General features: G+C 36.6%; 1 protein-coding gene across 1 annotated transcript; it reads right to left on the bottom strand.

Annotated features, from left to right (window-relative positions):
* Positions 1 to 38,469: 38,469 nt before the first annotated feature.
* On the bottom strand, positions 38,470 to 100,072 carry LOC143554422 (uncharacterized). The gene is made up of 6 exons (XM_077044181.1): positions 99,997 to 100,072; positions 99,303 to 99,541; positions 50,163 to 50,904; positions 49,073 to 50,015; positions 40,493 to 40,608; positions 38,470 to 39,158 (listed from the first exon to the last, which is right to left on the bottom strand). Exons 1-6 carry the CDS (start codon positions 100,070 to 100,072, stop codon positions 38,470 to 38,472), a joined length of 2,805 nt encoding a protein of 934 aa, XP_076900296.1.
* Positions 100,073 to 144,179: the final 44,107 nt, after the last annotated feature.

Raw genomic sequence — 144,179 nt, 5'->3', positions numbered from 1 at the left:
TATGTATCAATCATTAGGGTTTCTAGAAGATGTCAGGCGTGACTATTTAAGGAAACTTTAGGGCACGTTTATGACAACAGACACAGAGCGAATATTATGATTTGACGGCTGCCATTTCGTGAAAAAGAATATCTTTGTACGGAAAAGCTGCCATTAAATACAAACATTCCACCTAGAAACCCTAATCGATTTTCATTGTATCCTTCACAATTTTTTAATGTAAATATATTGAGTTACTTTTTGTGTTTGTTACAGTTCTTTCTGTTTAGCAACAATTTGAATATTATTGATTCCGCCTTTAATATTCATTGGATCTTCACAAATGCAGAACTTATAACAGTCTTGTCAACACGCTGTTGTTGGTTATGAGACTGATTGTTGTGTTGATTAATCAGTCCTGACAATATACATATACATATGGTTTAGAAAAGATACGAGAAAACGACTAGTTAATATGTCGGTTATAACAAAAATAATGATTAATTATTATTATAAAACTAATTATTTACCGTAAGTTAAGATTAAGTAATATAATCATCACATATATTTATAATTAAAATAATTTAAACCAAAAATCATAATTAGATAATTTATATAGTAATATTTGTTCTTAAATATTTATTTTAGATTAACAATACATCTAGTATAGTTATTAATATTTTATTTGTTAAGATCGTTATTAACTTATAACTTATTTATATACATATCTATACACACACACATATATATATACACATATATATATGTATATTTTTAACAAAAAACATGGAAATGACTAACTAAGCTAGTTGATTTCATAAAAGTATTAGTTAATAACTCTTTTTATATAATTTAATATGTATTATATTGATTTAATACGATTAAAAATAAATAATAAAGGCTTTCCAAAAATAAAAAAAGGCAAAAGGGGTTTGAACTCGCGCCCCCAGTGGTCCATAGACTTAAACCAACTTGCACCAGCCACTGGGCTGGGGGCTTACTCAAGCAATGTATAGAACTTATAATTTAAATACACACTGACAAAAATATCAATTCAGTTAAGAACCCTAGAATCATCAATTGGCCAAATCATTAAGTGATTGGCCGATTAATCATAGGGTTATTCTAAAGTGAATCAAGACGAACAGAACCCTGAAATAGATTACCACAAATGATGAAATAACAAGGCTAATTAGGACGATTATAAGCCCACTAGAACAAGGTCTAGAATCAATACAAGCAAGCTTATACAATATAATTGATTATGAGGGTTATGTTTGCAACGGGTGTATGATTGTGCACATGCGTGTAATTGAAATAATACGATCCCTAATACCCAATAAAGCTAAAGACGGTTTGTAAAATATAACAATACGTATCAAAAAGATCTTGTTTTCCTAATACACATCATCAGTGAGGTCGTTTAGGTAAGGTGAAGATCATACATCGTTCAATTCCATGATTAAAATGAAGATTAAGCTTCAAAAAAACCAAATGGATACGGGTATACGAGTATGAACATGGGTTACGGGTTTGGGTTATTGGGTTTGATAAAATATTTGGCAGAACTTGCATAATTGTCCCTGCAGTTCCAAAATGGTTATAAAATGGGTTACAACTCAACTTTAGGGTTTAAATGGTATATAAATCAAACTTATTATTTAATATTAAATAAATGTATTAACAAATAATTATGAAATAATAATAACTCGATAAACACGATATTTTATTGATAAAATTTCCCGAACATAGAAACGGGTCAGGTAACGAATACAAAATAATAAATTAAAAATCCGAGTTGTTACAATAATGGCCAGCTACTTCCTGTACTTGGAACTAGTACCACCATCCTACCTTCCGAAACCACACGTCTGGAACTCAAAAATGTCCTTTACACACCAAATATTATTAAAATTCTTGTATTGGTATGTCAGTTTAATATTGATAAATGTACCTCTGTTGAATTTGACCCGTTTTTCTTTTACGTGAAGGATTTCACAGATGGGAAGATTTTTAAGAGACATGATAACACCAGTCCTCTCTACCCGTTTACAAGCTATGCTTCTGCATTTTATGTTTTTAAAGAACTGGAATTTTGGCATCGTCTTTTTGGTCATCCTGGCCAATCCGTTTTTGATTTCCTTTATTCCAATAAAATTATTGCTTTTAATAAACGTAGGCATGATTTAGCTGGTCATGCATGTCAAATTTATAAACATAGACGATTACCGTTAAATATTTCATCTTCTGTTTCAGTATTACCTTTTGATATAATTCATTGTGATCTTTGGATGCCACCCAGTTTAAGCAAATCAGGCTACACGTATTATATGGTTATGATTGACAATAAAACTCAATACACATGGGTTTCTCCACTTAAGTACAAATATGAACATTTGAAAATTTTGCTCATTTTAGTTAGTATATACTCACCTAATTCCAAACCAATATCATATCTTTCCAATATGACTTAGGAGGAGTGTTTGACAATCAAACATTTAAAACTTCTCAACAAAATCGTAAATCCGAACGCATTGTTCCCTTCCGTCCCACTTTTGGGTCGACACCCTCCATTTGGCTGTCTACCTACATAAATTATTGCCCACTAAAATTCTCAAATTTCTTACACCTACATCGGCAATATATCATCGCCATCCTACCTATGACCATCTTAGGGTATTCTAGTGTGCTTGTTACCCAAAAACCTATGCCACTAGCCAGCAAAAACTCGCTCCCCGTTCGAACTTGTGTGTTTTTCTTGGTTATATAGAAAATTTTTGTGGGCATCTATGTCTTGAACTATTTACCGGTAAAGTCATTACCTCTCGACATGTCACGTTTGAGGAGTCAGCGTTCCCTTTCCAAAACGAGACAACCACAACCCCACCTAATCTCTCTTTTCTTGAAACCGATCCCACCCCACATATCTTTCAAATGCACCCACCACCTAGTTTTCCTACTTCTCACCAAGCCCAAACCAATAATCATATAGCCCAACACTCCCCCACTCCCTGACCAGTCCCTTCTGATCCCACTAGCCCATTATCCTCACTTCCGTCGTCCTAATCCCAGCCAATTACTAACACAACCTCATCATATAACTCACTTACACCTCCAATATATCAACCATTAGACTCCACCCCCATTCCACCACAACTCGTACCACCTCCACAACCCACACATCCCATGCAAACACGGGCACGATCCGACATACTTAAACCTTGTATTTTAATCTAAACACCGAAACCATCTCACCTATACCTAAATCCTACCTCTTGGTCCAAACTGAACCAAGCTAGTTAACTACCATGGTCAGCGAATGTAATGCCTTAATGAATAATCATACTTGGGATTTATTAAAACAACCATCAGACGCTAATATAGTACGATGTATGTGACTATTTCACCCCAAATTTAATGCATACAGATCTTTGTAATGTTACAAAGCTCAACTAGTTATTAATGGTAAAAGTTAACAAGTCAAGAACGATTGTAACAACAAGTTTTGTCCGGTCGTTAGTCCGACAACAATTCGAAGCGTTCTAAGTCTCGCCACCTCTTGTTCTTGGCCTATCCACCAGTTTTATTTCAAAAACTCATTCCAACATGGCGTTTTACATGAAATGGTTTATATCACCATGTCGGAATGCATTTTTGAAATACAACTGGTGGATAGGCATTAAATACACGTTCTTGGCCTATCATACCACGCCCTTGAGGGTCTAGTTAGTATATTATTTGAATGATCATCTTCTTGATTCAACACACCTTGGAGAGGCATTAAATACACATTCCACTTAATTTACTCCTCTAAGTCTATAATTTGAATGATCATCTTCTTGATTCAACACACCTCGGAGAGGCATTAAATACATTCCACTTAATTTACTTCTCTCCAACCACCTCTTTTAAGAATAAGGAGATTAAGATTTTGGGAGAAGTCATTAGCATCAAAGATTAGTCATCCAAGATGGTTAGATTGTTTCAATTTGATCATTTTTGTATCTACTAATTTGATAATTATCATTATTCATATTAGTAGCTAAACTTTCATAGTATCATTTTGGTTTATAGTGAATCTTAATTGAAGTATAATAATGATAGTAAAACATGTGATTGGTTTTTAATAATTAATGGTCATGTTGCAATTATCACTTGATGAGGAATGTTAAAATAATCTTAAAAGACACCCCAAATACTAAGTTTGATGATAAGCCGACGAATTGCTAGTCTTGCAAATCTTTGGCGAACCTTAAAATCGCTATTCCTGTAAGGACTTGGTTGATAAATTAAGAATCCTTAAAATGAAATCCCAAATATCGAGCTTGACGATAAGCCGAGGAACTGCTAGTCTTGTGATGTTTTAGCGATTAACTTAAGAATGTTTTAAAGAGCTAGCCGCCAAGATTCTGATACGTCGAGAAATTGGCATTCTTGTAAGGGCTTGGTTGGAGAAAAAATGTGAATCCTAATATTAACATTGACCAAATGGAATATTAGTACTGATTGACCATTTTAAAATGGGAATTCTCAACAATGTTGTAAAAACAGATAACATGTTTTCATCCACTAGAATTGGTTAATTACTCGTTAAGTGAGTGTGCAACATAACCTATTTCAAGCAAATCTTGTGTAACATCCCGAAATTTCTAAGAATAAATAATTAATATATTATTTATTTAAGATGAAAAAGTTTACTTGAGTTAATAGAAAAATAGAAAAATAATAAAGATGAGAGGATAAGTAGGCTAACTAGATGTAAATAATTATGGACCGAAAAGGAAAGATAGGCCTAAGGTCCATGGGATTAAGGGAGTATAAATACCCCTTAAAACCCTAATCCTTTCCATTTTCATACATCTCTACACCATAGCCTACACCATCAAAAACACACCCTTCTCCAATTCTCGTTTTTAAGAAAACCACCCACAAAGACACAAAGATTCCCGGAGATCTAACCGTCAGATCGGTCTCAAATTTTAACTGAGTGTCCATGATATATAAATGAAGATTCCCATCTATTAGATCCACGATCAGAGGTCGGTAACTACAGTTTCTATCAGAAAAACCATAGCAGCTCAAAAGTGAAGATTCCGGCGACTGTTCAGCTGTTCCGGAGACTGTAGCGGCGGTTTCCGGCGAAAACGAGCTGATGGATTTGTAGATCGGGACAATACGGTTCCGTGGCCGCTTTAATCACTCAAATAGGTGTTCGTTTGATATGGTTTTGAGCCTCTCGAGTGATTTTAGACAAAAACCTCAAAGGTACGTTTTTGTTAAAAAAACTTACTTTCATGAACGGATTTTCTTGAAACTTGGTAGGACGATAGATCGGGGCATGATTATTGATAAGTTAGTGAGCTTGATAGTAAACGGGCTAGTTGGTTCATTTCGGGTAAAACGAGTAGTGTACGGTTTGTGAAATGAAAGAGTAAACGAAGTCGGTTTTGCATGAAACTTAGTAGGATAGTAAATTAGACCTTATTATGTGATAAATTTGCAAACTTGATGTTTAAAATGGACTTAACGAACTCATAGATATATACGGATCGTATAAAGAAACTCTAGATCTAGCCTTGGGTGTTTTGGACCATAAAGGTCAAGCTTTATGGTCACTCGGGTCAAGTTTTGGCCGAAAAGGGTTAAGGAAATGTTTATGGGTTAATACCAAACCTTAATATAGTATTAAAGTCAAGAAATGTAGTAATAACAGTAAAAACAGTGGAAAACGAGTCAGATCTCGTTTTTCCGGTGAGGCCGCGGTTTTCCGGCCATGAAGGCGCCGGAAAGGTGGCGGGTACGAGGTTGATATGTCAGAGAATGTTTCTGACATTCTCTAACCTAACCCTAATTCGTAAACGGGGAGTTAACGAACTACAGGTAATTCGTCAGGCGATTTGTTAATGGAAACTTAACGAACTAGCCTTAGTTCGTGTCTCAATTCGTTAAGGAAAAGATAAAGAATTTGCCCCAATTCGTTATGACTATTCGTTAAAAGGAGATAGCGAACTAAAAGGTTCAATTCGTTACAGAAGTGTCATTCGCTATGAAGTCCAATTCGTTATGGGGTCCAATTCGTTACATGGACCGGTTCGTTATAATGGTCAATTCATTATAATGTAATGAAAGGGTCATTCGTTATGAACCCAATTCTTTAAGAACCAAGTAACGAACTAGAAGTTTGATAAAATGACAGAACAGTTCCTGGACTTGGAAAGAAAGAGATAATTACATGATAACCCTTGGACTTTGATAATTTATGAAACATACCTTTAAAGGTTAACAAGTAACGATTGACTAACCGGTAAGGGTTCAATGAACGCTGAATATTAATTAAGTAAATGATAAGATGAGCTAGATCTGTATTTAATATACGTAATGATTATATAGTTAGTCGTGCATAACTCAAGAGAGGAATAACCATAAACGGTGAACGTAATCGCGTTCAGGTGAGTTTCTAGCCCACTTCCTTGTTATGTTTTCGGGGCTGTGTGCATACTCGATGTGATAGTTAATACACTTACCTTAAGTGGTAAGTGTATGCCTTATATGAGTATGTATGATGATTGCTTGACGGTGCATGAACGATCTTTGGATATTGCATGGACCGTCAGGTGGTAGCTAAAGATATGAATGATATATATGATGTATGATTGATGTATGAATGAAGTATGTATGATGTATGAATGATATATGTATGGTATGTAAATAGTACGTGAACGATTTTCGGATATTGCACGTGTTATTAAGGCAAGTATGTAAAGGACATGTATGTTATAGTAGCACAATATAAAGGGACCAGACCTTTATAATATATGTGAGGATATGGACCAAACCCTAATAATATCTGTGAGGATAGGGACCAGATAATACATGTGATGGTAGGGACCAGACCCTAATAATATCTGTGATGTTGGGGACCAGACCCTTGTAATATCTGTGAGGTTATAGGGCGAAAGGCTATTTAAGTAGAATGGATGGTTATGTAATATTATGGTTTGAATGTTTTAATATTCCGCGAATGTTTTTATTAACTATGATATTATGAACTGTGTTTATGAGTAAATCCAACGTCCAAAGTAGGGCACCGGTAACGGGGCCTTACAAGTTGGTATTAGAGCAAAGTTCGAGAGATTTAAGCATTCTACATGCTTAGACTCGAACAGAGGTTATATGCATGTTATGATTGTGTGAGAAGTAGAAACTGGCACAAGTGAAGTCACAAAGGGAAATATGTAGAACCTGAGAAGTGATGTAAAGAGTTAATTACACTTGGCCACTGTCATTTACTACTTACCTTATGAATCATGTTCTAAATAATTCCTAGAGTGATAACGTTTGTGTTTCCTTAGAGATAAGATAGATGACTGCTACAAAAGGGACGAGCGCGAAGAGGTCGTACTGGACGCTGTGGTAAGACACGTGCCAACCAGACACCTATTGAAGAAGATGTGACAAAGAGATATATGAAAGAAGTAGGACTTCGACTTCAGGAAGTAATGAAGAAGGATCACACTGAGAGCTTGTAGTCATGTACACTAAGGGAGTTTCTCAATTGTTTCGAAATCCAATGGTAACAATTTTTGCCGAAGCATCAAAGGTAGCACGAATTGTGAAGTCCAAATGGAAGTAGCATGAAAGAAACACAGATAAGCCAACGAGAATGAGTCAAGACAGGTAGTATGTCTGCAATAGTTAACTCCATAAAGGAACTTGTTGGGATCATGAGTAACGAAGCGAACGATGAGGAATCGGAGATGATCGAGAAGGACGGGTGATTGTCAAGATATCCTAATTGAACATGCATGAAAGGATGAGGCTACATAGTGTAGCGAATATGAAAGAAGATGCTAATAAGAATGTAGTTGTGTACCTGAGACTTTATGGAAGAGACCACTAGCGATACTTTCGTTAAAGTATGAGAATGGTTAAGGATTGTAAGGTAGAACTAGAGGGACATGAATTCCTTGCTACTCTCTATGATTGACCTTAAGAGAGTTCGATGTCATTGGGAAGGGATTTAACGTTTGAGTTTAAAGCTCGTATAGCATGTAAGACTAAGTTGATAAGGTTTAAGTCTTTGGATGGCGGTACAGTGACGGTTTATGGTATTAAGGAAAGGTCAAGGCTTAACGTCATTCCGATGATAAAACTGAAGGTTTGTTAAGGCGAGGGTGCAGTGCCTACCTGTCGTATGTTGTCAAAGCTACGGCTGACACGAAAGAAATGAAAGATGTTCATGTAGTGTGTGACTAACCAGAAGTGTTCCTAGAGGACCTTCCGGGGTTACCACTGGAACGAAAGGTAGAATTCCAGAAAGAGTTAATACCAGGAGCACAGCCCGTCACCAAAGCACATTACTGCCAGACGCCGTCCGAGATGAAAGAATTGATGTCCCAACTACAAGAACTCCTTGACGAAAGTGTTTTTATGCCGAGTATTTCCCGGCAAGGTGTACCGGTGATGTTCGCGAAGGAGAATGATGGGAGTATGAGAATGTGTATGAGTTACTGCGAGTTAAACAAGTTTACGGTGAAGAATAGATATTCGTTGCCACAATTGATGATTTATTGGATCAAATGCAAGGTGCTAGTTGGTCATCACAAATAGACCTCAGAGCATGCTATCATTAATTGAAAGTAAAGTATGCAGACATCCCCAAGACAACGTTTCAGACATGATATGAACACTAAGAGTTCTCGTGATATCGTTGTTGGATTTTAACAAGATTATCAAAGTCCAAAATAACCATTTATTAAGGAAAACGCAGCGGAAGATATAAATTTAAATCTTGTTATATTGATTAATATAAAACCCATTTTATATGTAAAACCCAAGCCCCGGATCCATATACGAATTACATGCATACCAAAACTATCAACCATAGGGGGTTTATGTAATACAACCTTTCAAGAGGCAAGAAGATGAAGGAGATGACGGTTTGAATGACTAGCCTTCAATGGAGAAGAGCCTCAAGCTTGTATACCCTCCAAGCCTTCAACAAACACCTTGCTTGTTAGGATTTATTCACTCTTGCACTTGAAAGATAAAAACCTCTTGTGTTTTCTTTTTCCTTGAACCGAAATCAAAGAGAAAGAGAGAGGTTGAAGAGAGCTTTTTGCATGTAATATGGTTGGGTGTATTTTTGTTGTGTCCCAAGAAGATATTAATAAGAGAAAATGAAGTTTAAACAAAAGGGTGGGAATTTCCCCCCCAAAAGTGGGCTGGTTCTACCAGAAATTATTTTCTCTTCCTTCCTGGAAACAGACTAATACTCCATGTACTAGTCTCAGGACTTTTATTCCATATACCAGTCGCAGGACTAATACTCCATGTATTAGTTAGAGGTTTATTGAAACTTTGTAACATTTAACACTTTTAATATGCCATAAGTTTCATGCAACATACCACAACCGTTATCATATATATATATATATGTATATATATATATATATATATCATTTAACCAATTTAAATAATATCATAAGATAATCTCTCTAAATAAGTTATCCATATAATTTATCGATTCCTCAAGTGCAAATATTTAGAAACCCATTTTTCTAAATATCATGAGTGTTAATATTTACTTGTTAGATCATATCTACAATTAATATTATGGTGTTTGTCTAGCTTGTTATTGGGTATGACCCGACTTGGATCATAACGTACTAGCCACATCAACTCTAATATGTGTCTTGGGTAGACCGATTCCTACAATATCCCACTTGCACAAGATACATAGAAGATTGATGCAAATAGCAAATACCGCCTAACAACGGTTTACTACCCCTCATACGTATGACGAAGTGCCATTCAATAACATCATTCCCTTCAAGTCCCTTACTTGAAATGATTTAGGTGAACCTATCATTTATCCTTTTGCCACGGATGTCATGTCAAATCTAAAGACACAGAATGATCATTCTTTGTTGATTTAACTTAGCAGGCCTTAGACATCTCACTCTCAACAAATAAGAGGGACAAATCCCCTATTGACTACATACGTGTCACACCCCGACTAGGTAGTTGCGGAAGCGTAAAACGGGAATGTAACAGATAATACTGGTATCAACAACATTGTTTATAAAAAAATTCACAAACTAATTTACATCATATTACATGGGTTGGTACTATGTTTACAAACTAGATGAGAATCACATAACCGGTTTACGAGCTTCTTATTCAATATTATATATCTGCTTCTATTCACAGCTATTCAACTTCATTCCTAACACCAGGAACGTAAGCAAATCATTCCACCTTTGCTTTACCTGAAAAGCATGTTAAAACCGGTCAACTACGTCTAGTTGGTGAGTTTCAAGTTTCACGAGTATCAACGAAATCAGTATACGAGTTCGTAAAGTTTACAGTGTGTATGTATACATGTATGTGTATGATGTATTATACTAAGCCACAAGTGAAACTGAAACGAGCTAAAACACATGGCCACCCCTGCCCATGCACTCCCGTTGGCATTTAACAACCAATTTGCCCCAAGTATGTACTATGTCTAACACCACATAGCAGTATGTAATAAGTTTAAATGACAATGTGCAACTGGGTTAACATATTCCGGCATACCCCACCGGCTATGTCAGTTGGGTTTGTCAAACCGATAGTACTATCCACACGTCACCGGCACGAAGTTAATCACTTGTGTTTGTGGGGACTTTCAAGTGTTAGTACTTAGATAATTCATATCACCACACGTTTTCAAGTATATAAGTATATGTAAACATGCTTTCCACCCCAAAAGTTCGTAAAATAATTTAGGAAGTGGGGTCGTGAAATAAGTGTTATGCCTTGATTATAACTCGTATCCTATAATCGGTATCATACTGTTAATACTAGTACAGTGTTTAAACCAAATTGGGCTGTATAACTAGTCTGGTTATAGCTGTTAGGCCCAAAACATGACCATAGTCTTAGATTGTGACGTTGTATACTATGAAATGTTTAAAACTGGATTTGGCTCAGTTTCACCGTTTTCCGAGCCTAGCCAAGTTGATCGTTTACGCGTTTAGGGAATAGGTAAGATCACACAAACTTAAGTAAACATGTTGATTGTTAAAATGATTTGATTTATGAAAGCATCTTGAGGTTTCGGTATCTGGATTGATCGCATGGTCCGTTTCCGTTTTTACACGGGTTTGATTATACAAAACACGTACAATCCACTCAATTTGTCCGGAATTCTCGTAAAAGGTTTGTTTTTATCAAATTCATTCGAAACTATGATATTTGACTAGTTTTGACATTTTAACATACCAGTCAGTCCGTTAAACACGAAACTGCCGGTTTCGTTAAAACAAATATAGTTTAAATCTTTGATTAATCATAACTAATTATGTACTCATATATAAATTATGGAAATTTTTATAAAAATAAATTGAAATATGGAGAATTTTATAAAAATATTTTCAGAAATTTTATGATTAATTATCTATTAATAAAAATTCATTTAATGTGCTATAATTGAGTAATAAATAGGCCGTTTATACCAAACGACATCCGAAAAATCCGATAATTTTTCCAAGTGGTCTCAATATCACTACATATCCCCTGCAAAATCTCCAGAATCTAAATATTGGTCAAAATGCCTTTTTGCGCGTTTTTCGGCTATTAAAACTCGGTTAAAACACAATTGCACAAATAATACCTAGACATCTCCAAATGTTTTCAAACTTTTCCAGTGATCTTAAGATATTATTTATGGGTTCCAAACCAAATTTCATATTTTTTCATGAAGTTTACCTATTTTTCCCAAATAAACGCCAATAAATGGTAATAAATTCGCCAAATATTCTCCGTTTATCAAAAAATTACCAAATTTGAACAGGGACTGATTTAAATGATCCCTAATGTACCTGAAAATTTTCACAAGCTAAAAACAAGAAAGTCACAACCTAATACTAAACAGCCCCTAAACGAGTGTTACGGGTTTACCTTGTCGGTTTTCGATGAGTTTTTCTAGCTTAAACGACTTTTCGGGTCTCGGGTTACAAACTCTGTGTATATACATATCATATAACATCAAAACAAGCATAAATAATCCATGTAACAGCCTTGATAATTAGGGTTTCGGTTTTGGGTTCTAACCGAACTTTCAAACCGGAAAAACGTTGTATTCATGTTCTAATCTGCGTTTTGACCAAAAAAGTATATGTTCGTGGTTTGTAAAGATGTTTAACATCAAAAAATAATTTTACTTGATTTTTATGATTTTTGAATGGTTAAACATGTTTAAAACTAAACAAGACTTAATTTTTCATGCTTAAACTTTGTTAATCAAGCATGAAATGGATGAAAATTTGAAGATTACCTTTAGGGTTTTGGCTGGATAATGAAGAACTCAGCTGTGATTTCTTATCTAGGTTGAAGTTTGTGTGAAAATATCAAATAACAAGCTTGTATAACAAGCCTTATACAAGGGGTCCCACCCCATTTTTTGTGGTCGGCCCATAAAGGGGCCCATTGGGCCTCCTTTTGGCCCATTAATGCCTCGGTTTCCGTGCCATGTGTAAATATCGGTCCAAATTTTAATTCGGATTCGGTTTTTTGCAAGAAAACTAGTTCGAGTGCGAAAAACAGCGCGAAAACGAGTGTTTTTCAGCATATTTTTGTAAAATAAGAAAAACGTACTGACTCGTTGTAAAAATCCAAAATATTTTCACGGATTTCTTAGAACATGTCATATAAGTGTTTTATAAATCTTTTTTGGCTTAACGGATGCTACAATGCTTGTTTTGATGTTAACGATTGCGTTTAAACTTATAGCGTATCGATAAATGAAACCTTTTTCGTTTAAATGGTTTTAAACGTACTGGGGCCTAAATATCAATATGTTAGCCTCTATAATATATCTATAACTCGTATATGACCCCTCAGTACATATACGGGTTATAATTAGTATCGGTCGGTTACTCGTTTAAGCACCACGAATTAACCGATTTATCGTTTACTTGCTACGTAGTGAATATAGTATACCTCGTTTTGTCACGAATGTCACAATACGTCTCTCACAATCACCTTGTACTACACTTGAGCTCAGCCTTATGTACTGACATGTTTCAGAGCAGCGAAGAACTAAGTCAAAGTATAATAGTCAATGAATATCAAGACCCAATATGTATCTCAGGTCGGAGGATACTATGATGTTCGCCTTTACTCAAATTTACTTATGCAGTAAAATTGAGAGCGGGTCAGTCAAATATTTATCCCATAAATATCTATGAACCTTGGCAGCAACCCTTGCTATATTCATACCCTATGAATATCTACTAATCCAAGTTCATAATAGTCTCACCTTCATACTTGTTCCCACAAATATGAACGATTACGAACATTTAGAATAATTAACTTATTCACGGATTTAAACATGCTAAAATGGGACATAACTCAAATGTCATAATCATAAAGCATAATCATATGAATGAGTCAAAATAACAATTGTTCCGATATCCAAATATAAATTAGATCAAATCCAATCATTAGAATATCGAAGTCCTAAGGCGCAAGTATGACCCTCATGCTTTGCCTTTTCAAGGAGCTTCGTGAGTGGATCCGCAATGTTTTGATCAGTGTGAACTTTGCGAATACATATCTTTCCCTTTTCAACTTCATCCCTTATGTAGTTGAATCTCCGCTCAATGTGCCTTGTCTTTTGATGTGCACGAGGGTCTTTGATTTGAGCAATCGCACCCTCGTTGTCACAAAAGATCTCTAGAGGGTCCCGAATGGTATGGACTACCCCAAGATCGGCCACGAACTTTCTAATCCATGCAGCTTCTAGAGCTGCCAATGAGGCGACGATGTATTCAGATTCAGTGGTGGACAAGGCTACCACATCTTGTTTTGCGCTCTTCCAAGAGACAGCTCCACCATTCATAACGAAAACATATCCCGATTGTGATCAAGAATCATCTCGATCAGTTTGGAAACTCGCATCCGTGTAACCCTTTACAACGAGTTCCTCCTCACCAGAGCCATATATTAGAAACATATCCTTAGTCCTTCTAAGGTATTTCAATATGCTCTTAACCGCCATCCAATGGCTACTTCCCGGATTTTGTTGGTATCGACTTGTCATGCTCAAAGCGCATGACACATCCGGTCTAGTGCATATCATGGCATACATGATGGATCCTATAGCCGAAGCGTACGGGATTCCTTTCATTTTCTCTTGCTCATCCTTTGAGATTGGACATTGAGTCACACTCAATATCATTCCTCTTTGAATAGGTACCAAACCTTTCTTAGAGTTCTCCATCTTGAACCTTTTCAAGATTTTATCAATGTATGCACTTTGGTTTAAACCTATCAACCGCCTTGATCTATCCTTATAGATCCTTATTCCCAAAATATAGGCGGCTTCACCAAGATCTTTGATGGAAAAACAACTCCCAAGCCATGCTTTTACACCTTCCATGGTTGGAATGTCATTCCCAAACAAAAGTATGTCATCAACATACAATACTAGGAAAGTAATGATGCTCCCACTAGCTTTCTTATACACACAAGCCTCATCAGCGTTCTTGATGAATCCAAATTTATTGAGTTCTTCATCAAAACGGTGATTCCAACTTCTAGATGCTTGTTTCAATCCATAGATTTATTTCTTTAACTTGCATACTTTATTAGGATGTTGTGGATCGACAAAACCTTCGGGCTGAACCATATAGACATCTTCTTCAAGATGTCCATTTAGAAAAGCGGGTTTCATATCCATTTACCAAATCTCATAGTCATAATATGCGGCTATGGCAAATAATATCCTAATAGACTTTAGCATCGCCATGGGCGAGAAAGTTTCATCATAATCAACCCCTTGAGTTTGATTAAAACCCTTTGCTACGAGTCTAGATTTATAAGTATCCAAGTTTCCATGCATATCAGTTTTCTTCTTGAAAACCCACTTGCTTCCAACCAGTTTTGAATTAAGAGGTGGAGCAACCAAGTCCCATACTTGGTTTTCATGCATGGATTGCATCTCAACGTTCATGGCTTCCAGCCATTTATCACAATCAGATTGTGACATTGCATCTCGGTATATGGTGGGTTCATTAGAATCTACCACATAGCATCCATCCATGAAAAATCCATATCTTTCAGGTGGGGTGCTAATTCTACCAGACTTTCGAACGCTTTGTGTGTTTTGATCAACCATTTGATCATCATCAACAACCTCTTGTTGATTGCCAGTGTCAACCAAACGTGTATCGGCTTGTGGTTCTCGATCCTCCTCGAGTTCCATAGTTCTATAAGTTCCTTCCATAAGGAACCTTCTTTCCAAGAACTTAGCCTTGCGAGCTATAAACACTTTATGCTCATTTGGATTGTAGAAGTAATATACCATCGAATCTTCGAGATATCCTACAAAGATACACTTAGTGGAACGACTTTCAAGTTTATCAGGGGTGTAGATCTTAACATAAGCCTCACATCCCCATACCCTTAAATATGATAATGACGGAACCTTTCCATGCCATATTTCAAAAGGTGTCCTTTCCACTTTCTTGGTTGGTGCCATATTTAAAATAAGGGCAGCGGAGATCAGTGCGAAACCCCAAAATGATAGAGGTAATGTGCTTCTAACCATCATGGATTGAACCATATTCAATAATGTTCGATTCCTCCTTTCAGACACACCATTATGTTGTGGTGTTCCAGGTGGAGTAAGTTGTGAGACAATCCCACAACTTCTAAGATGTTCTAGAAACGCATCATTGAGGTATTCACCTCCTCTATCGGAACGTAGTACTTTGGTTGTTTTGTTGAGTTGATTTTGTACTTCATTTTGGAAGACTTTGAACATCTCAAAGGCTTCATTTTTGTGTCTTAACAAGAACACATACCCATAGCGACTATAATCGTCGGTAAAGGTAATGAAGTATCTTTCACCATTCCTTCTCATTGTCCTAAAAGGACCACATACATCTGAATGTATGATACCTAATAAGTCTTTCGCCCTTTCATTAGTTCCATTGAAGGGCTCCTTGGTCATCTTTCCCAATAAACAAGATTCACATTCATCAAATGAATCATCACTTGATTTCAAAAGACCGTTCTTTTGAAGTGTATGAATGCGATCCTTGTTTATGTGACCAAGGCGACAATGCCAAAGAAAAGTTTTACTCAAATCCCTTTTGAGTCTTTTGGTGCTAGCTTGGTACAACGAGTTATCAATGGATGTATTATCATGAACCAATTCATAAATGCCATTAAACGTCATTGCTTTAAAATAAAAGACATCATTCATGAAAACATAAAACCCATTGTCTACAAACTTGAAATCATAACCACATTGTCTTAAAAGAGAAACGGAGATAATGTTCCTAGTCAAACTGGGAGCATACAAAATGTTTTTCAAAACAACTTCCAAACCATTTGGAAGCTTCAAAACATAGTCTCCTTGGGCTTCGACATCAACCTTTGCTCCGTTGCCCATGAAGAGACTTGTATCTCCTTTCTTGAAATGCTTATTTCTTTTGAACTTCTGCAACAAATTGCAAATATGAGTTCCACATCCGGTATCCAATACCCATGTGTTAGAAGAAATAACATTAAGATCAATATGAATCATGAAAGTCGTACCCGAGGTTTGCCCCGCATCCCTCTTTTCTTTCAACTCTTTGAGATAGGTTGGACAATTCCTCATCCAATGTCCTTTCTCACCACAACCAAAGCACGGGTCATCCGAGCTAACCTTTAGCTTCTTTTCCTTTGGTTTGGTTGGTTCCGCTTTAGCCTTTCCTTTGAACTTGCCCTTGACGTGTCCCTTACCTTTGGCAACCTTTTCCTTAGGTTCCGGGTGATGCCTTTTCTTATTGCCACCTTCATTGATCGTGAGAACCGGTAAAACCTTTTTACCCATTCACGCTTCGGCCGTTTTGAGCATTGCGTGAAGCTCACCAATGCTCTTGTCCCATCCATTCATGTTATAATTCACGACAAAAGTCTCAAACCTTTTAGTTAGGCCATTAAGGTTCAAATCCGTGGCTAACTCTTTTGTGACGGGACAATTAAGCCGTTCAAGCCGATCAATGTGGCTTTTCATCTTAAGTACATAAGATGAAACTGATTGGGTTTCTTCCATATGACACGCATGGAGCGCTCGAACCGTTTCGAAGCGTTCCACCCTAGCTTGTGTAAGGAACATTTCCTTAAGTTGGGTTATCATGTCATACGCCCCATGATTCTCGAAATCCATTTGGATCTCGGGAATCATTGTTCCCAACAGAGGCAAGAAACTTGCACCGAATCCTCGGTGTGTTTTAACCAATTTGCATAGGCATCTAAATCGTCAATGTTCAGTTCATCGGGAATAGGATCGTCCAATATGTAGGACCTTTTTTCTTGTTTGAGAACAATTCTCAAATTTCGATACCAATCCATAAAATTGTTATGGTTAAGACGATCCTTATCAAGTATAGCTCTTAGTGATAGGTTATGCACGAGTGGGATAATTGCGTTAGGTGGATTGTTGATTGCGGAAATCTACACAATTTAACAAAGTTCACTTTTAGTATTTTCGATATCAATAAATTTTAATCTTTAATACCCTTTAATGTCTCCAAGACAATTATTGATTAAAATCTAGAATCCAACGTTTCATTCAAATAGTAGTTAGGTGACCTTTATCCTACTATTCGAATTAACAAGGTAGTCAACGTTTAACAATTGCAACCCTTTGCAACTTCTAGTTTTATGGGATCGGTTAAACATCATATGTTTAGTTGGCATGTTTAGTCCCATCAACACCTTTGAAAGCCATGTGCCGGTGACCCTATTCACATGGTTTCAAATCAAGTCATCCTACTTACACACACGTGTGAGTTTACACATACAAGTGGTTAGGTGACCCTCATCCCACAAGTATTGTAAAACCACCTCAAGATCACAAGTTTTCTTAAATGTGGTTAGGTGACCCTTACCCCACATCAAGTCTATAAGTGACTTAAGTGTTGTATAAAAGGATGGTGTTTAACTTGTTTTAAAAGGGATTTTAGTTTTCAAAATTCTAGATTGGAAAACTATATAATTTACCTTCCATTTGCATGCATTCAAATGTATGGTACCTTTGAAAACCAATTTTCAAGTTCCTTTTAATAAAACCCATTTTATTGTGAAATCATTAACCTTTAATAAAACCAATTTTATTACCTAATAATTTCTAAGGAACCAATTTTATGCAAGTTGATATTAAGTTTGTTAATTATCCTTATCCAAATAAGATAAAACAAAATATATAAATCAACCATGCAAGCATAATAAACAACCACAAGTTCATAACCTTAGCCACCTAATCTTGGACACACTTGTTGACCGAAACAAGTTTGCCAAAAGGTCTCTCCTAAAGGAAGAGAAATGACACAAGGTATGTGTCGGTGAACTCCCACTTGATCCCGCATCCATATGCTTCAAGTGTCCACCTTGTGTTGTGACTTTTCCACTTTATTTGGGCTTCCAATGGGCTCCAACTTCAGCTCCTAGCTTCCGCGGGCCTCCATGTTTGGGCTTTGGCCTTTGGGCTAAAATCCCATCTTGGACTATAAGGTCCATTAAGGCCCAAAACCGAAACCGTAACCTTGTTGCATTTTCTTTTACAAAAAAATATATCCTAATACATTTTTCTCTAGTAAAAGAAATACAGCTAATCTACTTATTATTACAAACCAATATGAATGAATAAATAGTTTACAAACCCAAATAAAATAATATTACAACCAAATTGAATATTGAATAAATCACAACACAAACACACATCCAAACACAAGGTCATGGCTAGGTTATGAACATCCAAATGCACATCCAAATATGCAAGTATTACATCTCTAAATGGTTCCCCTTGTAAACCTCAAACTTTCGGCCAAGGATAAGAAAAACCGAAAGTTTCAGGTTTTGTCCAAACAAAACAACAAATCATCCAAATGACTTAATTCTTCAAGATATCTCATGCATGTAAAGTATAACCTTGAAGAACCAAGGGGTAACCAAAAGCCCCAAAAATTTCAGCCATATGGTGAACCACACCATAAAACCCGAAAAAAATTTAGATCTATTGATGCATGTATCCGTATAAGCGGCTCTTGATGCCATTGTTGGATTTTAACAAGATTATCAAAGTCCAAAATAACCATTTATTAAGGAAAACGCAGCGAAAGATATAAATTTAAATCTTGTTATATTGATTAACATAAAACCCATTTTATATGTAAAACCCAAGCCCCGGATCCATATACGAATTACATGCATACCAAAACTATCAACCATAGGGGGTTTATGTAATACAACCTTTCAACAGGCAAAAAGATGAAGGAGATGACGGTTTGAATGGCTAGCCTTCAATGGAGAAGAGCCTCAAGCTTGTATACCCTCCATGCCTTCAACAAACACCTTGCATGCTAGGATTTATTCACTCTTGCACTTGAAAAATAAAAACCTCTTGTGTTTTCTTTTTCCTTGAACCGAAATCAAAGAGAAAGAGAGAGGTTGAAGAGAGCTTTTTGCATGTAATATGGTTGGGTGTTTTTTTTGTTGTGTCCCAAGAAGATATTAATAAGAGAAAATAAAGTTTAAACAAAAGGGTGGGAATTTCCCCCCCAAAAGTGGGCTGGTCCTACCAGAATTTATTTTCTCTTCCTTCCTGGAAACAGACTAATACTCCATGTACTAGTCTCAGGACTTTTATTCCATATACCAGTTGCAGGACTAATACTCCATGTATTAATCACAGGTCTATTGAAACTTTGTGACATTTAACACTTTTAATATGCCATAAGTTTCATGCAACATACAACAACCATTATCATATATATATATATATATATATATCATTTAACCAATTTAAATAATATCATAAGATAATCTCTCTAAATAAATTATCCATATAATTTATCGATTCCTCAAGTGCAAATATTTAGAAATCCATTTTCCTAAATATCATGAGTGTTAATATTTACTTGTTAGATCATATCTACAATAAATATTATGGTGTTTGTTTAGCTTGTTATTGGGTATGACCCGACTTGGATCATAACGTACTAGCCACATGAACTCTAATATGTGTCTTGGGAAGACCGATTCCTACAATCGTTGGGATCGAAGGATGCCCTGGAAACATTTATGGTTATGATGAATAAGGGTATGCCATCAGATGTTGGGAAAATCTGTCATTGCCCTTATTGATGATAATCTTGACATATTAATTAGTCCAACCATGATGAACACTCGAGAGAAGTGTTGGAGATGTTGAAGAAAGAGTAACTGTATGCTAGGTCTTCAAGGAGTACCATTGATACAGGTTATAAGAGTTAGGATATCTTTTCAAGCAGAAAGAACGGAATATAAGACAAGAAGATGGGTAAGGATGATAAAAGAATTGTGATTTTGAAATCAAGTATTATCCCGGTGAGGCTAATGTGGTCGTTGACGGCCGTGAATGTGTAGAAATTATTGCAAAAATTAAGTCATATAATTAGTTAGTACTTCGGATTGCATGAGCAAGATCCATGAGGCACGGTTAAAAGTTATAAAGGATAAGAGCAAGATGAAAAAGAAATGAATTCTCTAGCTAAACTGAGAATTGAAGGATAATAATTATGATGTAAAAATCAGATTTGGTCGCCTGAGGATTTCACGTCATGGATATCTTCGAGGCCAAATCCTAGGTGAAGGTTATAAGTCTAGATACTCGGTTTACATCGAAGCATCAAAAGGAAAGATGTCGGTTACAATGAAGGCATATACTAATGTAGTGGAACTCTTAAGTATAAGTCACATGAAGATGAGTCCATGGTATGTAATAGCTGTGGATAGACAGGATACTTTGCCTACATTGATAAGAACAACCAAAAGTGTTACGAATGTGGAGCCGAAAGTCACACCGCAAGAAGATGCTAGAAACCAAGGACAAAAGATGGAAAGACATGCAAGGAAAGCGTAGATATGGTTTAGACTTATGTCTACTTGAATTGAGTCTTGACACGAATGATTAGTGTGTAACTGATAATCATGTGATCATGGAAGGAAAGTCCTCCAGAACGATAAAGACAAAATGGTATTATAAATGTCCATACAATGGTCAAAACATGCCTAAAGTTGATTAGGATAAACAGTTATGATATGTCGGGAAACCTGATATGCAGCAATAGACAACAATATTCAGAGGACAAGACGAGCTTTGATTAGTCAAGAGAAGAAAGATGTATCAGCACGGACTTCATGATCAAGCTAACTTACACAGCTATAACTCATGAACCCTACGTATTGGTGCAAAGCTGAGAATGAAAGAAGGTTTAAATGATGACTTAAGGAGTTCTCCAACAAGTTATGCAATGGATGTACTCAAGAATTGCACGAAGTGTTCTACCTTAAGGGATGGACAAAGGGATTTCAAGAAATAATCATTAAGGAGGAACTGGGAGTGTTTCCCTACGTTTTGAACATATTACAAACAATATATTTTCTAAAGGTTGTAATTGGACGGAATGGTCATTCAGTGCTAAGTTTAATGATAATAAGTGCAATGGTTCTATTTAAAGGACAAGAAAGAAGAGTATGCTTGTGAAAGTGATATGCACTTGCAAATTCTGGATAAGGAAGCGTATCATCAAGGACTTCATGGACAAGCTACCTAGAAAGCTAAAACTAATTAACATCACTCGTTGATTGTAAGACAAAGGATAAGCCGGTAAGCCAGGAAGCTAAAGAAAGGATGTGAATACAGGAAGTATTCCTTTTTACAAGGACTAAGCAGGTTTCGAGGATGAAACCTCTTATAAGGTGGGTAGACTTATAACATCCCGAAATTTCTAAGAATAAATAATTAATATATTATTTATTTAAGATGGAAAAGTTTACTTGAGTTAATAGAAAAATAATAAAGATGGAATGATAGGTAGGCTAATTAGATGTAATTAATTATGGACCAAAAAGGAAAGATGGGCCTAAGGTCCATGGGCTTAAGGGAGTATAAATACCCCTTAAAACCCTAATCCTTTCCATTTTCACACATCTCTACACCTAATCCTTTCCGTTTCCAATTCCCGTTTTTGAGAAAACAACCCACAAAGACACAAAGATTACCGGAAATCTAACCGTCGGATCAGTCTCAATTTTTAACTGAGTGTCCATAGTAAGTAAATGAAGATTTCCACTGATTAGATCCATGATCAGAGGTCGGGAAGTACGGTTTTTTTCAGAAAAACCATAGCAGCTCAAAAGTGAAGATTCCGGCGACTGCTCAGCTGTTCCGGCGACTGTAGCGGCGGTTTCTGGCGAAGAAGAGCTGATGGGTTTGTAGATCGGGACAAGATGGTTCCGTGGACGCTTGAACTCAAATTGGAGTTCGTTTGATATGGTTTTGAGCCTCTCGAGTGATTTCAGACAAAAACCTCAAAGGTATGTTTTTGTTAAAAAGGCTTACTTTTCATGAACAGATTTACTTGAAAATTGGTAGTATGATAGATCGGGGCAGGATTATTGATAAAGTAGTGAACTTTATAGTAAACGGGTTAGTTGGCTCTTTTCGGGTAAAACGAGTAGTGTACGGTTTTTGAAAAGAACGAGTAAACGAAGTCGGTTTTGCATGAAACTTAGTAGGACAGTAAATCGGACCTTATTATGTGATAAAGTTGCAAAATCGATGTTTAAAATGGACTTAACGAACTCATGGACATATATGGCTCGTATAAAGAAACCCTAGATCTAGCCATGGATGTTTTGGACCACAAAGGTCCAAGCTTTATGGTCACTCGGGTCATGTTTTGGCCGAAAACGGTTAAGGAAATGTTTATGGGTTAATACCAAACCTTAATATAGTATTAAAGTCAAGATATGTAGTAATAATGGTGAAAAACGAGTCAGATCTCGTTTTTCCAATGAGGCCACGGTTTTCCAGGGACGACGGCGCCGGAAAGGCGGCGGGTACGAGGTTGATATGTCAGAGAATGTTTCTGACATTCTCTGACCTAACCCTAATTCGTTAACGGGGAGTTAACGAACTAGAGGTAATTCGTTAGGCGATTCGTTAATGGAAACTTAACGAACTAGCCTTAGTTCGTGTCCCAATTCGTTAAGGAAAAGATAACGAATTAGCCCCAATTCGTTATGACTATTCGTTAAAAGGAGATAGCGAACTAAAAGGTTCAATTCGTTATAGAAGTGTCATTCGCTATGAATTCCAATTCGTTATAGGGTCCAATTCGTTACATGGACCGTTCGTTATAATGGTCAATTCATTATAAAGTAATGAAAGGGTCATTCGTTATAAACCCAATTCGTTAAGAAACAAGTAACGAACTAGAAGTTTGATAAAATGATGGAACAGTCCCTGGACTTGGAAAGAAAGAGATAATTACATAATAACCCTTGGACTTTGATAATTGATGAAAGATACCTTTAAAGGTTAACAAGTAACGATTAACTAACCGGTAAGGGTTCAATGAAGTAAAACCGGCTTAGACGCTGAATATTAATTAAGTAAGTGATAAGATGAGCTAGATCCGTATTTAGTATATGTAATGATTATACAGTTAGTCGTGTACAACTCAAGAGAGGAATAACCATAAATGGTGAACGTAATCGCGTTCAGGTGAGTTTCTAGACCCACTTCCTTGTTATGTTTTCGGGGCTGTGTGCATACACGATGCGATAGTTAATACACTTACCTTAAGTGGTAAGTGTATGCCTTATATGAATTATGTATGATGATTGCTTGACGGTGCATGAACGATCTTCGGATATTGCATGGACCGTCAGGTGTTAACTAAAGATATGAATGATATATATGATGTATGATTGATGTATGAATGAAGTATGTATGATGTATGAATGATATATGTATGGTATGTAAATAGTACGTGAACGATCTTCGGATATTACACGTGTTATTAAGGCAAGTATGTAAAGGACAGGTATGTTACAGTAGCACAATATTACCAGACCTATCTAATATCGGTGAGGATAGCGACCAGACCCTAATAATATCTGTGGGGATAGGGACCAGACCCTTATAATATATGTGATGGTAGGGACCAGACCCTAATAATATCTGTGATATTGGGGACCAGACCCTTATAATATCTGTGAGATTATAGGGCGGAATGCTCTTTAAGTAGTATGGATGGTTATGTAATATTATGGTTTGAATGTTTTAATATTCCGCGAATGTTTTTATTAGCTCTGATATTATGAACTGTGTTTATGAGTAAATCCAACGTCCAAAGTAGGGTACCGGTAACAGAGCCTTACATCTTGGGTGATTATTATATGAGTTCTATAATTACTCAAGAGCAGTGGGGTTAATACTTGGAAATTTATGGTTAATCCTTTCCAACTCAACTAATCTTAATTGAAATTTTATGTATAATACAAAGATTATTTTTTACTAAAGTATTAAGGACAATTCACTTAGTAATTGAAGGGATTGTCTCATCTTTGAAGTGAGTTAACTTATCTTTATCAAAACCACTTGCTTACAAAAATTGATGTGTCATTAAAAGGGATCAAGAGTTATCTCTTTCTTTAATTATCATGGAATAACATGACTAACGATGTTATTCGCACATTTAATCACCATATAAAGCTCATGTCACATGTTGGCTAATCAACTATTAAAGCAAGTTAAGAGGAGTTTTAACCAAGTTGATACACTTTTATCTTTGATCTTCTTTCTATCTAAAAAAAATATAATAACCCAAAAATGTTGTCTTTTGATTTATTTTATTTAAACTCATTTACCAAAACCAAAACCAAAATCAAAATGATTTTCACCTCCGGTTAAATAAATACAACGATTTAGTAGTAAAAATCTATGAGTGTATCTGTAGGTCGATACCCGGTTCTTACCTATACTTTACTACATATACAATAGGCACACTTGCCTATTTATGTGTGGTTTAGTTAAGATAATAATCATTTTTATAAATTTAAAACTCAACATTGTGTGAACAAACATTTGAAAAAAATTACACCTTTTTCATACTACACCCACCACGCATTAGACCCCATCTTCATTTTTTGGGTATCTCGATTTCAAGAAACATGGTGGACATTTTCTTTCACAGGTTCATATGAAGAAGATATTTTGGAAAGAGCCTCTATTCCAGTTGAAACCACTTCCAAGTTGAGTGCTACTGCCGGTCCTCTACTAACTGACGGTTCATTATATAGATATCTCGTAGGTGCATTGCAATATCTTACGTTCACAATACCGGACATCTCATATGCGGTTCAACAAGTATGTTTATTCATGCATGCACCATGTGAACCTCACTTGCTTTAATTATAACGGGTTCTATGATACCTACAAGGTATTATCAATCACAATATTCAAATGCTCCCATGTAAAACCATTTCCTTGACTACGTATTCCGAAGAAGGTTGGGGAAGGTGCCCCTATTTGAGACGGTCCACCTCTAGTTATTGTGTTTTTCTCGACTAAAATCTTATTTCGTCCTCCAAACGCGAGCCAACCATCTCTTGCTCTAGTGTCAAGGCACAATATCGTGGTGTGGCTCATTTTGTTGCCGAAACTAGTTCGATTCGTAACCTGTTGCTTGAAATGTTTGGCCAATTCATCAGGCCACCGTCGTTTACTGTGACAATATATCTGCGATTTATCTGTCAAAAAACCCGGTTCCACATAAGTGAAATTAACACATACAGATTGATATCCATTTTGTATGGGAAAAGGTTCGTGTTGGATCAATTCGTGTTCTTCATGATCCTTCCGACTATCTGTATGCGGATATCTTCACCAAAGGCCTTGCTCTCCCATTGTTTAACAAATTCAAATCCAGTCTCTGCGTTCGACTACCTATCGCTTTGACTACTGGGGTGTCTTAATGAATAATATATTATACTTAATGTTGCATCTTCTATTTTTATATTTTGGATTTGGAATGACAATCTATCAATTCATTCTCCAATAGTTACATCGTGATAATGAAGAAGATATGCTTATTTGTAACAGTCCTATGATCCTCTCCAGGGCATTTAATGCTTGCTATTGCTAGTTTTTACTCATGTAAGTATATATAGTAGTGGTCTTGATCGGATTAAAACATGAACACACTCCCCGTACACACATTTATACTCATATTAGCGATCAAACACGTCTAACACTTGTAATCTTATCGTTATGTCAATAGTATTGTCTAAGGCAGTTCGACTTTTAGTCGCTTCCGAGGTTTTGTGCCTGCGATTCTTAAGGATCAAGGGTTTTCCTTGTACACCACAGTGTTATTTGCATTATCATTACGTTATTGCACTCACTACATACAAGCATCCTACCTCACAATCAAATTTTGGTTACTTGATAATCCTTGTGTAATTTTTGACCAAATCATTTTGGCACCCATCATGGGGCTAGTGGTGCTTTACACGGTCAATTCCTCTAACTCAATCATCAAGTGTGGGCTTGAGCCATTCCCTTCCCTTGATGCCACCACCTCCAGGAAGGCATGTTAACTCCGCAAAGAATAAATTATCTAGCCTGACTTACCCGTCGTTCAATCGAACTAAGGATTCTATCGTGATTTTAAATAATGATATCCTTCTTTGTTCAATCAAGCCTGGAAGCAAATTGTAGAGCAACAACAAACCAACAAAGTATTCTTGGAAGAAATACAGAAATTGAAATCGAAGAAGACTAAATTAATGGAGCCAATAGTTACCTCACAGCGTAGGATGTTGAAATTTGAAGCCTCAGGATCCGAGGGAAAAGCATTAAGGATTTCATTCATATGAATCTTCTGCTTGAAGTTCAGAATCATTAATTACCAGCAAGGATCATAGCAACAAGGATCCCCAAAAGGATCCTAGGATTAACACACCAGGATCCTAACTATTGTAACATCAAATATGATCCTTCTTCCATTTCTAACAAAGCTGGATCAGTGCATGATACAATATAAATCCTACAATGGCTAAGGAACTACAAAAGTTTAAGAACATGATTTATGGCATAACCAATATAGCTCAACCTATACCAGAGGTGACTGCTGCAAGTTTTAAGGTTTCAAGGTATGCTTGATCAACATGTGATGTTAAAATCCCAAAACGCTTCTAAACAACCAACATGAAGCTTTATGATGAACGGCGAATCCTGAAGAAAATGTGGCTCAATATTAAGAAAGGATGGAGATCATACAAATCTTAGCCGATCTAAGGGAAGTGTGCTTGTTTGAGGGCTTTGAATCAACTCTTAAGGATCAGCCTTCAAATGGCTACTAAGTGTCCCTCCTAAATTTATTACTTCTTTTGCACATTAATTTTATTAATTTAATAACCAGTTTTCTTGTAGAAGGTCATTTGAGAAGTTAACTAATTATTTATACAGTATCACTCAAAAGCAAGAAGAATATTCTAGAGATTATGTTGGTAGGTTCAACAGGGAAGAATTGAACATCCCAAACATTGACATGGCTAGCATTTCAAGCTTTCAAGATGGGATTGAAGAATGGTTGTTTGTTTTACGAGGATCTTTTCATGAATCCTTGTGGGAACTTGGATGAAGTCAGGAACCGAGCTCTACGGTTCATCAGGATAGAAGAAGATTATAGGATGCAATAAAGGATCCATGCACGGACATATAGCCACGATCTTTCCAACCAAAAATCAGAATCCTCATACAAATCCAAACCTTACACAAAACCTAACAATCATACAATTAACTATGTGCAGGGTGAAGATGAGGAAGAAGAGTATCCAAGGATTTGTGATTATTGTTTTTCTGTTGATATGTCTGGACTAATGTTTGATATGAGGGATCTTGGAGTTAGAGACTACTGATGCGGTGGGGTAGAGACTAGTGATAAGTGGAACACACACACACACACACACACACACATATATATATATATAGGGTAGGGTTAACGTAAAAAACAATATTTTTTTGAGAAAAATAAGAATAGATCTAGGCCTTTGGATCAAGGATCTAGTGGTTGAGATTCGTAGTTTCTAAAAATTGTATAGTTTCCAATTTACATGGTATAGTGTTCTATATAGGTGGCGTGCTTTATTTCAATGTCTTCTCACACTTCTCACAAAGCAATTGTTTTTTATTTGAACTTTTCTACACACACACACACACACAATGTTATTTCTACTTCCTCGCATTCGTTTAAAATGTTTCCTGGATAATATCATTAAAATATTTAAAGTCGCATATGCATATTCTTTAACAGTTTGCGCAAGAAATCCTATATGCTTCCCTTCTTCTAGTATCACTAAGTTCATCTTTAGTCCAACTAAAGATAAAAGAAACACACATCAATTCCACCAAACTTAAGAAGTTTCGAATATCCATCAACAAAAGGAAACCGACTCTATAATATACGTGAAAAATGGATCACTTATCCATTTATATGAGACTACAACTTTTTTAAAGTAGGTGTTGGTTCAAGCATTCTATCAAGAAATTGATGTGAATTATAAGTTATATATATGAAACAAACATTAAACGAGGTTTAGAGTAAATTATGAAAGAAGATAATATATGAAAGATACAACCGAAATAAATTAAATTTGTTTATAACACTATTCAGTTTATGTGAAACCTACTTTGTGTGGCTAAATAAGTCATATTGTATTGGACTAGAACAAAAACAAAGAAAAAAACAGTTTCAAGGTTGCTCAAAACAAAAAATGTTAATCACCAAATCACCTTTACATGATGTAATAATATATAATCCTAATTTAATCTATTTATCAACACTTGGTGTGCATTATGCTTTTCTTTAGTTTTACGCTTCTTTTAATTTTTAGAAAATTCCAAAAACAATATATTACTCCCTTTTATAATTAATAATTATCCAAAACGAATGAACATCAAAAAGTGAAAGAACGAGAGACATACCTACAATTAAGTATTGAAGAAAAAGCTCCTCCTTAAATAAACAAATTTGTGTTTAGCGTACAAAGATAATCATAGAATGGATTTGTTAAAATTCTAGATCTTAATTTAAGCTAATGAACACAATCACAACTAATAAAATGGTAAAAAACTGATCTAATTCTTTGTATGAATTAGTATCACTTTAACTAAATTCGTATTTGAACTATAACTCAAGTAGTATTTAGCAAAACAAGTTAAACAACTGCATTAATCATAATCAAAAGATTATACAATCTATTGCCCCCCCCCCCCCCCCTCAACCTTAGCTCATCTTTCATTCACTGATTTTAATGTACAAAGTACCCTTATCAGTGAATGTGGTGATGTGTGAAAATTTTTAATTAAGAAGAGACTCTCTAACTCATTATATACATGTGTAACACAACTAATGAGCTTAAGGTGAAAGTGACATCTAACAAATCAGTTACAAACTACTGAGGAACAAAATACAAACAACAGTCTAAAAAAGAATCCTATGCTAACTATTGATGTTTGTGTCATTAGTTGTTAGTCTCTAGTTGTTTGGATCTTTCATAGTTTGCTGATCAATTGTTGAGTGTTCAATTCATTCATATCAGCAGCTTGTAATGTCAGATGTTTTGGGCAGCCGTTTCCCGAAACATAATGAAGAAGAACTGAGGTTCGTATTATCTGTAGTTTGGGTTTTGGCCATCAATTCTTTGCTAGGTTCAGTAATCTCCCCCTGAACAGATATGCCAAAACCATTTATTTTTTTCCTTTATTGTATCATCTTGATAGTCTTCTCTTGGCCAATCCTATGATGAATTTTACAAACTTAATTCTTAGACTATCATCCTCTTCAATCTGTAGTGGAACATCTATCAATGTCCTTAACAAGCTTTCATCAAACATGGGCACACCCTGAAGATGTACCCTTTTTGTTATACCATAATCAAATTCCAAAGTCACATAGGATCTTTTTTTAGGTTTACTCCATTTAATGACTTTAGAATCTGGCTGACTTTGTCATTTAGTTAGAGCAGCAACCAATGTTAACAAGGACGATAAAGAAGGAATCAACTGCAGGATAAATTCAAACCCATCTTGGCATCAACTGCCTTTTCTTGGCATGAAAGGTCAACTTCCTTCCTTTAATCCCTTCTTGTGTTGCAACAGAGATATTAGCGTAGTTTGGACTTTTCTTTTCCTTTTTGGAAGTTTGATCTCAAGTAAAGCTTTTAGCTCTGGGAATTTTCTTGGGTTCTTCTTTCTTTCTTATACAAGATCCCTATAAGCAACCCTTAACTTATCAACCCCCACATCTAGCAGTCTCCCTTATTGAATGAAAGTTTGCCTCAGCTAATTCCATTTTCCTTTTTAAGATCTCTTTCTCTTTTTTTCCGAGATCCTTTCTTTTACTACATCCCAATCATGTCTAGTTTGATCCTGCACATGTTCTTATTCAACGAGTCTTTCTATTCTTCAACATTCAACTTGAAATTCTTCATTAGTCCATACTATAAACTTGTGTAGAGATACTTTGTACTTTGGATGCTCTCAACCTTCTTCGCTTCCATCAATGGTTCCTTACTAGCTATTAATCTTTCTGATACAACCAAGCTTCTTTCATAAGCATGTTTTCCAACGTCCCTTAACTTTGGAAGCTCTTGTAGATATAATCTTGTTGCTTCTTTACCAAACATATTTTTACTGATATGTCAAAGCTCTTTCTTCCTCTTGCTCTTGGCGAGTAATTAAGTACTCAACATTATTTGGCTTGAAATTTTTGGAAGGAGGAGAAGAGAAGGTGGTGAATCAACTCCTTTAGGTAGGATAACCTTCTTCTCTTGAAACTATTGTCCGAAGCCTTTTGCTGTTGGGCTTTGACTTCAAGGTTTCCGCAATCTTTGGAGTGATTGTTGGTTCTTGTGGAGCATTGGGTGCATCAACAGTCTTTGAAACTACTGTTGGTTCTTGTGGGGCACCAACAATTTGTTGTAATGCAGGATCATCATAAGTTTGTGAAATTGCTGGTCTCAAGTCAGCTGTTGGGGAAACAACTGCTTGGCGACCAATAGTTTGAAAAACTAGTATTTCTTCTAATCCTTTAGTAGTTTTGGAAACTATAAACTGCTGGTTTAGTCATTCCACCCTTTCTACCACCTTGAGACATTGAATTTAGTCTCTTTGGCTTTGATGAACCTGCTTCATCAGGCTTTTCCCTCATTTGTTTGACTAAAGCTTTCTCTTTAGACCTTCTTTCCTTTCTTCGCATAACTTCAACTTAACAGCCTCTTTAGCAACTTTGTTTGGTGAGTCACCTAGTCTCTTATCATCGGCTTTTTGAGATGCTTCAAGAATAGTCTCCCCATTTTTTGCACCGGTAGCAGCTTCAGCTTGTTCTTCAAACAAAGGAGTAGGAAGAGCAATTATGATAACTCTGCTACTTGATTCATTTGCTTAACCATGTGTTTTCATTTGCTAGACCATTTAAGGAATTTCTAAGCATGGCGGGGTCTGTGTTGACCTTGGTTTGGAGAATTTGGAATTGTGTGGTGATGAAGAATTTGAGCTCAACACACTCTGGTGTAGAGGTGGTTATACCCTATCGTATGTTCGAGTTTCAGTGGCTAGTGGCTTTGTAGTGACAAATTGGTGGATAAAATTTTTAAATTCACTCCGGACGGAGGTCAACAATTTGGTGTGATCTTGGGGTTTCTAGACTTGAGTTTGAGTCGTGCTAGTGATGAGTTTCTTGAGATACATGACCTCAGAGCTCAAACTTATGATTAGATCCATCAATTCTTGAATTGTTTTTGCATCAACTAACTTAATTGTCTCATATGCAGCCTTCCTATCAGTAGTTTTACATGCATCAACAATTTTAGCTGAAACAAAATCAGGATTCGAATCATGAAATTTTGCAGATGCTCTCTTTTCTTTCTACAGGGGACTTCCAACTACTGTTGGTATCAAGATATCATCAGTTGTTGCCAGGGTAGGAGTCTTAGTGCCTAAACCACTGTCCAACTAAGAAATAGTTGTTACAACAATTGTAGTAGTTGCTCATAATCCCGAGTCCAGTTCACCCGAAGTGATAAGAACATATTCCCCTTCTAGCTCTGGGATAGTACTACCATTTTCAACAATAATAGTTTTGGTTGAGGTTTTCCTTTCACGTGATGGTGTGAAGAAATGACTACTATCAATGATGTGAGACTTTTTATTCATTACTTGAGCTACTTCTTCAGTAGTTATGATGTGATGATCTGGAGGAGGTGAAAGAGAAGTAGCCTTGGGAGAGGGGCTTGGAGTTAGAGTTCTGATTGGCCCTTCAATCCTTTGTTGTGGTTCCCTGCGATTAAAACAGTCTCCTTTTGGCAAGATGACTGGGGAGTTAGCTTGGGTGGAGGTTTGACTTGTTGTGATGAAGTAACAATAAACAATTTCTTTTGTGGCTTTTGTGTTACCACAGGTGGTTCACCTCAGCCTCCTGAACTACTATTTGGCTTTTGTAGATTTCTTTGATGTTTTACTTTTGGTAGCAGGTGTGGGTTTCAATGTACTAGGTTGAGTATTTTAATCACCTGGAGCAGTGGGCTCCCTTTCTAACTGTTGTTATCGAAGAATTAATAGTTTGGGCAGATTCCTCCTCCTCAACCAGTGTTGAGGATTTGGAATATTTCATTCTTGCAAAAATCTCATTGTTGATACTTTTGACTTTTAACATATGTTCCTTGGATCAAATCGGAGTTTGGTAATACCTTCATGAGATATACCATTCCGAACCTTGGAAACATAAAAAAAGGTTTTCCTTTTGGTGATGTCATTTCTTTTACATTACCATTCCGAACCTTGGAAACATAAAAAATGGTTTTCCTTTTGGTGATGTCATTTCTTTTACATTTGAAATCAAATAATTGAAAAGTGTTTTAGGAAAGTAGTAGTTTTCACTAGTTAAAATGGAGTATGCTAGATTTTGAACATTGATGGGCAACTCATTTCAACCAGTTGTTTTTCAAGTCATACATTGAAGTAGGGTATGAAACAAGAATTTTATTGAAGGAAGGAAAAAAAATTAAGTGTAGCCTTTTTTGTTGAGGCCAAAAGTCCTCTTTTAATGAACTCCGTCTTTAGTGTTTGTGGAGCAAATTTTATTGTATAGTCAGAATCATTTAACTAGAGATGTTAAGAAATAAGTGATGAAGATACAAGTACTGAAGTCTTACCTACCTTTGTCTTAATGAGAAAGGCGTCTTTTCATCAATGTACAAATGGATAGAAGTGTTCTTCCAAAAGTCATTGAGCATTTGGGGGTAACGATTATGATCAATAGTTAAAGGATTATGAAATTTGCTTCCTGTGATTTTCCCAATTATGGTATCATACTCAGAATAGTGAGGATTAGTTATGAGATATAGGAACAGGTTGTGAGGGCTATTGAATTGAGAATTTCTAGGGTTTTTAGCCATGATTACAGAGTCCGTGAAGATGATGATGATGTAAAACAAGTTGCGTGATTGAAAGATGAGAAGACAAGGTTTAAAATAGGCAAAGGCTTTCGTTAGAATTAAGAAAGATGATTATGGATGGTAATTTGTTGTTGGTAAAGGTTTAGGCGGTGTTAGCAAGTGGGTGGTTAAAAGTTACTGTTGAAACCACCGTTCAATTGAAACAACGGCTAGTAAATCCAAACAAATGTTGAAAAAATAAACAATTGCTGCTTGCCGTTGATCTGTAGTTTTGAATAAAACTGATAAGTCTTTTTGAAAAGTATTGACATCAGTAGTTTGAAAAAAAAATGTAACAGTTTAGAAAAAAAGTATTTTTAAAATGAGTGATCAATAAATTAAATACAAATTGGTCAATACTTTCGAAAACAACAGTTTTGCATTGTATTGTGCGTCAAAAATGCATAAACAGTCTATTTGAAACACAATGAACACATTATTATTTATCAAAAGTCAGTTGCAAACAACTATTAAATTTTGCAAAATTGATAATTCACATATTATTATTCCAAATCTATAAATCATTCTTTAAAAATTTGTTGAATCAAGTGCTTTTGGAATCACATTATCTAACTGCTTTTCAGATAAAACATGTTCAGTTGAAATCAAACTGTTTTTATAGAAGTCTTTTGTGAAGTGGGTTCTGATTTCAGTGTTATTTATCTTTGAATGCTGAACTAGATTTTTGATGATGTTCAAATAAGCTTCACTATCTAAATTCAATTGTGTTTTCAAAGCTGTTATCCCATAATCCAGAAATTAGTTTTCTAGTCAAAGTAGTTGAGCTATGTAGCTTGCAGCAGCAATATACTCAACTTTAGCAGTTAAGTTTGAAACAATAGTTTGCTTCTTGCTCTTCCAAGACACCCATGCATCTCTAAAGAACTTACATCCTCGAGATGTTGACTTTCTGTCATTTGACAACATGCATAATCACTATCTGCAAAAACCAACATGATGGGTCTTGGTGATGGATGGATTCTAGATACCCAAGTTAGGTGCGCCTTTTAGATATCTAAATATCCAATTAACAGCAGTTAAGTGAGATTCTAAGAGAACACGATCCAATTGAATACGACATCATATATTACATATCTATTCTTTTGATATGAATTATGTTTAGGTTTTAGGTTGATTACATTAACTGTGTGTGTTGAGAGGTGAATCAAGCAGAGTAACGAGTGGAAACTTGAATAAAATAGAACTCTTATTAATTCTAATAATTTACAGGATATATATAGAACATGAGCCTCATCCGATATACATATCATAACGAACGAGTCTGAATCGCTATCAATACATTAAGTCGATTCGCTAACATAACGAATGAACATATATGTTAGCTTCATTCCTTAACATTCCTTAATGAATGAGGACTAATGACTCGCAGAGATACATTCATTATTAGCTACTCTTACGAATGTGTCGTGTAAATGACCAAAATACCCTTATCCGCAACTCGCATAATCATTATGTTGTCATTTGACAACAATTGTTATCCTTCCAAAATACCCTTATTTGAAACATCCATGTAAATTACCAAAATTAACGAATTGACATCTCTAGATGTTCACTTTCTTGTTATTTGACAACATGCATAATCACTATTTGCAAAAACCACCATGCTGGGTCTTGGTGCTAGACGGATTCTAGATACCCAAGTTAGGTGCGCCTTTGAGATATCTAAATATCCTATTAACAACACTTAATTGAGATTCTAAGAGAACACGATCTAATTGAATAGGACATCACACATTACATATCTAATTTTTTGATATGAATTACGTTTAGGTTTTAGGTTGATTACGTTAACCGGGTGTGTTTAGAACTCTTATTATTTCTTATAATTTACAAGATATATATAGAAGATGAGCCTCATTATTTATACATACCATAACGAGTCTCTATCGCTATTAATACATTAAGTCGATTTGCTAACATAACGAATGAACACATACATTAGCTCCATTCGTTAACATTCCCTAACAAACGAAGACTAATGACACACAGAGACACAATTTTTATTAGCTACTATAACGAATGTGTCTTTACATTAATTAATGTGTCATGTAAATTACCAATATACCCTTATCTGCAACATGCATAATCATTATTTTGTCATTTGACAACAATTGGTATCCGTCCAAAATATCCTCATTTGAAACATCCATGTAAATTACCGAAATTAACAAACTGACATCTCTAGATGTTGACTTTCTTTTCATTTGACCACATGCATAATCACTATCCGCAAAACCAACAGGCTGGGTCTTGGTGCTGGATAGATTCTAGATACCCAGGTTGGGTGCGTTTTTGAGATATCTAAATATCCTATTAACAACACTTAAATGAGACTCTAAAAGAACACGATCTAATTGAATACGACATCATACATTACGGATCTAATCTTTTGATATGAATTACGTGTAGTTTATAGGCTGATTACTGATGTGTTGTAAAATACACTAGTTTTCCGCAATATTTATCATTGTTTTAGCCGCTTTTATATCTAATAAATTATGTTTCTAGCTTATGTTAGTGTGATATCACATAATTATATCTTTTGTAGGTTGTGGGGTTAAAGAGAAAAGAACCGAGCTTTTCAAGACACTTAGAGGCCTTTTATGCACTATTATTGAAGAATCAAGTTAAAGGCCCAACCCATATCCATTTTGTGAAGCCCATGTGTGTTATAACATAATAAACAACGAAACAAACCCGAACCAGCCCCTAAGGAGATCTGGCCGAAATCAGCACCTTGCATCAAGAACAAAAGAAAAAAAATATATAAACCCTAAATCTAAGGTTGTGTTCTGATCGCAGCAGCTAGGCAAGGAAGAGAAGGAGTTTGGCAACAGGTTTACAAGTTATTTCGAAGTGTTTTACGCATCAAGGGACAACCATAAAAATCATCTTTCATCTACATATACTTTGGTTTGGTTTAAGTTTCATATTTGTCTTGTTTTTTTTATCATAAAGTTGATTTATTTTGCAATTGAGTTAAGGATTAAGTTGTTCTTAATTATACTTGATTGTGGATTCAATTTTCTTATGATTTGGATGATTAATATGAATGTTTTATTAAGTATATGTTGTAACATTCGTTAATTTTCAAACCCGAAAACCCAACCCATTTTAAATTTTCAATGTGATTCGGTTAATTATACATAAACTCATTTGTTACATAATTCGTATGTAATAGTTTTTCTTTCTTAAAGGTTTTTTAATAATATTAATCATTACTAATATATATATATATATATATATACACTCATGATTTTTTTTCTTATTCAAATATCACATAAACAACATTATTGATGTATAACCAAAGTACATCATATTAATTTAGTTATGTCACATTTATTTTTACTTAAAGTTATTTATTTTTAAAAGATGAAAAATATCTTCCTACACCATTTATATTTTGGTCAAACCTTCTTCCCCAACGCACTCTCCTAATCAATTTATTCATTAAAATATTCTTAAGAGTAACCTCCTCATTTTAGTATAAATAAGAACTCACTCCCACCCCTTTCATTCTTTACACCACTATTTTTAAAGTTCAAGAGAATTATTTATTTATTTATTCATTTCAAAGGTAGGATATTAATTATTCAAGTCTTCTTTTTGTTATTTCTATTTATTTTAATTCTTGTTCATACTAGTTAATCAAATGGTCATATGACCATAACATAATCATGTCTAGGAATCCACATAATCCATACACCATGGTCATAATACCACATGTTAAACCTTTTATAAAGATTTTGGGAAAACGTCTTCAAACGTACTTTCTTCAAAGTGCATGGCGGGTTTACTTTAATAACCAACTTCCTTCAACCGGTGTGTGGATCTATTTTATCTACATACTTGCTTGTAGGCACCTGAGGCTTGTAAAATTTAAAACCATACCTTACTTCGTGTACCAAATGGCGGTGAACTAATTAGCTAACTAATTTACTCCATGGTTCATAAACAGCTTGGCAGCAAGTGTATGAAAATCCCATCTAGGCATGGTGAGCACATCATTATTATGTTTAAATTACGGAACTCCATGCTCCCATTTAACAATAATGACTTTCAAATCCAAGCCGTACAACCAAAAGTAATATTACCTTTGACCGTCTTCACAACAACAAACTTCTTCAGTTGGTATGATGATTCTCGAGCCTTTGATTACTTGTAATCTTCATGTTTAGCATATCTTAGAGTCTTGATCATATTATTCATCTTTGACATGTTGTGTGTGAACATACCATAAAAAATTCTTGACTCGGTATCGTATAATTTAGTCTTCCCCTTCTCTTTTTCTTTCTCCTTTCTCATACATTCTTCCGCTGCTTTGAAATGCTCAGTTGTCAAATGCTTCAAATGTGTATACATGTCGGGATATACCCCAGCTGTCACTTCCTCCATCTCAACATCTTCTTAATTAAAAGACTTATTCCCAGATGGAATACTCTTATCAAATCTCGCTTCCTATGTGTCCTCAACCTCCATATCCTCTGGTCTCTCTAGTTCATCAACCGCTTCTTCATTTAAATTAAGAAACAAATTGATTTGTTTTTTTTTTTTGACGAGTGGTCAACAAGTTTACCTTTTTCCAAGTCGTCAACATCCAACATGCTCATAACGACCCCTCGATTATCAACAAATAATACCATGTTCACCTTAATACAGTTCACGTGCTTCACATTAATGGAATAATTATACACCACTAATTGCTTGTCCGACTCCCCCTCAGCTGCAACATTCTGAGATGATGAAACACCACCACCTAGTCGCTGATCAAAACCTCCCGCTTCAGGATCCTTGTCGACATCATTAACCCTCATTTGCAACATATCCTTGTTTATTCAACCTCTCCATTATAGGGATCTGAAGATGAAAGAACACAACAATAGAGAAAGAAAAGAACTAGAGATAAGAATCTCAATTACTCATTCAAAAACTAACAGTCCCTTCAACCATGAAAACAAAAACAATTAAAAAGTCTTCAACCACAAAATAAGGAAAATGAATCAAATCCCAATCAATCAAAGATTGGTTATTATGCGATTACTAAAATTAAAAAAAGGAAATAAATCTCCAACATGAAATAAACCATGCATGCATAGCTCACGGATAATCAACCGGGTCATCGGCTACCGGTTCTTGATCCGCATCCGCATCATCCTCCCCCGCTTGAAAAGGACTCGACCACGAGTCCACAGCAACATCGCCATCAGCCGGAACATAAGGTTTTAAGTCAGCAACATTAAAGGTTGCTGATACATTATAGTCCCCCGGTAGATCAATTTTATACCCATTATCATTGATACGTTGTAGAACTTTAAATGGTCCATCAGCATGAGGTTGAAGTTTGCCAAAATGAGTCCTCAGAAAACGCTCCTTCCGTAAATGTATCCACACAAGATCACCTTCTTTAAACACAACTCGTTTAAGATGTTGGTTCGCGTGTTGTTGATATTGTAGATTTTGTTTTATAATTTGTTCACGCACGTGCATGTGGAGTTCTTGTATCTTCTTTGCGCGTGTTTCACCCTCAGCACTATAATGCTCGGTTCCGGGACACAGGGTGAGGTCAAGAGGGGTAAAAGGATTTCGACCATAAATAATAAAGAACGGACTCTTACCCGTAGACCCATGATTTGATCGATTGTAGGCGAATTCTGCTTGAGGTAGCACCAAATCCCACTGTTTAGGGCTGTCACCAACAAGACTGCGAAGGAGATTACCCAAAGTACGGTTAGTAACTTCGGTTTGACCATACGTCTGGGGTTTGGTGTGAGCTACTAAACTGTAGCCTAGAACCCAAACGTTTCCACAAGGTGCGCCAAAAGTGACTCAAAAACTTCACGTCTCTGTCCGAGGTAATGCTTTTGGGAATACCATGAAAACGCACAATCTCGCTGAAATAAAGACGAGCGACTTGGCTCGCATCGTACGTTTTTGCACATGGCACAAAGTGATCCATTTTGGAAAATCGATCGACAACCACCATAATTGAGTCTTTCTTTCGCTGTGTAAGTGGAAGGCCCAAGACAAAATCAAGACTAACATCTTCCCAAGGGCCATCCGGTACCGGAAGTGGAGTGTAAAGACCCGGATTGGTATGATGCGTTTTGGCAATGTGACATACTCGACATCGTTCCAAAATCCGGGAAACATCCTTCACCAAATGAGGCCAATAAAAACGATCTCTTATGAGGCCCACTGTTTTATCCCTTCCAAAATGTCCCCCTAAACCCCCTTGATGATATTCTAAGATGATGGCGTCACGGAGTGAACAACGCGGTACGCATAACTGATTTTTTCTAAACAAAAAACCATCTTGTTTTGAAAACTCGTGATAGGGACGGTATAGGCAACCTTTCCAAGCAGTTGCGAAATCTGGGTCATCATGATATAAGTGTTGAAATAAATCAAAACCTTGTACTTGTAGTTGTATCGATGTCAATAGTGAATGACGACGGCTCAAGGCATCTGTGACAGTGTTGCAGGAACCCGCTTTGTGTCGGATAACAAAAGAATAATCTTGAAGGAATTCAACCCATTTAGCATGCCTTGGGTTGAGTTTGGCTTGACCCTGGATATGTCGTAATGCTTGATGATCAGAAAAAAGAATAAACTCACCGGGTAACAAGTAATGCCGCCAATACTCGAGACTTCTAATAATAACATAGAATTCCTTATCGTACGTACTATATCGCGTCTTGTTTCATTGAGTTTCTCACTAAATAAAGCAATAGGTCAATTATTTTGGCTTAGAACTCCACCAATGCCCGGTCCCGATGCATCACACTCAACTTGAAAAATGTTATTAAAATTTGGGAGGGCCAATACAGGGGCACTAGTGATGTGGTATTTAAGGTCTTCAAAGGCCTTATTTGCAGCTTCCGTCCACACAAAATTCCCACCTTTCAAGCATTCAGTGATGGGTGCAACAAGAGTGCTAAAGTTGCGGATGAAACGTCGATAAAAAGATGCTAAGCCATGAAAACTACGAACATCATGTAATGACTTTGAAGTAGGCCATGAAGTAATAGCGTTAACTTTAGTCTCATCCATCCGGATCCCGTCACCCGAAATCAAATACCCAAGGAACACAACTTCAGAAGTGAGAAAATGGCACTTATACGGTTGGCGAACAATTGTTGATCACGAAGGACAGTGAAAACATCACGAAGGTGCTCTAGATGTTGTTGGATGTTTTGACTAAAGATCAAAATATCGTCAAAGTAGACAACTACGAATCTGCCAATAAAAGCTTTAAAAACAGGGTTCATAAGCCGCATAAAGGTGTTGGGAGCATTGGAGAGACCGAACGGCATGACCATCCATTCGTATAAGCCATCCCGCGTCTTAAACGCGGTTTTCCACTCATCACCGGGTCGTAAACGAATCTGGTGGTACCCACTTCGGAGATCAACTTTTGAGAAAATTTTAGCTCCATGTAACTGATCTAACAGGTCCTGAAACCGTGGAATAGGGAACCGGTACTTAACGGTGATTTTATTTGTTGGGTTTTATACAAGATTATCAAAGTTCAAGTTAACCATATTTAACTAGAAAACGCAACGGAAGCTTAGATTTTAAATCTAGTTATAAACATACCTTTATGTTAAAACTAAAACCCAAAGCCAAGGATCAATATTACAAGAACAATATGCTTACAAAATGTAAATGGTACCTTCTTATACCTTATAAGAAGATGTAGATGGATGAAGAAGATGATGACTTTGAATGGCTAGGTTGCAAAGGAGAAACCCTCAAGCTTTTGATACCCCAAGCTTTGATCAACAACACCAACTAGTTGCTAGGATTTAGAACACTTGAACTAGCTCACAAAAACTCCCTCTTGTTGCCCAAGGGAGCCGTGGGTTTTTTTGGAGAGAAAGAGAGAGAGTTATTTTGTTACAACACTTGAAATTCAAAATGAGACAAGAAGCTTATTGCATGTGTTGTGAATGGAGAAGTATAAAGGAGGTCAACACTAGAAGACAAAACCTTGGAGTCTCCACCCACATGGGGTGGACGGCTCCCCCTCTTTTTTTTTTTTTTTTTTTTTTTTTGTGTTTTTTTTTTGTTTTAACCATTTAAACATCTCCATTCATTTTATAAAACTTAATTTTATAAAATGTACATGCATTTACATAATTATTTAACCAATTAAATAATTAATTTATATAAATAAATTATCCAGATAATTTATTTAAATCCTCAAGTGTGTTTGTTTAGAAAACCAATTTCCTAAACACGTAGTGTTCGGTATTCTTTTAAATGATCAAATCACTAAAGGAATACATTTGGTGTTGTCTAGCTTGTTATTGGGTATGACCCGACTTGGATCAAACACAGTTAGCCACATTAGTATAAGTATGTGTCTCGGGCATACGTAATTCCAACAATCTCCCACTTGCACGAGATACATAGAAAATTAATGCAAGTGGTGAATACCGCCTAACAACAGTTCACCACCCCTAATGTGTTTGACGAAGTGCCATTCAATAACATCATCCCTTCAAGTTCCTTACTTGATATGATTTAGGTGAATCTATCATTATATCCCTTTGTTACTAGATGTCATGTTGGATCTGAGAGACATAGGCGATCATTCTCTTTACAATTCAACTTTATCAGGCCTTAGACATCTAAACTCTCAACACATAAGAGGAACAAATTCCTTCTTGACTGTATACGCCTCTCACTATCACTTTATACTCCACCCGAGCTCATCCTTATGTACCATCTTTTACGAATAGCGAAGGGGAGAGTCAAAGTGTAATACTTGGTGAAAATCAAGACCCAGTATACATCTCAGGTCTAAGGATAATATGAAATTCTCCTTTACTCAAAATTACTAATGATCAAGTCAATCGACTCCATGTAGTAATATTGAGAGCGGGTCAGTCCAATATTTGTATCCCACAAATATCTATGAACCTTGGCAGCAACCTATGCTCCATATTCATTCCTTATGAATATCCACCAATCCTAGTTCATAATAGTCTTGCTTCATATTTGTTCCCACAAATGTGATCGACTACGGACTTTTAGAATAAGATAACTTATTCATGGATTAAACATGCAAAATTAGAATTTAACTCAAGATTCCATAATCATATAAAAGAGTTAAATTACAAAAGTCTTTTAAACGTAAATACAAAATAGATCAAATCCAATTACTAGAATATCGAAGTCCTAAGCCACTCGCATGACGCTCATGTTTCGGTCTTTCTAGGAGCTTCGTGAATGGATCCGCAAGATTTTGATCAGTTCCAACTTTGCGAATACATATCTTTCCCTTTTCAACTTCATCCCTTATGTAGTTGAATCTCCGCTCTATGTGTCTAGTCTTTTGGTGCGAACGAGGTTCCTTGATTTGTGCAATCGCACCCTCGTTGTCACAAAAGATTTCTAGAGGGTCTTGAATGGAAGAGACCACCCCTAGATCAGTAATGAATTTCTTCAACCATGCAGCTTCCTGAGCTGCCAATGAAGCGGCGATGTATTCTGATTCTGTAGTGGACAATGCTACCACTTCCTGTTTTGAGCTCTTCCAAGAGACAGCTCCTCCATTAAGTGTGAACACATACCCAGACTGTGATCGAGAATCATCTCGATCAGTTTGGAAGCTCGCATCCGTGTAACCTTTTATAGCGAGTTCCTCCTCACCAGATCCATATATCAGAAACATATCCTTAGTTCTCCTAAGGTATTTCAATATGCTCTTAACAGCCATCCAATGACTGTTTCCTGGATTCTGTTGGTATCTGCTTGTCATGCTCAAAGCGCATGACACATCCGGTCTAGTACATATCATCGCATACATGATGGATCCTATAGCAGAAGCATATGGGATTTGTTTCATCGTCTCTTGCTCACCCTTTGAGCTTGGACATTGAGCTGAACTCAATATGGTCCCTCTTTGAATAGGTACAAAACCTTTCTTGGAGTTTTCCATCTTGAACCTTTTCAAGATCTTATCAATGTATGTACTTTGGTTCAAACCTATCAAGCGCCTTGACCTATCCCTATAGATCTTTATTCCCAAAATATAGGCAGCTTCACCAAGATCTTTGATGGAAAATCTACTTCCAAGCCAAGCCTTAACGCTTTCCATGGTTGGAATGTCATTTCCAAATAGTAGAATGTCATCGACATACAATACTAAGAAGGTAATTATACTCCCACTAGCTTTCTTATACACACAAGCCTCATCAGCGTTCTTGATGAATCCAAAACTTTTGATTTCTTCATCAAAACGATGATTCCAAGTTCTAGATGCTTGTTTCAATCCATAGATTGATTTCTTTAACTTGCATACTTTATTAGGATGTTTTGGATCGACAAAACCTTCAGGCTGAACCATATAGACATCTTCCTCAAGATATCCATTTAGGAAAGCGGTCTTGACATCCATTTGCCAAATTTCATAATCATAATGTGCAGCTATGGCAAATAATATCCTAATAGACTTAAGCATTGCCACAGGCGAAAAAGTTTCATCATAATCAACCCCTTGAGTTTGAGTGAAACCCTTAGCTACAAGTCTTGCTTTATAAGTATCCAAGTTTCCATGCATATCAGTTTTCCTTTTGAAAACCCACTTGCTTCCAACAGCTTTGGAGTTGAGTGGTGGTTCAACCAATTCCCAAACTTGGTTGTCATACATGGATTGCATCTCAACGTTCATGGCTTCAAGCCATTTGTCACAATCATTCTTGGACATTGCATCACGGTATGTGGTCGGTTCATCCGAATCTACCACGTAGCAACCTTCTACAAAAAATCCATATTTTTTAGGTGGATTGCTAATTCTACCAGATCTGCGAACGTTTTGTGTGTTTTGATCAACCACTTGATCACTTTCAACAACCTCTTGTTGAGTGCTAGTATCAACCAATTGTGTATCATCTTGTGATTCTTGATCCTCATCAAATTTCACTGTTCTACTATTAGTTCCTTCCTCAAGGAACTTAGTTTCCAAGAACTTACCCTTTCGAGCAATAATAACATTTTGCTCACTAGGATCGTAAAAGTAATATCCTAAATCATCTTTAGGATAACCTATAAAGATACACTTAGTGGATCGGACTTCTAATTTGTTTGGGGTGTATTGCTTTACATAAGCTTCACAACCCCAAACTCTTAAGAATGATAGCGATGGAGCCTTTCCATGCCATACTTCAAAAGGTGTCTTCTCCACTTTCTTGGTTGGAGCCATATTCAATATGCGAACAGCGGAAAGTAAAGCATAGCCCCAAAATGATAGAGGTAAAGTGCTTCTAGCCATCATCGATCGAACCATATCTAATAGGGTACGATTTCTCCTTTCAGACACACCATTATGTTGTGGTGTTCCAGGTGGAGTAAGTTGTGAAATAATTCCACAACTCTTAAGATGATCTTGAAAAACACCACTTAGGTATTCACCTCCTCTATCACTACGAAGTACTTTGATTGTGGTCTTGAGTTGTCTTTCTACTTCAGTTTTGAAGTCTTTGAACATTTCAAAAGCTTCATCTTTGTGTTTCATTAAGTACACATAACCATATCGACTATAATCGTCAATAAAGGTAATGAAGTATCTTTCACCATTCCTAGTCATTGGTCTAAAAGGACCACATACATCCGAATGTATGATACCCAATAATTCTTTTGACCTTTCAAAAGTTTTATTAAAGGGTTGCTTTGTCATTTTGCCTTGTAAACAAGATTCACATACATCAAATGAATCATACTCATTTGTTTCTAGAATACCACTCTTGCGAAGAGTTTGCATGCGATTCTTGCTTATATGTCCAAGGCGACAATGCCAAAGATAGGAATCACCCAAGTCCTTCTTGAGTTTCTTGGTGTTGACATTGTACATTGAACTACTATGTGACATACCACTTTGATCTATTTCATATATACCATTCATGGGTATAGCTTTAAAATAAAACATGCCATTCATCAAAACATGAATATCACAATTTATAAATTTAAGATCAAAGCCACATTGTTTTAAAAGAGACACGGAAATAATGTTTCTCCTTAACTTAGGAGCATACAAAACATTCTTCAAAATTACTTCCAAACCACTTGGAAGCTTTAACAAGTAGTCTCCTTGGGCTTGGACTTCAACTCTTGCTCCATTGCCCATAAAGAGACTAATGTCCCCTTTGTTGAGTTGTTTACTTCTTTTGAACCCCTGCAACAAATTGCAAATGTGAGTTCCACATCCGGTATCAAGTACCCATGTATTTGAAGAAATAACATTTAGTTCAATATGTATAGTAAAGATAATACCTGAGGTATGCCCCGCATCCCTCTTATCTTTTAACGCATTGAGATAGGTCGGACAATTCCTTTTCCAATGACCTATCTCTCCACACTCAAAGCATGGATCTTGCGCCGCAACCTTTTGCTTCTTTTCCTTCGGTTTGGTGGGCGTGATGGCTTTCCTCTTTCCCTTTCCTTGGACGTGGCCCTTGCCCTTAGCAACACTTGCTTTGGGGTTGGAGTTATGTCCCCTTTTTCCTTCATTGATTGTTAGAACGGGTAAAACCCTTTTACCCATTCCCGCTTCGGCCGTTCTTAGCATTGCGTGAAGCTCACCAATGCTTTTGTCCCATCCATTCATGTTATAATTCATGACAAAGGTTTCAAACCTTTTGGTCAAAGAGTTGAGGATCAAATCCGTAGCCAACTCATTAGATACGGGACAATTCAACCTACGAAGCTTTTCAATGTAGCTTTTCATTTTTAGGACATAAGATGAGACGCTTTGGGTTTCCTCCATACGACATGCATGAAACGCTCGAACCGTTTCGAAACGTTCCGCTCTAGCTTGTTGAAGGAACATTTCCTTCAATTGAGTTATCATGTCGTATGCCCCATGATGCTCGAAATCCTTTTGGATTTCGGGAATCATAGTCCCCAACATGAGGCAAGAGGCTTGCACCGAATCTTTGGTGTACTTGACCCAATCGTTATACGCCTCCTCATCTTCCACGTTAGGCTCATCGGGAATGGGATCGTCTAAGACATATGATATCTCTTCTTGTTTGAGAACTATTCTCAAGTTGCGATACCAATCCATAAAGTTATTATGGTTTAGACGATCCTTTTCAAGGATGGTTCTTAAGGATAGGTTACGGGTGTTATGGGTAGAGGTGTTTGCATTGTTAGCGGCCATCTACAAAATTTAACAAAGTTTTATTTTAGTATTATAAACAATTTAATTATTAATACCCTTTTATTCCAAATTTTAAAATAATAATTAAATTCTAGAATCCAACGATAAATCAAATTTCGGTTAGGTGACCTTTATCCCGTTATTTGATTTAACAAGGTAGTCAATCTTGACAATTGCAACCTTTTGCAACTTCTAGAGGTATGGGACCATTCGAAATCCTTATTTCGTGTTGGCATGTTTATCCCATCAACACCATTAGATCCCCATGCTTAGGTGACCTTTATCACATGGTTTCCAATTCAAGTCGTCCTACTTGTATAAACATGTAAGATTAACATACAAGTGGTTAGGTGACCTTTATCCCACAAATATGTTAATATTACCCTAAGTATATTAGTTTGCTCAAAATGGTTAGGTGACCTTTATCCCATTTAAAGTTCCCTAATACGTTAAGTGTCATACAAAAGGATGGTGTAAGACTTGTTTCCTTGGTAATTATGAAAAAGGGATTTTAAGTTTTCCAATATTCTAGTTTGAAAAACATTATGCCATATCCTAACATGCATTTAGTAATATGGCGATTTTGAAAACCAATTTTCAAGGTTCAAGTTATAATAAAACCAATTTTATTATATGTGAGTAATCGCTTAGTTTTAATAAACCCATTTAATTAAACTAATTGACGCGATATTACCAAATATATATTAGAACCCGTTTTATGCTTGTTGTCGTTCCTATGTGACGGTTTGGATATCCTAATATCTATCAACCACACATTACAATAAGTAAAACAAACAACCAAGCAAACACATGCAAAATATAGTCATAACCGAGAACCGCTAAGTTTGACCATACTTGTTAGCCGAAACAAGTATAGGTCATAAGTCACACCTAAGGGACAAAACATGACACAAGGATGGAATGTTGACTCCCACTTGACCTTGCATCCAAATGCTTCAAGTATCCTTTCCAAGTTGTTGTGTTCTTGTTGGGCTTGTTAATGGGCTCCAAACTTCCAAAAGTCTTCTTGGGCCCAAGAGTGAAATTTATGGGCCTAATGGGCTTGAATCCCATGATGGGCCGGTGAGGCCCAACAAGCCCAAAATTTCGGTCCAAGGCCCAAATCCACCAATTCTTGCATCTTCAATTTTTACAAAATGTATCCTAATACATATTTTTCTAAAAAAAAAGAAAATGCAACTAATCTATTTATTACAAACCAACTTATGAATAAATAAATTACACAAGCCTAAGATTATGAATTATTACAACCATATTGAATAATAAACATAATCAACATACACAAACAACAATCAACACATCCAAGGTCTAGGTTTCGGTTATGACACATCCAAACATACCAAATGTTCTAAGCATGCAACCTAAGCAACCAATGCCCAAAATCACCAAATAAAATCGGCCCCCCCCCCCCAAGAGGCTACGGCCCAAATTATTATTATTATTTTTTTTTTTATTATTTTCAACATCCAAATGTTATTAATGGTTTCCTAAGATCTTTCATGCATGTCAAGATCTTACAAATCCATGAGGGGTAAAATCCACCCAAATTTCGGACCCCTTTTTCACCCATGAAAAACCCGAAATCTATGAACATGTAAGAAGCATAAGTCCTTGTAACCGGCTCTTGATGCCATTGTTGGGTTTTATACAAGATTATCAAAGTTCAAGTTAACCATATTTAACTAGAAAACGCAGCGGAAGCTTAGATTTTAAATCTAGTTATAAACATACCTTTATGTTAAAACTAAAACCCAAAGCCAAGGATCAATATTACAAGAACAATATGCTTACAAAATGTAAATGGTACCTTCTTATACCTTATAAGAAGATGTAGATGGATGAAGAAGATGATGACTTTGAATGGCTAGGTTGCAAAGGAGAAACCCTCAAGCTTTTGATACCCCAAGCTTTGATCAACAACACCAACTAGTTGCTAGGATTTAGAACACTTGAACTAGCTCACAAAAACTCCCTCTTGTTGCCCAAGGGAGCCGTGGGTTTTTTTGGAGAGAAAGAGAGAGAGTTATTTTGTTACAACACTTGAAATTCAAAATGAGACAAGAAGCTTATTGCATGTGTTGTGAATGGAGAAGTATAAAGGAGGTCAACACTAGAAGACAAAACCTTGGAGTCTCCACCCACATGGGGTGGACGGCTCCCCCTCTTTTTTTTTTTTTTTTTTTTTTTTTGTGTTTTTTTTTTTTGTTTTAACCATTTAAACATCTCCATTCATTTTATAAAACTTAATTTTATAAAATGTACATGCATTTACATAATTATTTAACCAATTAAATAATTAATTTATATAAATAAATTATCCAGATAATTTATTTAAATCCTCAAGTGTGTTTGTTTAGAAAACCAATTTCCTAAACACGTAGTGTTCGGTATTCTTTTAAATGATCAAATCACTAAAGGAATACATTTGGTGTTGTCTAGCTTGTTATTGGGTATGACCCGACTTGGATCAAACACAGTTAGCCACATTAGTATAAGTATGTGTCTCGGGCATACGTAATTCCAACATTATTAACCGCTCGGCTATCGATGCACATATGATAAGCACCCCCATGTTTGGGAAGAAGCAACGCAGGCACGGCACATGGACTCATGCTTTCGCGAAGTAGCCCTTTTTCAAGGAGTTCAGTTACTTGTCGGTGAAGCTCTTGATATTCTTTGGGGTTCATTCGGTAAGCAGGTTTGTTCGGAAGACATGCACCAGGTAAAAAGTCAATACAATGCTGAATGTCACGCATGAGAGGAAGACCTGCTGGAATATCATTAGGAAAAACATCAATGAATTCTGACATTAATGGCACAATCTGAGGGTGTAACTGGTCAATCTGGTCGTTTGCATCTGTCACCACTAGAGCAAGTAAGAAAGGTGGTGCAATGTTTCTAGAATACTCCAAAAAATCTGATTTTGTAAGAATAAGAGCTTCTGTAGAAGTATCTTTAAGGTCAAGGGGAGCAAGGACAATGTTGAGACCATCTTTCTTGAAGAAATAAGTGTTGCGAAAACCATCATGTTTGGTTCGACGGTCATATTTCCATGGACGCCCCAACAACAAGTGACATGCATCCATAGAAATAACCTCGCACCACACCTCATCTGAATATTTATTGCCAATCGAAAATTGTACCAAACAACGTTTTGTCACACGAACAATGTTTCCCTTTTTTAGCCACGTTAACTGGTAAGGTTCGGGGTGGTCTTCAACCGGTAACCCAAGCTTGTCCACCATAGTCGTTGCCACCATGGTTTCACAACTAGCTCCATCAATAATAACCGTACACACTTTGCCTTTTGATGTACATTTAGTGCGGAAAATGTTGTTTCGTAACCAAAGGGTGTCATCGGTCATTTTGTTAACGGCGGCAAAGAGGACGCGTTGCACTACTAACGCTTCTCCTCGGTCCGGGTACAAAACTTGTTGGTCATGATGTGCAACATCATCTTCTCAATCAGTATCATAAACACACGTTGTATCATCAACAAATGTAACAAGTTGCTTGTTTGGACATTCTCGAGCATAGTGGCCCAAGCCTTGACACTTTTAACAACGTCGTGTCCTCGTTTGGTTCGCATCTCCCGTGGATGTACCTACTGAAGGCTTCATAGGAGCAGCCCTTGTTTGTGTCCCGGAAGCGATAGAAGATCGCACAGGTGGTTGGTTCCGAGTAGGACTGACACGGGTCTTAGCCTTAAGTTGTTTTTCAACTTTAAGTGCAAGACGATAGACATCATCAAGGGACCAAAACTGTTGTAACTGGACGATATCCGCCACGTCGGGAAGCAACACCCCCGAGAATCGGGCAATCACTTGTTCTTCGTCTTCATCGGCCCTGCACCGCATTCGTAACCGATCAAAATATGCGATGAACTGTTCGACGGAAGAGTTGTTATGAATTAAACTATGATATTCAAAAAATGCATCTTTCCTGTAATTGATGGGTAAAAATTTTGCAGAAAGAAGTTTCTTCATTTTGTCCCATGTTTCAACCCAAGATTTACCCTGTTGAAGTCGCTTATTCTTTACGTGATCCCACAACAAAGATGCGTATTTACGCAACTTAATGGCGACAACTTTAACTTTGATATGATCCAGGATATCCCGGAGTTCAAACACACGTTCCACATTACTCAACCAGTCGATGAACTCGTCTAGTTGTGCTTTTCCCTCAAACTCCGGAATCTCAACGCGTATCCCCAAAGAACGGAGGATTTCGTTGCGATTTTGTTCTTGGAGTTGCGGCGGCGGACGGCGGCCAAAAGGATTCTCCTCTCCGTCAAAACCGTCTTCCCCGACGACAGAATCTGACTCGGTTTCCTCGTTGCGCTCATCCTGTTGAAGTTCCAATTCACGAATCCGTTGTTGTAGTCGCTCGATTTCTTCAATATCTCATGGGTCACGGTTCACAACTGGAGCATCAGGCGCTCCACCCCGACGTGTGGCGTTACGTGTAGGTCGTCCACTGCCTGCCATGATCGTCAGTCCTGAAACTGATACCACTTGATAGGGATCTGAAGATGAAAGAACATAACAATAGAGAAAGAAAAGAACTAGAGATAAGAATCTCAATTACTCATTCAAAAACTAACAGTCCCTTCATCCATGAAAACAAAAACAATTAAAAAGTCTTCAACCACAAAATAAGGAAAATGAATCAAATCCCAATCAATCAAAGATTGGTTATTATGCGATTACTAAAATTAAAAAAAGGAAAGAAATCTCCAACTTGAAATAAACCATGCATGCATAGCTCACTAGTATAATCAACCGGGTCGTCGGGTGGACCGAGGTGAAACATGCTTGGAACATCGGCTACCGGTTCTTGATCCGCATCCGCATCACTCCATTTGAGCAGTAACCACGACTTTCAATTCTCGGGTTTCTCTTTGTAAATATTTCTTGCCCCTCATCATATGTCTTTTCTCAACCCTCATTTACTCTTATTATTGTCTATCCACAACCGTATGATTTTCTTGAATATGAATTAGATTCATCAACACATATATCTAATGTTGAATAGAAAATCGATATAAATTTAAATACACGAGCTGCATTGGGCCAGAAGGTCGATTAAACGAAATTAATGAAAAGTCTAGCCTCTGAATCTGTTGTTCAGGAACTGCGGGACTTGTTATAGCTAGAACTCGCTGAATAGTCTGCATCGAAGTAACATCGATTGAGGAATCGACGTAAAGTGCGGATCTGTCGATGTCGTCGATATAAGAGTTATTGCCAGTGTACTTGGATGAGTAGTACTCCCCGGTTTTGGTCGAGTAGATACATTAACATGAGCAGACACCACAACCCTTGGAACATGTGGTTGTGGAATATGTATCTCACCACCCGAACCTCTACGAGTTCTCTTCTTCTCCGGTTTGTCAACGACAACAGCTTTACATTTAGTTTTTCACTTACGTGTTGTGATAGCAGCACCTTGATCATCACCTCCCGGACCTCCATCACCATCGCTCCCACCTTCAGGTGGAGCTACATAATTATCATGAGCTAGATGACTAATCAACCTCTTGAACCTTGGTTTGGTCTTAGAAGTCTGTCCATGGTAAGTTCAAACTCGGCTAATCGTGTCATCAATCATGTGATCAAGAATAATAAAATCAGCTGAGGCTTCTTGATCTTTCAACATATTCGACTTTAGATGGTTAATAATTAGCTGCAGGAGGCGAGGATACATCTTAAACTTGTGCTTCCTGGCAGTGAAGTCCTCCTTCAGGTGATAAAACACCATCTATGAGAAATTAAACGGCTTGTTCAACACTAAAGAAACAAACACCGATTGCAACATGATTCTAGACTCGTCAAAACCACCTTTCCGTCCACCATGGCAATGAAGTAAGTACTTATAGAGTTCGCACATATTCACCTTGTTGTACAGTGATTCCTCCAAGTCACCTTTATACTTTAATCTTTTAAACAACCCCTTGATCAATACTTCATCAAATTCACACCAATCATCAACTGTATCAGGGAATCTTAAACTTTATGGATCACATATACATCAACAATAATATTCTTTCCTTGAATTTCTGCGACAATGTGATTCTCTCCCGAAACATATTTAGTATTATCCAAAAATGGTTGGATAATGAAAAAGTATATAGGAAAATCCGTATACATCGCATACTGAATACTTGATCTCTTTAGGAATGAGAACACACTCCCAAACATTGGTCACTCAAAGAAGTCGTATTCTAAGAAAGCACATATATTGTGTTTCGTATCATACGGTAAACCTACTTCTTGTTCCTTTCTTCTTTTTGAGCCTCGGGGTTCTTAACATGCTATTCCTCATGTTGTTCTTGAACAACTGGTGTCTGTTGAACATCAGGTTGCTCTTGCTCAACCTCAGGAACATTTACCAGAGGAATATCAACCATTTTTGCAAAAACGAACAAGGTAACCTTTCAACTAAACATTAAAATGATGAAAATTCCCCCCATTCGTTATAGTTTAAAGTTTAACGAATGAAAAACATCTCATTCATTAAGAATTATTAACGAATAGTGTGACACTCGTCAATTTCAGGTTAACTCTGTTAATTCAAACTCCGTCAATTCAAACTTAAGATCACTTGATCTATAATGCACATCTCATTACATTTAAACTAGGGTTTTAAATGATGCTTGACAATCACTACATATGTAGTCTTTAGGGATTGCACCGAAACGCAAACGAGTTAACGCGAACCATTGGTGAATAAACGAAAAACATCCAAACAATAATTATTTGATAATTATGTGTTAGGTTCATGTGCTATTTGATAATATTATATAGAACACTAACTCAAGATGCAAACAAGTTACTTTAAGCTAGAAAAGTAACAATTAGAAGTTGAGGGGCCTTGGTGTAACATATTATTATTAATAATATTAAAAACCCTAACTCTCTCTCTCCCTCCCCACAACCGATCGGCCCCCTCCCTTCTCCCTCCCTTGGCTGCCGTCACATTACACACACACACACACACAAGGATTGTCAAGTTTTGTTGAAGAATCAAGGTGCTAGGAAGGTATAAACAACTATTCTATGCATCCTTTATGTTTACTTTTGATTTTGAATGGGTTAATCTAAAACCCTAAGTCACGAAATTGATGAGTAAGATGAACTAGGGTTGATTTATGCTAGATGATGATTGATTATGCTTTGGTTATTGATTTAGATGATCATATGTGATTTTGAACGGTGAAAGGTTGTTAAATCATTGATTGTTTGTAAACCCTAGAGGGTTACTACTGATTTCTATGGATAATTATGTTTATTGCATGTTTGGAGATATGTCGTATGCTTAGGATGCATGTTAGACGATTGTGTGTGCTTGCTGAGTTTTGATAGCAGAGATAGTTAAACTTGAACGACATGTAACTTGTTAAATATAAAGCCAAACTGGATTAATTATGAGTCTAAAAGGTAGTGCTCTTAGTCTAATTTTCAGAAAACCCAACCACACCTAATTTGGAGGTGTTTTGGTTGCTCAAATGATTTAAATGTGATTAAAGGTCAAAACTGGTACTGGACAGATTGTAAGTTATGTTTAGACAACTGTAACTAAATGTTAATGTGGAATTTGGTCGAGGTTGTTAACACTACAGGGTACTATGTTGAGTCTAGTTTCTATAAAGTCTAAGTTTGTAATTTTTGGACGAGTAAAAGTTAACTTTTGTTATTTTACAAAACTGAAGTGCAAATCTGAATTGTGAGACCTGCTGTTAGGCTGTTTTGTAATTATCATATCTCATAAACCACAAGACCAAATGGGGTGGTTCCACTTCTGGAAGTTAACATGTTGAGTTAAGAACCTAACCCAATTGGTCTTGCATTAATTGGATTTTTCATTTAACGGTAATAACAAATAACATTCTGTTGCGCATGATTTTGACTGCTGTGAGTTTACTGCAATGTTTTGATCATTGTGAGTAAACTATGTGGAATAAAAATACAATAAAAATAGTTCTGGAAACCTAACTCATACATGCTTTTGTGACGATATTTGGTGAATTAATTTATATGCTATGATCTGTTGAATAGAGTAATCTTTCAAGTAGAATTCTGTCTTGATAAAACTAGCTGCTGAACTATGTGAAAATACATGATACATGCTTGTTGTTAAATAATTGCTACGTTTATGACCAAATTGCCCTTGTGGGGATAATTGCTAGTAATGTAAAATATTAATACATGGTATGTAAATAGTTGTTCACACATGTAACGTATCACCAATGTGCTTGTTAAGACACACACAATTCACCACCGAAACACGAAACGTATCTTGTGCATAGGTGTTATGTGCCGAGTCTAGAGACTCGATAGTAGTTCCAACACTTAGAAAATCTTATTTGTTGTTTTAGAACGCTAGTGAGGATTTTCTGTTACGCACATCACTTGGGTGACTTGTTTTATTGAATTCTTCGCAAACAGTGAGTTTCACGTTCCCCTTTTAACTCTTTTAAACGCTTTTTCACTTGGGGGAGAATACATACTCCGAAACGCTTTTAGATTTTGTAATTTAGTTATATATCACTTGTAAAGACTAAGTGGCAAACGAAACAACAAAAGTCCTTCATACACATCGAACCGTTTAGTATTGGATAATAGCGAGTCACTGTTGAGTAGTACTATTGGGTTTGACAAACCTCACCCAACGCTAAACTCGACTGGAGGTCGAGTGGGTGTAATCTTGGCTAACACATTACCATGGTCGGGATAGACCTGGTGGCAAGGCAAATGATAAACAGTCAGCTTCGGTCTCGAACACTTAGTAATACTTTCTTTATAGGCTAGCTACCTATAGATATATAATTGATTTAACACTTTCTGGTAACGCAAACGCAAACGCAAAACGCAAAACGTAAACGCAAACGCTTTATTTTATATAAACTTGTGAACTCACCAACCCCGTGTTGACACTTTTAGTATGTTATTCTCAGGTAGCCGAGGCGGGCGCGTGGTATAGGATCATGCATCATTGAACTCTATCGATTTTGCAAACTTATTTTTAAACTGTTATTAATTGGGTTTTAAGTCGTCCTGCGTGACGCAACACTTTTTTTTATGATTTTACGCTTCCGCACTTATTTACACTTAAATTGTTTTCGTGGTTTGAAAACTTTATTTATGGTTTGATTATAACTAATGATTCCGATCCTGTTAGTTCACACCCTCTGACGGTAAAACTCCGTTAGTGGATTTTTAGGGTGTGACAAATAGATACATTCTTTAATATCTTAAAACAAATGAGCACATTTTTTAAAATTTTGTACAATCGTTAAAAGAAACTAAGGCTCATTCGTTAAAGTAACCAACGCATGAGGCCATTTTCCAATAATCATAACGACTTTAGTTACGTTACCAGTGGTGCATATATGAGATCTAATTCGTTACTTGATAAATGAATGTAAATTAACAAAAAGTTTGTTGACTAATTAAGTCCAAGTCAAAATTGATATGAACACCAGAAAGACAATTAACACATTTCAAATTATGATATCAATCAATACTTAACCAGGTACATTAAATCTTGGTTAGATATAATCGACGATACATCGATGATAAACCTAAATCATCTAATCAAGTTTTGATACAAGTTTTATTATCCAATTAATCAATTTTATGTCCGAAAACTTGTTAATCACTGAAAGAACTCAAATTTTGATCAAAACTGAAATTAAAACAACCATTAGGCTCGTCTATACGTTATTAATGTCAAACGATGTTTAAAAAAACATAAATTACACGAAGAAATAATGGAAATGTTTTGACATAGTTTCTTTTGTGTTTGGAGTTTTTGAGAGTAACAGTGTTGAAAACGAATTTGTGCCCATCCGTTTCTAAGGCTTTATATATGTGACGTACAGCTTGACCCCATTTCCAAGACAAAACAAATGTAACACGCATTAAATTTATTAAGGAATGACCCTTCATTCGTTAATGATTAACTTAATACCCCTTCATATGTTAAAAGTTAAACGAATAACCTTTCATTTGTTAAACTTTTAACGAATAACCAAATATTCATCACTCATTCGTTAACAAAACAATGAATGTTCCCACATTCGTTATGCATAGCAGAACCAAAGGTGAAACGGTAGTGAAAGAAACACATTCGTAGAAGTTAATTAACGAATGACCTTCCGTTCGTAACAATTTTGTAATGAATGAGCAATAGCGAATGTAGAGTTTTAAACATTTTAAACTCTTGTAACATATTTAATTTAACGATCCAGAACCAAGTTTGATGTCCATTTTATAAATGATTACTTTAAAACGAATTTACCTTAAAGGATTTTAAATTAACCTTATAAACTTAAATTGTGAGTAAAATATTTTCTTTTTCAAATTTTAATTCGCATAAATCGGTAATAAAAAATATAGGAGAAGATAATTTTTTTTAGATTTTTCAAACATTATATTCGAATAATCTAAAAACCAAAACTAAACTAAAACTAAAATTTAAACTACGAAAGAAGTACACATTTTTGTGAGCTTGATCAGAATCAAACTGACCAAGATTCCGTGCATCACAGTTTTATATTTCGGCGTTATTTGACTGGTGTTATATCAGTCGTTGATATTGTTGTCCACCTAAGACTAACAACAAGTGTTTCAGAAATTTCCATGATACGCTTTATGTTTCAATTAAGGAAAAGAACATCAGAAATTATCAGCCTCTAATCTAGATTAAGGTTTATTTTGATTTTACCATGTCACCTCAACTTGACTTTTACCTTAGAATCAGCATATCAAAATTTCTTGAATTTTAATATTTATAATAGCAAGCTAGCAATAATCCCCACTACAAGACATATCCCTGTTATCAAAAAATTTCTCGAGTTCCATTCCCATGGATGAGTATGCACGATTTCATTCGTATGGCTTACATATATTGTGTCCCTTGTTTTCTGTTTCTTAATTGTAATAAGACGTGAGCAAGGGGATAATGTATGACTCACAGCGTGGTTTGATCAAGTTTGTAGTGAATTTGTACAATGAAGTACATATGTGATCAAGTTTAATGACTTATATTGGCAGATAAACAACGGGTTCGCCTTTTGAGCAAAATAATATTCACATTTGTGAATACCCATATGAGAAACCACATAATGTAACACCTCGTAACCGCAGCGGAAACATAAACGGGATGCAACAGACACCTCTGATATCAACCACATTGTTTATAAAGAAAACTGAATACATTAATATACTTCAAATTACATTATCTCATATTTCATTACCGTCTAGGTGATACACACATCATACAATACAATACATAATTCTATTTAATATAATGTATCATAACATCCCGCACACAAATCTTACACACATCAAGCACTTAGAACGTAAGCAATCACTTCATCTTAATCGTACCTGAAAAGCATGTGAGAAAACGGGTCAACTATGAATAGTTGGTGAGTTTCACAATTTGAGTAAACCATGATAAATCAATATCATAATATAATATTATCGATGTAATTATGCTGAGCCCACAAGTGAAACCTCTGACTATCCACACACAACCCCGTGGCATACTCCGCCCACGGACCTGCCCCAAACCGCTATGCCTAACATTACATAGCAAAATAAATAACAACAAAATAGACATGTGCAACTGGCTGGGAAACATCAGCAAATCCATGCCGGACCAGTTGGGTTTGTCAGACCAATAGTACTATTCACACTCTACCGACTTTTAGCTAATCACTCGTGTTGCGGGGCCTTACAATGTTAGCAACTCAGACAATTACCATCTTAGTACATTTCCGTACGATTCCCGTACAATAAAACATATATAAATACACGCAAATCCATGCGTTCAGTATGTACTTAAACATTTTAATAACAACATGCTTTCCGCCCCGGGAAAATATTTAAAAACAATTCAGAAAAGGGGCTCGTGAAACTCACCTTATCGCAAGCAAGCAGGTAACACAGTACGTAAGCTACTAGTCCGGATCTGTAATACGATCCCTAAGCTCGTTACTATACAATCACTATTAATATAACTTTAACCGTGTTAACCGGTACACCTGGGGACACTGTTAACCCAGTACTGTACCCGTTCCGGGGGCAATGTTAACCCAGAAACACTTCTCCGGACTCAGATTGTGATATCGTTTAGAGTTCAATAGTTAAAATTACTATTAGTTCGTTTTCCCCGTTTTGCGTGCCTAGCACGGTTATCCGTTTTTACGCTTCAAAAATGAGTTTGGTTACACACGACCCAAAAATAGTTATTGACTGATAATTTAATTGTAGTTCTGAAATTAGAGCTCGGTTTAGAGGCCCCGATTGGCCGCGGGACCCGTTTCCGTCTTTAGTGTACCTGAAACTGTTAAATCGGGTAAAATTACCCAAATCATCCGAATTATTTTCGGATGATTTATTTTTACTTGTTTAACTCAGTTATATGAAAATAGTCCATTTTTAGGGTTTTTATACACCAGTCAGCTCGTTAGGCGAACTTTACCGGTTTACGCGTTTTAAACATTAAAAGTTTGTTTTTATTTTCTTTTTAGCACAAATAATTATCCGTTTAATCTCGGGTCTTGAAATTTTGCACAAACCACTTTTTGACAGTGGGGAATTTTATAAAAATATTTCCAGAATTAATTTTTATACTTAAAATTTTTTTATCTATTTTTAAACACCATTTAAACACTAAATATGTCGTAAATACCAAACGACCTTATAAAAATCCCAAATTTTTCCTAGATGGCCCCTGCCATTCACATAGTCCCCTGTAATTTTCCAGAAACAAAATCTCTTTTTACATGCCATTTTCACTAAAACCGAGCTAGAAAACCCTAGAACTCGTTTAACCAAAAGGCCTACTTAGACTTCTCCAACGGACCTAAAATTTTGTGTGTGACTTTTACATGTTATAAAAAGCTTATCTGGAATTTTCCAGAATTTTTCATGATATTTAACTATTTTTCACCATTTTTAGCCAAAACCGAGCATTAAATTCACCAAATATTCATCCTTTGTCCAAAAATTACCAAATTTTCACAGACCTTATATTTTCATGTCTTTAACACCTCTGTAAAATTTCATGACCTAACTCCAAACCCTTCACAATCTGTCCAAAAACTCATAACCGAACATAAACCGAACTACCTTGTGTTTTTAGCTTCAAATCGCAAAGATCTTGCTTTCTAGCCTTTGTTAACAACTATATACAACACCTACAAGCACAATAACACCACACCAAGCAAGTTACACCCACAATCAAGCCATTTCTTGAATGGGTTCGGTTATGATTTAAAAACAAGATTTAAACCGTAAAAATTCGTTTTTGGTTCGTTTAACTCCTTTCTTGGACCAAGATCCCTTGTATAACCCGTATACATCACTTGATCATGCAAGAATCGGTTTTCATCTTTGAAACCTCATTTTCTTGCAAATAAACTCAAGAAACGAAGATGAAAACGTAAATAACTCGATTTTTACCTTGCTTTTCTTGCTACAAATCCGGGTTTTTGAGTGATAATGTGGAGAGAAAGGTAGGATCTTGCAATGGTTGCTTAAAAAAAAGAAATGAGAGGCAAGGGGATATTACCCCATTCCGATCGGAAGTAAGAGGGAGGTGGGGTGGGACCCACCTTTCCATTCTTAGCCACCCATTTAGATTTCGGCAATCTGGATAATGTTTTGGATAATCTGGTTCATTTCGTTTTTCGGTTAAATGTTTAATTCGGCTTAAAACGAGGCTAAAACGGTCGTTTTCCGGCTTAAAAAATGAAATTTATATAAAACCGATTTAAAAACTTTAAAAACTTAAACCATGGCATTTATTATCTTAGAACATCATATTATTAATAATTGCGCATATTTTTCGGCTTGATCGATCGTCTCTTGCTCGGTTGGTATTAAAGGTTTCGTTTAACGTACCGACGTACCATTAAATCGAAAATTCTCTTCTGTGCTTTAATTCACTTATCCCGAAGCTTTAATACTTCGTAAACATCACTAAATATCATATATCTCGTCTATAATGTAATCCTCGATTCGTTCGGGTTTCAACAACCGTTAATCAGTTGATCGTATTTCCAATACGATTAACTGTATAATCGAGTATAATCCGTACTGTGAATCATACATACTCGTATCAACGCATCATAATTCATATATTCATTATTAAATAACACATAAATAGTATATACCGGCTAGGGTATACCTGATTTTGACGGAATCGTTACATTCTCCCCCCGTCAAGAAATTTCGTCCTCGAAATTTTACACGCCCACTATCTGTTAGGACATGAAATGTCATGTGTATGTCCCCAGTTCTATCAGGATGGTTCGATATGAAAATAACGATCGTGAAACCAAGTTAACGGACTGAAAATGTCAAAAGAAACTGATTCGATCGAATCAGTGACTGATTCGATCGAACCAGGACTCATTCGATCGAATGAGATACTCATTCGATCGAATCAGTATACGATATATAAACGAAACTTAGGAAATTTCACAAGAGAGAGCACACATTACACACAGTCACGAACCTGCTACTGCCGAAAATCCTCTCTGCCCATCTTCGTCGTGTCGGTCTTTTCCTCCGTCCCTAGGTGTCAAACCGTCTTAGGAATCGTAACCGTGCGTTGTTGATCACCACCGAATCGCCGTGTTAGAGGATTCCGCACTCTAACACGTTGCCCCCGTGAATCGTTGGGAAACCGTGTCCCGCACCGGTCCGACAAAGTGGTATCAGAGCCTTTGGTTCTAGATTCACGTTAGATTCGTGGTAAAATTCGTGTTTTTCTCGCGAAAATCGTAATTTTTGCCGGAAAATTCCGAATTTTTGGTGTTTTTGATCTTGGTGTTCGTCGTGTTCTTGTCAAAAACTGTTAAAATTGTCATACTTTGGTGTTTTGATCTTAGAATTGTGTGTTAAAAGTTCGAGTTTCGTCAAGAACGTTCCTCGCGTTCTTCGTGTTCTTCGTATTTTTGGTGGTTTTGATCCGTTTTTTGGTTGGTCTTAAGTTGTTTTTGTGTTAAAAGTCATATTTTGATCTTAAGTTGCTTCTTGATCTTCCAAGATTTGTGTTTTTGATTCAAAATTCGAAAATCCGTCAAAATCTTCTAATTTTGGAATTTCCAGATTTTCCGATCGAACGTGTCTATTTTTGGAACTCATTCGATCGAATAGCCTTCCTATTCGATCGAACAAGTTTAAACTTTGACCGAATCAGTTTTTTCCCGCCGAGAATTACTCCTAGTTCATTCGATCGAACCAGATTTGTTCGTTCGATCGAATTAGTCACCATTCGATCGAATAAGTCTTTTATTCGATCCGCCGATTCGATCTTTGTCTTATTCGACTGTCAGAACCCGTTCGATTGAACCAGAAACTCTTTCGATCGAACCTCTCAACCCATTCGATCGAACCAGATTCACTTTCGATCGAATAACTTACAGATCAGCATTTCAGAGAGACATTCGATCGAACCAGAACACATTCGATCGAATAGGTCACTCATCCGATCGAATCAAACCCATTCGATCAACAGTTCAACGTTAAAGCAAAGAAACAAAGATGGCTGCAAGTTCGAGTACCAACAAGAGGATTCAATCGATTCTCGAAAGTGATTCTGAATCGGGAAGCTATAACAAGCCACCAAAGCTAATGACTTTAAACGATTTTACAACCTGGAAGACAAGATTTCAAATTCATATAACAGGTGTGAATCCTGGACTTTGGGAAGCTGTTCAGACAACTTGGGTGCATCCGACAAATGATGATGGTGAGACTTTGAGTTACTTTAGGCTGTCTGAAGATCAAAGGATAGCCTTTGATGCTGAGAAGAAAGCCTTCTCGTTACTGTCACAAGCACTTTCAAGCGATCTCTTCCATCAGTTTAACCAGTTTACAACAGCGTCAACTCTTTGGAACGCACTGGTTGAACGATGTGAAGGATCTGACTCAGTTAGAGAAATTCACGCACGGGAGCTCAAGCGTGAATTTGATTTGTTTGGTCCAGAATCGGGAGAAGACATTGAATCGTTACTGTCGAGATTCTATCATCTAATGTCAGAACTCAAGTCCTATAATGTCAAAACAACAGGGACTGAAAAGGTTAGATGTCTTGCTCAAGGACTTCCAACCAGCTGGAACACCTTCCTGACAGTAATGAGAAGAAGTCATCAGCTGGAGACGATTCTCCTGTCTGATTTTATTAAAGAAATCAGACAAGAAGAGGCTGAACTAAGAGCCTCCTCCAGAAAACCGAGATCAACTTCTGACAAATCACTCTACATGTCAAAACCTCCTATGTCAGATTCAACTGATCATGCTCCGATGAAGACCGCTTTTGTCTCCTCAACGTCAAATCAATCAAAGGGGACTGAAACGAGATCTTCCGTCCCACCATCAACTTCTGGAAACTCAAGTACTAACTCCGGACCCAAGTCAACGGAGAAAGCAACGTTGAATACTGAAGGCTTGGGAACAGTAACAGTGGAGGTTGCCAAAGAACACATGGCAACTCTAGGCACGATAATTGAGTCCTACAGTTTAATGGTGGCGGGTAAGCTAGGAAATAGTCATCTGGACAGTGATGACTATGAACAGCTTGACGAAGATGATATGGAACGCATAGACATTATGTGGGCTCTTGGCAGTGCGTTCCGAAGGGCCAGAAAGTGGACGAAGAAAACAGGTCAGGCCCTCTCAATAAACAACAAATCCAAGTTCGGCTTTGATAAAAACAAAGTAAAATGCTACAACTGTGGCGAACTTGGTCACTTTGCCAAGGAGTGTTCGAAGCCAAGAAGGGAAGGTCACCAATATCCCTTCCGAACCACTTCATCATCATCCACTCCTGCTGCAGCTGCTGCAACTGTCAACCTTGAGAGACAACTGGTCCCTCAAAATCAAACCGCAGCAAACAACGTCAACATCAACAATGAAACTGCTCTTGCAGTTCAAGGGGATGAAGGCGAGACATGGAACTTCAGCATCAACATGGCTGATGTCACAATAGTAGATGGAAACTCTGAAACCGAGTCTGTTGTTTCCTCGACCAATGAAGAATATATTGTCGATGAACCAGCTGCTGAAGTCCATGAAGAAGAACCTGAGGTTGAAGTGGTATCTTTGGAGATTAAGGAGGATCACGATAAAGAGTCAAATGTTCCTCAAATATCTCCATGTTCGACAATTCCCGCAGAGGCTGCTAAAGTTGAAGAAGTCAACGAAGTAGAGTCTAAAGCAACTTCTGCATCGTTTCTGGAAAAAGCTGGGAATCTTTGCTTTGCATTCATGGCAGAGACATCAAATGCCAAGGTAAGTTCTAACCCATCAACTCCCAAACCAGAAAATGTTAAATGTTTAAAATGTGAATTGTATGAACAAGAAATTCAATCTCTAAAAGAGAGAATTGAAGATCTCGAGGCTTACAAACAAGCAGCCTCAAGATCTTTAATGGAACTGACTGACGCGCTTGCACAGAATAAGGCTTGGAAGCAGAAAGAGTCTGCTTTTAAAGAAAAGATTGATAGCCTTAAGCGTCAGAACAAGGAACTTGAAATATGTGTTCTGAATCAACAAGATTCTATCAATTTTCACATAAATAAGAATAATGTTTTGAAAAAAGAATTGGAAAACTTGAAAGCTGATTTTGAATCATTGAATTTCAAATTAAAAAGTTACTCAAATTCATCTTATTTATTAGAACACATCATTCCCGAGTTCCGAGGCAAAAAGGAAAAAGGCGTGGGATATAACAATGTCCCACCCCCGATCCTGAATCAATTTGCAAGCACACCAGGAGCTGTGCCGGATGATGAATCAAATGATTATATACCCGAGGACACAAACCAAATTTCTAAGTCTAAGGGAAAAGAAGTCATTGACCCGGCTCCTGAGTCCAAACAAAATGTTGTTGCCACAGACTTAGGTTCCACAACTAAGTCGGGCCCACCACCATCTAAGTCAAAGGCAACAACAACAAGAAATTCTCAGAAGAAAAAGTTTAATCCTAAATCTGAGAAAGTCTATGTGGAACATAGTACCCAGTTTGTAAAGGAGGGTAACGTTAATGAAAAACATAATTTCCCAAAACACCCTCCTAGACAAACTACACCCCAAAATATCAAATCCAGGGGGTACTATGATAACCGACAAAAACAGAGTTATTTCTCTCCACCAAGTCAAAGGGGGAGAAACTACTGTTTTTCGTGTGGAGAGGTAGGGCATATAGCAAGATTTTGCTATAAGTACACGGATCCTAAGCAGTACATATCGACTCCGGATCCGAGGTATGCCAAGTCACCTCCTAGGAGGCGACCGACCATTGACGTTCAAGGTCAAGAACGGTTTCACACACCGAGGTCGGTTTCTCCTCGGAAACCTCAGCCAACCTCACCACACCAATCCCCAAACCCCTCAGATCCAAATGTTTCCACTTCGACAAGTGAAACTCAGTCTTCAACCATCTATCTCAAACATGTTGAGAAGAAGACTGACTTTTGGAAACCAAAGAAAACTAACACTGTTGACAACAATGTCAAACCAGAAAACAGTGTTAATGAGGGTAAATGGATTGAATTGTACATTCGTGATGAAAATGGAAAACCCAAGACCGTAAAGGCTTGGGTTTCCAATGATATTTAAACCTTTTGTTTTTGTGTGCAGGTTGCTCTATATGATCCAAGATTCAACATGTGGATCATAGACTCAGGAGCTTCCAGGCACATGACTGGAAACATGAATCTCCTTTCAAGTGTCAGACAAATAAAAGGAGGTGCAGTTTCCTTTGCAGGAAATCAAGGAGGCTATATCACGGCCCAAGGAATTGTGTCTAATGGGCGAATTTCGTTTGAGAAAGTTAATTTCATCAAAGAGTTGGAGAACAACCTGTTGTCGATAAGTCAAATCTGCGACAAAGGTTTCAAAGTTATGTTTGACGACCGAGATTGCCACATCTTGGCTAAGGATTTCAACTTTCCTGAAGACAAGGTTTTAATGTCAGCTGCACGCCAGAGTGATCTCTACATTCTGGATATGGCTAAGGCAGGGTCATCGTCTCCAACGGCGACATGTTTTGTGTCCAAGGCATCCGAACGTGATACTGTCTTATGGCATAGACGGATGGGACACATAAATGTCAGGAACATGAACAAGCTTGTGAACAACAGACTAGTTGAGGGAGTTAATCTGAGAAGCTTTTGTCTCCCTGATTCGTGTGTGCAGTGCAAAGCAGGAAAGCAAATAAAAAGGTCCCACAAGTCTAAGAGTTTCCACTCGATTGATATTCCGTTGGAACTCCTTCATATGGATCTTTTTGGCCCAATAAGCGTCAAAAGTATCTCTGGGCACTCATACTGTCTAGTGGTTACTGATGAATATTCTAGATTCTCTTGGGTGTTTTTCTTGAAAGTAAAATCAGAAACGTTTGGATGTATACAACTGCTGGTTACAACTATTGAGTCTCAATACAATCTGAAGGTTCGAAGAATGCGGTCAGATAACGGTACAGAATTTAAAAATGCGAATGTTGAAAATTTCTGCAAAGAAAAAGGGATCGTTCAGGAGTTCAGTGCTCCATATGTTCCACAAATGAACGGGGTTGCTGAAAGGAAAAATCGTACGTTAATCGAGACAGCAAGAACAATGTTAGCCGACTCAGTGTTACCTGTTACGTTTTGGAGTGAGGCAATTGCCAACGCCTGTTTCACATTAAATCGGGTAGGCATTGTCAAGCGCCACGGCAAGACAAGTTTCGAGCTTCTTCAACGACGAAGGCCTAACTTAGAGCACCTGGAACCATTCGGAGCTCTTTGCACGTTACTTAAAAGGCACGTTGATAATAAGTTCGAGGAGAAGATTATCAAGGGTTATTTTCTGGGTTACAGCGTACCTCTCAAAAGGGTCTTCAACAGAACAACAAAATTAGTTGAAGAATGGTACCATGTCGATGTTCAACGCTACACAGAACCAGCCAAGGGGACAGGAGAAGACTGGTTGTTTGATTATGACAAATTGTTCAAGTCTTTCAATCTGTATGAGATTGCTATTCAAATGATGTATGAGGCGCAAAATGCACCTCCTGATGAATTTTTGCAATCTTCAACTCATCCTGGTCCGTCATCATCTTCCTCCACAGAGTCTAGCGATCAAGTTCAAGAATCTTCCGAATCTGAATCTGAAGATGAATCTCCAGCAGATGATGTACAATCGGCACCAACTCAGGTTACTTCACAACCTTCATCGTCAAATCAAGAAGTGCCGAATGCAGATCAGCCTCTAACGTCTACTTCAGAGGCACCACAATCCGCTCCAGTTCCTGAGCCGAACTTAACTAACTTGGAACAAAATGTTGTCGTTCCTGACAATCCGGTTGTTAGGACTGAACGTGATCATCCACAAGACAACATTATAGGGGACATTCAACAGGGTGTCAAACTCGTCGACAGCTGAATTTTGGTCTCTACACAGAAATGATGGAGTCAGGATCAGTTGCTCTTAATGCCCATGAATGCTTCTTAGCACAAGAAGAACCACACAGCACCACCGATGCGCTGAAAGATCCCAACTGGGTCTCAGCCATGCAAGAGGAATTATTGCAGTTTAAAAGACTTGGTGTGTGGAAGCTGGTGGATCTCCCCAAAGGACAGAAGAAAATTGGCACTAAGTGGGTACTAAAATGTAAACGTGACGATCGTGGAGTGATTGTTCGCAACAAAGCCCGCCTGGTGGTCCAAGGGTTTAGGCAAATCGAAGGCCTAGACTACAATGAGGTATATGCTCCGGTTGCTCGTTTGGAGGCAATCCGGATGTTCTTGGGGTATGCATCTTTCAAGAAATTCAAAGTATATCAAATGGACGTCAAGAGTGCCTTTTTGTACGGTCACATCGAAGAGACCGTATATGTGGCACAACCTCCAGGTTTTGAAGACCCATATCACAAGGACAAAGCCTATCTTCTCAACAAGGCTTTGTACGGTCTTCACCAAGCCCCGAGAGCTTGGTATAAAGAACTATCCAAACACCTTCTGAACAACGGGTTTAGAAGGGGAACCATTGACTGCACGCTATTCTCAAAAGAAAAAGAAGGAGATCTAATTATGGTACAAGTGTACGTGGACGACATCATCTTCGGGTCCACGAATAAAACACTTTGTAAGGAGTTCGAACAAGTGATGAAAGAAAAATTTGAAATGAGCTCCATGGGTGAGATGAAGTTCTTCTTAGGACTTCAAGTTGATCAAAAAGATTCCGGTATCTTCATTCACCAGACAAAATACGTCAATGACATCTTGAAACGGTTTGAGATGTTGAGTTCTTCTTCACAGGGAACTCCTTTAGAGGTTAATCACGGGATTAATCCTGACGAGAAGGGTGAATTGATCAATCCAACTCACTATAGAGGGATCATCGGATCTCTAATGTACCTGACTGCTTCTCGGCCAGACATAATGTTTGCTACGTGTCTCTGTGCACGTTACCAGTCAAAGCCGAAGGTCTCCCATCTGATTGCAGTCAAAAGAATTTTGCGTTATCTGAAGGGTACTCCAGATTGGGGTCTTTGGTATCCTTATGATGACAACTTCGATCTTCATGCGTATAGTGATTCGGATTATGGTGGTTGTAAACTCGATTACAAATCAACAACAGCAGGATGTCAGTTCTTTGGAAGTCGTTTAGTAACGTGGCAATGCAAAAAGCAGACGTCAGTCTCCACTTCAACAGCTGAGGCGGAATATATTGCGGCTGCCAGTTGCTGTTCTCAAGTTATTTGGATTCAGCAACAAATGCGTGACTACGGTATTGAATGTTCTACTACTCCCATATATATTGATAATTCTGCTGCAATTTCAATTACCAAAAATCCGGTCCATTTTAGCAAAACGAAGCACATCGAAATTCGATATCACTTCCTTCGTGACTGCTACGAAAAGAAGTTAATCGATGTGATAAAAATCCCCACTCAGGAACAACGCGCTGATCTCTTCACTAAAGCATTTGATAAACCACGGTTTTTATATTTACTAGAGATCAACGGCGTTAAACGTATATCAGAAGATGTTCCTGAAGATATCATTTAAATTGTTTTCATTTTTTCTTTTCTTAAAAATTTAAAAAAAAAAAATCCAAAAAGATTTTGTTTTTTTTTATAAATTCTAGGGGGAGAAAGGTTTCAAGAAAAACCAAAAATTCTCAAAATTTTGAGAAGTTGATCTTGTTACAAGAAAGGTGATAGTACACAGACGCTATCATACTGAGACATCAAAAAGATTTGTTATTACTGTACAGCTTATTTTCATTTTTCTTATATTAAATTTTTATACATCACTATCGCTTAAAATTATGTCGGTTACCTCAGTTTGATGGACACATTTTCGGATGTGTTTTGGTCCTTACTTCTACTAGTAGATTATGAGGATAGCCATTAACCAGATGACTGAAAGTGATCGGGGCGGGTTTTGATGGGTTTTTTATTCTTTCGCTGAAAAATAGTCGGTTATACTTAGTTAGAAGGACACATACTCGTATGTGGTCGGTCCAGTTGATCCATTGGATCTTCAGGATAGCCGTTTACCTGAAGACTTTGACTTGATCGGGGCGAAATAATTTAAACGTTATTTTTTTTAAAAAAAAGGACATTCATATATATTCAGAAAATGAGAAATTGATCCAACCTTGGAAAATGATAGATACACTGATTCTGTGAGCTTAACTAGTGAAGTTATTAGGCTTAAAAGGCTTTAGAACGGTCATTGTGTGTCATGGTAGCTTTTTATGGTGCGTAAAAGTAGATGTGATACAAACTAAATCTACTCGATTTTACGTGGAAACTCCTTAAGAGTTTTGTATGTCTTCATATATATCTTTCCGAATGATAGGCAGAAAAGCGATTACCCAGTCATACACGAGCCCATAAGTGTTCTGATTCCTGTAAAGATAGTGTGTGAAGAAACTGCAGTGATCCAGATTCGGGACTTGCAATTGTTTACTACTCTGAAGTCTATGTAACATTCAAAAAAAAAAAAAAAAAAAAAAAAAAAAAAAAAAAAATTTTACCTTATGAGTGATTGAAACATTCTAGAGTTAACAATGTCAAGACTTCTCAATCATGGAGTAAGAAAGAAAACGGGAAGCAGATGAAGACACTTACAACCTTAATCAGACACTATGGGTCAAGGTCAATTCGGGGTGACTTGGGGAAAGCCAAATACGCTTTGAGAATAGATAGGAGGCATCATAATCTCTGAGTTGTTACCCACTTAAATTTTGAGACATAATTGAACCTAACTCGTATCACAGAAACGATGAAAACCATTTTAAGTTATTTACATGCTCACAACCTGTTTCTTTATGTCATAATACAGCTAAACACGGATCTGTGTGACAGTCACGTATACATGCTCACAACCTGTTTCTTTATGTCATAATACAGCTAAACACGGATCTGTGTGACAGTCACGTAATTAGTATGATTCCTGTTCGGATCTTTCTCACAAAAAGAATATTCATTATGTCTTGTTTAACTTCGTATATTCTGTTAAAAAAAAAAAAAAAAAAAAAAAAAAAAATTCCCGAAAAGTCTCAGTAGATAGTCATATACGTCTGTATGATTTCTTATTATAGATCCTTCTCAACCAAAAATAATGTGTTTTAAATTTTTGTACAGTTGTTTATTTCAGTTTGAATATTATAAAAAAAAAAAAAACATACAAAAAGATTTTTATTCTGAATTAATTTTTTTTAATTTTATTCTGTTTTTTTTTTAATGAGAAATCATCGTGACAGGTAGTCTGATCCCTGTCTGTTCCTACTAAATGTTTATCCAGTGTGTAGGAATGAAAGAAAACTTCATGCAGGTTGCTAAATGTTCATCTGTGCAACAGGCTGTGCATGAAAGAAAGAATGAAGTGACAAGAAAACCCAAAGATGTTTGAGCCTGATATTTTTCCATTTGTTACTAATGTATTATGATCTATATGTTCTGTAGGAACGAAGCTCTCAGGATTGGAAAATGTCTAAGAAAACTAACCAAGTGTCAAAAGTTTATGTTTTCGTGCAGGTTCAAAGGCATCACGATCGATGGACGGGAAATAAGAAATTTAAAAAATTTATTTTTCAAATGTTTTCCCTCATTCGATCGAATAGGTTGCTATTCGAATGAATAACTCGATCGAATGGACAGTTTCGATCGAATCAGTGTGTGAGAGAATGCGAACAGTTGTGAAGAGACTCATTCGATCGAATAGAATCTCATTCGATCGAATGATCCAAACGAACAAGTCCATTCGATCGAATAAGTCCAAAAACAGTATAAATATTCAAACTTATTCGATCGGACAGAATTATTCGAAAAATATTACGGATTTTCTCTCTCAAATTTGTTTTTCTCAAACCCTCTTTTTGATCCGATCACTTTATTCAGTTTTTCACGTAGATTACAAAAATGTAAGTTTTACTTGTTTTTAACCGTGTTTTGATCGGGTTTTTGGTCGTTTTGGTTTTCCGGGTTCGGGTGTTCTTCATTTCTGGGCTTCTGCTTGAATGAGTCGAATCAGTCTATTCGATCGAACGAGTTCCTTATTCGATCGAATGTGACTTATTCGATTAGTAGTTCGATCGAATCAGAAGTAAATGATAAGATCTATCTCATTCGATTGTCTGTTATCGAACCAGATCTCATTCGATCGAATGAATAGCTCACCCGATCGAATGTGTTGCTCGTTCGATCGAACTAGTCCAGAAAATTTGAAAATTTTAAACGCATTCAGTCGTTTCGATATCTGTTCGTTCTAACACGTTTAAGTTTACAGATTCAATGGCTGAAGTTGCAGAAGTGGTTGCTCCATTCAAAACGTCTATCAAGCACAATATCGTGGCTTTCCTGGACGAAAAGTCTAGCCACGGGAAGGATTTTGCAACAGTTATCAAATTTCTGAAGAGGTCAAGGATTTCTGGACCTATCTCGAGGATCGTTGAGCCTATAATGTCAATTCAACAAGAGTTCTGGAGGAATGCCACGCACGACAAAACAGTCGTGCCGTCGGTTATTCGCTCCACGGTCAGAGGGCATGCCATCGTAATATCTGCCCAGGTAATCCGAGAAGTCTGCGGCTTTGTAGACTTAGAATCAGACCCTACATCATTACATCCTGCGGCAACTAGAGGATGTTTCGCAAGAATGAAGTATGACGGCGATCTCAATGCCGGTCTGCTTCACAAAGCCAACCTGTGCCCCGAATTCAAGTATCTGGCACACGTGGTGATGCATTGCTTGGGGCCTCAACGAACTAGCTTTGACAAGCTGAGGGAAAGCATGCAGTTCACCGTAGCTGCTCTAGTGATGAACCGCCCCTACAACTTCTCTCAAATGACGTTTGGTCATATGGTGGAAAACATCACGTTGAAACAAGGGAAGAGCGAGAAGTTTCTTCAGTACCCGAGGTTCGTTCAGATGATAGTTGATACTCAAGCACCGGGTCTACTGAAAGAAAATGAAGGTGATGTGGTGAAACTGGACCACATGAAGAATGAGACTCTCAACCGTCTCAAATCCTACAAAGAACGTCCCACCAGGCCACCACTCAAACGATGCTTCGGGCATATAGTCAATCCGTCCTACAGGGCCCCTCCGAAGAGGAAGTGGAGAAATGCTGCCAGTGATTCAGACGTCGAGAATTTACCGTATCAGGAATCCAGCGACGATTCTGACACTGAGGAGGTGGCGGTCCCGGAAGACACAAGGACAGAAGCTGAAAAACAGGCTGATTGGTATTTAAATGTTGAGGATCTGGAGGCTGGTGAAGAAGTTAGAGCCGAGAAACAACCGGCTGAGATAGATGCGACTGAAGAAAGGCCTGCAAAGAGGCAGAAGAAGAAGGTTACAAGAAAGTATCGGAGTTTATTTTCCGATCAACCACGTCCTTCAATGGTACCATCAGTTGGGACTTCTGCTGCCCCTCCTGCTCAACCAGCACAGCCACCAACACCGCAGTCAGCACCACAACCTACTCCTCAACCTCAACCGGAAATGTCTATACCTCAAAAGGTTGCATCTGAAATTGCTGATCTTCACAAGGCTATGATGAAGATGTTATTGTTCAAGACAGAGCAAGAAGAACAGAATCGACTCAGAGATGAGCAGATTGCTAAACTTCAAGCTGAGAACGAAATGCTCAGGCTTGAAAACAGTCAGCTAAATGCTACTGTCGCTGAACAAGGATCTTCGATCAACAAGCTGAAAGAGTCAAATCTAAGCCTTGAAGCAAAAGTGACCGAGCTGAAAGGAGATGTTCTTCGTCTGGAAGGTCCAACCAATGTCGATGTGGACACAGACGAACTGGACTCTTCTGATGATGGAGGTGAAGGTATTTAAGAGGAATTTGAGTGAATGTAGTGAGGACTTAAATGTTAAATCTTTTTAATTAATGATTTGTGTGTAAACTTAGTTTCATATGTAATGGTATTGTATTTCATGTTTATGATATTACATATGTTTATTTAAAATTTGTGTTACATTGTGGTTTTTAATCAACCAGGTGATGCTGATCCGTTTAATGTCCAACCGCTGCAATCAAAAACAGCAGCGGAATATTTCACGTTTTTACTGGACAATCCATATGAGCAGCAAAACTTCGCAAGTGGAGACTTGGAAGAAGGTGAAATTTCACACAATTTCACAGAAGAAGAACTGGAACAAATGTTTGAGCTATACAATGAAGAAACAGGCAAGTATCTGGCTTTGCCTTCAACAGAACAAACATCTTCTTCGGCTGCTACACCTGACTCAACATCATCTACGGCCGCTGATCCCTCTCAATTTGATGAAGTTGAAATGGAAGACTTGACACAGGAAGAATATCCAGAATACTACACGTCTCAAACTGACAATCTTCCTAACTCTGCAAGTTTCTTCCAAAATGTAACAGAGGAGGAAATACAGAAGAAGGCTGACAAAAGGTCAAACACAATGAAACAGCCTTCTGAAGCAGATCAAGCCGAATTCGTTGAGAAAACAGAAGAATGCAAGAAAGCTTTCAACGCTATTCTTGAGAAGATAAGGTCCAGACGACAAGCAAAGCCGACCATTCCTCACACAACGTCTTATAAGATGAAGGGTCGTAGAACTTCAGGAGAGATTATTGCTTGGGCGTGTCTGAAGGATCTTAATTGCATTGCTATCAAGAGAGAAAAAGGGGTTGAGTACTTTCAACGTATCACTGACTTGAAGACTCTTCCTACTTATGATCTAAACCGTCTGAACTATCTTGATATGCTTTACGCCAGTTCATCTCCATTTGCCACGTACTATCAGAGTGTATTGCGAAAGGAATACAACTCAAAATGGAAGATGATCACTCCACAGAGGCCAAAGAGATATACAAGTAAAAAGGAGATCGATCCGATCACCAACAGGCCAATGATTATCTTGAAGTACATGCCACCACTCACGATGAAGAAGATTCCTCTAAGAAAGATGAAGCAGGACTTCTACAAAGCATTCAGGCATTGGTACTATGATGGAAGACTGCATGAAGCAGTTATCGTGCTCAACGACAATGGAAATTGGAGCACAATTCGCATATTTGATCCTATGTGGCTCACAAACTTGTCACGGGAGGATGTCTATACACTATACAAGACAGAGATTCTTTATGCCCCCGAAGACAGAGAGCAAGCATTAACGTATAGAAATGTCATTAGGATTTGCTTTGCCTATGACATACATGCAGGATCAAACTGGAAAGAGCAACAGAAGAAGTATGCACAAGAAACTGAAGCTTAATTGTCATGTTTATTTTGTTTCTTGTTGTAATTCAAGGTTTAATCTTCTGATTGTAATTGTTCTTGAGTTGAATGTAATTTGTTTTGGAACATTGTGATAGATTGTGCTTAAATGTTTATCTAAAATTCCAATTGACAGCTTCTCAGGATATGCGGAACCTATGGTAAGTCTGACTGACTGAACCATTTGATCTTGAGAGAACTTCATGAAGAAAGGAGTTCGTGGATGCAACGTGCGCACCACTAGCTTTGAGAAAAGAGAGAGTGAGATAACTCCAAGGGGGAGTTACGATCGAGCAAGAGAACTCGATTGATTATAAGTAAATAGAACTGGCTCCAAGGGGGAGTTTGTTAGGACATGAAATGTCATGTGTATGTCCCCAGTTCTATCAGGATGGTTCGATATGAAAATAACGATCGTGAAACCAAGTTAACGGACTGAAAATGTCAAAAGAAATTGATTCGATCGAATCAGTGACTGATTCGATCGAACCAGGACTCATTCGATCGAATGAGATACTCATTCGATCGAATCAGTATACGATATATAAACGAAACTTAGGAAATTTCACAAGAGAGAGCACACATTACACACAGTCACGAACCTGCTACTGCCGAAAATCCTCTCTGCCCATCTTCGTCGTGTCGGTCTTTTCCTCCGTCCCTAGGTGTCAAACCGTCTTAGGAATCGTAACCGTGCGTTGTTGATCACCACCGAATCGCCGTGTTAGAGGATTCCGCACTCTAACACGTTGCCCCGTGAATCGTTGGGAAACCGTGTCCCGCACCGGTCCGACACTATCCCCTTTCGAGAGAAAGGTGGGGGTTTTTCCTTCAGAATTCACCCTCGCGTTACCAGGTATAATCTGGTACTCGTTGTGAATTCCACTTAATCTTAATCAATAAAGCTTGGTGTGTCCAAACTGTTTAGTTTTCCCGTCTACTATTTCTACGGAATTATTTATGATATCAAGCATGTCTTCTATGAGTACCTCCATTACTAGTACTTTCGTTGCCTCATCGCTTAGGTACTTTTCAATCCGTATACATGGCAAAACATCATGTATAGTACTTAGCCCCTGGAGTACTTTAATCGATAAACTAAATGACCAATCATGGAGATAGTCTCATAAGGTCCAATATATTAAGGAGCTATTTTCGGTTTTGCCAAACCTTATATCACCTCTCGAAGGTGATGCCTTAAAATGCCTTGTCACCTCTTTCCAGTGACAATGGTTTCCTTTGAATGTTGGCATAAATTCTTTGCCAATCTCGCGCTGCTTTTAACTTATCTTAAATATTATAAATCCGATTGGTTGTTTCTCGAATCAATTCAAATCTTATGGCTTGAGTGACGCCCATTTTCAATATAACAAATTGGTGATAATTACTTCACCCATAGAAAGCTTCAAGCTCTCGATGCTTCCTTCCCGGCCTTCCAATAATGGAAGTAGGATGACTATTTCAATCTATGCGCTTCGTCCATGATTAAATCACGAAGGTCATGGAGGGTCGGGATCCAAACCCGATTTTTGAAATAGAGAATTTCGTCCACGCGCTGTTCGAATTTCTTCTCATTGCCATAAAGTCCCTCCTTTTCCAATTGTTTCTCTTTCAACGCCTTACGTTGAGCGACTCGAATCAGGTCCGAAAGGTTCGACTGGACTATCATCCCTAGCGCTCTCACTCGCAATGGCTTAACCCGATCTTTCCTACCCAAGGCATCGGCTACGACGTTAGCCTTGCCGGGGTGATAACGGATGTCACAGTCATAATCGCTTAACAACTCGACCCATCTTCGTTGCCTCATATTCAGTTCTTTCTGATCGAATATGTGCTGCAAACTTTTATGATCGGTGAAGATGGTGCACTTCGTACCGTAGAGATAATGTCTCCAGATTTTAAATGCGAAGATAACCGCTCCCAGTTCTAAGTCGTGAGTAGTGTAATTTTTCTCGTGTACTTTTAACTGTCGGGAAGCATAGGCTATAACCTTATTATTCTGCATCAACACGCATCCTAACCCCTTACGCGATACGCCACAATACGCGACAAAACCATCGTCTCCATCGGGGAGACTTAAAATCGGCGCTTGGCACAATTTTTGCTTTAACGTTTGAAACGCCGTTTCTGGCTCTTCTCCCCATTCATACTTTCGATCCTTTTGAGTCAGGAGAGTTAAAGGTTGGGCGATGCTGGAAAAGTTCTCTATAAATCGACGATAATATCCAGCTAAGTCTAAGAATTGGCGGATTTCCTTTGGCGATTTAGGCTCTTGCCAATTCTTAATTGCTTCAACCTTACTCGGATCAACGTGTATTCCATGATGGTTTACGACGTGACCGAGGAATTGCACTTCTTGTAACCAGAAGTTACACTTGGAGGATTTTACATACAACTTCTCCTGATTCAGAAGCTCTAAAATTATTCTTAAGTGTTGCTCGTGCTCTTCTTTACTTTTCGAGTAGATCAAAATATCGTCAATAAACACGATGACGAATTTGTCGAGGTAGGGTTTACAGACTCGATTCATGAGGTCCATGAACACTGCCGGCGCATTTGTTAGCCCGAAAGGCATAACTAAGAACTCGTAATGGCTGTAGCGAGTCCGAAACGCTGTTGTTGCAACGTCCTCCTCTTGGATTTTTCATTTGGTGATAACTATATCTAAGATCAAATTTCTAAAAATAAATCTCCCTTTGCAGTTGGTTAAACAGATCATTTACTTCGAAGAAGTGAACACCTATTCTTGATCGTCACTTTATTCAATTCTCTCTAATCAATACATATCCTAACACTTCCGTCCTTCATTTCCCAAATAACACTGGTGCACCCCATGGTGACTAACTAGGTCGTATAAAACCTTATCCAATAATTCTTGCATTTCAGTTGGTGCAAGTCGGTAAGATACTTTGGCAATAGGATATGCTCCTGGTATTAGATCGATATGAATTTCAACTTGTCATGCTGGTGGTATTCCGGGCAGTTTTTTTTTTTTTTTTTTTTTTTTTTTGGGAAACTTCTGGATATTTACGTATCACCGGAACATCTTCTATATGTTTTCTTTTAAATCTGTGGCAATCACGTTTGTTAAATACACCACTTCTTCTTGACGTAAATATTATAACATCTCAAGATGAGATTAGAGTGGTAACATAATACCGTACACTTTTCTCTGTATCTAATCGCTTCATCGTCCGAAAGAGAGCTTCTAATCATCTTCTTTTCATATTTGATTTCAGCTTCATGTCGAGTTAGCCAATCCATGTTAACTATTACGTCGAAACTTCTTAACTTTACTGGTCTTAGGTCAATAAGGAAAGGTTAATCGTTCAGAATAATAGGACAATTCCGAACAATTTAGTTAACCATTAGGGATTTATCGTTAGCGATTCTACAGTATAGGGTTCTATAGTTTCACTAATCGGTATCTTTCCAAATGGTAGGAGGTTACTAACTTCTATCGGCGACCGTAAAAATATCACTGAAGCATATTGATTTAAAACTACAACATACTTAATACCACCTTTGGATCATGACGTGCTTTATTCGAATTACTCACAAAAGCACGGCTCCTTGCTTGATCAGAGGTTGATGCTTGTCATGAGGTTCGTCTTCCAACGACACCTTGGTTCAACTTTGGGCAATTTCTCTTGAAACGTTCTGTACTGCCACATTCATAGCAAGTACAACTGTTTGGCATAATTTGATTTCTTTGGATGGATTGTTATTGAAGCTGTTGGGTTCGGAGTGGTTGTACACGAATGGGTTGGGGTTGCCGGTTCACATGGCTTCAATTGGTTCTACAATTGGGGCATTACGTCCATCTTTACCACACTTGTGGCCTACTATCACTCGACATTCTTCTTCCTGCCGATAACCATATTTTCCACATTTAGGGAAGGACCCTTCATGCGGTTCATGTTTTCACACCAGAACTAGTCTTAGTATAATTCTGGGTTGTAGGACATACCTACTTATTCAAAAGTCTATCTTGCACTATACCTTTATCATTTCTCTTCTTTAACACTCGACGTCTCACCTAACGTCCTTCCATTCCGCTTCCCATAGAGTCAAATATATCAATGCTGGCTTGTGACACAACCCTTACAAAGGTTGTCTATTTTACAGGATTGACTATACTCCTTATCGATGGAGTTAGTCCCCAATATAGCGCTCACTTCGCTTAGTTTCAGGAGTAATTAGCCATGTTACCAGACATGACAATTCCTTCAAACGATTAGCGTGTTCTAAGTGATCAGCACACAACATTTCTATCTTCCATAGCTCAGTTTCCAATCTCTGAACTTAATTACTCGAATAAAAGTGCTCTAGCCCAAGAATTTTAAATTCCGACCATATCATCTGAGTAAAAATTTTCTAACTATAATTTTGTACCATCGTGTTCTATCACGATACAACATAATCTACCAACATATCTATAGCATATTTCACTACCCAATGTTCTAGACTCTTACCAATATCCTTAACCATTTCGATCTTTTCTATCCACTCGCTAATCTATTCCTCCCTTTACCATCAGTAAACTATTAATAATTTCCTTAACACAACCAACAAACATATCCTTCATACCGGATCTAAATCATTACGACTACTATTCATGTTTAGTTTATAACTATTACTTGTAGTCATAATAGTATTCGGTGGGACATTATCACTCTCAGTAATACCACCAAGAATTGAAATATTCATATTCATGTGATTGCTCAATCTATAATTCTGCGATCACATTTGCATCAACACTAGCAGTGATCTGTGATACGACATTCGGTATCATCATCTGCTATCTTTGAGCAATCAACTGAATCATATCAATCTCCATCATTGGAGTTACTCTTTTTATATCATTCTGCCGTACCCATCCTGTACGCAGTAATCAATACTAATCTCACCGTATAACTCATTACCAGATTAATCATAACAGCAGGTACACATACACACCAAATATTATCATACATATTACACATACCAGTATCTAGTATATATGTCCCACAAATATAATAACATATGGACTTATCCTGACGTCGGTTAACGTTTAAATATGTTTCATAACCCTTGTCACCAACTGACATATAGATCTTTCTCAACAAAGATTAATGTTTAATATGCTTGATTTCAATATCCTTCTGCATGTCAGCATAACCGATACATGCTCACCGTGAGCACCAAACGATTACGTACCACGGAGTTATAATATCCGTGTCTATTTGTATATCCGGCATACATGGTATACCACCTAAGAACGAACAACCAACTGTGCTATAATGATTCCAACACCTCTTTGTGCATGGGTAATCATTCTATTCGAGCATACATGGGTATAGGCATCTAACGGATGTAAGGATAACATAGGGAGTTGCAAGGTTCAAGGTAATCGCGCAACCCATGTTGCCTTCAAATAGTATCAATTACTATTATGGGAAACTCTATTACTTGCTCAGTCAATGTCCTCAGGCGTTCTAGGTTCGCTAAAATCGGTAACTCTAGATCTGGAGATGGTATGTCTCATATGTTTGAGAGTGAGAAATACACATATATATTTCTATATATTATTTTTATCTGGTCATTTATTATCAAATTTATTATATATATATATATATATATATATATATATATATATATATATATTTTTATACCTTAATGGAATAAGAATGGGTTCAGGTACAGGTCCGTCCGTACGTGAGGGTCGGCGGTTCGGGTGAACATAGGGGGTTATTAAGATATACGGTACCGGTGTTGGTAGGGTAAGGGATTTATCAATTTTGGTCGGGAGTGACGGTTACTAGATATTTCTGGTTAATGTCAAACGGGAGATCTAACTTGGTACTATCATAACTATGGCCCGATAAGTCAGACTTATCGGGCCATAGTTATCATCAACCGATGGTCTAGAAATTTCAGCATCCTCGGTACTTTTATTATTTCATCCCACGGTTCCTTATCCGGGTCCTATTTCTCAATACATGTACCCACAAGATATGTACATATATATATATATATATACACACATTAGCACGCATAAATAATATTATATACTTTACACATATGTTGCCATTTTTACCTATTAATGTACCCAATGACTTCCCCTGAATTCCCTCGTGCAGACAAGTCTGTTATTATGTTCCGGACCATAATAACTCACTTGTCCGACCGAGTTCATCCCGATACTCGTCACCATATATTATTAGTTGATATTCAGATCCTATAATACTTGAGCTACTGTTTATATTTTAGGTATCTTTTAAAGACATCCTAATTCTTTATAACCAATGGCTCTGATACCAAGTTCTGTAACACCCCGTAACCGCAGCGGAAACGTAAACGGGATGCAACAGACACCTCTGATATCAACCACATTGTTTATAAAGAAAACTGAATACATTAATATACTTTAAATTACATTATCTCATATTTCATTACCGTCTAGGTGATACACACATCATACAATACAATACATAATTCTATTTAATATAATGTATCATAACATCCCGCACACAAATCTTACACACATCAAGCACTTAGAACGTAAGCAATCACTTCATCTTAATCGTACCTGAAAAGCATGTGAGAAAACGGGTCAACTACGAATAGTTGGTGAATTTCACAATTTGAGTAAACCATGATAAATCAATATCATAATATAATATTATCGATGTAATTATGCTGAGCCCACAAGTGAAACCTCTGACTATCCACACACAACCCCGTGGCATACTCCGCCCACGGACCTGCCCCAAACCGCTATGCCTAACATTACATAGTAAAATAAATAACAACAAAATAGACATGTGCAACTGGCTGGGAAACATCAGCAAATCCATGCCGGACCAGTTGGGTTTGTCAGACCAAGAGTACTATTCACACTCTACCGGCTTTTAGCTAATCACTCGTGTTGCGGGGCCTTACAATGTTAGCAACTCAGACAATTACCATCTTAGTACATTTCCGTACGATTCCCGTACAATAAAACATATATAAATACACGCAAATCCATGCGTTTAGTATGTACTTAAACATTTCAATAACAACATGCTTTCTGCCCCGGGAAAATATTTAAAAACAATTCAGAAAAGGGGCACGTGAAACTCACCTTATCGCAAGCAAGCAGGTAACACAGTACGTAAGCTACTAGTCCGGATCTGTAATACGATCCCTAAGCTCGTTACTATACAATCACTATTAATATAACTTTAACCGTGTTAACCGGTACATCTGGGGACACTGTTAACCCAGTAATGTAGCCGTTCCGGGGGCAATGTTAACCCAGAAACACTTCTCCGGACTCAGATTGTGATATCGTTTAGAGTTCAATAGTTAAAATTACTATTAGTTCGTTTTCCCCGTTTTGCGTGCCTAGCACGGTTATCCGTTTTTACGCTTCAAAAATGAGTTTGGTCACACACGACCCGAAAATAGTTGTTGACTAATAATTTAATTGTAGTTGTGAAATTAGAGCTTGGTTTAAAGGTCTCGATTGGCCGCGTGACCCGTTTCCGTCTTCAGTGTACCGGAAACTGTTAAATCGGGTAAAATTACCCAAATCATCCGAATTATTTTCGGATGATTTATTTTTACTTGTTTAACTCAGTTATATGAAAATAGTCCATTTTTAGGGTTTTTATACACCAGTCAGCTCGTTAGGCGAACTTTACCGGTTTACGCGTTTTAAACATTAAAAGTTTGTTTTTATTTTCTTTTTAGCACAAATAATTATCCGTTTAATCTCGGATCTTGAAATTTTGCACAAACCACTTTTTGACAGTGGGGAATTTTATAAAAATATTTCCAGAATTAATTTTTATACTTAAAATTTATTTATCTATTTTTAAACACCATTTAAACACTAAATATGTCGTAAATACCAAACGACCTTATAAAAATCCCAAATTTTTCCTGGATGGCCCCTGCCATCCACATAGTCCCCTGTAATTTTCCAGAACCAAAATCTCTTTTTACATGCCATTTTCACTAAAACCGAGCTAGAAAACCCTAGAACTCGTTTAACCGAAAAGTCTACTTAGACTTCTCCAACGGACCTAAAATTTTGTGTGTGACTTTTACACATTATAAAAAGCTTATCTGGAATTTTCCAGAATTTTTCATGATATTTAACTATTTTTCACCATTTTTAGCCAAAACCGAGCATTAAATTCACCAAATATTCATCCTTTGTCCAAAAATTACTAAATTTTCACAGAACTCATATTTTCATGTCTTTAACACCTCTGTAAAATTTCATGACCTAACTCTAAACCCTTCACAATCTGTCCAAAAACTCATAACCGAACATAAACCGAACTACCTTGTGTTTTTAGCTTCAAATCGCAAAGATCTTGCTTTCTAGCCTTTGTTAACAACTAGATACAACACCTACAAGCACAATAACACCACACCAAGAAAGTTACACCCACAATCAAGCCATTTCTTTCACGGGTTCGGTTATGATTTAAAAACAAGATTTAAACCGTAAAAATTCGTTTTTGGTTCGTTTAACTCCTTTCTTGGACCAAGATCCCTTGTATAACCCGTATACATCACTTGATCACGCAAGAATCGGTTTTCATCTTTGAAACCTCATTTTCTTGCAAATAAACTCAAGAAACGAAGATGAAAACGTAAATAACTCGATTTTTACCTTGTTTTTCTTGCTACAAATCCGGGTTTTTGAGTGATAATGTGGAGAGAAAGGTAGGATCTTGCAATGGTTGCTTAAAAAAAAGAAATGAGAGGCAAGGGGATATTACCCCATTCCGATCGGAAGTAAGAGGGATGTGGGGTGGGACCCACCTTTCCATTCTTAGCCACCCATTTAGATTTCGGCAATCTGGATAATGTTTTGGATAATCTGGTTCATTTCGTTTTTCGGTTAAATGTTTAATTCGGCTTAAAACGAGGCTAAAACGGTCGTTTTCGGCTTAAAAATGAAATTTATAAAAAACCGATTTAAAAACTTTAAAAACTTAAACCATGGCATTTATTATCTTAGAACATCATATTATTAATAATTGTGCATCTTTTTCGGCTTGATCGATCGTCTTTTGCTCGGTTTGGTATTAAAGGTTTCGTTTAACGTACCGACGTACCATTAAATCGAAAATTCTCTTTTGTGCTTTAATTCACTTATCCCGAAGCTTTAATACTTCATAAACATCAGTAAATATCATATATCTCGTCTATAATGTAATTCTTGATTCGTTCGGGTTTCAACAACCGTTAATCGGTTGATCGTATTTCCAATACGATTAACTGTATAATCGAGTATAATCCGTACTGTGAATCATACATACTCGTATCAACGCATCATAATTCATATATTCATTATTAAAAAACACATAAATAGTATATACCGGCTAGGGTATACCTGATTTTGTCGGAATCGTTACACATAAAGAACCAATGGAGTTCGAAACTTTCGAAGCATCACATCAATACAGTATTTAAAGCCCTAAGACCATATATCGTTGAAGCGTTAACTAGTAACTAGAGTATGACAGACTATTACATTTCTGCCTTCATTGCTAAGACTTTGCAAGAGACCAACACATCTTTCAATTTGATATTTTTTATGTTTATATCACATAATATTCCTTACCCATTTGTTTAAGAACAACCAATCCACTAATAAAACTAAGCTCACAATATTTTTCGCATATTTCATACTTGATATAGGATATAAATGATCAATGTACTATCAATTTCACTTTTTTCTTCAAAAAAATTCATTTTGAGGAGAAATTTTTCAATGTTTTTGGAATATTCACAAATTTGAATGTTTTTGGATTTTATCTATACAAACAGAAAACACAATATTTTTGAATTTTTCGCATTTTCACCCACTAAAAACCAAACTATTAAAGAAATAAAAGAAAAACTTTACAAAAATCAAATATAGTGATTAACCGTGCTTTTGAATTTCAGAAAGTATTTATAAACCATTTAAACAAACAAAAAAGTTAATTTTGTTTTATCAAATGCTTTTGTAAAAAAGTTAGCTTTTTGATGATCCGTGCGTATCTTTACAATATCAATTAATTTCTTTTCATAACAATCACGGATAATATGATAACGAATTTTGATATGTTTTGTTTTCGAGTGGTGAATGCTTTACAGCAGCCAGATGAATCACTCGGGGACTCGATTGATACCTAGCACACAAGCAAACAACAAACATTATATCAGGACGTGCTGTAATAAGATAAATTAAAGAGCCTATCATAGCTCGATAAAAGGTTGGATCAACGATATTCTCCAATTCATCTAGTGTCAAATTGTGACCAACAAGAAGAGGAGTATAAGAGACTTTTCCGGCAGTTATCTTGAATCAGCTCAAGACATCGTTTACATATTTGGTCTGATGAATAAAGATTCCAGTATCAATTGGTGAACCTGCAACCCTAAGAAGAAACTTATCTCTCCCATCAAACTCATCTCGCACTTTGTTTGCATCGTCTTCCATAAGTCCTTACATAATTTGTTGTTTTTGAGCCAAAAAGGATATCATCCAAATTTTTTTGGACTACAAGGAGATCATCTTCCATGAACTTATAAAAGAGCGTACAATTGACAATACCCCGTTTGAAGCCAAAATCGATTAAACGGTCAGCAAGTGTTCTATACCAAGCTCCTGGGGCTTGGTGGAGACCATATAAAGCATTTTGTAATTAGTAAACACGTTAAAGATATTCCGGATCTTCAAAACCATTAGGTTTCTTCACATAAACCTCCTCATTGATATCCCCGTTAAGAAATGCACTCTTAATCAGTCTAGTATACTAATTTTTGAAGGCAACCTAAGCTAAAAAAATACGTATAACCTCCAATATCGTAACTAGAGCATATACTTCAGTGTAGTACACACCTTCTTGCTGATTAAACCCTTGTACAACTAACCAGGCCTTATTACGCATGATTACCCCATGATCATCCTTTTTACATTTAAATACCCATTTTGTCGGGGTAGTATTTTTCACCCGATCCAGTTTATCAAGAAGATCCCAAAAACCCAGTCTTACGAATTGTTGCAACTCTTCTTTCATTGCTTCTACCCAGGATAGATATTGAAGTGTCATAGAAACACTTGTCGGTTCTATCTATGATAATAAGCAGGTGTATCTAGTGACACTCATGATACCCAATGCATGAGTGTCCTCATATGTCACACCCTGCCCTGAGCGGCGGAAACAGCCGGGCGCGCGCGAGTGGGGATTGATAATTAAGCACGGGCCATTGCAAACATTTATAGTAAGATTTTCATTGCGCATGAAATGTTTAATACAAATACATTACATTGTTTAAAAATTACATAAAAACATCCAAGTATAAAACTGTTGAAGATTTTCACGCCCTATCCCCTTGCGCGGCGGGAACAACTACGCGCATCGAAGGGATAGAACTAAAATCTTCCAAAAAGCTAATTTTAGATGTTCAGCGTGAGGTGCTCTAAGTGTGACTCCATGCGCTACCTAGTTATCTCCTGAAAGACACGTAAAAACATTTGAATCAGTATAAACTGAGTGAGTTCACAAGTTTTAGTAACTATATAAATCGCATTGCATCATAGTCTTGATAAAATCATATTGAAACACATTTCTGATTTCATGTCTAAACATATACTTGATAATCCGTATGAAAACATAGATCTGACACATTTTTCTGATAAAAGTCGTTCCGCGGGCTACGCGCGATCATTACCGGAAGTGTGCTCGTCCATGCAAAGTGGCGCTGCCACTACGAGCTAAATAATATAATGCCGTCCCGCGGTTTACGCGTGGACATTTCTGAAAAACCGTGCTCGTCTATGCAAAGAGGCGCTGCCCCTACGAGCTAATCAATAATTCCGTCCGGCGGGTTACGCGCGGACGTTGTGCCGGAAAACAAGGCGCTCGTCCATGCAAAGAGGCGCGACCCCTACGAGCGGGCTCAAACCCATAGTACTGCCCCATGACCATACTAGGCACTCGTCCATGCAAAGAGGTGCGACCCCTACGAGTGGGTGGATCAAACCAGCAGTCCCTACCCTTAGAGTTCCAATGGTTAAGTGATCACTTACTCGAGTTCTAGCGCACATACATCGAAAACCTTAGATAACCGTTCGCATTGCTCATCATGAAATATAATTTAAACACATAATCGCTTGCATAGCTTGTAAGTATACCATGATAAAACATTATTTAAGTACGTGTCCCTCGCCCCGAAAACAGTTTAAAAAAACAGTGAAAACAGTGAAAATAGGGGCTGTGAGACTCACCTGTGGTTCTTGTTAAGGGATTAATCGAGATTCGGGTTTTCTTGGTGTTGGCCTCGGAATTGAAGGTCTAGAATGCGATTAAATAACAAGAAGTATATATATTAAGATCAAGAATTAGGAGAATATAAGGGTTGGAAAGCAGATTTCAAGGTTATATTCTTGGCTTACCTGGTAACAGGATCGGAAACGAAAACAACGGATGCTTGGGAGATGATCAGTGCAAGTTGCAGTTTTTAAGAGAGAAGTTTGAAGTGTGTTTTGGGTGATAATTTAGGTTACATATTTATAGGCGAACTCAAGGGAACACAATCCCTTGCTTTAGGGGATTGTAATCTTTTCATATCTAGGTGTAATGATGATAAGGTATGGAAATTATTATTATTTATTTAAAAGTGGAGTAGTGGATAAAAGATTTTGATTTGATTTGGTCAGGACATGCAGGTCTGGGGTTGGTGAGAATAGGGTGGCTGACAGTTGACTTTTCATGTTACAGTGTGCTTTTTCAGGTACTTTTGTCAGTGTACAGTAAAAAGTGGAAAATCTCTGAAACACGCTACTGTTTCCTTTTGGGCGGGAGTAATCTCCTTACGTCTGGAGAATAGACTAAGTGTTCTGTGCGTATCACTTTGTGCGCATAGCTTTCTGCGTGAAGGACATTTCTTTGCTGCGGGTAGGTGCGTAACCTTCTCGCAGTTAGGGACATTGAGTTTCATTTGTAGATTCTCCAGGTGGTCTTGGTATTTCAACATAGTGATCAGTTATGTTGAAGTCAATTCCATCTTGGAGCTTCAGACAAACTAGCTCTCAATGTTCCCGCCATGCGGTGAGGTTAGTTCCCCTTCCGCACGCGCATAGACGATTTGGGATGCACCCGCCTTAGCATCATGCGAGACGGTCAGCCCATTAGACAACATTAAGTTATAGAAACATAAAACCAATACGCTCGCGCAGGGCGCACATAACAAATGCACGCGCTGACTAACATGGCGCGCTCGCGCAGGGCGCACATAACAAATGCACGCGCTGACTAACATGGTGCGCTCGCGCAGGGCGCACATAACAAATGCACGCGCTGATTCTAACATAGCGCGCTCGCGCAAGGCGCATATAACATAATTACCTAATATTTAGGTTGATTACTTGGTTTAAGGGATTGGGAATTTACCGGGTGTCACATTCTCCCCCTGTTAAGCGAATTTCGTCCCGAAATTTAGGAGACGTTGCTGGCAGAAGCCATGCTCTGAAAGAGGTGTGGGTAATTCATGCGCATCTGGTCTTCTCTTTCCCAAGTGAATTCAGGCCCACGCCTCGAGTTCCATTGAACCTTTACTAACCTGATTCTGCTTCTGCGTAACTTTTGTTCTTTCCAATCGGTTACTGCTATAGGTTCTTCTACGAAGTGCAGCTGTTTGTCGATGTGAATCTCTTCCAACGGCAAAATCAACGTTTCGTCAGATAAGCACTTTTTGAGGTTGGACACATGAAACGTATCATGAACTCCACTGAGTTCGGCGGGTAAACGGAGTTTATAAGCAACCGGACCGATCCTTTCCAGGATCTCAAATGGTCCGATGAAGCGCGGATTCAACTTTCCTCGCTTGCCGAAACGGGGGACTCCTTTCCATGGAGAGACTTTCAAAAGTACTTTATCCCCTACTTGAAACTCCAACGGTTTCCTTCGCACATCTGCGTAGCTCTTCTGTCTGTCGCGCGCTGTCTTAAGGCGATCCCGTATCTGAAAAATCTTGTCTGTTGTTTCTTGGATCAATTCTGGACCAGTCATTTGCTTGTCACCCACTTCAGCCCAGCACAGTGGGGATCTACACTTGTGCCCATACAAAGCTTCAAACGGCGCAGCCTTGAGGCTTGTGTGATAGCTGTTGTTGTAAGAAAATTCAACCAATGGGAGATGAGTATCCCAGCTACCTCCGAAATCGATCGCGCACGCGCGTAGCATATCTTCCAATGTCTGGATTGTTCGCTCGCTTTGCCCATCCGTTTGAGGATGATAAGCTGTACTCATATCAAGGCGAGTACCTAGAGCTCCTTGTAACGATCTGCAAAACCTTGATGTGAACCGACTATCTCTATCAGAAATGATGGACACTGGGACTCCATGTTTTGAAACTACTTCTCGAATATACAATCGGGCTAACTTTTCCATCTTATCGGTTTCCTTGATCGGCAGGAAGTGCGCTGACTTAGTTAGCCGATCCACAATAACCCAGATCGTGTCGTAACCCCCAGGTGTCCTTGGCAGTTTGGTGATGAAGTCCATAGAGATTTGTTCCCACTTCCACATGGGAATTTCTGGCTGTTGAAGCAACCCTGATGGTTTCTGGTATTCAGCCTTCACCTTTGAACACGTCAGGCATTTACTGACATACGTCGCGATGGCGCCTTTAAGATTGGGCCACCAATACAGCGTTTTAACATCTTGGTACATCTTGTCTGCGCCAGGATGTATGGAATACCGTGTCTTGTGAGCTTCGTTTAATACTTGCTCGCGCAATCCTCCCTTGAGAGGGACCCATATGCGGTTAGCGAAAAATAGATTGCCGTTCTCTTTGAGTTCCAAACTTTTAATCATACCCTCAAGGCGTTCGTTTTTAACAAACTCTGGTTTCAAGGCTTCTTGCTGAGCGTCTCGGATGCGGGTAGAGAGATCTGTGTGAATGGTCAACCTTAGAGCCTTGACTCGTAGTGTTTTTATTCGCTCCTTCCTACTTAGCGCGTCTGCTACCACATTCGCCTTTCCAGGGTGGTACTTAATTTCACAATCATAATCATTCAACAACTCCACCCATCTTCGTTGCCTCATGTTTAAATCCTTTTGATCAAATATATGTTGAAGGCTCTTGTGATCCGTAAAGATTATACACTTTGTACCATAGAGGTAATGGCGCCAAATCTTTAGCGCGAAGACAACCGCTCCAAGTTCCAGATCATGCGTTGTGTAGTTCTTTTCATTGGTCTTGAGTTGGCGCGAGGCATACGCTATGACTTTGTCTCGCTGCATAAGGACACATCCGAGTCCCTGATGTGAAGCGTCACAGTAAACGACGATGTCATCCGTCCCCTCGGGCAGAGACAGAATTGGCGCACTACATAACTTCTGTTTTAACATTTGAAATGCTGTTTCCTGATTTTCGCCCCAAACAAACTTCTTGTCTTTCTGAGTTAGCGCGGTCAGTGGTAGAGCTATCTTGGAGAAGTTCTCGATGAAGCGTCGATAGTAGCCAGCTAGTCCTAGGAATTGCCTCACCTCAGTTGGGGTTTTTGGCGCTTCCCAGTTTTCGATGGCCTTGACTTTGGAAGGATCAACGTGTATTCCTTTCTCGTTTACAACGTGACCGAGAAAGTGAACTTCTCTAAGCCAAAACTCACATTTGGAAAACTTTGCATACAACTTTTCTTTCCTCAACAACTCCAAAATCAATCTCAGGTGTTGCTCATGCTCGGCCTTGGTCCGAGAGTAAATCAGAATATCATCTATAAACACAATCACAAACTTGTCCAAGTATGGTTTGCACACGCGGTTCATCAGATCCATGAATACAGCCGGCACATTAGTTAGCCCGAAAGGCATCACTAAGAACTCATAATGGCCGTATCTAGTTCGGAAGGCTGTTTTCGGCACATCTTCCTCATGGACCCTAAGTTGGTGGTATCCGGACCGTAGATCTATCTTCGAATAATAACTGGATCCTTGCAACTGGTCAAATAAGTCGTCAATCCTCGGTAAGGGGTACCGATTTTTGACTGTCAGCTTATTCAGCTCCCTGTAGTCAATACACATTCTGAACGAACCATCCTTCTTCTTAACAAACAGTACTGGAGCTCCCCAAGGTGAAAAGCTTGGGCGTATGAAACCCTTATCCAATAGTTCCTGTAACTGATTGGATAGCTCTTGCATCTCAGATGGAGCTAGTCGATAAGGCGCTCGAGCTACTGGCGCAGCTCCTGGGACCAAATCAATACGAAACTCGACTTGTCGCGGCGGCGGTAATCCGGGCAAATCTTCAGGAAAAACTTCTAGAAATTCGCGCACTACTGGTAAGTCTTCAATTCTTCGCTCATCTCCTTTCTTCTCTACTACATGCGCCAGGAAGGCGTAGCACCCTTTCCTTAGGCACTTGCGCGCTTTTAGGCACGAAATTAGTTTCGTCGCAACTCCCCTTCTTTCCCCTTGAATCACCAAGGTTTCTCCGTTCAACAGTGGGATCCGAACCTGCTTCTCATGGCAAATAACTTCCGCGCGGTTCTCGACTAACCAATCCATACCTACCACAATGTCAAAACTTCCCAAGTCTATTGGTAACAAGTTAATATTGAACCCGTGACCTCCCATGACTATAACACATTGTTCAGTTCTTTCGTTCGCGCATAACTGCCTACCATTGGCTAGTTCTATAGTATAAGGCGTGTCTAGCCTACTGGTTGCTAAGCCTAGGGAGTTTTTAAACTCAGCAGATATAAAACTTAGGTCAGCGCCAGTATCAAATAAGACAGATGCAAAATGGCCGTTAAGCAAAAACGTACCGGTTACCACATTCGGCTCTTCTTTAGCTTCACCCGCGCCGATCACAAAAGCTCTCCCGCGAGCTTGGTTTCCCCTTTGCGGGCAATCCCGACTGAAATGCCCTGGCTTTCCGCATGCGTAGCAGTTGTCACTGGCTCCAGCTTCTTTAGCACGGCAATTCATCGTCTTGTGCCCTGGCCTGTTACATTTGGCGCACGTGACGCTCGCGCATTTACCTTCGTGGTGAAACTTGCATTTGTTGCACCATGGGTAAGGCCCGCTGTATCCTTTCCTTGATGGCTCCGCGGCTTGGATCGCGTAAACCCTTGCGCTTTCCTGTTTCTTGAACGGTGGCTGCTTGGAGTCGAACCCTCGGTGGTGAGAGTTCCATTTCCTCTTGGAGTCAGAGGTTCGCTGTTCGTTTCCGCGCGTAGTCAACATACCCGCACGGACCGTATCCCTTGTAAGGGTGATGGCCCGCGCTACCGCCTCATCAAAGGTTGGAGGCGCTGCGGCGTTGAGCGGAACCCTAACAACAGGAGGTAACCCAAAAATATACCTCTCGATCTTCTTTTCCTCCGTGTTTGCCATGTCTGGCACCAGCTGGCAAAGCTCGTTGAACCGGTTGTTGTAGGCGTCGATATCCGTTCCTACCATGGTGTGGTTCCAGAATTCCTGCTGCAGACTCTGGATTTCTGCGCGAGAGCAGAACTTTCTCATCATCATTTCCTTCAGTTCCTCCCAGGTCTTGTGAAGAGCAACTTCTCGCTCCAAAGTCTTCACTTGAAGCTTCCACCAAGACGAAGCTGCTTCTTGGAACATGCATGTCGCGTAAAGGACCTTCTGGTTCTCACTACATCTGCTAATGGAGAGAACTGTCTCCATCTTGTCAATCCAGTTGTAGAGCCCAATGGCCCCTTCGGTACCCTTGAATGGCCAAGGCTTACAGGCCATGAATGTCTTGTAGGAGCATCCTTTGTCCAAGGCTCCTGATTCGGGTTCTGGGGTCTCATTCTGACGACCCTGACTTGATTCGGCCTTGCTGGCCTCATGTGTTGCGATTGCTTGCGCGATTATTTCCGCGAGTTCCTCGGGTGTCATGGTAATTCCCTTGGCTTTAGTTGGAGGCATTCTCGCTTTAAAAGAGTGAAAACATATCAATCTTAGCGCATGTATTCTGAGCACATAATATTATCATTATTTACTAGACACTGTGTGACCCGTGTTCCTAAGTGTGTGTATAGTTTCTTTTGAAAATATTTCATGCGATTTCCCCCAACGGTTATAGTCTAGGTTAAAACTTCTTTTCCTAGTTCGCTATAACCAGTGCTCTGATACCAATCTGTCACACCCGGCCCTGAGCGGCGGAAACAGCCGGGCGCGCGCGAGTGGGGATTGATAATTAAGCACGGGCCATTGCAAACATTTATAGTAAGATTTTCATTGCGCATGAAATGTTTAATACAAATACATTACATTGTTTAAAAATTACATAAAAACATCCAAGTATAAAACTGTTGAAGATTTTCACGCCCTATCCCCTTGCGCGGCGGGAACAACTACGCGCATCGAAGGGATAGAACTAAAATCTTCCAAAAAGCTAATTTTAGATGTTCAGCGTGAGGTGCTCTAAGTGTGACTCCATGCGCTACCTAGTTATCTCCTGAAAGACACGTAAAAACATTTGAATCAGTATAAACTGAGTGAGTTCACAAGTTTTAGTAACTATATAAATCGCATTGCATCATAGTCTTGATAAAATCATATTGAAACACATTTCTGATTTCATGTCTAAACATATACTTGATAATCCGTATGAAAACATAGATCTGACACATTTTTCTGATAAAAGTCGTTCCGCGGGCTACGCGCGATCATTACCGGATGTGTGCTCGTCCATGCAAAGTGGCGCTGCCACTACGAGCTAAATAATATAATGCCGTCCCGCGGTTTACGCGTGGACATTTCTGAAAAACCGTGCTCGTCTATGCAAAGAGGCGCTGCCCCTACGAGCTAATCAATAATTCCGTACCGCGGGTTACGCGCGGACGTTGTGCCGGAAAACAAGGCGCTCGTCCATGCAAAGAGGCGCGACCCCTACGAGCGGGCTCAAACCCATAGTACTGCCCCATGACCATACTAGGCACTCGTCCATGCAAAGAGGTGCGACCCCTACGAGTGGGTGGATCAAACCAGCAGTCCCTACCCTTAGAGTTCCAATGGTAAAGTGATCACTTACTCGAGTTCTAGCGCACATACATCGAAAACCTTAGATAACCGTTCGCATTGCTCATCATGAAATATAATTTAAACACATAATCGCTTGCATAGCTTGTAAGTATACCATGATAAAACATTATTTAAGTACGTGTCCCTCGCCCCGAAAACAGTTTAAAAAAACAGTGAAAACAGTGAAAATAGGGGCTGTGAGACTCACCTGTGGTTCTTGTTAAGGGATTAATCGAGATTCGGGTTTTCTTGGTGTTGGCCTCAGAATTGAAGGTCTAGAATGCGATTAAATAACAAGAAGTATATATATTAAGATCAAGAATTAGGAGAATATAAGGGTTGGAAAGCAGATTTCAAGGTTATATTCTTGGCTTACCTGGTAACAGGATCGGAAACGAAAACAACGGATGCTTGGGAGATGATCAGTGCAAGTTGCAGTTCTTAAGAGAGAAGTTTGAAGTGTGTTTTGGGTGATAATTTAGGTTACATATTTATAGGCGAACTCAAGGGAACACAATCCCTTGCTTTAGGGGATTGTAATCTTTTCATATCTAGGTGTAATGATGATAAGGTATGGAAATTATTATTATTTATTTAAAAGTGGAGTAGTGGATAAAAGATTTTGATTTGATTTGGTCAGGACATGCAGGTCTGGGGTTGGTGAGAATAGGGTGGCTGACAGTTGACTTTTCATGTTACAGTGTGCTTTTTCAGGTACTTTTGTCAGTGTACAGTAAAAAGTGGAAAATCTCTGAAACACGCTACTGTTTCCTTTTGGGTGGGAGTAATCTCCTTACGTCTGGAGAATAGACTAAGTGTTCTGTGCGTATCACTTTGTGCGCATAGCTTTCTGCGTGAAGGACATTTCTTTGCTGCGGGTAGGTGCGTAACCTTCTCGCAGTTAGGGACATTGAGTTTCATTTGTAGATTCTCCAGGTGGTCTTGGTATTTCAACATAGTGATCAGTTATGTTGAAGTCAATTCCATCTTGGAGCTTCAGACAAACTAGCTCTCAATGTTCCCGCCATGCGGGGAGGTTAGTTCCCCTTCCGCACGCGCATAGACGATTTGGGATGCACCCGCCTTAGCATCATGCGAGACGGTCAGCCCATTAGACAACATTAAGTTATAGAAACATAAAACCAATACGCTCGCGCAGGGCGCACATAACAAATGCACGCGCTGACTAACATGGCGCGCTCGCGCAGGGCGCACATAACAAATGCACGCGCTGACTAACATGTCGCGCTCGCGCAGGGCGCACATAACAAATGCACGCGCTGATTCTAACATAGCGCGCTCGCGCAAGGCGCATATAACATAATTACCTAATATTTAGGTTGATTACTTGGTTTAAGGGATTGGGAATTTACCGGGTGTCACATCATATGCACACAATACATTATCATCGGATACATTAGCAACTTGTCTACAAGTACGAAATCATTCATTGACATCACCAATAATGTTTTTCCTGCGGATGATAAGAATGAATCCTATGTGTCATATTGTCATGAACTTCAACATTGTCTTAAAATATTTGTGACGTTTTCTTCAGCCGCTTAATCATTCAAAGATTGGAAAGAATCTTCAATTTGTATCTCAGAAACATCCTGAGATTCAACAAATGGAGCAGAAGAAGAATCTTCAAAGTCGGCATCATCTGAAGAAACTGAAACATCATCTTATGCTTTTGGTCGATTATGTACAATAGTATCTTCATAGTTAGAAGATCTTGAAATGGAAAACAACTATTATTCCAAATAGGCACGAACCATGTCTTGTGCCTGCACATCAACTGAATGAGTAAATGAATTAAATGGACCATCATAGTCGAACATCCAATCAGGTCCCTTACTAGCAGGTGGTGTAGTGTATCTCTAACAATCAACGTGATACCATTCATCTACACACCCAGAATAGAGTTGATCTGCATCAACGGGTGCGATTTCTACTCTAAGTTATTCCAAGGAAGTATCAATAGATTTGATATACTTCAACGAGTGTGATTTCTTCTTTTGTTTCCCTTTCTTATACGCAACACAGTGATCGGTCATCTTGAAATTTTTCAGTAAAACACCATCCACAAAATTATTTTCCGTAAAAAATTCATCTTTCGAACGTGAATGTGACCCATCCTCTTGTAACATAGGATCGTTTCTTTCTTAGTTGCTTTAGAGACCAAACACGTTGCTGTTGAAGAAGATAATACTTTAAATGCCATATCAAGCACATATATATCATTTGATCAAGATGATCGCATGACAATCATGTCCTCGGGAATAACAAATCCCGGATTGAGAATAACACAATCTTTATCAGTGAAGTACGTGGTATACTTTTTATCGCAAATATGTGAAACACTCAACTTATTATGATCCACTTTGTCACAATCATTAACTTTCTAGAATGTAATACCACCATTCGAAACTTCTCCTTCCTTTGTAATCAACCTACTTGATTACCCGCAAACGCCACAAAACCCCCTTGAATATCTTTAACATTTGATGAAGAATAATGTTGACGGTAATATGCCAAGAGTATCCACTATCCATGATTCATTTGTCTCATGAAATTGTCTTAGATGAACTCTGCACAACAAGAAAGTGATTAGTTCAAAAAGACAACCCAAGCGTCAGTCTTGGGTTATCCTTAATTTCCTTTCGGCATAATATTATCTCATGTTTCCTCATTGGATGAACATTAACAGGAACCTTAATTTCACTTGAATGATGTTTCGTGTTCTGCAGATGTTATTGATGCATACGAGTATAAGTTTAATTTTCTTTTGACTTTCTTTTCAAATACCCGTCACGAGTTACATTATAATTCTCATTTTTGCAAATAAGTTGAATAAGCTCAACCTTTTGGCTATTTACATTAAACTCTTTAAAATTAACACTCACAACTTTTCTAGGTTTAATTTCATGAAACATTATTTGAGTGCCATCAAGCTTAGCGTGAGAAGGTTGTCTTTTCAAAATACTTTAAATCATGGGAACTTGTTCCATGATTAAATGTTTTTCAATTTGTTTAATCCTAGATTCACACTTCCATGCCACATGACCTCGTTCACCAGATGAGAAACAAGTTCTCATATCAACAAACACTTGGGTGAATAGTTAAGAAGTTATGAATTCTCATGTTGAAAAGATACAACCTTTACATTAGAATTACACACTTTTCTTTCACATTTGTTCTTATAAAAATCTAGATTAGAACAGTCAGAAAAACCCTAAAGTGAATCCGATCCAGTTGAACTTGCAAACTACATAGGTTTAAAAAATTGATTTTTCACTTTTGATTTAAGTTTAGTCTTCTTAACCATCTTTGAATTTTCAAAATCCTTCTCAAGTTCATTCTAGCTTGATGTCTTGTTCTTAAACACAATCTCAATTAATTCAAGCTTAATCAAACTTAAAGGAATATTTTTTTCATCAAACACTTTTTCTACCCCTTATAGTTTGTAAACCTTACCACTTTTTATTTTACTCTTAATAGGATTAATAAATTTCATCAAATCCTAATAAAAATCACGGGTTTTTCTGATTTAATCTCAGTCACATTTGAAATGTGTGCACCATACACAAATTTTTCAAAATCATGTGGTTCACAAAAAGTATAATTTTAGAACGTGGGATGTTCTTTTCCTTATGTACCACATTTGGTTCAACAACATCTTCAATTAGAACTCCACAATCAGTTTCAGAGAAAACCATATTAATTTGAACATGAGATTACATTTATAAGAATTGATATCTCAGGTTTTACATGTTTAGGTTCTTTCTTTTTTATTACCTTATTCTATTCATAGGAGGACTAAGAGTCAGAGGACTATCATAATCAACTTCCAAACGATCTCTGGTGACTAGAATGTTTGTATAATCATCTTGAAAAATAGGAGGAACTTCAACAAACTTCAAACCATTGTTACTTCCCTTTTGATGGCCACTTATGACAATTGTTTTGTTTAACAACAAGGATGAATCTCTGAATTTGCCCAATTTATTCTTCAACTCTAAAACCTCATTTTTCAATATCTCTTGAAACTGATTCTCAATAACAATTAGTTTTATTGAAATCTCTACTTTCAAATCATGATTACTATATGAAAAAGTATCAATTTTTTCTTTGGATATTTTTTCAATATCAGTTGCTTGTCGATAGTTATCACGAAGAATGGTTAAATCACACACCAATGTCTCAATGTGATGACGAATTATTTCAACTTTAGACTTGTTTTCATCACATTGAAAACATTATGTGTCTAGAGTTTCAGCGACCATGGTTGACATTACATTAACAGATTCAACCGACAATAAGTTAGAAGAGTTAGAACTAACCTCTTCTAATTTTGACATACAAGCAAAATTTTCTTGCTACTATATTCTTGAATCATCTGATTCAGTCTCTGAATCTAATACATCACTATCATCAGTAAGCTTATCACCCCTTGCATCTTTAAATTGCTCAGCCTGCTCAAACAATGCCAAGTTTGCTTGATTTTACTCAATAAAGACATTTCCCAATAACCTTTGAGACCAGTCAATTCCTTCTTGAGCAATCTAGGCTTGTGACACACTAGGTTTATCAGAATCAATACCTTTAGGTTTCTCTTTTGACACATTGTTTTTATACCTCTTCTTGTTGTTAAGTTTCTATCTTGAGTATTTGATGAAAAAGAAAATATTCCTTTTTGGGCTTGTCATTCCTTGGTGAAATGACCGAACTCTTGACAATTGTAGTATTCGACTTTTAACTTAATGAGAATGTCTCGGATCTCAGATCTAAGATCCAAATACGATTAACACAGATCTAGTTCGTAGATTACTCTTTATCGGTTATAGTTTATACGTTATAGATCTATTATATATTATTAGTATTAGTTGTAGTATGTGTATATATTATGTAATAGGTTAAATATATGAAGGATTGATCAAGAACATAATTCGGCAGAGGTTCAATACTATTAAATCAATACTTTAATTAAACAGAGGTGTTTACCTCTATATATAGAAGATGGGTCTAGTTCGTTACATATTCCTTAACGAACTAGCCTTCCACTTCGTTACATTAAAAAACAAACAAACAAACTTAACGAAACAGACTCCCAATTCGTTAAACATCCTTAACGATTTGGGAGGAACCTTAACTTAACTTCTAGTTCGTTAAACATTCTTAACGAACTAGACTCTCTTCACGAATTAACTTAATATAATAATGTTTCTTTCATTAATTAATACAAAAGATAAGTTACAAAGACTCGAGACGCAAAACCGTGCACTAACAGACACCCCCATGCTTGAAGAACTTCGTCTGCCAGTTTCTGCAGCTGTGAATCCCATGCTTATGACACACACGAATAACACGTTGAGATTGCATTGCTCGGTCATAGTCTTCACGACGCTCTATTAATATTTTATTCTTGAACAACACATCATTGTCGGTCTCTGTCAAGTTCACGAGCTACATCGGATCAATAATCTTAACCAGCTCGGTCTTCAAGCCCTTACCCAGAAAAATAACGGCCTCACCAGTTCGATTGTCATAATTCTAGCGGTTGAAAGATAAATACATGTGTTGATTCAGTGTCTTGACTGTTACACGCTTCATTGTTTTCGGTGGTTTAACTTTAAGAACCAGCTTCCTCCAGCCAGTTCTTGGATCGATCTCATCAATACGCTTACGAATCGGGATTTGTGGCTTAAAGAATTTAAATCCGTGGTTCACCTCAAACAGCAAATGTTGGTGGAACCAACTTGTTTGGTGATTCCCGCCACGGTTAATAAATGGACGGTACGCAAGAGTCCGTACATCCCATCTTGGTAATGAGAGAACGTCAGCAGTCTATTCATAATACTGAACGCCGTTCTCCCATTTGATGATACACACTTTTAATTCATAATCGAAAAGCCATGAAATAATATCACCTCGAACTTTTGAAACGACCTTGAAAGAAGTCATCTGATTGGCTTTGACACGTGCAATGGCTTCCTTTTCTAGCTCTTTATCCACATACCTGTAAGCATTGATAATCTTACGAGCTCTCTTGTATCTATAAGCAAACCAGCCTTGAATATCTTCAATTGATGGACCAGTCTTCGAATCAAATCTTGTATCAAAAGTTTTGCCCTTTGATTCCTTCTCCAACTGATCTTCGGCTGCTTTAACAGTTTCTTCATTAAATACTGGAGCACCCTGATCAACATTAGAGTGTTGAAATAAATCAGGATACTCCTCAGCCGTTAAATCTTCAATCTCAACTTCCTCGTCTTGATAAATGAAAGACGTGCTCATCTTAATAATTGGATCATTCAAGAACTCTTCATCATTCCGACCTCCACAACACCCCAGCCTCTAACACGGTTAGTTCATTGTCATTTAAACCAAGCAGTATAGAAATCTACTCTTGTGTTAAAGACCGTTCCACGAACTGCCCAACCTCAATCTCATCAGCATTTATAACTCTTCTGATCACCCCTCAACATCAACAAATATAACAGTATTGGCTTTTATCGACTCAATGGGTTTAACATTCTCTGAGTCATGATAAACAATCAACTTCTTACTCGAATCACCAGCAGTAGCACTAGTACCTGCATCAGAGGTTGGGTCGTGAGTTTGTTTCGTCTCACCCCAGCACCTGACTCATCAGGATCTTCATCATCGTTTCTGAGTTTCTTGAGCGCATCATCTTTGCATGTAAGCTGCAGAATCATGTATTCTTTTTGTTATAACTTCACCCCCTAAGACGTAACAATCTCATGAAGGGCTTTGGTCTCTTTTTGGAAGGAAGAGACATAACTCAGCAGCGTCTTTTGATTATCCATCATGCGCTCTTGAGTCAGACGATCAGCAACCATCTGATTTTCATAAAGATGAAGCAAGCTCAAAAGCACATTCATCTGTTGATCCTGTGTCATGGCATGAAACGAAGGAGGAATTGGCTGAACAGGACCCTGAGGACGAGTGGACCTCATAAAATATATATATCTATAGGCGGTGGTGGCATCATCGTTGAAGTTGGTGGAACCACCGATGTAGCAGTCGTAGGCCTTGGCAATGTGGATAGAATAGACTGTGAAATCATGCCAAGCCTAGGATCATAAGTGAGAGTAGTCGTCAACGTGAATACCGGGGTGCTAGTAGTAAGCGGCACCGCCGGGCGTTGAATAATAGACGACCTTGGAGGCTGAGCGCCAAATGAAACCCCAGCTCCCGCAGTCACTCGACGTTTCTAGGACCCTTCACCTTCCACCTCTTTCCACTTCCTTTTACGTTGAGCAGCTTCAACAACAGCTGCCTCAACCTCAACACGTTGCTGTTGAGCTAGATAACTACCATCACCACCATCACTATTATCACCCTCATCACCATCGTTCCCACTTTCACCTTCTTCACGCTCAGAATCCGAGTCATCGTGGATCCATCGATCACTAGAAGGACATTCACAATCAGGATTGGATCCATGACCAATCGAACGCTTGACTCGTGGAGGAGGAGTTTGACGATACGACTTCATCCTTCGCATTGTATCCGCCGTCATGTGCTCCAACTTTAATTTATCTTCAATTCGTGTTGGATCGATCGCCAAAACACGGATTGCATCCTGAACGAACAGTTGGATAAACCGAGGATACATTAAAAATTTTGTGCTGCGTTTCTCGACAATACAATTCTCTTTAAGATAATCGAAGATCATTTCCGAGAAATTGAAAGGTTTGTTAAGTATTAACGCAACGAATGTCGATTGAAGCATGATACGGCATTCGTCAAAACCTCCTTTTTGTCCATCAAGGCAGTGTATAAGAACGTGTAGTTAGTACTTGTATGTGGGACACAAGTATGCCTTGTTATACATGGAGTCTTCAAGATTACCAGAATAAAATAATCGACCAAATAACCCTCGAATTAGCTCTTTCTGATACTCACACGGGTCATCAATAGTTTCATTGTACCTCAACACCCGTCGAACAGTCTCAGTTGATATCACAACTTGTCTCGCATTCACTTCGGCAGCAATGTGGTTCTCAGTCTCCACATATCGAGCAGTGTTCCAAAACTAACGGACAATGCTGAATCGAACGTCAAGATTTGCTGTGACTGCATAGTTAATACGCGAGCAACGGATGAACGCCAACATCTCTCCAAAAGTATTCTCATCAGAAAAATTTGTACCAACAAAGGCACAAATATTGTGTCGTTTGTCATATAGAAGTAATGGAATACCTTGTTTCTGTTGTTGTTGTTGTGGCTCAGCAGCGGGAGGATCCCGATCCATATTATCGGCCACAATTGGTAATAAAATACATCCAAGAATTAGTAAAATTTAAAAATTAAATAAATAATATAAACTTATATTAAATTAGAAACTTTTAATTTTATAATAATTTTAAAAATGTCATTCGTTAAATAAGTTGATTCGTTATAACGAACTGGTGATTTGTTATGACGAATTAGCTACTTCGCTATCAAGTAAATAAGACGAATTAGATCTTAACGAATCAGGATTGAAGAGTTAATGAATTAAAGGTCGATTCGTTAAAAATAATGAATAAAAATCTGATTCGTTATAAATATTAAATGAAAACCCGATTCATTTGATCTATGTGACGAATTAGACATGAAACAGTTCCAATTCGTTACAATATAACAAATGGCCCTTAGGCTTAATCTTTGACTAATTAAGGTCCAAGTCAAAATCGGCAAGAACATCAAAAGTCAAAATTGCAAAATGAAATTAATTCTAACATAATCAACGTTGTATAACCAAACAAATGATCACAAGGATCTCGGAAACACATCGCGAGCTGATTCAGCATATCCATTTGTACCAAAACATGATATATAATAGGCAAATTAAGGGTTTTATAATTAACATAAAAACCGTTAACACAATCAAACAATTAACCCTCAAGATCTTCATCAAATATGACGAAAATAATCACGGTGTAATCGTCTTTACCTTAAGATTAAGAAACACGGATTATTATTGAGTACAATGATGATCGAATTTTAGAGAAAAATTAGGCAGAGTAACATTATGTATGTAATGAATAAAGATGAATATGGGAGATGAATAGGTTCACGAATCCCTATATACTCTGACTCGGCACAATCTCCAATGTGATTAGTCATCAGATTCTTGTAAATTTGAAATAACGAATCAGCTGATTCGTTATCTTAAAAGCACACGTGGCATAACGAATTAAAATTAATTCGTTAAAATTTTAAGACGAATTAATAACGAATTAGTAGTAAATCGTGCTTTATTCGTTAATTTATGTTTAAAGAATTAGAATTCATTCGTTACAGAGTGGCGGAAGCGAATTAAGTTAACGAATTGGAATCCAATTAGTTAGGAATGACCTTAATTCGTTATACATGACTAACGAATTACCCTTATGTAATTTTTTAAATTAAATAATTAAAAAATTAAAACATTAAATAAAATAATAATTAAATGAATAACTAAATTAATACTTTATTGATACCAATTGTTGAATAAATAAATCAACGAGAACCCGTATCCCGATGATCAAATACCTTAATGTGTTTTACGTTCAAAAACACTTAACATAAAGAAAATTTAAATAATATGTAAATGAAAAGGTTAAATATTTTTGGTATTTTGAATTGATGAAAGATATTTACAAGAGAATTAACCGAAAAGAAAACATAAAATAGAATTTTTTGTGTTTTTGTATGAGTTTTCAAAAGCAGTACATATTTTTAATTTTTGGTGAGTTTGAGCAGAGAATATTATTGACCAAATTGCCCTTCCATCACAGTTTTATATTTCAGCGATATTGTGACTGGCGTTAAGTTGGTCATTGATATTGTTGTCCACTTAAATCTTATAACAAACTTTCAAGCGGATCTGTGATATGATTAAATGTTCAATTAGAGCCCAGAATATCAGAAATTATCAGCCTCTAATCTCGGTTCAAGCTTAATTTTGTTTTTACCAAATCACCCCAACTTGACTTAAACCATTATAATGTTGATCAAAATTTGAATTTACAGAAATTTGTGAGTAATGCATTGATTTTCCTTTACTATGAGTGAGTATGCACGAGTCCATCTGTTGGTTTACATACATTGTATCCCCTGGGGTCCGTTTCTTACTGGTATTGAGACGCGCGCAAGGGAGAAACAAATATATGACTAACAGCGGATTTTGATCAAGTCAGTAATTTAAATTTGTACGATGTACAACGGTGATCAAGTTTATTGACTTTGGGTTTGCTCTAAAAGCGGATGAAATATTCATGCATATGAATACCCAGATGATTAAGCCGCATAAAGACTCACAGTTTCCAGAACCTCAACGCTTGTTATTTGCTTTATTTTACTTTTGGTGATCAAACAAATATAAGGCTTGAGTATGAAAGGTTATTACAATTCTGCCATCATTACCGAGATTTTTGTTAGAGACTAACACTTCTTTCAATTTGGCATTTCTTTATGTTTATATCACATACTTTACTATAACAGCTTGTTTAAGACCAATCAATGCACCAATGCAATTAAGCACACAATATTTTAAGCTTATTTCTTGCTAGATATGGGGTCAAATGATCAATGTACTACCATTTTCTCTTTTTGCTTCAAAAACTCAAAATTTTGAGGAGCATAAAACTAAAATAAGTTCAATCGCCCCAGTCATTTTTAGTCTATAGATTAATGGCTAACCTATCAAACCACAAGTGGATAATAGGACCAAAACATGCAAGCATGTTCCACAAACTTAAATAACCGACATAATTTTCAGCAAAAGAATAAAGTAAAAAGCATAACAATCGCCCCAATTACTTTCCATTATCAGGTAAATGGTTATCCTAAACGTTAAAAAGTACACATCAGGACCAAACATATACACATATATGTCTTTCAAATGTAGATAATTGACATAATTTTCAGCAAACGTATGCAAAAATCTTTTTGGATTTTCTCTTTACATAATTAAAAATACAATCTTTTTGTTTTTTTCAATTTTCTTATAAAACAAGACAAAACTTCACAATCTTTTTGTTTTTTCATATTTTTCTATACATGCTGAAAACACTATATTTTTGATTTTTCAAAATTTTAAGTTGTTTTTGGATTTTCAAAATATTTTTAAACAAGAAAACACAATATTTTTGTCTTTTTCAATATTTTCAAATGTTTTTGGTTTTTATCTATACAAACAAAAAGCACAGTATTTTTGTATTTTCTAATTTTCACCCCCAAAAACCCAAAACATAAAAATGAAAGAAAAGAAAAAGAAAAATAAACTAAAAACAAAGATAATTAACCTTGTTTCAGTACATCTATAAGGGTTTTTAATCCATTTAAACCAAGCAAAAAAGTTAAATCGAGTTTTGTCAAATGCTTTGGTAAATAGATCGGCCTTTTGAAAATCGGTATGTACTTTCTCAAGATCGATTAATTTCTTTTCAAAACAATCCCGTATGAAATGATATCGAATTTCGATATGTTTTGTTTTAGAGTGTTGTACGGGATTTTTAGTGATGCTAATGGCAGCAGAGTTATAAATTAAAATTGGAGTAGTAAGAAACTTCAAACCGTAGTCGCGCAGATGTTGTTTGATCCATAAAACCTGGGAACAGCAACTCGAAGCTGCAACATATTCTACCTTACCGGTTGAAGTGGAGATCGTCGTCTGCTTTTTACACTGCCAGGAAACTAGCGGCTTCCTAAGAATCGACACCCTGCTGTAGTTGATTTGAAGTTAAACTTTCACCCTCTGTAGTCTGAGTCAGAAAAGGTGGAAAGTTCAAAATTATCGTCCTTGGGGTACCATAACCCGATGTCAGGATTGCCCCTCAGATATTGAAGAATTCGCTTGACTGCTGCCCGGTGAGTCACTCGGGGACTAGCTTGGTACCTAGCACATAAACAAACTTCAAACATTATGTCAGGTCGAGAAGTAGTAAGATACATCAAAGACCCAATCATAGCTCGATAGAGGGTAGGATCGACTGTGTCCTCCAATTCATCCGGTGATAAATTGTGACCTACGGGGAGAGGAAGGGATTTTTCCGGAAGATATCTTAAATCGGCTCAAGAAATTGTTCACATATTTAGTCTGGTGAATAAAGATTCCTTTCGCAGACTGGTGAACTTGCAACCCTAAAAAGAAGTTCATCTCTCCCATCGAGCTCATCTCGAACTTTTTTTGCATTGACTTCTCGAATTCCTTACATAACGTGTCGTTTGTTGACCCAAAGATAATGTCGTCGACATATATCTGAACGAGGAGAAGATCATCACCAATATTCTTATAAAATAAAGTGCAGTCGACAGTCCCTCGCTTGAAGCCGTTATCAGTCAGATGGTCGGCAAGCGTGTCATACCAAGCTCTCGGGGCTTGATGTAGACCATACAGGGCCTTGTTTAAGCGGTAAACTCGGTCCGGATAATCAGGATCTTCAAATCCAGGAGGCTGTAAAACAAACACTTCCTCGTTTAATTTACCATTGAGAAAAGCACTTTTCACATCCATTTGATAGACTTTAATATTCTTGCAAGCCGCATAAGCCAGAAAAATTCGTATAGCTGCCACTCTTGCAAACGGAGCATATACCTCAGTGTAGTCTATACCCTCTTGCTGATGGAAACCTTGCACCACTAGTCGTGCTTTGTTTCTCACGATCACACCACGATCGTCCTTTTTACATTTAAATACCCACTTAGTCGGAATAGGATTTTATACTCGAGCAGGTTTATTGATAAGATCTCATACACCCAGTCGGTTAAACTGTTGCAATTCCTCTTACATTGCCTCCACCCAAGAAGGATCTTCAAGTGCCATACGAGTTGTCGTAGGCTCTACTTGGGATAGAAAGTAAGTGTATTTGGCTAGATTTACGAATCCCGAGGAATGTAAATCTGCATAGGCACACAATACATTATTGTCACTTGAATAAGCTACTTGATGACGCGTTTGTACACCCACATCAAGTTCCCCAATGATGTTTTACTTTGGATGATAATTATGAATCCTAAGAGTGGGATTCTCAGGAACAACAACATTGTCAGTTAAGTTAGTAAGATTTTCCTCAGCATCATGAGACGATTCTCCCACCTCATGTGTTTCAGGGAATGGAGTCGAGGAAGAATCAACAAAATGACCATCATTAGACGAGATCGAAGTCACGTCCGATGTATCAGGAAGATCATCTTGTGATGCATCAACATAAACAGACCTAGAAGATCTTGGAAGTGAGAATTTATCTTCCAAATACTCAAGAACCAAATCTTCATCAGGTTGATCTTCCGTTTGAGTGAAAGATTTGAATAAACTCTCGTAATCAAAAATCCAATCAGGACCTTTACCTTGGGAAGGAGTAGTGTACCTTTGAAAATAAACATGGTACCATTCCTCTACACATCTCGAGGTAAAGTTAAATACTCTTTTCTTAGGAGATGCGTAACCTAAGAAGTATCCTTCAACAACCTTTTCTTTAAATTTACTTGCATCTCTCTTCAACATAGTACAAGGACATACAAATGGTTTCAAGTACTTTAAATTAGGTTTTTGTTTGTTCAAAAGCTCATAACTCGTCTTTTGGAGTCTCTTAACTGTCTGAACCCGATTGAGCATATAACAAGCAGTATTCACAGCCTCGTTCCAAAATTGGACAAGAAGCTTAGAATCTGCAAGCATAGTTCTAGCAGCTTCAATCAAAGTTCTGTTTTTCCTTTTAGCAACACCGTTCTATTGTGGTACATAAGGAGCAATATATTCTTGATGAATTCCCTTTTGAACACAAAATAAATCCAACACGTTGTCTTTAAACTCCGTACCACTATCACTTCGAATACGTCTCACTTTTAGTTTGTATAGTGATTATATCTTAGTGATTAAGTTTTGAACCAGAACGGGTGTTTGATCTTTTGAACTCATAAATAAGACCCATGAATATCTTGAATAGTCATCGGTAACAATAAGACAATACCAATCTCCAGCGATACTAGCACGATTCAGAGGACCAAAAAGATCCATATGGAGTCGTTCATGAGGAGTATCAATGGAATTCATTAACTTAGGCAGATGGGACTTTTTCTTCTATTTTCCTTTCTTGCAAGCAATACAGTGGTCAGATAATTTAAAATGTTAACAAATGAGGTCCATTCGTTAGTTAACTAGACTAGTCCGTTAACGAATTAGCCCTCATTCGTAATGCTTCCATAACGAATGGCCTCATACCTTAACGAACTAGTCTAGTTAACTAACAAATGGACCTCATTCGCTATACAATCCATAGAGAATGGGCCATTTTACATTAAATAAACAACCTAGACTATCTATAACTTATTCGATTGCTACGGACACCAAAACCATGCACTAATACTTATCAAAGCCAATTCTCGTGTTCATAGAGGGCAAGTTTTTTCTTGTTCTTTTCATAAACGTTTTAACCTTCCATACAATCATTGTTATACTCCATTTGAGATCGATTAATTCAAGATAATCCGTATCACTTTGAACATAATCTTCATCAGTTAAATCACTTGTAGCAATTTGCTATCCACCAGCTGCTCATATTATGTCATGAAAGCACACAAAAAGGTAAATTGTTGTTCAGCCTCTTTAATGTTCACATTTGGTGGTTGTGAACTTTGAGGAATTGCTCTAGAAGAAGAACCAGGTCCATATGACATGAAAGATACATTAGGAATAGACTTAACACCTTGTTGAATCTCTTGATTAGTCTGTGAGTAAAATGCATTGACTGGAACATATGTACTACTCAAAGGTAGTGTTCCTCCATATATAATTGGATCTTGATGTCTTTGAAAAATTCTGAAATTTCAAATCCTACTCTCTCTCTCTCTCTCTCTCTTCCAGTTTTTGCACAAACGCCAATGCAATAAGATCATCATTCTTGAAGAAACCATTTTCTGTAAGAAACAACAGATAAGCGGAATATGAGGAGGGTAGTGCATTCTTCGCAGTATCAATCTGATCACTCTCACTAGGAGGCATAGAGAAATTATTGATTTCGGCAATTAAATGACAAAATCTTGTTAACATTTCAGTAAATGCCTCCGCCTTTAAGAGAGAAAAGGTTATATACTAAACTTTAACATGGATTTCTTGCTATCCTTCGTATATCCTATACTTCTTATCCTCAAATGTTGAAACAAAGAAGCATAAATCTTAATGTTGCTGACTTGGTGGAAAATATTTTCTGGTAATACTATAGTCAAAGTAGTATAAACTCTTATCTCGATCTCATAGGCTTTCTTCTCTTCTTTGATACATTGAGATATGCTTTCTTTATGTATCCAATAGAATCCTCACCAACCAGCAATGGTTTATACATAATATTCAAACTTTACATACAATCCGGATGAATAGATCCCAAATGTTTTCTAAACCTTGGTTCCAATTTAGGAAAATCACAAAAATTCATGAGCCTCGGGCATTTAGTGTGAGACCCGATCTCTTAATCTAAATTCAACATTCTTTGCATGAGAGGGTTTTGGGACACAAGAGCACAGAAGTTTTCCATTATGAAAGTTTAAGGGTAAAAATTGTAAACTGGAAATCTGTGAAAGTTCACGTAACGAATGAGACAATACTTTATAAATAATGTAGAACTCTTCAACAATATTGAGAGAATTATTCTTAACGAATGAGTAAACGAGAGAGTAAATAAATAAGGCTGACACAAATGACTGAATAGCATAGCGAATGAGTCTATAGTAGCGGTAATGAGTAGTTGGACAATGGATGGGTAGTTTGATAGCTGTAAGAAACGATTACAACCGTCTAACAAATAAGGTTTGAAATTAACGAATGACTCAAGAACTTAACGAATGTTCATTCATCATCTTCAAACTTTTTCGAAATTAAAACCTATCCAAACAATCCAAACTCAACCAAAACTCAACCGAATCCACTCCAATCACTTCCAAACCACTCGCAAACACAATCCACAGAAATACAAACACAATAAGTTCATCTTCATATCGATATTGATCAAAATACAGTCAAACACGTAAAGTTTTCCGGCGTAAATCGATTACAACAATTCAATCCGAATTGATACAATATACGTTAACAGATACTCGATTCAACATCGTGGATAATCCTAGAGTTCATTCAACTTTAAATAACATCATTACAGTATCTAATTTATTAGATTTTCAACACGAACAACCCAATTAGATTCAGTTCAATACAATTACGATCCAAATCAATTATGAATTGACTTGAATTACGCACTAAACAAGTTCAATATGACATATGGATCCGATACCACTTTAGAGAACACAGTCTGATTGATTACAATCTCATACATTATGGATCTAGTCTTGTGATATGAAATACGTTTAGGTTTTAGGCTGATTACGTTGATTGTATGTTAAGAGGTGAATCAGACAGAGTAATAAGAGGAAACTTGAATTAAATAGAACTCTAATTAATTCTGATAATTTGCAGGATACATATAGAAAATGAGCCTAATTTGTTATACATGTCGTAACGAATGACTCTCATTCACTATCAATACACTAAGTCCATTCGCTAACATAACGAATGAACACATATGCTAGCTTCATTCGTTAACATACCCAAACGAATGAAGGCTAATGACACTTGGAGATATATTAGTTATTAGCTACTATAACAAATGTGTCTTTACATTAACGAATGTGTCACATAAATTACCGAAATACCCTCAATACCTTAACTATCATCTAAGATACATTAACAAAGACAGGTTAACTTGTTAAAGCATGATATCTTGAACACACACACACACATTTCACATGCATTATATCAGGCCTAGATGCAATTTGATATACTAAATATCCAATCATACATCTATACATGGTTTGATCAACATAGTCATCAGTTTCATCAGGTGATAATGGATCAATTTGCTCATGGGTGTGGCACTTACTTTGCAAGTAGTCATTTTAAACTTTTCAAGGGGATTTTTAATATATTTTGATTGATGTAGAAAAATTTATGTTTTAGTTTGTTTGACTTTCAAGCCCAAAAAGTATTGAAACTCACCCATGTTACTCATTTCAAATTATGATTTCATGAGCTTGGTAAAATCATCAGATAATTTAGGATTTGAGGATTCAAATATGATGTCTTCTACATAAATCTGAACCAAAACTAAATCTTTTCCCTCTCTTTTGAGAAACATATCAATTTGACATCTTTGAAAGTGATAAGAAATGAAAAATGAGGAAAGTATATCATATCAGACCCTTGGAGCTTGTTTGATTCCATAACGTGTTTTCTTCAACTTATAGACATAGTTTGGATTGAATGCATCTTCAAACCCTAGTGATTGTGTAGCATATACCTCTTCTTGAATGTCACCATAAAGGAAAGCTTCTTTGACATCCACCTGGGATACCTTGATGTTTTGAGTGGTTGCGTATACATGAAACAACATAATAAATTCAAGTCTTGCAATAGGTGCATAGGTTTCTTCATTGTCAATACCTTCCTCTATAATATATCCTTGAACTACTTGTTGTGGGTCTTTTTCTCGACTATGATTCTGACCGGTATCCTACGTAATATCCTGAGATCTGGGATCCTTAGCATGTTCCAAATCATAAGCCTTATTTTACTTATACTAATCAAAATACTTGAATGTTACTCATCAATTAACAGCATGGAATGACTAGTAAACTGAGTCTTGCGGATAAGTTGGAGGCTTAGTGGAGTTGCACGTCAGAGTGAAGAACAATTTGTGCAATGATCACATAATTAGGGTTTTCGAATTTGTAGCTTAGTTTGTTATTTCTCTTTCTATATAATGAGGCTAATAGGAACAACTTATAATACACAATTCTCTGCACTCTCTAATCGCATTATTGTACTTAGCATATGTTCTTAATCAGCTCTCGAGTTGTAACCCATTTTACGTTATTAATAAATTGAGGCAGGAGATAGTTTTCCCCTCTCGAGATTTTTTTGCGAATATCCTCACCAGGATCCTAGGCTTTTTCTCACTATATCGTTGTGTTCAACTTTAATTTTACCGCATTTACTTACCATATTGTTGAAAAATACTCAACCTCACTAAACGAATTTATTCCGTTATTACTTTAGTAGTTTTTGACCAAACCATTACTAACCTTGCCTTATTTTTTAATAACTACCCCTCTCTCATTAGCCTTAGTCCTGAATACCTATTTGGTTCCAATAGGTGTTACTTCATCTAAATACCCATTTCATTCGCTAGGAATGTTAACTAATGAACAACTTTTTTGGTTCCTCATACGCTAGGGAATTTTAGCATATGAGAGGTTAAAGTATAAGGCCATTCTCTAGGGAGGATATCTAGCGAATAGCGTAGCGAATATGACTCATTCACTAAGCTTGTTTAGCGAATGTGTCTGTTAGTATAAATAATCTGGTAACTTGTTTCTAAATTAACGATTGATTGTTTTTAGAACTCTTGAGTCGTTAATCTGTCCAGTTTCTCTCTCAAAAAACATAGTTACATAACTAGATCCTGATCTAATCCTTTAAACGGATTAGTATCACTTTAATTAATATCATATTCGAATTATATCTCATTTAGTTTATGAAATGAACAACTTAAGCTGCGGAATTAATTAAAGCAAAATAGCATGTTTCATATTTAGGAACAATTACACAATAAATATAATCGATTGATTACAATCTACTGCTCCCCCTCAACCTTAGTTCATCGTTCACACTGATTTTATTAGCACAAAATTACACGAATCAGGTGAGTATTGTGACGTAAAAAGTGTTAATGAAGAAGAGATTCTCTTCATATATATATATATATATGGATAGAAGCATTCTTCCAAAACTTATTTAGGGTTTGGGAAAAATATCAGGATCAATCATCAGTAGATAGAAGTATCTACTACCAGTGATTGTTCCCATCGTGTTGTCATACTTTGGATGTTCAGGAATTAAGATGATATATGGCAACAAATTATGAGGATACTTGAATTGCAGGTTTCTAGGTTTTTGAGCCACGATTGTATGAGAGATGATGAATGTAGAGAGAGTGAGTGATTTAGCTGACGGATGACGATGTGTAACATAGGGAAAATTTTTCTTTGGAGTGAAGGAAGATTATATGTACGGTAATCTTTTGATTGGTGAAGGATTGGGCGGTATTAGCAAGTGGATACTCAAAAGTTACCGTTGAAACCACTGTTCAACTAAAACAACGGCTACTAAACTCAAACAACTATTGAAGAGATGAAACAACTGTTTCTTGTCTATGATCATGTAACATCCTAAATTTGGAAAATAATAAATAAAAGAGATTGTGTTTGTTTAATGTGTGTTAATATTTAATTAAGATTAAATAATATAAAGAGTATGGACTTGGGTGGGAAAGATGGAGTAAAGATGGGATGGGCCTTAGGTCCATGGGCTTAAGAGAGTATAAATAGTAATACTCCCTAAAACCCTAAATCCCTCATTCTCATCTCCTAGCCTCCCTCTCAAAACACACACACAACCACCCCTATTCACGGCCGCAAGTAGAAGAGAAGACCCAAGACCAAAACCGAGATAGATATTGATATATCTTGGGTATACAAGCAAGATACAAGATCCTTGTTGAATATAAAGGCTAACCATAGCCCAAAAACGCATAAAGGTTTGTTCTTTACACATAAAAGTTATGTTTTTATGAACGGTTTGCCCTGAAAGTTAGCCCTAGAATAGATCGGGTCTAGATGAACCATAAAGTTACAAACTTGATGTTTAAAATGGACTTAACGGACTCATGGAAAAATACAGTTCAAAAAGAAAACCCTAGATCTAGCCTTCGAACGTTTTAACTCATAAAGGTTCAAGCTTTATGGATGAACGGGCTAGGTCTTAGCCGAAAATGGTAAGGGAAACGTTTATGGGTTGATACCGAACCATAATAGGGGTTTAGATGACAAAACATGTATGGATAACGTAAATAAAGAACCAAGCAAATACAGCCCGTTCGAATACAATGTCCTCATTCGAATACATTCCATATGTTAGAATACATTGAGAATTTCGAATACAATGGGCATGTTAGAATACATTGAGAATTTCGAATACAATGGGCATGTTAGAATACATTGAGCAATTAGAATACAATGGACATGTTAGAATACATTGAGAATTTCAAATACAATGGGCATGTTAGAATACATTGAGCAATTCGAATACAATGTACATGTTAGAATACATTGAGAATTTCGAATACAATGGACACATTAGAATACATTGAAAGATTCAAATACAATGGACATATTAGAAAACATTGAAATATTCGAATACAATTGACATGTTAGAATATATTGAAAATTTCAAATAAAATGAGCATGTTAGTATACATTGAGAATTTCGAATACAATGGGCATGTTAGAATACATTGAGCAATTCGAATACAATATGATCATTAGAATACAATATGATCATTCGAATACAATATGATCATTAGAATACAAATGTATTCTAAACATATACCATTCGAATACAAAGGTATTCCAATACAAGTTGAATGCTAACACAAATGTAATCTAATCACATTCAATTAGAATACAAGTTTTTTCTAATCACATACCATTAGAATACAAATGTATGCTAACACAAATGTTTTCTAATCACATGCCATTAGAATACAAATGTATTCCAATTACATGCCATTAGAATACAAATGTATGCTAACACAAATGTATTCTAATACCATTCAAATACAAGATATTCAAATTCAATGCTATTAGAATCGAACAGACTTAACCATTCCTGGTGAAATCTAAAGAAAGAGTATAGGATTAGGAAATTGATACGTGTAATTGATATACAGTTAGTCGTGCTCAACTGAAGAAAGTAATCGCTATTAACTCAGAAACAAACCGGATACAGGTGAGTTTCTAGCCCCACTTCCTTGTTATGTTTTCGGGGCTGTGTGCATACTCAATGTGAACATTAATACCCTTAGCTTAAATGGTAAGTGTATGCTATGAAGAGTTATGTGATAGTATGTATGAATGTTATTAATGAATTCTTGTCGATACGTGAACGATCTTTGGATATTGCACGTATCGTTAGGGAGTATGGTTGTTAGATGAATGATGTGAAGAATGCCTAGAGTGTTCGTATGCTACGATGTAATTATCGTATATGTGAGGTATGTGTAAGCAGGTACATGAATGGTATGTGAGATCTACGATTGGCATAGTAAGTTAGGATGGCAAATCCCTCTAAACTACTATGGGACCTAGACTCGATATGTGATAGCGTAAATAAGGACTGTGAACCTTATTAGCGTTCCTTATACAAATATTATATAATTAAGCATGCTTTCATTCTATGGAGTACCTTCTATGGACAATGTATATGGTTCCTTCTATGGATCAGGCATAGAGTTCCTTCTATGGATAAATTATAGTGGTCTTTTTATGGAAAGTATATAGGGTCCCTTCTATGGGTAATGTTTAAGGATCCTTCTAAGGATAATATCTAGGGATCCTTTTATGGATAGTTTATATAGACCCTTCTATGGTTGATTCCAGTTGTTACTTCTATGAGTGATATTAATTGTTCTTCTAATAGATATTATGCAATGGTCCTCCTATGGATAATTATAAAGTGTCAGAAACGAAGTTCGGTTAAGTAAGAATATGTATCTTCGGATACGTATACGTGAAAATATGAGAATGTATTGTATGTTGCCCGATTAACTAGAGCTCACTCAGCGTAGCTGACTTTTAGTATGCACACAGGTAAATATGTTTATTGAGCTGGCATGAGAATGGCACATGGCATGGATTGAACGGCTGGCATCTAAAGATGGAAGAAATGGTGTTTTAAATATGATGTTGTATGTTATCTTTTAAATAAAAGATTGAATGTTTTGTATCGAATGATTGAAGTTAATGTTTCAGCGAAAGTTTTAATTTAACTCTGATTTGTAGAACTGTGTTTATGAGTAAATCCAACGTTAATGTAAGGCTATCGGGATCGGGGCTTTACAGATCAGTTTTTTTTAACAACAACTGATCAATTTTGAAAAGAAAATGTTTTAAACTGTTGCTTTCATTATTTCTCTGAATAGCAGTTTAGGAAAAAAGTATTTTTGAAAACATTAATCAGTACTTTTGAAAACATTGATAAAAAATTTTGAAAACAACAGCTTACCATTGTACAATGCATCAAAGGATGAATAATACAGTCTTTTTTTGTCAAATCTGAAGATATTTTATTACCAAAAATCAGTTGTAAACAACTATTTTAATTTTGTCTGAAAATCATTTAGAGATTCAGCGTACCTAATCTGGAAATCAGTCTTTGAAAATTTGTTGAATCAAGTGCTTTTTTAAAGATATCAGCTAACTGATTTTCAGATGAAACATGCTTAACTGAAATCAAACTTTTTTCATAGCAATCTCTTATGAAGTGATGTCTGATCTCAATGTGTTACGTCTTTGAGTGTTGAACTATATTTTTGATGATGTTCAAAGCAGCTTCGTTGTCCAATTTCAATGGAGTTTTTAAAACAGTTATCCATAATCCAGCAATTGGTTTGTAGCCATAGTAGTTGAGATGTGCAACTTGTAGCAACAATATACTCGACGTTCAGTAGTTGAGTTTGAAAAAGTAATTTGATTTTTTCTCAGCTTCCACTTTACCTAAGCCCAACACATTTCCTTTTTCATCGTTTTCAAAGGTTACAGCTCGTCCATGTTTCTTTAATTCGGAAGGAAGAAATATGTTTCCTGTCACATGCCTAGAGCCTCCACTATCCACATAACATACACTCTCCACGCATATGAAAGCTCTACGTACATATAGAAAAAATTAACTTGAAGGATTAACCCAAGCCCTATTGGTCTTGGGTTGCTTATTTGAGGAAGATGAGTCTTCTGTTGAATATTTTTCAACTGTTTTACGTTTTCAATTAATATCTTGATCTCAACACTTTGTGAAACTGCTGATGGATTACTTGGAATGACAGTTTTCTATGGTAAGATCCTTGTTGGTGAAGCAACTGTTACTTGAACAAACATTGAACTAGAGAATTTCTTTAAAGCCATAGTAACAGGTTTTCAATGGTCTCAAACTGAATTTTCTTCTTAGGTATAGGACTTTGACTTTTAATTAAAACATCAGGAGTCATTACAGTGTTATTGTGTTGAACTGCTTTTATAAATTTCCAATCATCTGTTAGATGATTGTTTTTCTTTCATACACCACATGGATTTGGAAACAAATGTTTCTTTTGGTTTTCTTTTTTCTAGTCACACTCAATCTAACAACAACTATTGTTCCTTGTGACTTGTATCCAGGAACATAAGTTGGATGAATTTCAGTTTGATTGAACCCTAAATCATTTATTTTAACTTGCATAATAACTGATCCAGGAACAAATGCAGGTGCAATTGCAACTAGTTTATTGATTTCAACTATTTTTGAAAATGTGGATGATCTTGGGATATTAGTTGTTTGAGTTGAAACAACTATTGTGGTATTCTCAACAGCTATTTATATTGATTCATTAGTTGTTTTTGAAACTTAAAATAGATTTAGGTCAACACTTAACTTTTGACCATCCAGAGCTGTGATAGTAACCTCTTTGACTCCATTAAATGAATCAGTTGTTTGATACCAATTTCCAACTCCATAATGGAATAAGAATTTGGCTAAATCTTCCAAGTTTTGAGAACCTTGTGGTAAATTTTAATTAACAACTTAATTTTGATCACTCAATTTGTCACACCCGGACTAGGTAATTGCGGAAGCATAATACGGGAATATAACAAACACCTATGGTATCAACCACATTATTATAAAGACAATTCACAACTAATTTACATCATATAACATTGGTTGGTACTAAGTTTAAAAACTAGATGAGAAACACATAACCTGTTCTTAGGACTTCTTATTCTTTATTATACACTAGTATATATTTACAGTGATTCAACATCACTCTTAGCACCAAGCATGCAAGCAAATCATTCCAAATTTGGCTCACCTGAAAAGCATGATAAAACGGGTCAACTACGTCTAGTTGGTGTGTTTCAAGTTTCACGAGTACGAACAAAAACCAGTATACATGTTCGTAAAATTCATAGTATCTATGATTGTATGTGTATCATGTATTTATACTAAGTCACAAGTGAACCCTTCTAACGTGCGTGTTTTTATGTGGCACCTCACTTCCCACGTACTTCCTCGGCCACGTAGGCCCAGTTGCCCCAAGTAGTACCATGTCTAACACTACATAGCAAATAATAATCATAATTGTATGGTCAAGTGCAATTGATTAGTTATTGGTACACTCCAACAGTGGTATCAATTGGGTTTGTCAAACCAATAGTACTATTCACATGCCACGGGCTCGTAATTAATCACTTGTGTTTATGGGGACTTTCAAGTGGTAGAACTTAGATAAATCACATCATTAGAAGTTTTCAAGTATATAAGTATGTGTAAACATGCTTTCCACCCCAAAAGTTCGTAAAATAGTTTAGAAAATGGGGTCAAGAAACTCACCTTATTGTAGTTGGAACTGGTAATATGTATCAGTAATTAGTGTGCCTTGATTATAGCTTGAATCCTATAGCCGGTATAATACTCTTAATACTAGTACAGTGTTTAAACTAAATTGGGATGTATATCTAGTATGGGTATGGCTGTTAGGCCCAGAAAATGTCAGTAGTCTTAGATTGTGACGCTGTACGTTATGAAATGTTTAAAGCTAGACTTGGCTCAGTTTCACCATTTTCCGTGCCTGGCCAAGTTATACATACTGTTTGATAAAATGATTTGATTTATAAAAGAAATTTAAGGTTTCGGTAACTGGTTAGGTCGCAGGGTTCGTTCTCGTTTCCATACGGCTTTGATAATACAAAACGTGTACAATCCACCCGAACTGTCTAGAAATCTCGTAAAAAGTTTGTTTCTATCAAATCCATTCAAAACTATGATATTTTTCCACTTTTGACGTTTTGACATACCAGTCAGTTCGTTAAACATAATGCTGCCGGTTTTATGAAAAAATATATAACTTAAATCTTTAAATTATCATAACTATTTATATATTTACATATAAAGTATGAGAAATATTGTATAAAATAAATAAAATCTGTGGAATTTTATAAAAATATTTTTAGAATTTTTACACTCAGCTATTTATTTATAAAAATCATTTTAAGTGATATAATTAACATATAATTAATCCGTTTATACCAAACGATTCCCAAAAAATCCAATAAATTTTTTGAGAGATCACAATAATTTAAACTAAACTCTGTAAAGTTTCCATAACCTAGTTCTTTGGCCAAAATACTTTTTTGCTTGTTTTTCTGCTGTTAAAACCCGATTAAAACGTAAATACACAAATTGTACTTAAAGATCTCCAAATGATCTCAAATTTCACCAGTGATCTTACCATCGCATTTCTGAGTTTCAAACCCAATTTCATAATTTTTCAAGAAATTTAGCTATTTTTCATAAATAAACGGTTATAAATTCGTCAAATATTATCTGTTTATCGTAATATTACCAAATTTAAACAGGGAATCACTTATATGATCCCTAATGTTCCTGCAAAGTTTCATAGTATAACAAAAAAACACGTCATAATCTAAGCACAAAAAGCCCCTAAACAAGTAAACCGGTAATACCTTGTCGGTTTTTCAATCGATTAAGCTTTATGTTCGAGTTTTCGGGTCCTTGGTCACAAAGTCAGTGTATCTACATATCATGTAACACAAAACAAAGCATAAATCACCCATCATCAAGCCTTGTCAATTAGGTTTTCGGTTAGGGTTTCAAACCAAACTTTTAAATCGTAAAAACGTTATATCAATGTTCTAATCCGTGTTTTTGGTCAAAAATCCATATGTTACTTGTTTGTTTTCATCTTTATAACCAAAACATTTTTTAGGTGAATTTAAGGGTTTTTGGATGGTTAAACATGCTCAATACTAATTAAAACATGTTTATATGTTAATAATATTATTAAAACTTGGTTAAATCTTCATTAAAAATGAACTTACATGAGGGTTTGTGGCTGAGAAAGATGAAGAACAGCAGGGAGCAGAACCTAGCTAGTGTTTAAAGTGTGAAATGAATTAGGAAGTATCAAGAAGTTAATAAAATATCTAGGCCAGTTTGGTGGCCACAATTGGAAAGGGGCCCATTGGGCCTCTTTTTGGCCCATTTCTGCCTCGTTTTACTTGCCAAGGTTCGGTTTTGGTCCAAATAAACTTAGATCGGGTTCAGTTTCGGTCCAAAAAAACTTATTTCAGGTTTGGTTTTTCGCAAGAAATACAGTTCGGGTGCGAAAAATAGCGCGAAAACGAGTGTTTTTCAGCCCATTTTGGTAAAATAAGAAAACCGTATTAACTCGTTGTAAAAATCCAAAATATTTCTATGTATTGCTTAAAACATGTCATATAAGTGTTCTATAAATATTTTTCGGCTTGACGGATGCTACAATGCTCGTTTTGATGTTAACGATCACGTTTAAGCTCATAGCATATTATTAAACAAAACCTTTTTCGTTGAAATGGTTTTATACGTACAAGGGTCTTAACATCAACATATTAGCAACTATAATGTATATATCATTCATATATGTCCCTCAGTATATATATACATGTCATTATCAGTATTGGTCAGTTACTCGTTTAATTGTCATGAATTAACTGATTTATCATTTACTCGCTACTTAGTAAATAAGGTATACCTCATTTTATCACGAATGTCACATCCCCCCACCCACCCCCGTTAACAAATTTCATCCCCGAATTTTAATGTGTCAACGTTTTTCTATTTAGAAAACAAGTGTGTGTATTTCTTTCGGAATTCGTCCTTTCGTTTCCAAGTAAATTTGGGTCCTCGTTGTGAGTTCCATCGAACCTTTACCAATGAGATTTTGTCATGTCGTAACTGTTTTGTTTTCCCATCTAAAATTTCTATCGGTTCCTCTACAAAGGTTATCTGTTCATTTACCTGAACATATTCCAGTAGTACTATTGTCGTTTCATCAGTCAGACACTTTTTCAGATTCGACACACGAAACGCATCGTGAATGGTGCTCAGTTCTAGGGGTAATTTCAGTCGGTAGGATACGAGACCAATTTTAGCAATAATATCGAAAGGTCCAATGTATCTCAGTGCTAACTTACCGGCCTTTCCAAACCTTATAACACCTTTCCACGGGGATACTTTCATAAATACTTTGTCGCCTATTTCCAAATATAACGGTTTTCTATGAACATCGGCATAACCCTTTTTTCGGTCACGGGCGGCTTTAGTTTTTCGTTTAATCTTATGAATCATATAAGTTGTTTCTTGAATCAGATCGGACCGTGTAGTTTGAGTATCACCCAATTCTGTCCAACAAAGTGGCGATCTACATTTTCGCATGTATCTTCATAAGGCGCTACTTGTATACTACTCTAGTAACAGTTATTGTAAGAGAATTCAATGAGTGGGGGTTGTTGATCCCAATTCACTTAGAAATCCAGTACACAAGCACGAAGTAAATCTTCTGAGGTTTGAATGGTTCATTCGGATTGGCAATCTGTTTGAGGACGGTAAGCGGTACTCTGATCTATTCGGGTTCCCAAAGCTTCTTGTACTGCTTGCCAAAAATATGAAGTAAAGTGGCTGTCTCGGTCTGAAATAATCGAAAGAGGTACTCCGTGTCAGGATACAATTACGTCAATGTAAATTTGAGCAAGTTTTTCGGTGGTGTAGTTGTTATGGATTGGAATGAAGTGTGTGGATTTGGTTAATCGGTCTACAATCACACAAATTGCATTGTGTCCTCGGGAGGTCTTGGGAAGGTGTGTGACGAAGTTCATGGTGATTTTTCCCATTTCCATTGAGGTATTTCGAGTTTTTGCAACATTCCCGAAGGGTTTTGGTATTCGGCTTTAACCCGTGCACAAGTCGCGCATTTACTTACATACATGGCTATATCATTCTTCATACCAAGCCACTAGTAAAGTTCCTTAACATCTTTATACATATTATCAGTACCTAGATTAATAGAATATTTGGGTTCGTGTGCTTCATCAAGAATCAATTCTCGAAGATCATAAAGAGTCGGAATCCATACTCAATTTTTGAAGTAATATATTTCATTAGTTTTCTTCTCGAAATTCTTTTCATTCCCGTGCAATTCTTCCTTTACTAATTGATCTTCTTTTAAGGATTCGTCTTGAGCAACACGAATTTGTTCAATGAGGCTACTCTGGACAATCATTCCAAGTGCTCGTACTCTTAGGGGTTTAATTCGTTCCTCCTGACTTAATGCGTCAACTACTATATTGGCCTTACCCGGTTGGTATATAATTTCACAATCATAGTCATTTATCAGTTCTACCCATCTTCTTTGCCTCATGTTCAGCTCTTTTTGGTCAAATATGTGTTGTAGGCTTTTGTGGTCTGTATAAATTGTACATTTGGTGTCGTACAAGTAGTGTCTCAACATTTTCAATGCGTAAAATGACTGCTCCTGTAACATCAAGAAAAATTCGAACCAAAAATGTCAAGTTTTAAACTCCAAGAACCACAACAGATATTATGTTTTCTTGATGGATCGCGATAAGCGATCACATAAGAGCCAACGTCATCGCATATCGCGATGACGTGGTCTGACAAGGACATGTGTCCTTCCACGTGTCCTCACGTGTCATAAAGTACGCCGCGTGTCACCATGTGGCACTGCGTCCGCCATGTGGCGCCACGTGGCAAGCTTAGTGGGAACTCAACATCGCTACGTCGCGATAAGCGATGGCTATGTCTTGGCCCAGCGCGTTTCGCGACGGGGACCTGGAAACAGCCTATAAATAGGGCCATTCAGCCCACTCATTCGTCACACAAATTCTCAAACTCACTTTTTTCTCTAGATATCTCACTCTCTCACTACGTCATAAAACTTGCCAAGCTACCTCGTAATCCATGCCATTAAACCGACGTACATCGAAATCTGTACCACACACGATGACGTTATCTTGAAGAGCGTGCTATCCTAAGACGAGCCGACGCTCGCCTTGAAGTGTGTTCCAACGAGTTGTGAAGACCGGTGTGCCTCGATTTGCGTGGCAAGGGTGTGTTGATCAAGATTATCAAGAAAACGTGACGGCGTCGAAGTGCTGCCAAAGATTATAAATTTCTCCGTTTTCCGCGCCTGACCAAATTGATCCTTTACGCGTTTCGAAAATAGGTAAGATCACACAAAATTAAGTATACATACTGTTTCATAAAATGATTTGATTTATAAAAGAAATTTAAGGTATCGGTATCTGGATTGGTCGCAGGGTTCGTTTCCATTGTCATACGGCTTTGATAATACAAAACGTGTACAATCCACCTAAACTATCTAGAAATCTCGTAAAAAGTTCGTTTTTATCAAATCCATTCAAAACTATGATATTTGTCCACTTTTGAGGTTTTGGCATACCAGTCAGTTTGTTAAACATAATACTGCCGGTTTTGTGAAACATATATAATTTAAATCTTTAAATTATCATAACTATTTATATATTTATATATAAATTATGAGAATTTTTGTAAAAAATAAATTAAAATCTGTAGAATTTTATAAAAATGTTTTTAGAATTTTTACACTTAGCTATTTATTTATAAAAAAAAAATTTAAGTGTTATACCTAATTTAATAATAAATCCGTTTATATCAAACGGTTCCTGAAAAATCCGATAATTTATATGAGTAATAAAAATACCATAAAATAAACCTTGTAAAATTTCTAGAACCTAGTTCTTTGGAAAAATACATGTTTGCGCGTTTTTCGGCTGTTAAAACCCAATTAAAACGCAAATACACAAACTGTACTTAAAGATCTCCAAATGATACATTTCTTTCCAGTGATCTTACCATCATATTTATGATATTAAAACAAAATTTCATAACTTTTAAAGAAGTTTAGCTATTTTCACAAATAAACGCTAATAAACAGTAATAAATTCGCCAAGTATTATCCGTTTATCGAAAAACTACCAAATTTGAACATGGACTCACTTATATAATTCTTAATGTTCCTGAAAAGTTTCATAGTCTATGAAATAGCACTTCACAATCTAAGCACAAACAGCCCCTAAAGGAGTAAACCGGTAATACCTTGAAGGTTTTTCGATTGATTAAGCTTTATGTTCGAATTTTCGGGTCATTGGACACAAAGTAAATGTATCTACATATCATGTAACACAAAACCAAGCATAAATCATCCACCTTCAAGCCTTGTCAATTAGGGTTTCGGTTAGGGTTTCAAACCGAACTTTTAACCCGTAAAACCGTTATATCAATGTTCTAATCCGTGTTTTTGGTCAAATATCCAATGTTCCTGGTTTTTAATCATGTTTAAGAGCAAAAAAATGTTTTTAGGTGATTTTTAGGGTTTTTGGATGGTTAAACATGCTTAATAGTAATTAAAACATGTTTATATGTTAATAATATGATTAAAACTTAGTAAAATATTCATAAAATTGAACTTACATGAGGGTTTATGGTTGAGAAAGATGAAGAACCGAAGGGAGCAGAACCTAGGTAGTGTTTAAAGTGTGAAATGAATTAGGAAGTATCAAGAAGTTATTAAAATATCTAGGGGTGTTTGGTGGCCACAACTAAAAGGGGCCCATTGGGCCCCTTTTTGCCCATTTCTCCCTCGTTTTGCATGCCAAGATTCGGTCTCGGTCCAAAATTTAGTTCCGATTCGGTTTTCTGCAAGAAAAACAGTTCGGGTGCGAAGACAGCGCGAAAACGAGTGTTTTTCAACCATTTTTGTAAAATAAGAAAAACGTACTGACTCGTTGTAAAAATCCAAAATATTTTCACGGATTGATTAAAACATGTTATATAAGTGTTATATAAGTCTTTTTCGGCTTGAAGGATGCTACAATGCTCGTTTTAATGTTGACGAATGTGTTTAAACTAACAGTGTATTGTTAAACGAAACCTTTTTCGTTTAAATGGTTTTATATGTACTGCGGTCTTAATATCAACATGTTAGACACTATAATGTATATATCATTCATATATGACCCCTTAGTATCTTTATACGGTTCATAATCAGTATTGGTCGGTTAGTCGTTTAATTGTGACGAATTAACCGATTTATCCTTTACTCGGTACTTATTAAATAAGGTATACCTCTTTTTGTCACGAATGTCACACAATTCATTAAATAAAATTGGTTTAAACCCTTGTGATGCATCAGTTGTTTGATACCAATTTCCCAGCATATCTTGATTAGCAAGTTTTAATGGAATAGTATTTGGCAAAACAACTGATGGAACTTGTTTTTGAAATATTGTTTCCTTCTCGAATTTATCAACACAATTGAAAGAGGTAATAGGAGTATAATTCTGAGGTGGTGAAGTATGATTATATCGTATACCAAATTTCACATTACTGCTTGATTGCTTACTTAGCAGCATTTGAAATCCTTTGCTTGATTCAATCCATTTACCACAGTTTACTTGAGTTTGATGTAATGATTTGTTGTATTCATTGTATTGTTTTCAACAAATTTTCTACATAAGAAATTTATCTGAAAACACATGTTTTAATTTCAAAATCTTCTTTTCTTTTTAATTTAGTTTGATTTTCATGTCATCTTTGAATTTTGAAACTGCTGATTTAAGTTTGGCTACTTGTTTTGTTAATTTAATGTTTACAGGTTTGATGTTTGAAAATGCAATGATGCAGTTATTAGAACACAACTTTTGACTAATCTCAAGTGTTACCACATCAATAGTAGTTTGAAATGCCTTTTCAACAGCAGTTTGTGCATTTGCTGAAATATCACTTGTCATTAGTACTTGAAGAATTTCACTGTTGAAAGTATCCTCCATCTCCTTCTCTCTAGATGATTCTTCATCTATAACCACAAGATCTAGATCTTTGGTGTTATCATGGTTTGAAGAAGAGGATCTAGGTGTGGCAACAGTAGCAGGCTGGACTTGTGTGTTGATAGGTGGCATGAAAGGAGGTTGAGCAAATTTCATACACTACATTGATTGAGGCATAGGTGCATATTGATACTGATATTGAGGACCAGTATTAGGCGTTGTAGAGGTGTGAGACAAATGATCCGTGGAATGGTTATTGAAGGGTTGTTGTTGTGAATGATGATGGAGAGGTGAACTTGGATAGGTTATTAAAGGCTGAACATGATTGGGACTAGGTTGTGATTGATTTCTGAATACCTTAGGATCCTTCTTTATTGTCTTGTTTCCATCCAACGGATGTACAGTTTTTGGAACATGAGTTCCATTTGGTTGCATAGATGGTGGATCATTTTTGTGCCCAGATGTTTAATTGACCTCGAACCAACATTGGTGGTTTGGAGGTTGAACAGGTATTGTGAGGATCTTGTGCAATCGATATTATTCTCAACTCAACGAGTTTTTCACTAACAACAAAGTTTTAAGCAAAAATTTAGATCCTTTTGAAATCCACAACTAGAAATATCAACTTGATATTAGATCTTTGTTTCTAAATTGATTATTAGATCAAATTCAGAGAACTATGGCTTTGATACCAATTGCTAAGATCATAGAACTTCAATCTAAGCTACTTGAACACAACTCAAGACCAATGAAACGTTATACAATTGATCTAATCCTTTGAACGGATTAGTATCACTTTAATTAAAATCATATTTGAATTATAATTCAATTAGTTTATAAAATGAACAACTTAAGTAGCAGAATCCATTAAAGCTAAATAACATGTTTCATATGGAAGAACAATTATGCATTAACTAAATCGAACGATTACAATCACATGCTCCCCCTCAACCTTAGCTCATCGTTCACACTGATTTTCTAGTACAAAAGTACATGAATTAGGTGAGTATTGTGATGTGAAAAGTGTTAATGAAGAAGATATTCTCTTGTTCTTTATATGCATATGTTAAACTACGGATGAGCAAAAATGTGAAAGCGACATCTAACAAAAACGGTTACAAACTACTGATAAAAAAGTTACAAACACCTGAAAAAGGATAATACTATTCTAACTACTGATATTTTCTAAACAGCTAATTTCTAACCCATAAGTTGTTAGACTTCATTTGTTTGGATCTTCTCTTGATACATTAACCGTTGTGTCTTTAGTTATTTCTTGTCAACAGTTGAAGATCTGCAATTTGGAGCAATAGTTTGTCAAGTACTTCATAACGGAAAACAACTGATTTATGAACCATCAGTTGTTCGGTACTTGGTCATCAGTTCTTGGCTAGGTTCAAAACATTCTAATCCGTTTGGTACATTTTGGTTTGTTATACCCATTCATTTTACACATTCGTCACATCCTTATTCTTGGTCCACATTCATTATCTCATTCGCCAAAGGATATTGGTTCATTTGTTATTGATTACTCATTCATTACATGTTTTCCTATTCATTATCCTCATTTGTTAACCATTCGCTATCTTTCTTTCACGATTTGTTCATTATTCAACCCTATACTTTAAATTTTAACATTTTCAACCCAATATTTTTAACAAAATGATAAAATATTATGCTCTAACGTCTCAGAATGCATTAATGCAAACCATGTGCAATTTTGACAATGAGATTAGATCACACGCAAAGACTCTGAAGCTGAATAGTCTTGATGATTTCCGAATATGGAGCCAATGATTCGGATCTTGTCTGAGTGTAATTGATCGAGATTGTTTAATATTGTTGGATACCATGAATGTGAGATAAACTATAGAGCTTAATGGTTTTGGTGAATTTCTCAAGGCTACTGATGCAATGACTTCTATTGAAAAGAATAGTATGATCTTGAATTGAAGACTTATTACACTTTGACTAAGGCTTTACCCGAAAATATATTTCACCAGTTCAGCCTTATCACAATCTTCGCATCATTGTATACCTCTTTACAAACAAGAAGTCTTCGCAATACTCAAGAAAGCAAGTAGTCTATGTTGAAGTTTCAGTATAAGAATTTTAGCATCATGCTAAATGAGACTGTTGAAGAAATGTTGACCAGATAATGTCATTTATTGACTGAGCATCATAAGTTTGAATTGCATAAAGATGAAGTGTATATGATTGATACTTTGATGGATGCTCTTCTGAATTCATACTCAACCTATGTGTTTGTTTTAACTGAAAATGGTTGTTTCAAAAGTCCAGATCTTAAATGTATGGATTTTGTTGAGAAATTAGTAAAGATGGAGTATGAACTAAAATGCCAAAATTCATATAAATCTAATCAAGATCATTCCTTATATGGTGGAGCACATCCTACAAGCAAGAGTACTACTACTCCAATATCAGCTTTCTATACCCAAGCATGTCATGTGACTCCTCTACAAGAAGGTTTTGCAGAGACACAAGTTTTTCAAGTCTAACTTCTAAAAATTCTAACTCAGTTACTCCCCCCTCACCACTGAATGTCAACATAAAGGAAGCATAAAAAACACTTTGCCTTCATTGGAGCCTATTATGAACAATTGGTGGGCAGTAAAGTCGCTACTTGTGAATTTACTGGCAAAGAATATGAGCAGATTAATTCAAATGATCTGGTATTGATGAATCTAAAATAGAATATGGCCATGATTGTCATAAAAATTAAGAAGTTCATGGAGAGGACTTGTAATGATCTACTAACAATGAGTAAGTGAATAGGGTTTGAAAAGCTAAAGGTAAAATGTTAACTCTCAGGATTTTAGACATTTTGCTAAAGAATGTGACAAGACAAGGCTAGAGAATTCTCCTGGTAACAAGACTCAAGATAGAAATTCATCAACGAAGTATGGATTGATTTGCCAAGAAGGTTGTTGGGAGCAGCTTCTAGTGAAACACAGCAAGCAAATATGGTCGTGATTGTTAAAAGCTGAGGAAAATGTGGGTGATGATATTTTGGAAAATGAGGATTATAAATCTGTTTCATAAGTTTCGTGTGAAGATCAGAAGAAAATATTCGCATCCATGGCCAAGATTGAAGAGGTAAGTTCTAACTCTTCTATTTCTTCCTATGAGTACAAGCTTATTAGAAAGTGATACATCTGTTGATTCTCATACGTTTGTGTATTCTCATTGTGATAAATCAAATTCTAAAATTTCAAAGATTTGTCATCACAATGAAACTTTAGTCATCGACCTTGCTATGATTAGAGATAATTATAGGATCATGCTTGAAAATGAGAATGATTATAAAGAAAAACTTGATGCTTTAACTGAGATTAATCATGAATTAAAAGCTAAGATATCTAACAAGAAATAAGTGGTAAGACTTCACTTTGAGGAACTATTGAAAAATGAAACCAAGATTCATGAGCTTGAAAGTGAGATATTGGAGTTGAAACAAAAATTGAGTAAATTTAAAAATTCATCATTTTACTAGACTAGCTCATTGAAGTGAATGGTAATCATAAAAAGGGTAGTAAAAATGGTTTAGTATTTGTTGAAATTCCTCCTCCATTTGGTCATGATTATACCAAACTACGAAGTGGATATTAATTACCCATTTCTAGTAGATTCTCCTGTGTCTGTTAGTAAGGTGATGTCAGCCAATGAGGAGAAAGTGGATACAAAGAAATGTGTTGAGAAAAATGACAAAGTCTTAACTCCAAAATTCCATATCAAGAGTAATCTTTTGTTTACTCAAACTGATGAAGGAGTTGTAAATAAAGACATGTATGAACAATGTGTGACTCAAAAAGATAAGAGTATTCCATATAAAACTATATTCTTTGGGAACCACAAGAGATTAAAAAATCTAAATCTTGTAATACTACAACTTCTGTTACTTCATTGTCATCTTAGAAGGAGGTGGTCTCAGATGAAGATTTGAGAAAGTTTGTGAATCCAATTATTAGTTAGAAAGTCAGAAGATCGAGGATTTAAAAATTGAAGGGGTTGATCAGCTTTTTGGTTAAACCTGAATCTATTGAAAGGGTTTGTTATTGTAGAAAACCTCTTTTGAATGAGGGTGATATGACTTTTGGGGAAACAAAGAAGCTTAATACTAAACCCCAAAAGAAATCTCAACCAACTTTACTAAAACCTATCTAGTTTGTAAAATCATCTGGGTCAGATACACTTAAAAATTTCGAGTTTTCTAACTTTGACTTTTATAAATAAAAACACGAGGATAAGTTGGTTAGATCTCATGTGAATGTTGTGGCTTTTCAACCTGAAGATTTTATATGATAAATATCATTCACCAAAAATGTTTGTGGATATGATAACTTGTCACAAACATTCCAATCTTGCTCGGATGTCTAAGTGTGCTCGGATCCATTACTTAGCGAATTCAGAGGAGGTTGAGAAGATTCAATCTTCCATGTACTTCATTTTGGTAAAACCTTTGACTCAACAATCTCCCCCTTAGGTCAATTTCTTGACCCAACAATCTCCCCCTAGATTGGAACACCTCACCTGACCCAAAACATTTCTATGGTTACTTACACTCAGCAAAAATACACATCAAATCAAAAATAAAAAATTACATATTCAAATCATAAACACAATTACATAATCAGAAAGTTGTCCGAAGACATTACAAAACAACGCCTATTCTATTAATCTTATCTTCTTCTTGCATCATGAACGGCTTGTCTTCTGTTGATTAGCTCTGAAGCAGCTTTCATCTTGAAGATATTAAGGGCTTGGTAATGAATGTGACTTTCTGGTAAGGCCAAGTCCCTTATATCCATGAGATCTTCACTGTGCAGATATGTCAAATCTTCGTCTTCCTTGATAATCCCCAATATCTTTCCATCTGAGTTTCTCAGTAAGAAGTGATAGACATTCTTTTTGTATTCAATCTCAGCAATTATGCCATTCTTTTGTACTGTGTAGTTGGGGCGTCTCATCCTTCTTCTCATACTTATGCAAGCATTCATGTTGGATAATGGATTATGATCTCGGACATTCATTTGATATCCAAACAGGGTGTATAAGTTAAACAAAGCCCTTTATGGATTGCATCAGGCTCCTAGAGCATGATATGATGAGCTGTCAACTCATCTTCTTGAAAATGGTTTCAAAAGAGGAGCCATTGACAAGACACTCTTCTACAAAAGAAAGGGATCAGACTTGCTTCTGGTACAAGTGTATGTGGATGACATCATCTTTGGTTCTACAAATGAACAAATGTGTATGGAGTTTGAAGGGGTAATGAAGTCCAAATACAGCATGAGTTCTATGGGAGAAATGAACTTCTTTCTAGGATTGCAAGTTCAACAGAAGGCTGAGGGGATTTTCATTCACCAAAGCAAATATGTGCAGGACATCTTGAACAAGTTCAACTGTCAAGAGTACAAGACTGCTTCAACTCCAATGGACACCAAAGAAAATATGATTGCAGATGAAAAGGGGGAGCCTATAGATGAACATGAATATAGAGCCAAAATTGGATCTCTGATGTATCTGACTGCAACAAGACTAGATATCATGTTTTCTGTATGTGTGTGTGCAAGATTCCAATCAAGTCCAAAAGTCTCCCACATGAATGTTGTTAAAAGAATATTCAGATATTTGAATGGAAGACCAGACTTAGGGATTTGGTATCCAAAGAACCAAGCTTTTGATCTGATTGCGTATACAGACAGTGACTATGATGGCTGCAACATGAGAAGAAAGTCAACCTCAGGAGGATGTCAATTTTTGGGTGAAAGGCTAGTGTCATGGCAATGTAAAAAGCAGACTACAGTTTCAATCTCTACTGCAGAAGCTGAATATGTTGCTGCATCTGCCTGCTGTGCACAAGTTCTATAGATCAAAATCAGATGCTGGACTATGGTTTGAATTTCTTGAACACCCCTATTCTTATTGACAATAATGCTGCATATTTTACTGTTAAAAAATCCAGTTCAACATTCCAAAACTAAGCACATTGAAATCAGACATCATTTCATCAGAGACTGCAGTGAAAAAGGTTTGATTAAAATGCAAAGGGTTGATACAAGTGACAATTTGGCTGACCTATTCACCAAACCACTTGATAGAACCAGGTTCAACTTTCTTCTGAAAGCCTGGGAATGATCAACTCTGATGAAATCTGATTAAGGATGTGTGCCTGGTTGTGTGTCTCTCTGTGCTAACTGATTATTTTGACAGAGGTTACACCTTATAAATGTTGATTGAATGTGTTTTAAATATGTTTCAACTGAATGTTGATTGAATATGTTTTGAATATGTTTTAAATGAATGTTTATTGAACATGTTTTTGAATATGTTTCAACTGAATAATGATTGAATATGTTTTGAATATGTCACTGGTTTGAAGTTAACTGATAGGTGCTTAAGTAACTATCTGTGCAATTTGTTTGAAATTGATGATAATTTTTTACTATCAAGTTAACTGATCTGATGTCATGATAAGTAGTTTGATCTGTTTGGGTGAAATTGAATGCTTGTCTGATGTCATGAGTAATCACATGTTTATGGTTACTTGAATATGTTCTTTATCTGATCTTCTGATGTTGTTAAGATAGGATAGACATTGAATGTTAGTACAGTCTGTTTTCTTAATGATGTTAAGAATGATTAAGATTTGATTATGTGATGCAATTGTTTATGTCAAAATGTGTTTTATGTCAAAATTAAGTGATTCAATGAATTTTATAATGAATTTTGCATAAATACTTTATTTTGGTCAAAACATGAGCAAGTTGATTAATGGTGTGGAGATATGATAAAATTATTCAGTTCAAGCTTTAAAGAAGCTTAAAAGAAGGATTTTTAAAGAAAAGTCTCAAGTAGTTGTTTTTGCTGAAAACTATGTCATTTGCCCAGTTGGAAGGACATGCACTTGTGTATGTTTGTTCCTTAAATCTCTATAGATTCAAAGGATAGCCATTGACCTGAAAACTGAATGCATTTGGGGCAATTATGACTTGTTTCTTATTCCTTCACTTAAAACTATGTCAATAGCTTTGACTTTGAAAGGACATATATTCACATGTATGTTTGGTCCTGTTGACCACTTTTGGTCAAACAGGATAGCCATTAACCTGACAATGAAGAGATACTGGGGTGATTGAATATTAAACTGTGTTTTTGGGAAATGATAGTACATTGACTACTTAGCTGATCATATGGAATTAATAGGCTAAAAAGACCTTAATATAATCATTAACATGTATGGTTGCTTTCCCATGATGATGTAAAATCTAAGGTGATATAAACATAATGAATATGCCAATCTTTATGTGGAGATGCATAGTTGTCTTTGCATGTCTCAAGATAAATCTCTCCAAATGATAGGCAGAAAAGTGATTACCCAGTCATACACGAGCCTGTTGTTATTTGGTCCACCAAAAATGAAACATCTTTAAATATGACAAAGAACATGCTTTAAGAAAATTTGAGAAAATATCAAAAAACAAGGGGAAGAATGAATAAATCAACCAAAAGTTGATGAGTGTTTTAAATATTGTATCAAACAAGAGGGTTACAACAAGAACTACAAAGATGTTGGAAAATTCTGTGTCATCTTGAATGAAAGGCATGTTACTAACTGTAAGTCCAACGTTCAACCTCTATATATGTTTGAATCTAAAAATACAAAAATACAATAAGTTCTGTCATATAAAAACTATTTTTGACCAAATACAGGAGGTTGGAGTCAAATTGGGGTGATCTGGGGAAAGCCAAATAAGCTTTGAGAAGAGATATGAGGCATCATAGCACAGTATTGACCATTAATGCATTAAGCTTTAAATGAACCTAAATCATATCACCAAAGAGATGAAATTCATGCTAAGTTTATACCTGCTGTTAACCTATCTATGTTGTCATAATAATGCTGAGAGTGAAGTATTGAGATAGCTACTTAGTCAATATGATCCCATTCCTGAGATCTTTTCAGAAAATGGAAGAAACTGTTTTGAAGAGAAATATAACTGAAATTTGATCTCTAAATGCACCATTTGCTCTTAAACTATGATTTGAAAAGAAAAATATATTTTGACAAAGTGGTTTAAGTCAAAAAGTGTTACATTTTGCCTAAAATAGGTTGAATATGTAAGTTCGGGTAAGTTTTGATGCCTTATAACCTTCCCGGGCACAAACTGTTTGAATATGTATTTTCGGTTAAGGTTTAATGATTTACAACCTTTCCGGGTATAAAACAGTTGATTATGTGTGAATATGTTGTTTCGGGTAAGGTTTGATATTTTTCAACCTTTCCGAGTAAGCTTAGTCATTTCTGACTAACTTTATGATTTTCGAGCATGCTTTGAAGTGTTTACACTTTCCGGGTAGAGTACACTGTTGTACTCATTTCCCGAGCAAGCTTGAAGTCTTGAGATGATTATGTGATGTTATAGCTAGTTTTTAACAAGAAATTCTTATTTCGAGCAAGCTATGCATGTTATATGTTGATTGTGATTCCAAGCAAACTTTATGAACTTAGTCAAGTACATCAAGTAAGCTTTGTGATTTGTGTGAATATGTTGTTAGGAAAGGTTTGTTAATCTTTCCAGGCATGCTTAGATATTACTATTTAAGTTTGTCATTTTTCGGATATGGTTTGACATGTTGAAATCCCTCGGGTAAGGGCATACCTGATGATTGAATGTGTTTATCCTAGCAAGCTTAGTGCTAACATAGGATTTTCGGGCAAGCTCTAAGAAATTTTAGACTATAGCACACTTAAATGTCTATGTGTTTTAATTTCATTCCAAGCATGCTATGTGATATGTGTGTTTATGATTTCTTTGAAATTACAAGTGTTTTCGGGCAAACTTTGTTTTCCGGGCACACTTTATATTTCGGGTACACTTTTGTTCCCTAAATATACTTGGTAAATTTCAAAACTTAACTTTTCGAGTACACTGTCTGCTAGAAATCCTTTTCCGGGCACACTTTGTACTATATGAAGGTTATTCGGGTATACTTTGCATTAGAAAGGTATTCGGGCACACTATTCTCTTGAGTGGTTGCTCGGGCACACTATGTTTTCAAGTATGCTTGATTGAATATGGTATTTCGTATGATAAAATTGATTATGATTTTTATTAGGGTTTATGCTAGATAAGTTTTAATTTGAAATTGAGAAATCTATATGGGTGTCTTAATTGATTCCTAGTAAGGATGTTTATTTGATGATTATACTTGATTATTTGCCTTGTGATTAATTTCTCAAGAAATCTAGAATTTCGGGTAAGCTTTCTTCATTATGTCTTAACTTTAAATTAATTTGCTTGATCGAGCAAGGTTTATAACTAGACGAATTCGGGCAAACTTTGTATATTCAAAAATGAAAATTTTCAAGCAAAGTTTGACCGGGTAAGGTTTGTAAGTGGAAGTATACCGAGTAGACTTTGGATATATTAATCTTTCGAGTAAGGTCTTATGAACTTAAATGAAATTAAATGTTTTTAATATATCAAGTGGATAATGTTACTGGTTGACAGCTAATAATTCACAAAATGACAAAAAGCATTTAAAACTCACTTTCAAAAGGTATATAAGAGGGAGTTAGGCAAATTTTTCAACATTACTTTTCCCTCTCTCTCTCTCCTTCCACTGCAACTGCTTACTCGCAAAGAAACCTAACCGACTTATCGCAGTCAACTTTAATCCAAACCCTAACTTTTATCAGCCCTCTAATTCCGACTCGGTAGGCATTAATAATGTGTTTTCCGATCACGATTAGACTATAATGGGATTTGATTATTTTCTTGATTACTAATACTCTGTTTATGTGTTTAGGTTATTAATTTGTCGAAGAACAGGTTCATGAAGATTTCTTTCTTTCTTTTTCATTTTTATAACTTGAACTTATCTAAAGTACTGAACTTTATGACTAATTTCACTTTGAATGTGTTTGTTTATGTGTTTCAAATATGGCAGAAGAAGAACAGCCAAAGTATTTCTTTGAAAAGAAACAAAATATGTGTGCACTTCTGCAAGTCACACCTGACAATGAGCCTGTGGCACCAATGATCAGATGGATGGCTCGATCAAATGTCAACTTTGCTCTTATTGAAAATCCTGTCATCTACAGAAATCACTCACTTGATTTCTGGAGATCAGCAGAACTTGTAGAAGACATCAATGGGAAAAGAATTGAAGCATCCGTTGCTGGTCAAGAAATACATATGACAGAAGGGATGATTAGAAGATGTTTGAGAATTAAATGATGATGATCATAACCATATAGACTTCAAAACCCACCTACTCCAAAACCCTGACACTTACAAAAGAATTAAGAATCCGGGGGTGGCCAACCGATTCAATACTGATGTACCATTTGAGATTCTACCATGGCTTCTAGACCATGACTTGGCTATAATGTCTGTGCCTGAGTTAAGCTCAGAGGAGGAAGGAGGAGATGATGATGAGAGTAATTATGATGGAAATTTTGATGATGAAAATGATGGAGATGATGAAGATGAAGGAGGAGATGGGATAGCTATGATTGATCAACATATTCCTACACCACCACAGTCACCACCACAAACTCCACCACATCAAATTACTCACACACCACCTCAAACCTTAACCTTTAGCCAACCTAAAAAATCAACCCACACATCACCAACCCCACAAACACCACCAACAAATAGCCCAATTCAAATTGAACCAATTATTTCTAGCCCACCTCATATACAATCACCACAACCATCTACCTTCCAAACTCACCCCACAAAACAACCTGATTATGAACAATTCTTCACAACACCACCTACATCACCACACACTGAAACTGACCTTCTGACCCTAATGAAAGAAAATGCTGAGTTGAGAAGAAGGAATGAGGAAGTAACACAGGAGAATGTGATCCTGTTAGAGAAGTTGGTGCAGGCAAACTTGAAAATTCAAGCCCTGGAGCAGGAGGTTGAGAAGACCTCAGCTGCCCCAAAACAGGGGGAGAATGATTCTATGCCAACTGTCTCAGGTGTAGAAGGTGAGAATGTGAATGCATTGAATATGATTATGAATGTGTATGGAGATGGAGAGGAGAGCAGTGAGGAGAGGAGAACTGAGGAAGATACTAATTCCTTAGCTACTGATGTACTTACTGATGTCACTGATCCACATACTGAAGAATTCATTGATGAAAATGCTGCTACTGAGGAACTTATATACACTGAACTAGAAACTGACCAAGAAGAAAGTTCCAAGAGGGTAGAGCATGATTCAGAACTGGAAGCACTTGAAAAGGAAATTGATGACTTTCCTCCTGATAGTGAAGAAGACTTAAAGAAGAGGATGGAAAAGGGAAAGGCCAAAGTTACAGAAGAAGAGCCTCTTAAGGCATATCCTGAAAATGATGTTTTATTCAGAGATGATTTTGCTGCTGCCTTAAAAGAACAAGAAAGAATTATCAAAGAGTAAATGGAAAGGGAGAAAATAGCCCAATCCTCAACTCATGAAGAAATGGCAGAGCATGAGATCTTGATCTATGAAGAAAACATAGCAAAAGAAATACTTGATGATGTGGCTGATCAAGAGGTGATAGAGGAGTTGATTAAGATGAATAGAGCTGAGGAAGTTGATAATTCCTTAGCTATGGTGGTTAGCATGTTTCAACCCCAAAGTCAATCAAATGAAACTGCTGAACCAGCCAACTTGAATACTGATGTCATGATTGAAGAAGAGATTGGTGAGTCCATTGCTTCAATGGCTGCCAAGAAATGGGCAGAGCAAGTAAAGGAAGATCTGAAGAAGAATCCCACTGACAACTTGTCAGAAAGGGTAAATATGCCTGAGCCTCATGAAACACTTAACCAGAAGAGAGAAAGACTTTCAAAACTCCATGAAGAATTTACTGAAAAAGTCAACAGGTTTGCCAAAACCTATATGAGGAGAAAAAGGACTCATGAGCAGACTGAAAGTGAAAAAGATGCTAAGAGGGGGAAATGGGATGTTAAGAATAACTATTTTGTTGAAACACCTGCATGAAGAAGCTGATAAAGGATTCCAATTCTTAAAAGAAAAGAGGAGCTGGAGATTGATTCAGTCTAACAAATCAAGAAGGATTTCAAAGTTGAGAAGAATGGACATAGCCGAGAGAGACTATCAAATGAATGTCCGAGATCGGAATCCATTATCCAACATGAATGCTTGCATAAGTATGAGAAGAAGGATGAGACGCCCCAACTACACAGTACAGAAGAATGGCATAATTGCTGAGATTGAATACAAAAAGAATGCCGATCACTTCTTACTGAGAAACTCAGATGGAAAGATATTGGGGATTATCAAGGAAGACGAAGATTTGACATATCTGCACAGTGAAGATCTCATGGATATAAGGGACTTGGCCTTACCCAAAAATCACATTCATTACCAAGCCCTTAATATCTTCAAGATGAAAGCTGCTTCAGAGCTAATCAACTAAAAACAAGCCGTTCATGATGCAAGAAGAAGATAAGATTAATAGAATAGGCTTTGTTTTGTAATGTCTTCGGACAACTTTCTGATTATGTAATTGTGTTTATGTTATTTGAATATGTAATTTTTGATTTTTGATTTGATGTGTATTTTTGCTGAGTGTAAGTAACCATAGAAATGTTTTGGGTCAACTGAGGTGTTCCAATCTAAGGGGAGATTGTTGGGTCAAGAAATTGACTAAAGGGGGAGATTGTTGAGTCAAAGATTTGACCAAAATGAAGTACATGGAAGATTGGAATCTTCTCAACCTCCTCTGAATTCGCTAAGTAATGGATCCGAGCACACCTTAGACATCCGAGCAAGCTTTTACTTAGCCGGGTACGATATTTTGCCTACCGGGCAAGGTTTACTTCAAGTAGTCTTCTTAAGTGTATATCCGAGCAGGGTTTGCAAGTTAGTGCATTGCCGAGTAAGGTACACTAGTTTATGTAAATCCGGGCAAGGTTCACTTTATCAAGCAAGTCTGTTCTTCAGAGCCAAGTATATTACTCTTCCGAGTAAGGTTTGATTATCCAAGTCCAAGAAGCCAAGAAATTGGAAGACCGGACAAGATATTCATTAATAAGTATGATCCAAGTATGCTTGATGATTTAAAGGAATATCTCTAAGTAATATCGGGCAAGGTTCAGCTCAAGCAAGGAACAGTACTCCCGAGTACACTTTTCTAATAAGTTATTTTATAGCAAAGAGCTGAAATGGATCATTGAAGAACAAGGTTGCTCGTAAGAAGTTGTCGGGCAAAGTCTGGCAAAGTCAAGAAGACTGAAGTCTACTCGGTGAGTATTTTACTTGGTTAATACTCTTTAAGTAAAGTCTACCCGAAAACTGAACCCCAGCACACTTATATGTTACCAAGTTATGAAGGATGGCCGAGCATACTCAGAAAGACAAGACTAATGCAAAGCCTACCCGGAAGACTTGTTTTACACTTAATTTATTTTGAATATGTAATTTGAGTATGTATGATTGTATTTAGGGTTTCTAGAAGGAATGACAGCTGTCCTAGGTTGGCAGGCCTATAAATAGAATGTTTAGGGCACGCCGCCTAGGGACGGGCAGAGAGAAAGAGAGATAAGCATTTACACTTTTCGGATAAGAAAGAATATTTCTTGAAAGTGACGGCTGTCCTATGATTCATAGAAAACCCTAAATCGATTATCCAGTTTGTATGATGAATGTTATATAAATGGAAATCTTTTGAGTGAATCTTGTGTGTGCTTTCTACCTTTGATTATTCTTTGCAACCGTATGTTTGTTATTGATTCCGCCTTTAACAAACGGATATCTTTCTAAATATAGCAACCCGTCATTAACTCTCTTGTCAACGCATTAATCTGTGTGAGTTATGACATGATTAATTAAGATCCAACTGAAATCGAGGGGACCGACAGAACACAATCACAACTAATAAAACAGTAAACAACTTATCTAATTCTTTGTATGAATTAGTATCATATTAATTGAATTCATATTTGAACTATAATTCAATTACTATTTTGCAAAACAAGTTAAAAAGTGGAAATTATAAAGCTAATAACATGTTTCATATGGAAGAACAACTTTGATTTAATCATAATCAAAAGATAAAATCTATCCCATCAAGCTTAGCCCATCATTTATTCACTAATTTTCAGTTACAAAGTACACTTATCATGTGAATGTTGTGATGTGTGAACCGTGTTAATGAAGAATAGACTCTATTATATACATGTATAAAACAATTGGCGAGCTAATGGTGAAAGTGAAATTTAATAAATCAGTTACAAACTATTGATGAACAACATACAAACAACTAGTTTTTGTTCTTGTTCACAAACCGATTCGTGTTAATGCCATGCATGTTAATGTCAATTCTATCATAATGTTTATGATGGTTATAAGTGAACTATTTGCATTGTGTACATTGTTTTAATGGTGGTTAGTACGCAAAAGCAAAAACGATCTCAAAGCGGAGGGTCCGATGGGACATACATACGCCATCTATTTTTGAACATATGTTGGAATTGATGGCGGTTCTCATTCCTCTAGTATTTCGAATTCAGTCGGGAGAATGAGACGATTTATTTATTTTTCAATTACTTTATGATTGAGTATATTACATATTGGCTTGTGAACCGTTAACTTTTACATATTATATATACAAAACTTATGAAATCTCACCAGCATAAAATATTGACAAAAATATGATATTATTAACATGCTACACGTCGATTTGGTGAAATGCTAAGGAAGAAGACAACTAGCTGGCCATTCGCATTTATCAATTTGAACCTTATTTGCTTTTCGATTTAATGTTGTTTTACCTTTTACGAATATTGTGTACTTGAAGTTTTATATAATAAAATTAATATAGTTATTGTCACTTTAATAGTGTTACGAGCTTATGAATAATCTAAGTACCGCCCTGTGATGTAGATGCGATGCTCCAATAAAAACAGGTATTTATGAAGCTTAAATACCTATAACTAGTACGGGTAAGTGTGATCGTCTCCTTAGAGAATCAAAGGAAAAATGCAAGTTAACCTAATTGTTTAATAATTAATTGACTAGGGTGGACAGACGATATCATGAGGTTATAAAGATGTGATTCTGAAATCACAATTACTTTATTTGTAAAAAAATATAAGAGAGTGTCACACTTGAGGTTAGGGTTATGCAATAAACTGATTAACTATGAATCCTATCAATTAGATAAACACCTAGACATGAAATGTTAGTTAAGACTGATATCAATTACTAGACACGGTAGTTTGGTCGTGATGACTCATAGAACCTAATATGATTATTTTGGCACAATTGAACTTAGTCAATTACCAGTTTATTAGTATAAGACCCCAAGTAAATCATTGATCTAAGGTAATAGTTCGATGAATATAAGAACTTAATCCAAACTATTGATGAACACAACCAATCAATTATGACAAACTAGACTACCAGAAAGACAAACAATTGTAAACAATCGAAAGCAATAAAAAACTGGATTAAATACACATCCAACCATACTCAATCCAATTCTTAAATAAGGAACACATATACATTCAAATTAAGCACAAACCCTACACCTAGAGTGATTACAAGTGGTTTATCCTTGAATCTACATGATGAACCACCCGATTATTTGTTGAATGGATGAAACCATGGATAGAGTAACGATATGAAAGCTCCGAGATGACGCAAAATTACCCTCTAAGTCGTCATAGCTACTGGAATAGAAGATATATCGAATGACGACTCCAAACTGCTTTTACAATAATTAGGTTAATTTCCCATATTTTACCCGTATTCGTGTAGCGCAGAGCCATGGATGTTTTTCCTTCGAGTAGAGAGAAGGACACGCTAGTTGTTTTTCTTTTCTAAATCCCTTACATAACGTGAGGGATACTTCTTCAACCGACCGTGTAGCGCGACTGGGCTCTTAGGCAGGGAAGTTTGTTCTTTTCTTTACTTTATCCTCAAAACGCGTGCTGGTTACTTCTAGTCATTCTGAAAAGTAAATGTAGGTTCGCGTATAGCCTCAATAAGCACCATTAACATTCAACAACATGAAATACAAAAGCACACTTGAAGTGCCACAATTCACATTAAAAACTTAGTAAAGCTAAATGCTTAATACACAAAATACTTGAAATATACCCAACCATCATCCTGGCATATTCCACCCATGGTCGAGGTGTAATAGTATATAATGGTGGGAGGGAACCTCAAAAATTTAAACATCGCTAGTTTTCAATAAACAACGCTGCTTTACAATAAGTTCAATATACAACACTAGTTTTCTTTGTTTATAATGTTATACAATGGTGGAAGGGAACCTCGAAACTTTAAACAACACTAGTTTCAATAAACAACGTTACTTTTCAATAAGAATCTGTTGTTATTATTTACAATGGTATACATTGGTAGGAGGAAACCTCACATTTTAAAAAACAATAGTTTCCCATAAACGACTCTAATTTTCAATAAGTTCAATAAATAACGCTAGTTTTCTTTTTATTTGTAACGGGTTTAGAAAATTGTTATTTTTAAAATGGTGGATTATATTTTATTCAACGGTTGACTTCACATCGTTGTAAAATATTTTTATGACTGATATCAATAGATGTTTTTCTAGTAGTCAACCGGTTAAAAGAAATGTAATTCTACATATTTTTATGCTTGTAAATGAACAGAACACATTTTTTCTTCAAACAAACAAATAATTGACAATGAACAATATATATATAATGAATATGGTATTCTTGTTCGCTTCCATTAACGGGAAGCGAGTGTGTCTGTGTTCATTAATAACAGAAACGAGATATTCACGGCATAGACGGACAAATCATAACTTAATAATAAACAGACCATCATCATTTAATATAGATGCAACAACATAAGCGAACTTAGCTAAGCGAATGCCAACTAAATGTAAACATAAATATAAATTTGTGGTTAATAAGTGTATTTTAATCATAAAACTAAACACTAAATTGTAATGGGACTAAAATATTTAAATGAATGTGTAAACAAATGAACTTAAACTAGGGAACATAAATGGACGTAAACGAATGAATGCAGTGGCGGATCTAGACATAAATTTCAAGGGTAACGTTCAAATTCTTTTTTTACCATATTTCATACAATGTAAACGAAATAAAAGTAGAAACACGCTAATAAATATAATTAAACACATGAGGTGAAATTTCTCCTGTTCGGTTTTTGAACGCTTGAAATCGAGCCATTACACCCCTCTTCTTTTATTTTATCAAACGGATCTTTTTCGACCACACAAATTAAAGCATTTGTCAAATACTCATCACCCATTTGGTTGTGCAAACCCGCATTCATAAGCTTTATTTAGAAAACACATATTTTAAAAGTTGTAGTTGCAATCGGTAAAACCAACGCCAACTTCAATATTTGATAAAACATAGGAAAAATGGTGTGCTTTCCGGTTTCCACAATTACACGAACAAAATTTCATCCAATCTATCAAATTTATCATCTTAATTTAAAATGTGATAAAAGGTCATCAGATCAACTAAAATACACCCTCTTTTCATTACTAAAATCATTCGGATATATCTCCGAAAATGCCACTATCTTAGATAAGTCAAACATGGAAAAGAATCTCATAGATTTAAACCGGACATATTTTCTAACAAACTAGTTGAGACCTCACCGAATCTATTTTCATGTTCTTAAATTTGCGTATCCAAAATCGTATTAAAAGCTTTAACCTCAAAATGATGATTTTTCTGAACATGTTTCCGTTTTGATGTTTCTCATGTAAATGAAAGAAAAAATGGTTAATGGTTTTTATTTGCTTTGGGCTAGAAACTTTGTTTAGGCTTTATTTGATTAGTACTTTTAAAAATGATGATTTTGTTTAGTATATTTCTGTTTGAGTCTTTTTGTGTTTGATGTTTCTCGTTCAAACAAAATAAAAAAAAAGGGTTAATGGTTTATATTTGCTTTGGGCTATCAATTTTTTTGACGTTATTTGATTTTAACTTTTAAATTGGTTAGACTTTAAACAAATAGGGGTAACGTAATATTTTTTCAGGAGTAACGAAATACAAAAACCGACACAAAATAAAAATAATTTACATTATCGACGAATAGTTGAGGGGTAGCGGGGCTACCCCTAGTTACACTATACATCCGCCACTGAATGAATGTAAATATACGTTCACATACATAAACAAACCAATAAGGTATGTGTTTATGTTTGTTTGTTTAACTAATTTGATAAATAAAAATATGTTAATAATGTTCCTTTATTATAAATGAACATTAAAGACCTTCACGTCAAATGGTTCGGAACGTTTAAGCAAATAATATGTTTATCTTTCTTACAACTTAATTTGATTTCCCAACCAGATTCTTGAGAAACCCGTGGATTGAGCTGATTAATATTCGAATTGAAGACTCCCATTAAGAGAAACTGCATGGTCTTTGATACAAGTTTGATACAAAATTTACTTTAAAAAAGTTGTAACTATTAGAAAGTGATAGTTCATGTCAAATATGTATTTGTTAGAGCATTCAGAGCCCGTCCCTCATCCATATCTCTATAATTACACTACAAAACACTACATTTTTCTTTCCAATTTAATTAAATAATATTTTTTTATATTTTTATCATTACAGTTTTCTCTCTCCTCTACTCACAATCAATTCAACAAATATTAAAAAAAAATAGGGACAACTTTGATTCCCATATTTACAAAAATTCACTACATTTCTCTCTACACCCTATAATTTACACTCACAACCATTTAAAACGCCACCCTATAATTTACCAATTCCCCTCACATAATTATGGGGATGAGTTGGGAATGCTCTTAGAACTAAAAGGATTTTTTTGTCTAATTGTGAACTTGTAAACTGTGTAGGGGACATCGGTTAGATTAGGGGTGTGTCGGTTCACTAATTGGCGCGTTGGTCATGTGGTCGGCTATATATCAC

The sequence above is a fragment of the Bidens hawaiensis genome, unplaced genomic scaffold (assembly GCF_021521415.1).
Source record: "Bidens hawaiensis isolate Kalapana, Puna unplaced genomic scaffold, B.hawaiensis_p1.1 tig00017677_1, whole genome shotgun sequence".
In the NCBI taxonomy this organism is placed as follows: domain Eukaryota; kingdom Viridiplantae; phylum Streptophyta; class Magnoliopsida; order Asterales; family Asteraceae; genus Bidens; species Bidens hawaiensis.
Note: the sequence above shows the minus strand (reverse complement) of the source record. Positions and strands in the feature narration are given on the sequence as shown.

Excerpts from the sequence above, each read along its gene's own strand:
- LOC143554422 (XM_077044181.1), bottom strand. The coding sequence starts at position 100,072 with ATGATTCTGCAGCTTACATGCAAAGATGATGCGCTCAAGAAACTCAGA. Across the intron at positions 99,542-99,996 it reads TGAAGATCCTGATGAGTCAG|TATTTAATGAAGAAACTGTT; the intron begins GTGCTGGGGTGA and ends AGGGTGCTCCAG. Across the intron at positions 40,609-49,072 it reads GTTAATAATGTTGGAATTAC|ATTCGTAGTTGTCTACTTTG; the intron begins GTATGCCCGAGA and ends TTTTATTGGCAG.